General features: G+C 43.4%; 2 protein-coding genes across 5 annotated transcripts in view; both read right to left on the bottom strand.

Moving 5' to 3' along the window:
* Positions 1–8,907, bottom strand: part of TMEM87B (transmembrane protein 87B) — a 52,092-nt gene extending 43,185 nt beyond the window's left edge. For 2 of the 4 annotated variants that reach the window (XM_082743424.1, XM_082743425.1), the window contains exons 1-2: positions 8,502–8,907; positions 4,715–4,775 (exon numbers count right to left, since the gene is read on the bottom strand). In XM_082743424.1, coding sequence (XP_082599550.1) covers positions 4,715–4,775; positions 8,502–8,660 — 220 coding nt within the window. In that variant the 5' untranslated portion in view covers positions 8,661–8,907. Of the gene's footprint in view, positions 1–4,714; positions 4,776–8,390 lie in introns of all 4 variants that reach the window. The other 2 variants (XM_082743422.1, XM_082743423.1) reach the window with 1 other exon arrangement.
* A 14,841-nt stretch (positions 8,908–23,748) lies between these two features.
* Positions 23,749–138,052, bottom strand: MERTK (MER proto-oncogene, tyrosine kinase). Its single transcript, XM_082743416.1, has 19 exons — positions 137,300–138,052; positions 108,023–108,431; positions 96,680–96,780; positions 94,391–94,564; positions 76,589–76,675; positions 72,951–73,066; positions 67,345–67,528; positions 62,682–62,833; positions 54,194–54,347; positions 51,919–52,072; positions 49,378–49,463; positions 47,679–47,774; positions 46,857–46,937; positions 43,005–43,097; positions 41,396–41,514; positions 33,884–33,993; positions 31,814–31,973; positions 31,022–31,158; positions 23,749–24,800 (listed from the first exon to the last, which is right to left on the bottom strand). The coding sequence occupies exons 1-19, from the start codon at positions 137,358–137,360 to the stop codon at positions 24,302–24,304; spliced, it is 2,973 nt and encodes a 990-aa protein (XP_082599542.1). The 5' UTR covers positions 137,361–138,052; the 3' UTR covers positions 23,749–24,301.
* Positions 138,053–144,179: the final 6,127 nt, after the last annotated feature.

The raw sequence follows: 144,179 nt of genomic DNA, 5'->3' as shown, positions 1-144,179 counted from the left end.
AAAACTGACATTATGTTAGTTATAGATTTTTCATAGATGCCTTTACCAGCTTGAGGAAGTCTTTTATTTCTAAGAAGAATTCTAAGAGGTTTTGTTTGTTTGTTTGTTTTTTGTTTTTGTAGAATTCTAAGAGTTTTTATCATGAATGGGTGTTACCTTTTTTCAAATGCTTTTCTGTACATATTGAGATGATTATATAGCGTATTTCTTTTATTCTGTTTATATGGTGAATTACACTGAGAAATTTTCGGCAGTGACTCCACAAGACTGCATCCTGAATGGAGTAGCAAAAGAGGGGTCACCTAAGAGAAAGCCAGATACATATACAAGGGACTAATTCTTAGCTTTGCAAGCACTAAAATCTGGTTCTGTGAGAACACAGAGACTTGGCCTCACCCCTTCACCACACCATCAATGTAGATGTATAATCTAGAAAGCCCAAATACTCACTTAAAATGAATAGTAACTGTAAAGTGGTTGTATAATGATTGATTAACTCTCCCTTCAGCATACTTTCCTGCATATCGGAAGTTGCTGAAAGTTGATCGATGAGCAGAGCACCAGAACGAGGTGGCTCAGGATGCTGCACCTACACCTGCCAGTGACCTCTCATACCTACAGTCACAGTTCAAGAAGACTTCTCTCCCGTTGGTGCTGCTAGACCTCTGTTTTAACCTGACTTAACACTTGTATTTTCTTATGCTTTTGCTTCTAACTCCCTTCTGCTGCCTCACTCTTTCTTTAGATATGTTAATACCACCAACTTGAGTGTGGTCTACTCTTAGCTGATCACAAACATTACCTATTAATTTTTTTTGGGGGGGGGGAGATTCCTTTTTTAAATTTAAATTCAATTAATTAACATATAGTGTAATATTAGTTTCAAAGGTAGAGTTCAGTGATTCATCAGTTGCATAGAACACCCAGTGCTCATTACATTACATGTCCTCTTTAATGCCCATCAGTAGCTACCCCATCCTCCCACCCACACCCCTTCAGCAATCCTCACTCTGTTTCCTATGCTTATGCAGGGTGCCTGGGCGGCTCAGTTGGTTAAGCGTCTGCCTTCTGCTCAGGTCATGATCCCACGGTCCTAGGATCAAGCCCTGCATCAGCTCCCTGCTCAGCAGGAAGCATGCTTCTCCCTCTACCACTCCCCCACTTGTGTTCCCTCTTTTGCTGTTGGTCAAATAAATAAATACAAATCTTAAAAAAAAAAGTCTCTTATGGTTTGTCTCCCTCTGATTTCATCTTGTTTTATTTTTTCCCAGGTTTCTTTCTTTTACTAACCAGAATCATGCTGTATGTATTGTTCTTTGATGTGTTTACTGCAGATGTTCTCAGCCTAGCACACTCCTTTTTTTAAGATTTTATTTATTTATTTGAGAGAGAGAGCATGAGAGCGGAGAAGGTCAGAAGGAGAAGCAGACTCCCCATGGAGCTGGGAGACCAATGCAGGCCTTGATCCTGGGATTCCAGGGATATGACGTAAGCCAAAGGTGTTGCTTAACCAACTGAGCTACCCACCCAGGTGCATTAGCACACTCCTTTTATCCATTACATATTCCACATAAATAGTGTCACTGTTTGGGTTGCTTCCTTACGCTGTTATAATTATGCCCACTTTTGTGAGATTTGAGGGGAAATTTGAGGGGAAAAGTGCCAGTTTGAGCCCTTGGCAATCTGAGGTGAAGCCATATTGACTTGGCATTGAGCTGGTGGCAGGCTGTGCATACTCACTTGGGCAGGGGAATGGCTGGACTGTGAATTTGGGGCCCACAAGCCGATGGGATGTGTGACAGGGGCATGGCTGGTTTCGCTTTTAACTTTTGTTTTTCCAGGAAACTCTATCTCTCCTTCTATCCTAAATGAATGTCTTGCTGGATAGAGTATTCTTGGCTTTAGATTTTTTTTTCCTTTTAGCACTTGGAATTTATCAGGCCATTCCCTTCCGGCCTGCAAAGTTTCTGCTGAAAAACTCATTGATAGCTATATGGGGTTTCCCTTGCATGTCACCACTTTCCTTTCTCTTGCTGCTTTTAAAATTCTCTCTTTATCACTACTTTTGGCCATCTTATTTACTTTGTATCTTGGTGGAGACCTCTTCAGGCTGGTTTTGTTGGGGGCTCTCTGTACCTCCTGGATCTGGATTTCTCTTTCCTTCCCTAGATTCTATAAGCTTTCAGCTATTATTTCTTCAGACAAATCTTTTGCCCCCTTTCCTCACTCTTCTCCTTCTGGAATCCCAATCATATGACTGTTATGCTTCACAGCGTCGCTGAGTTCCCTGGGTCTATTCTCATTTTTCATATGTTTCTCCCCTCTCATCAGCTCAGCCTGATTACTTTCCATTACTCTGACCTCCAGGTGGCTGATCCATTCTTCTAATTCCTCTTGTTTGCTATTTATTCCACATGGTCTATTTTTTTATTTCCATTTAGTGAGTCCAATAACTCTAATTAGTTCTTTTTATATCTCCTATCTCTTTGTAGAGGGTTTCATGGAGGTTCTGAACTTCTTTCTCAATTCTAGCAAGTATCTTTATGACCATTACTTTAAATTCACTGTCAGACATATTACTTATCTCCATTTTGTTCAGGTCTCTTGCTCTGATTTTGTTCTGCTCTTTCATTTGGGACACAGTCCTCTGTCTCATTTTGTCTACTGTTTTGTCTGTTTCTCTGTGTTGGAAAGTCATCTACAATCTCCCACATTTGAAAGTAGTGGCTTTATGAAAAAATGTCCTGCAGTGCAATGTCTCCTTTTTACCAGAAAACGGTGCTTCAGGGGTGGTGTCTCCTATGTGTGTTGCTACAGGGGTGTCCTACTGTTGTGGGGGAGCTGTTTTTGCCTTCAGTCCAGCCTGCAATGGCTCTCTGCCTGTTGTGGGCAGAGTCTGGTGCCTATGTTGTTAGTTGGCTGCCTTGGGCTTGAGTTGAGTCAGATCAGATGTTTATAGGAGATGAAGTAGGACTAACTTCGGGCACTTTCCCTGTGTTTCCCTGTATACCTGAGAAGCTTTTGTTGGTGGGTGGGGCCTGCAGTCAGACCCGCTTGCCTGCCCCCAGCCCACTGCTGGGGTTACAGTCAGACTGGTGTTTGGTTATCTTCCCCTCTCCCTGGAACAGAACTCACTTTGGAGTGATGCTGGCCCTTGTCTGGGCTGTGCGCATACTGCCAGGCTTGTGGCACTGCTTTGATGGGATCTTGCCAAAGGCGATCAGAGTGGGTGGATTTGCTTCGCTGTGGCCTCTTATCTATGTTAGAGTCTGTTCTGCTAGTTTTCCAATTGCTTTCTGGATTATTTATGCCGATGTGGGGGTTTTCTAGGTGGCCATGCAATAAGAGGTGAACCCAGCATCCTCCTACCCTGCCATCTCCCCAGCAGCCTCTATGTATTGATTTTTTAAATCAAATTATGTTTCATTGGTACATATCCTTCCCCCCACCATTTAACTTTTTTGTCTGCACCTTCTAGCAATAATTGCGCCTAAGATAAACCTTATTGACTATGATACTGCCACTGCACAAAGCTTGTCTGTACCTTCTAAACCTTGTCTAGGCACTGAGATTTGAATTCATTAAAGCAAATGGATGCCCCATTTTTTTCATCACCTACCTCTGACTTCAGTTTCCTCTTACTAAGTTAATATCACCACCGATGATCTATGATACCAATGAGCTGCTCTGAACTACTTCTGCTTTCTAGTTCATGGCTGGCCAACTTCCCTCAGCAAATACCCACATATGACAGAATCACCCAACAAATGATCTGTGAATGCATGAATACGGTGTGATAGAAAAAAGGGGCATGGCTTTGGATTCCCAGGAAGCCAATTAACTCTACCCAACAAAAAACTACTCCTTATTCCAAAACTTTGACCCTAGCAACCGAATTACCTAGTCAAGTTACTGGAAACACTAAGAGAAGTTAGACTACAGTGAACAAGATTTGCTGTAAAACCCTTAAAAATATTAAAAACCTCAAAATCTATGACTTGATAGTTCTTTTTTTTTCTTTGTTTTTTAAAGATTTTATTTATTTATTTATTTATTTATTTGGCAGAGATCACCAGCAGGCAGAGAGACAGGCAGAGAAAAAAGCAGGCTCCCCGCCGAGCAGAGAGCCCAATGCGGGGCTCGATCCCAGGACTCCGGGATCACGAACCAAGCCGAAAGCAGAGGTTTCAACCCACTGAGCCACCCAGGCTCCCCTATGACTTGATAGTTCTTACACATCAGTACTTAAAATCCTAATTAAAATGTTAGTATCTAGTAATTTTTATTGTATTCTATGACCATGCATATATTTACAAAAGTTTCAGGGACAAAGGCTTTACCACAATCATAACATTTCATAAATTCATAAAAGGAATTTATCTAGTTTTAAAAGTTGGGATTCACAGTAAAATCTCACAGAAGTGAAATACTTTTTTTTGCTGAAGCCTACCTTATTATACTTTAATTATAAATTTTAATTAATGATTCATATTATATTTTTTGAGACAGGCTCAGAAAAATCCATTCTTGAAAATAACCAAGACTTGATCGAAACAAAAGAAACCCTGAACATGTTAGAACCACCTAAAAACAAAACATCTGCATAGCTTAAAATATATGTTATATTAGTTTTATTAATATAGCAGCTTATATATTACATGATGTTATTCATTTATATACTATTGTTAGTATTATATTAGCTTATTGTACTTACCAGAAAACCTGATTTCAGTAGAGTTAAACATAGTTTTTCTAAATATCAAAGGTCCTGATTTCTAAAATGAAACACAAGAAAATACAGAAAGATTTAGTTAAAAAATTTTTTTCTCTATTTAGTAGTACTGTTTTACCTTTGAAAATATACACTTCTGATTCTAGCACTCCCGTGACCAGAGTGATTATTTCTTAAAAATGTAAATCTGGTCCCATCATCCACTTGCTTAAAGTCTTGTCCCATGGGTCTACTCTCTAAGAGGCTCTGGAATGCCCTTGCTTCAAGTGCCTCAGCTGGAGAAAGCCAACACACAGAAGGTAAGGGCTGCTGCCCTGCTGCTCAGGAATGAGACCTATCTGTGCATCTTCAGTTGCTTTCTCTGTATCTATTCAAATGTACTTTCAGTAAAACAACCATTCCTGTTCCTAAATTGTTATGGTTTCCCAATGTGTGCTTATAACAAACCAATTCTTACTGCTGCTTACAGATCCCTGCATGATCAAGGCCTGCCCACCTCTCAGCACCTTTCTCTCAGTGCTTTGAGAGCAGGATACTCCTTCTGGCTCTCAGGACCTTAGTAGTCAAGCTGAAAACTTACTTAAGAGCCCTTCCCTGCCACTCTTTATCCACCTTGTTAAAGACTTCTGAAGTTTCTCAGGCCAGTTCAAGACCCCCTTCCTAAGGAAGTCTTCCACCAGGCACCACATTAGGCCAGAACTCCCTTACACAGTCTCTAGGACCCATCCTTCAAGACCCTTGCCACAATTAAAATGAAATAATCCATAACTTAGTTATTTAATATCTACCCTAAGCAAGAATGAAAACACTGTGAGAAGGGATTGTGTTCAATGAACAAGTAGTTAGGAATGAAAACCCCAGATGACAGGCAGCTCTTTCTTGATAAACTTCCACCCCAACATTTTCAACAATAACAATCCCCTAGCCCAGACCTCCTCCTCTGAGCCCCAGATCCACATACCCAACTGCCTCAAGGTCATGTCCACCCTAGTGGAGACATTCCACACTAACCTGTCCTAAAGCAGACACATTCCTCTCTGTTCCTCTCTAACTCTTTCTACACTACCCATGTTGGTTGCAGGTGATGCCATCTTCAGTCACCCCAGCCTTGACTCCTTCTAGCTGCTTAGCTCCATCACCCAATCCCCAAGGCATGTCTACTTTATCTTGCAAAAACTTCCCAAATTAAGTTCTTTTTCTCTATCCCTGCCACCACTGCACCAATTCAGGCTCTCACCATTGTCTGCCTCCTGCTCTGCAATAACCTAACTGGTAATTCTGCCACCAGATCTGAGTCTATAATTTATGCTTAGATAGCAGCCATAGTGATTGGTACTTATGCCTAAAATCCACCAGGGGCTCTTCTTCGTTCACACCCAAAATCTGTTATTGGTGGCCTAAGGAAACCTATAAATGGGGTCTGTTTGGCCCACATTGGAACTTTTAAAAATGTTTTGGATTAACTGACATGATAAAAATATGGATTCTGGTTTTCCCTTAAAAAAAAAAGAAAAAAGAAAAAAAAGAGGAGCCTTGGCAATTCTGTGTCTACATTGCCATATAAGATCCACTAGCTGAATGGCAGCTGACCTCTTCAGAAGGAACACATAATCGACAGGCCACAGCTCTCCCAGCATCCCCTGACTCTAGTTCACTTTACTCAGTGACATCACTGGCCTCAGACCCTAGGAAATAGGTTTAGGGCTAAGCTGTGGGAGGCTTAGAGTAGCCTAAATCCCCTTTAACACTCCAACCAGAACCTCATTCAGCAGAAACACTAAGAATTTCCTGCATTGCTACTTTTCTACTCCCTCCTTCTCCTTCATCCAGGTAACACTCACTCATCTTTAAAGACACAACCAGACATCAAGTCTAGGAAGTGGAGTTAGGCAACACTCCCCCTCATCCCGCCCCCAGTGCTCCACTAATATTCCAAGAATGCTGCCATGTATATAACTACTCATGAATCTGTTGTCTTTACTACTATAGGAGCTTCTTGAGAGAAGAGACTATTGTTTAAATTCATCTTTGCAACAGCAAAGGCCAGTCTAGTACACTGTGCACAGCAGATGATCAAACTATTTGTTGGCTTTACAATCGAAAGAAGCACTTCTTAATACATTTGCAATACAAATAAATGAGAGCCTCCCTCTCCTTTCTTATTCCTTTTTTTTTTTTAAAGATTTTATTTATTTATTTGACAGACAGAGATCACAAGTAGGCAGAGAGGCAGGCAGAAAGAAAGGAATGGAAGCAGGCTCCCTGCTGGGCAGAGAGCCCCATGTGGGGCTTGATCCCAGGACCCTGGGATCATGACCTGAGCCAAAGGCAGAGGCTATAATCCACTGAGCCTTTCTTTTCTTAAGGACAAATTCTAACAGCTTGAAATGGGGTGGGGGAGAAATCAGTGTATTCTCCACAAAGAAGAGATTGATGGACTGCTACTGATCTGATAAAGGACCCAAAGAAAAATTTACCTTCCTAAAGCAGAAGGTCAAGTCATTTTTTCTTCAGGGCCATTGGAGTTTCACCACCCAAAGTATAGCTGGCAAAGAGTTTTGCAGATAATGATCAAGTAGTTTAAGAATCTGTGCAGGGCTCGTTCACTCCCAGTATTGTTTACTCTAAGTTTATGATACTGTCATTAGTTAAAGCGCCATGAAACCACAAGTGTGGTTCTCTGAATTTTGCTTTTTACTGTTCAGAGAAAATCAATAATAGAGATGTGCACGCTCTGTCACTGACACGTATAATGGGACGCCAACCCAGAATAATCCTCAAAGAAATGGTAGCACCTGGTACTAATGTTTTCTGTTTGAGTAAATAAAAATGTAAGTTTTGCCTTTAAGGCTCAAACAGCATTTCCAATGCATGTGGAAAATAGTCATCTTAAAACAGAGCTGGCTGAATCATCTGACTAGAAAAGCAAGGGATAAGGCCTCTTCCCGATTTCCTGTCCCTCTTCAGCAAGGCTTTCCAAAATTCTACTCCTGCGTCGTTCCTACATCATCTCATGTGACTCCTGGATACCAAGTTCTCAAATGGCCTGTCCTGGAAAGGAAGTTTCCATACACTCATGCCTCCAGACTAGCCTTTCAAGCCCTCCTTAATCATCCATCCCTCCGCATCTCCACACACACACATTCCCAGAACTATGATAGGAGCCCTAGAGAAATTCAGGAACCCTAGAAGAGCGAAAAAGGGGTGGGGTGGCTGCTCCATGTTTCCTCCTTATTTAAAGAAACAAACAAACAAACAAAAAACAAAAGCGGCACACAGGCTTTTAAGTTTATGCTGAGTGAAGCCTGGGAAAGTCCTGTCTAGAGTGGCCTCACGGGTGTGTCTCTGCGGCTGGACCCGGGCCCGAGGTGGGGTCAAACGGCAAAGATGCGGGCCTGAGCGAGTGCCAAGGGATCTGGTGGCTCGGGTCTGAATAAACAAGAACCTGGGCGAACCAGAACGCGTCAGAGCCCAACAGGCGCCAGGACTTCGGGAAGGCGATCCTTAGGTACAGTTCCAGCGCTCAGAAGGGAGAGCCGTCCTCATGCACAGGATTCCCCACAGCCTAGGTCGGGCCGGAGAAGGGGGCTCTCCCGGTCCATAACGGACGAAAAACTCAGGGGCCGTATCACCAAGCCGGAGCAGGCCGGGTACAAACCAGATGAACAAGTCCCCGGTCCGGGGGCCCGGGCCCGGGGGTCGCAGCGAGCTCCGAGAGGACCGGTAGGGCCCGAGACGCGCCACGCCTCGGTCTCCACGCTCCACTTACGTCGTTGACCGTCGCTGCCCAGAGCCCGGGCTCCGGGACGGCGCCCACAGCCGCCGGCGCCCAGCACAGGAGGTAGAGGGCGACGCGAAGCAGCGGGGCCCCGACAAGAAGGCGGCATCCGGCCTGGAGCCGGGCTCCGATGCGGCAGGCGGCGGCCATCTTGACACGGAAGCCGCACCTGGCGCTCCGAGACGCCCGCCACGCCCCGGGTCCGCACCTGGTGAGCTCCGCCCCCAGGAGGCGGGCTCGGGTCGGGTGGTGTGTCTCTAACTGGGAGGTGGACGAGGGGGTTTGGGCTTGGGCGAGGAGGCGCGGTTCGGGCCCGCGAAGCTGGGCTGAGGCCCGGGCGCAGGCGTGGAGCTAAAGAAACTAGAGCAAGGCTAGGAGGGGTGGGCGGGTCAGGAGTGGAGGCGGGCCTCGGGGCCGGACCGGAGTGGGGAGGCGGGGCTAGACTTGGGGGCGGGGGCGGGATGGGAGGCGGGACTAAGGGGAGGGCCTGAGTGTGGAGGCGGGCCGCGGGAATAGGCGGGGTGTGGGCGGGACCATACTGGGGTAGGAGCGGGCTGGGAGGCAGGGCCAGCCTGAAGTCGAAAATTCAGGTCCTAGATTTAACTGTGGTTGTGGTCCGAGCTTAGTGGAGAGTATGGGATGGTTTCATGTCAAATTTCTGCTCTTTGTGTCTCAGTTTCTTGCATCCTCTGCACGTGCTCCTACCCCAGTCCTCTCAGCTCAAGGGAAACACACTGTTCTCTAAGTGGTCCAGAAAGTACTTAGAGGTCAGGGTCCCTGAACCCAAGGCTCTGTGTTGTAAGCGTAACATCGGTAGCACAGTTAGTAATTTTCAGACAAATAAAGCCTCCTGGTTACTTAAAGCTGAAAGTGGCAGGGCTTACGTCTATCTTATTGTGTACTTCGCCCAGCGTTTTCGTCTTTGAAAGCTTGCTGTCAAAGAGAACTCCTTTATTGTCAAACGTAAGTAATGTCCAGAGGAAGAATACAATCCCGGATTAATATTGTTATAACTTAAAATAGAACTGATTTATAGTCAAGAGGCTCTCTCTGCCTTATCAGTCACTCTAGTCACTCAGCCAGTAATTACTGAGGGTCTAGTCCAGAGTTCTGAGTTGAGGTTCACGTACGTATATAAATGTGAAGATTGAATTTGTGATAGCTCCTTTTCACAAGAAACTTGTAATTATATATAATTTTTTTTTATTGTGCCAGATTTTTATTGTTTACTAATGCTTCGTATAGGCCCCTTGTTATACAACCATCAAAATTTGAGAGCACGGAGATAGATTTCTGGAACACTGGCCAATCCTCCCCAGTAGGTGGCACTAGCAGTTTGAAAGATATTTGCTATAAATTCGTGTACTGTAAATGTCTTTGTAATCCAGAAGTCTTTAACTTCCAACTTCAGTTGATGATGCTATGTATATATATGTATATGATTAAAATCATTAAAACCTTAATTCAGTCAACAAATATTGTGTGCCTTAGTGCTAAGTATTGCACATTTGTACAGATTGCTGGTAATAGACTCAGCAAGGATTTTACATTATTAAAGTGTAAGTACTGTTGTCATTTAGATTTTGTGGCTATTTTATTAAAACCTAGCTTCCAAGGCAGACTAGAACTACTGTCACTGGGGCGCCTGGGTGGCTAAGTGGGTTAAGCCTCTGGCTTTGGCTCAGGTCATGATCTCAGGTTCCTGGGATTGAGCCCCACATCAGGCTCTCTGCTTGGCAGGGAGCCTGCTCCCCCCCCCCCCACCTACCTCGCTGCCTACTTGTGATCTCTGTCAGTCAAATAAATTAATTAAATAAAATCTTAATTTAAAAAAAAACTACTGTCATTGACTTGAGCAAATCAAGCAACATTGGTATCTCCTGCATCCAAGGCACTGCCTGGATAGGGATAAGATCAATGCAGCATAGTCTGCCATCACTGGTGAGGATGTAAAAATGTAAAAAGATGTGCACATGTAAAAAACCAATTATATGAGGCAGAACAGGTAAAGCCTTGAAGCATGGATATTAAGAGTGTATGGGGGTAATCTAATTTTTTTCAAGAGTCCTTTATCTTTTAGAGATTTCCTTCCTTTGAGTTTTCCCAGAACCAGACCCTGAGGTAAAGATTTGAGAAGTAGTTCATTTGAGAGATGCAAGAAACACCAGTAGGGGAGTGTTATGGACTGAATTTCCCCCCAAAATTCATATGCTAAAGTCTTAACCCTCAGAATGTGACTGTATTTGGAAATAGAGCCTTAAAAGAGGTAATTAAGGTGAAAACGAGGTTGTATATGTGGGCCCTACTCCAGTATGACTGGTATTCTTATAGAAGAGGAAATTAAGATATGCGTGTGCGCGTGCCTCTGTGCACTCAGGGGTGCGCACCCACACACAAAGACCACGTGAAGACACAGGGAGAAGACAGTCATCTATCTATAAGCCAAGGAGAGAGGTTCAGAAGAGACCAACCCTGCTGACACCTTGAATTCTGACACCTTGATGTCAGAATTCTAGTTTCTACAATGATGAGACAATAAATTATGTTAAGATGCCCAGTCTGTGGTACTTTGTTATGGCAGCCGGGAAAAACTGATACAGGGAGTGAGCAAATGGGACACAGAGATGAGACAGATAATAAAGGGGACATTATCACATCAGCTACTACTGTGGGCAAAGGGAATGTAATCTCATTGAGAAACTTAGGAAAAAGCATGAAACGCATGCCTCGTAATCCTCTCACAAGGGATGAAGGAGCTGAGCTATCCATATCTTCATACCTGTTAGTCCTTGGTTATGATCTGTCCCTGTGGGGTCGGGGGTGCATCAATGACACTGGCAGTTCCAATCTACTATAAGCAGGACACAGTAGTTCTCCCCGCTTTTGAGGAAAGCCTTTAAGCAAAGAGATGCAGGCAATGAGAGCTAGAGTCAGTTCAGCCACACTGAAGTGAAAGGACAGGAGGAAGATGGGCACGGCACTGACAGGGACCCTGAAGAATCTCACCCTGAAATATTAACATAAGTTTATATGATGTCTGGGATTTTCTTTAAAATAATATGAGAAGGAGAGAAATGAGTGGGGACACAGATAAAACAAGACTGGCCATGAGTTGAACATTTTCTAAGACCTGGAGATGGATACAGGGGCATTTACATGACTATCCTATCTATTTTTGTGTAAGTTTGAAATTTTCCATAATAAAAAGTTTTTAGGGTGCTTGGGTGGTTCAGTCAGTTAAGTGGCTGCCTTCAGCTTAGGTCATGATCTCAGGGTCCTGGGATCCAGCCCCAGCCTGCTTCTCCCTTTCCTCCCTGCTCATGCTCTCTCTTTCAAATAAATAAATAAAATCTTTTTAAAAATTTATAAAAATTTGTTAGAGACTTCTGCTAGATGGAGCAGTAGGGACCAAGTTACCCTCCTGCCTAAAACAACAACAATAAACAGACCAAATATGAAACAACAGTTTTCAAGACACTGGACAGCAGGTAATGGACAATTATCACATTCCATAAGAAATAGATAGATAGATAGATAGATAGATAGATTAATTCAGGCCCTCTATTGGTCCAGCTTACTAGCTTAAGAAAGTTTCCAGATCAAAATATGGGGAAGAGAAACCAAAGCAGACCTAGCAGATTCCCAGAGGTTAGAAGATGGATCCAATGCTAGTTTGTAGGACTGAATATGGAGAGGAAAGAGCTGTACAATGAGGGAATCTTGGGATCTCTAGATGGTTTTCCTCAAATCTTCAGCAAGAACTGATAGTTTCTACATGTGAAGAAACTGCCTGATGCCAAGAAAAGATTTACCAAGAAGGAACAGTACCAGAAAGGCTGGGAATAGTGCCTGTTCTGATCAGCTAACCTAGGAAATTTCACAGATTTATAGGGCATTTTCTAGAGTTCTCAAAATTTTTTGGCCCCGACAATGGAGACTAACAGTCCCAAATTAAATAAGGCTCTTAAACCCAATTAACAAATCTTAAAAGCAAGACTTAAAAGGTCAAATTGTTTCCAAGAAAGTGTGTCCAAGAACAGAGCTTAAGGATATTTATAGGCATTAAAAAAATCTCTAGCACCTTAGAAGATTAAAACACAATGTTTGTCATCCAATTAAAAGTTACCAGGTAGGGGTACCTGAGTGACTCAGTGGGTTAAGCCTCTGCCTTCAGCTCAGGTCATGGTCTCAGGGTCTTGGGATCGAGCCCCACAACCGGCTCTCCATTCAGCAGAGAACCTGCTTCCTCCTCTCTCTCTGCCTGCCTCTCTGCCTACTTGTGATCTCTGTCTGTCAAATAAATAAATAAAATCTAAAAAAAAAAAAAAAAAGTTACCAGGTATGCAAAGAATCAGGAAAATATAAGACATAAGAAGAGGAAAAAAAATTGAAACTGATCTAGAACTGACATGTCAAAATGAGCAGAAAAGAATATTAAAAATTACTGTAACTTTTTTGAAAAGATCTTATCCATTTATTTGAGAAAGAGTGTGAGAGAGAGAGCACACAGCATGGGCAGAGGAGAGGGAGAAGCGGACCTTCCTGCCAAGCAGGGAGCCCAATGCAGAACTCAATCCCAGGACGCTGGGACCATGACCTAAACTGGAGGCAGACAACCAACTGACTGAGCCACCCAGGCTCCCCAAAAGTTATTGTAACTTAATTCCATATGTTCAAAAGTTAAGTAGAGACATGGAAAGTAGAAAAAAGACCAAATTAAGTTTCTGGCAATGCAAAATACAATGCATGAGATAAAAAGTATACTAGATGGGATTAATGACAGATTGGCTACTGTAGAAGGAAACATTAGTGAACTTCAAGACATAGGAATAAAAACTAATCAAAATCTTAGAAAAGAAAAAATATTAAACATCAGTGAGCAGCGAGGATCAAGTGGCCCAATATATGTGTAACTGGAATCCCAAAAGAGGGGAGGCTCAGAAAAAAATTTTGAATAAATAATGGTTGAAATTTTCTCAAACTTGATTAAAAACTATAAACTCACAGATCCAAGAAGATAATTAAAGGCAATCAGAAGAAATCCAAAGATTACACCAAAGCATATCATAAGCAAATGCATAAAATCAGTGATAAAGAAAAAGATTTTAAAAGCAAAGAAAAAGGGGGCACTTGGGTGGTTCCGTCAATTAAGTGGTGACTGTTGATTCTGGCTCAGGTCATGATCTCAGGGTCCTGGGATCAAGCCCCACATCAGGCTCTGTACTCACTGGGTAGTCTGTTTGGGGATTCTATCTCTCTCTCTCCCTCTGCCTCTCCTTCTGATTGCACTCTCTCTGTCACTCTCTAAAATTAGTAAGTGAATCTTTTTTTTAAAAAAAAGAGGGAAAAAAAAGATGTGTTATATGCCAAAAAAAAAAAAAAAAAAAAAACCAAAGAGATCAGAATGACATAAATTTCTTGTCAGAAACAATACAAATAAGAAGACAATGGAGAAACATTTTCAGAAGTATTGAGAGAAATTTTTTTTTTCAATCTAGAAATCAATACTCAGCAGAAATATCTTTCAAAACAAATGAGAAACAGTCATTTTCAGGGGCATCTGAGTGTCTCATTCGGTTAAATGTCTGCCTTCAGCTTGGGTCATGATCTCAGGGTCCTGGGATCAAGTCCCCCATTGGGCTCCTTGCTCAGTGATGAGCCTGCTTCTCCCTCTGCCTGCCGCTCTCTTTGCTTGTGTTCTCTCTCTTTCTGACAAATAAATAAATAAAACCTTTTAAAAAAAGAATTGTTTAAAAAAATAGTCATTTTCAGATTTATAAAAGCTGAAGGAATTAATCATGAGAAGACCAGTCTTCAGTAGAAATGTCCAGAAGATGATTCCAGGTGGGAGACTGGATTCACACAAAGGAATAAAGAGCAGTGGAAATGGTAACAACATAACTATATAAGATCTTATTATTGAAAAATCTTTAACAGATATTTTACTACTTAAACATAATAACACTATTTTTGGGTTTACCACATGTGTGAAATAAAATCCATGCCTCAATAGCATAATGCCCAGGAGTGAAGCAGTGGAAATATATTATTATATGGTTTTTATACTATACATGATATATCACTTGAACTGAGACTGAAAAAGTTAAGTATATAACTATAAATCTTAAGATAATCACTAGAAGAACAAAAACTGATGGGAGGTGAAATGGAATTATAGAAAATATTTTATTATTCCAAAAGAAGGCAGAAAAAAAAATAGATAAAGGGAATAAAACACAGATAGGACAAATAAAACAAAAAGCAAGATGGTTGCTTGAAAACCAACCGTATCAATAATCATTTTACATGCCAGTGGTCTAATTAAGTAAAAGACAGTGATGTCAGATCGGTTGGAAAAAAAAGAAAAACCAACTATATGTTGCCTACATGGAAGGCACTTTAAATATAAAAATGCAAATAGGTTAAAATTGAAAAGCATGAGAAGTTGTATGATGTGCTAACCATATAAAGAGGAAAGCTAAAATGACTATAGTAACATCAGACAAAGTAGATTTTACAGCAGAGAATATTATGAGGGATATAGGGAAGGTAATGTTATAATGTTAAAGGGATCACTTCATCTGAAGGAAACAATAATCTTATATACTTATGCACCTAATAACAGAGTTTAAAATGAGTGAAGGAAAAACTAGATGGAAATCTATAAACACCCATAATTATAGTCAACCCCAAAAGAAACCTTGAATCCATTAGCAGTCACTTTTTGTTCTCTCCTCTGCCAGCCCCAGGCAAACATTAATCTACTTACTGTCTCTATGGATTTGCCTGTTGTGGATATTTCACATAAATGGAATCACACAGTATGTGGTCCTTTGTGATTAGCTTCTTTCACTCAACTTATTTTCAGAGTTAATCCACATTGCATCATGTATCAGTACATTATGGCTGAATAATCTTCCATGGTATAGATATCCCACATTTTGTTTATCCATTCGTCATCCACTGATGAGCACTGAAAAATCTTTAACAGATATTTTACTACTTAAACAAACCTTTGGTTTGTTGCACCTTTTGGTTATTATGAATAGCACTGCTATGAATATTTGTGTATAAAGTTACTGTGTGAACCTCTTTTCAATTCTCTTGGATATACACCTAGAAATGCAACTGGTGGGTTGTAATGTAAATCTATATTTTAACTATTTGAGGAACTGCCAAACTGTTTTTTTTAAAGCTGCTGTAGTATTCTATAATCTCATCAGCAATGTATGAGGGTCCAATTTCTCCACATCCTTACCAACACTTTTCATTAACTGTCTTTCGGATTACAGCCATTCTAGTACCTGTGTGATGGTATTTTACCATTATTTCCTTTTTAAATATTTTATTTGTAAGTAATCTCTACACTCAGTGTGGGGCTTGAACTCACAACCCTGAGATCAAGAGTTGCATGTTCCACCAACGGAGCCAGCCAGGTGCCCCTCACTGTGGTTTTGATTTACATTTTCCTAATGACTAATGAGTTGAATATGTTTTCATGTGTTGGCTGTTATATGTTTTCTAGGAAAAGTATATATTCAAATCCTTTGCCCTTTTAAAAAGTGGGGTTTCTTCCCTTTTAAAAATTAGGTTGTCTTTGTATTGTTGAGTTGTAAAAATTATTTATATTTCTAGATATAAGTCCCTTTTTATCCAGCCTAATGATCTCTGTCTTTTTTTTTTTTTTTAAGATTTTATTTATTTGACACAGACAGAGAGAGAGATCACAAGTAGGAAGAGAGGCAGGCAGAGAGAGAGGGGAGGAAACAGGCTCCCTGCGGAGGAGCAGAGAGCCCTACATAGGGCTTGATCCCAGGACCCTGGGATCACGACCCGAGCTGAAGGCAGAGGCTTTAACCCACTGAGCCACCCAGGGGTCCTGATCTCTGTCTTTTCAATTAGAATGTTTAATCCACTCACATTTAGTGAAGTACTTATCACTGGCTTAATAGAGAACACTGTGAAAGCAGGGCAGACTTATAAATTTCCTGAATTTGGAATATATTCTCCAAGCTGTAGACAGATCTATAAACAAATATTGTTTTATATATTTATATACATATTTTATATATATAAACAAATACCTTTCTACAAAAGGTAGAGGCTTTATTGCCTCAAGATGTTTAAGTACAGCAATGTTTATTAATCTAAACCATGCTGACCCAGGGATGACATCCCTAAAAGCCAGACTTAAAAAATGAAAACAAGAATAATTTTTAAAAATTAACTAAGCAGCTTTCTGCCCATGGATGCCGCCGAGTAAGCATCGTTAAAGTCTCCCCTCCCACCGCCATCATGTCTAAGTCAGAGTTTCTCAAAGAGCCTGAACAGCTGCGGAAGCTCTTCCTCGGAGGTCTGAGCTTTGAAACAACCGATGAGAGTCTGAGGAGCCATTTTGAGCAATGGGGAACACTTACGGACTGTGGTAATGAGAGACCCAAACACCAAGTGCTCCAGAGGCTTTGGGTTTGTCATATATGCCACTGTGGAGGAGGTGGATGCAGCCATGAATGCAAGGCCACACAAGGTGGGTGGAAGAGTTGTGGAACCAAAGAGGGCTATCTCAAGAGAAGATTCTCAAAGACCTGGTGCCCACTTAACTATGAAAAAGATTTTTGTTGGTGGCATTAAAGAAGACACTGAAGAACATCATCTAAGAGATTATTTCGAACAGCATGGGAAAATCAAAGTGATTGAGATAATGACTGACCGAGGCAGTGGCAAAAAGAGGGGTTCTGCTTTTGTAACATTTGATGACCATGATTCTGTAGACAAGATTGTCATTCAAAAATACCATACTGTGAATGGCCACAACTGTGAAGTTAGGAAAACACTCTCTAAGCAAGAGATGGCTAGTGCTTCATCCAGCCAAAGAGCCAAAGAGGTCGAAGTGGTTCTGGAAACTTTGGTGGTGGTTGTGGAGGTGGTTTTGGTGGGAATGACAACTTTGGTCACGGAGGAAACTTCAGTGGTCAAGGTGGCTTTGGTGGCAGTCGAGGTGGTGGTGGATATGGTGGCAGTGGGGATGGCTATAATGGATTTGGTAATGATGGAAGCAACTTTGGAGGTGGCGGAAGCTATAATGATTTTGGCAATTACAACAATCAATCCTCAAATTTTGGACCCATGAAAGGAGGCAATTTTGGAGGCAGAAGCTCTGGCCCTTATGGTGGTGGAAGCCAATACTTCTCCAAACCACAAAACCAAGGTGGCTATGGTGGTTCCAGCAGCAGCAACAGCTATGGCAGTGGCAGAAGGTTTTAATTACTGCCAGGAAACAAAGCTTAGCAGGAGAGGAGAGCCAGAGAAGTGACAGGGAAGCTATAGGTTACAACAGATTTGTGAACTCAACCAAGCACAGTGGTGGCAGGGCCTAGATGCTACAAAGACGACATGTTTTAGACAATACTCATGTGTATGGGCAAAAAAAACCTCGAGGACTGTATTTGTGACTAATTGTATAACAGGTTATTTTAGTTTCTGTTCTGTGGAAAGTGTAAAGCATTCCAACAAAGGGTTTTAATGTAGATTTTTTTTTGCACACATGCTCTTGATTGCTAAATGTAATAGTCTGATCATGACTCTGAATAAATGTGTCTTTAAAAAAAAAATTAACTAAGCAGAGGCATCAGTAGTCAAGCATTGGAGGAAAAACAGTCTATAGGATTAATTCAGGCAAGCCATTAAACAAATAAGAAAACACACAGTAATAACAACCACCTCTGGAAGGAGGAACAAATTAGAATCTAGTTGTTGTTATATATAATCTGAAATATCCAGTTTCAACAAAAAATATGTGAAACATGCAAATGAACAAGTTAACTCATACACAGAAAAAAAAGTAGTCAGTAGAAATTGTCCCTGAAGAGGCCCAGATGACAGATTTGGTAGGCATTTTATTATTTTAAAAAGCATCTAGGGGCACCTGGGTGGCTCAGTGGGTTAAAGCCTCTGCCTTCGGCTCAGGTCATGATCCCAGGGTCCTGGGATCGAGCCCCACATTGGGCTCTCTGCTTGGCAAGGAGCCTGCTTCCCTTCCTCTCTCTCTCTCTCTCTGCCTACTTGTGAATTCTGTCTGTCAAATGAATAAATAAAATCTTAAAAAAAATTTTTTTTAACTAGAAATCAAATAGAGAATACAAAGAAATACAAGTTATTAAAAGAAAAAGTGGCACATTCAGAGTTAAAAATACAATTACCTGGCTGACCCAGCCGGTAGAGCATGCAGCTCTTGATCTCGGAGTCGTGAGTTCAAGCCCCACACTGGGGGCAGAGTTAACATAAAAACAATTTTTTTTTAAAGGCACAATTACTGAGATGAAAAACTCTCCAGAAGGACTCAAGAGCAGATGTGAGCCAGCAGAAGAAAGAACAGGCAAATCTGAAGATAGATCAGTAGAGATACTATAACTTGAAGTATAGAAAGAAAAAGATTGGGTAAACTATGGATTTATGTAACAAGAAATTATTTTCTATCCTTGGAGACACTAGGTTAAAAGAAGCCATCAGGACTTGTGGAGTTTAAGTGGCAGTCTACATTCCCTTGAACTGCCCAGACCATTGTGGTATAATGAAACTTTGGTTTTCAAACTCCTGCAAATGGCCCTTTAATTTTAAGTTTGACAGGGCAGGGCCTGAGGGCCTGCTTCCAGCGAAAGCACGTGTTCTCTAATTCTGAGGTTTGTTGGGATTCTAAACATCATCTGCAGGCTTGGCTTCAATAAAATGTGCAAGTCAGAGCATTCTGAGGAATATTTTTTAAAAGAAAGTATTCATCTAAAGCCCTGTTTTCCCTCCTCTAGACTGTTATTCAAGACAGCAAGGCTGTTCTTTGCAAATCCCAATGGCCAGAAAAAAGTCTTCTTCTCAGGGAATAGTAGTAAATGGATGAATGGATTATATGTGGCCTCACAGAACTGTTGTTTGAAAACACTGCTTGGTTAGAATTTATAACTGTGCAGTCTCAGTAAGTCCACGAATTAATTTCATATTCTCATGTCCTTGAGAAGTAGGAAGGGTTAATGTATAGAACAATCATGTTGCTCTTTCAAGTATCTACACATGGAATCCCATTTCAGTAGAAGATGATGTACATGAAAATATTCTGAGGTAGTGGTCTTTGGGTTACGGCATCTAGAAATAATCATTACCTTTTTTTAAAAAGATTTTATTTATTTATATGACAGAGAGGGACACAGCAAGACAGAGAACACATGCGGGGGCGGGGGGCGGGGGGGGGGCAAGCAGGCTTCCCGCTTCCCGCTGAGCAAGGAGCCGGATGTGGGGGTCAATCTCAGGACTCTGGGATCATGACCTGATGACCTGAGCCAAAGGAAGACGCTTAACGACTGAGCCACCCAGGTGCTCCTAAACATTATTTTTTTAAAAAAAGTTTTTGTTTTAAATATTTTATTTATTTACTGGGGTAGGTGGAAAGGAGCAGAGTGGATAGGGAGAGGGACAAATATGGTCTACACTGAGCGTGGAGCCCAACAGTCCGAGGACACTGAGATCCCCACCTGAGCCGAAACCAAGTCCCATGCTTAATCAACTAAGCCACTCAGGCACCCCTCATTACATTTAAATATAATTAATTTAGGTAATTTAGACAGGTTTACATTAAACAGAAGGGCAGTTTTACTTCTGTTCTGGGAGTTTTAAAAGAGAGGATAAAATCTACATGTAGAAACATCATGATTTACAGAAATGTTCATTAAAGAAAACAAAACTTCCCATTTTTTCATGTCACCTAAGGTAACTCAGTGTCTTCAGAGAAGTTAAGTTGCTGTCATAGCTGGTTTATTTTTGGGTCCATTATTTTCCCATTGACTCAGCAGAAGTTCTCACTTGTTTTTGCCATTGACCAGGAGAAGTCACAAAGGTCCTGACTTTCATGAGTCAGGATTAGTCTGGCTACAGTCCATCTGACTTGCAAGATAAGAGACTGTGGTTTGGCTTGTTTCCTGAGCTGAAATTTCTGCTGGGTCTGGGGTCATGGAGGCAGAGGGAGAGTCCTTCCATCCTGGGAGGGCACTCAGACCCAACTCTGGTCCCGCAATCTTGTCCAAAGGCCACTACTGCTTGCCATCACCCACATACGGGGATGGATGGGCACTGAGGCTCACAAGTAGTCTAATTCCAGGATGAGACGGATAAGAGAGGAATCTCTGGGCATCAGGGTATAAGAGTTGCCTGCCTCTGAGCCCCGGAGTAATCTGGGGTGAGGGATGACAGCAAGTCTCCTTCACTCTGCCAACTTCATCTATCTCTGTGCATCCCTGGCAATGGTGAAATTCTTTTATTTTTGAGTTAGTGTCATCTTGGAGGGAGTTGATAACACAATCAGGGAAAATATTTCTAATATGACAACTGGTGAGTTTGTACTGCATAAAAAACAAAATTGGGAGAAGCTTCCACTTGGGAAAAGTCTCTAATAAACATAAAGTTCTTTCAAAGACCTTGCTTCCTTCCCTTCCTACAGAACCACCCATGGGGTTGCAGAAGGGATTGCGATTTGTGCTGTACACTTATGGAAAAAAAATCAGGTTCCAGCAGGGCCAAGTGACCTGCCTATAGTCCAAGGAGCGTTCACATGACTGGTTCCTGTCCAGCGTATGCCCCTGCCTGTGTGGCCCAGCTCAGGAGGCTCTGATCTTCACTTCTGCTTTCTACTTAGGAAAGAAAAAGAAAGGAGGTAGGGTGGGAGGAAACAAGAAAAACCCTCCCAAAGCAGAGCTAGTCCCAACCTGTAGGTCACGAGTATTTCTGGTATTTATTTCTCTTGCCCTCTTGCCCTCACAGAAGACAATGACCCAATTTGTTTCTGTTTTCTCTCCCCGCTTTTCACCCATAAGAGCCACTTTACAAAAGTAATTTTTTACAAAAGGGAATTTAAAAGGCTATTTTCAATTCATGTGATGGAGTTTCCCAATGATGGTGTCCTCTGAAACTTACTTCTTCCAGAACTTTCAATCATTTCTCAGTGAGATTTGAAATGTCGCAATAATGGCTGTGCATCTTCTTTTCCCTCTGGGGAAAAGGGAGTAGGGATGGGAAGGTGCTGCCCATTGCATCCCATTTAATCAAGGGCCTGGTACATTGCTGTGGGCTGCAGACGAAGTGAGTTTCTCTGCTGTGTTTGTTGATGTCTCAAGAAAAGCCAGAAGCCATAGCTTGCTCACCTCTCCACGCTCTTCTGGAGCAGAACTGGTCCAGGCTTCTTGGCCCTTCTCAGGCCACATGGTACAGACTGAGCAAACTGGACAGGATTTGGGGGGCCATGGGCATTTGATGAGCTATTTATTATCTGTGTTTACAGTGTACAATTAGAGTCAGAAATATAAATCACAAAGTATATTAACTTAGGTATTTCATGTTAAATTTACATGAAACTTCCAAATAACAGCTTTTCAATTTGTTTATTTATCTTATGCATGTGAGCATACCTTACTACAATGGGTTTTTTTTGTGTGTGTGTGGTTTTGTCCTAATAGCAAACTTTTTTTTTTTTTTACAGGTTGAATCTTTTTTTTTTTTAATTTTTTATTTTTTATAAGCATATATTTTTATCCCCAGGGGTGCAGGTCTGTGAATCACCAGGTTTACACACTTCACAGCACTCACCAAAGCACATACCCTCCCCAATGTCCATAATCCCACCCCCTTCTCCCAACCCCCCTCCCCCCAGCAACCCTCAGTTTGTTTTGTGAGATTAAGAGTCACTTATGGTTTGTACAATGGGTTTTTTTTTGTTTTTTTTTGTTTTTTGTTTTTTTGCTTGAACTAGCCACTCAGTTCCCAATCCAGGATTTAATGATGAACTATTCACATTCTTTTTTTTTTTTTTTCAGATTTTTATTTATTTATGTAAAGAGAGAGAGAGAGTCGATGAGAGAGGGAACATATGCAGGGGGAGTAGGAGAGGGGGAAGCAGGCTTCCCACGGAGCAGGGAGCCCGATACAGGGCTCGATCCCAGGACCCTGGGATCATGACCTGAGCTGAAGGCAGAGGCTTATTGACAACCACCCAGGTGCCCTGAACTATTCATATTCTTGATAGTCACCATCAATAAGAAATTTTGCACAAGTAGGTGATATAAAATATTTTGTTGATTTTTCCAACAACCATTCCAAAATTTCTAACAGCAGAAATTATCTATTATCTTTATAGGTTTTAAAAACCTTTTTTTTGTTTTTTGCTTGTTCACTGATAAAATGTAATGCTAGCTTTTTCTACAATGCAGATCCTTTTCAAGCCCTCAGAACTTTCTTGTATGGAGCATTTCACAGCAACAGTGAAATGGGCTCCTGCTGGAGTCTGGGGCTTCTGGGTTGGCAGCCAAGACCAGGACCCAGGCTGTGGGAGCCACCCCTCTGGGCCCAGCACCCACACAGATCCTCACAGGCTGCTCCCAAGTGGGCAGCAACAGGCCCGAGGGATCAATGCTCACACTGCCATCAGTCTATTGCCTTCACCAGAAGAGTAAGTTAGGGTCTCCCTGCCTCAGCCTGCCCATCTGTGAAGTGGAGAGAACAGTAGGTACCTGCTGGGGGTGTTATTAGGATGAAATGAGTGCTATGTGTAGCCACACAGTAAGTGCTACCTATGTGTTTATTAGATACAATTGAAAGGTCAAGGGGCTCTGGAGCAAAGCCCCGAATTACATGCTGCAGAACCATATTACTTGGCTCTAGAATTCTGGCTGCACCGCTCCCTAGATGTGGCCCACAGCACATTCAGCGTCTCCAGCCTCGGATTCCTGGCCCATTCGTGAAGATGGCATCGGTGGCCATGGTAGTGTAGTACAGATTAAATAGGGCAGTTCACGTAAAGTGCTTGAAACACAGCAAGTGCTCCAGGAACACTGGCTGCCAAGACACAGCGGAGCCTGGATGTGAACTCAAGAGGTGCCGAGTTCCAAGCCGGGGTGGACCCTGTCCATGGCCCACATCTACCTCCTGCAAATTGCGACTCTCCAACAGAAAAGCGCTCCACCTGTACGACTCTCTTCGAACAAGTTATTTTAAATCTTTCCATCCAGAGTGTACTTTTCCATTCCATATTTATTGCTCTTCATCTTTGGACTCTGGAGTGGTTTTTCCATATCCTGAGAGAACAATGCCAAGATTGGTCAAAGGGACTGCATAGAGGGCCAGGCATTAAAGGGAATTCCTTTTGCAAAGACACAGAGGCTGCTGGTCAGTAACCGCTCTTTTTCCAAGTAAGTACGACACATCCTTCCTCGTTCATATTTTATTAAGAAGTCCTATCAGAGAATTAACCAGTTATAAAACTTTAAATATTAAATAAATCATTCTTAGCAAATAGGTGATTCATGTAAGAATATCAGATTTTTCATAAGACCAGAAGCAAAGTCAAATATATCATTTCATTTTACCAATTATTTTTAACACTTAATGGTCATAAAAAAGAAAAGGACTTTAAAAAAATAACACTGACTCTGTGCTAATGTTAACACCAGGGAACAGCTGTAGAGATGAGGCTGTTAAAGTGTAAATTTTAGATCTGCAAGGGAAGCAACATGAAATAAGTCATCTTTTATTAAAATAGATCTTTTCTCTTTCCAGCATATACATATATATGTACCTTCTCTTTAAATAAATATATATTATGTATTTTTCACGATGACTTACTTGACAACATTCACCCGGTGCTTTAGGACCAAGGCATTCAGTTGGGAAAGGAAGACAGATTCCAAAAACATGGAGTGTACAGGGATTCTCCCAAAGCAGAAGAATTGCCTTGAGTTGGGAATGTCTCTCGGCTCTCCTCATATGAGGACTTCTGAGTCTTCTGAGGAGTTGTCGGCAAATAAAAGTCCATCTGGTGATGGGCTCCCCAAGGGCAGTGTGCTGGACTGGGACCAGGAGACTCCATTTTTTACAAGTCTGTCCCCTGGCAGAACACAGTTCTTTTCCGGGGCGGCAGAAGCCAGATCTCCCCATTCCTCATTGCCCCCGTTCAGGATGTACCTTTCCTCCTGAGGTCTGTTCTCATGAACTTCTGCCGTCACGATGCTGACAGCCGCACTGGGAGTACAAGAACCAATAATAGAGTCAAGATCAATATTCATGTCTAGCTGAGCAAGGGCGGGGCCCTCTCCAGGGTCCTCACAGCTCTCGGGAAACTGTGTGTTGATGTAAATGACATCAGCTTTGTCCTGAACTTCAGGCAAACTTTCCAAGAGCTTTTCTAGCTGCAGCCTCAACATGGAAAAGGTGGGTCGGTCCAAGGGCTCAGCTCTCCAGCAAGAATGCATTATTTCATACCTACAAGCATACAGAAGCGTGAGTTATTTCCCGGTCCAGCACCCGGAGCCCCGAGTGCAGTCCACAACTTGTTTTCACCTATTCTTTGATTCCGTCACATTTTAATCCACACTTATTCTACTTCTGGTAAATTACTGTGGTTTGCTCATGGCATAATATTTGTTCAGTTTTATAAATGTCCCATGGGTATGTAATAAGTGATTCTCTGGCCCCAGGAATACAGAACTTACGTGGCAATTATATCTAATGTTGTAAAACAGGATTATTTCAGGTCCTCCCTTCATGCTAGAGGTTGGCAAACCAGATGGCCTACAGGCCAAGTCCAGCCCATTGTCTGTTTTGTAAATAAAGTTTTATTGGAACATAGCTACATATTGTCTACAGCTGCTTCTGCTATCATGGCAGAGTCAAGTAGTTGTTACAGAACCACATGGGCTGCAAAACCAAAAATATGTATTATTTGGCAATTTATAGAGAAAGTATGCTGACCCCAGTTCTATACCATCAAAATGGGACTACAGCCAGGAGAGCTGTGTTAGCTGGGCCCTGGGGCAGGGGATAAAGTGGTGAAGGATGTCTACCTAACAGGGCTGGGCGTTTTGTGTGTGTCACCAAACTGCGACTTCTCAACAGCCCTGTCATTGTTATACTGCAGTGAAAATGAAAGCAGACTCTGGGATGTTATAGGTGCCACCACTGCTGTGTGGACGGTAGGGGAACCAGCCTCTGACTGGACAACTCCTACTCCCAGGAGCTCATGGCCTCTCTGCTGTGTTCTGTACAGACAGTTGGCTCTTCCGGGTAGCTTCTTCATTCCCAGCGTCTGATAGAATTAAGAATTATGAGCGCAACTGGGTGCCTGGGTGGCTCAGTGGGTTAAAGCCTCTGCCTTCAGCTCAGGTTATGATCTCAGGGTCCTGAGATCGAGCCCCACATCGGGCTCTCTGTCTGCCTTTCTGCCTACTTGTGATCTCTGTCTATCAAATAAATAAATAAAATCTTTTAAAAAAAAAGGAATTATGAGCACAATAAAATAGAGATGGCCAAATTAGGAACTACTGGCCAGAGATGAAGATCATTTCATTTTGATTCTATCCTGTTTTCAGAAATTGATATTCATGTCACTGGATATGAAAACAACCCAAATTAAAATAATTTGACACATGGAGTAGATGCGATCTTATGAACATAAATATGCAATTCCTGTATTTACACTGAACATGTGATGTAGATCCTTTGGCTTATTTTTATTTATTTATTTATTTTAAGATTTTATTTATTTATTTGACAGAGATCACAAGTAGGCAGAGAGGCAGGCAGAGGGAGAGGGGGAAGCAGGCTGCCCGCTGAGCAGAGAGCCTGATATGGGGCTCAATCCCAGGACCCTGAGATCATGACCTGAGCTGAAGGCAGAGGCTTAACCCATGAGCCACCCAGTGGCTCCTTCGTTGGCTAAAGAATAAAGCCCCCACTTTGGCTAATTCTACTAGCATGTGGTCCTTCACACATTGGCAGATCCCATCTACGGAGGTGTCTAACAATATCTTTTCACTTGTTTACTTTTGCAGCCTCTAACAATACTTGCGGATGCTTCTGGGAGGTGGAGATCTGCAAAGCACTATGTCTACAAAGGGGCCGGCCATGAAAACAGGACACTGAGGCATATTCCCCCCGCTAAGAACCCTGATTTTCACCTGGATATCAGGCTTCACCGTGCTTTGGCCTCTCTCTGTCTTTATAAAACTTCAGTAGATGGCTACTTAGACTTGACAAAGAGTTTTTGTTTCCATTTTCATGGCTTTTGTGATATAAATCAATTTGCATGACTCCCCCCTCCCCCAACAAAGCCTTGACTGTTGGCATTCCGAGATGAACTTTGAGGCATTCTGTCCTTAGAGACACATTCTCCTTTCCATTACTTCATCAAGGGGCTGTGTTATCTAACTTACTTTCTTGTTTCCTGATCTTAGGAGAAAGCATTTGAATAATCTATCACTTTTTTCATGTAGCAAAGTAGCAATATCATTTTGAAACATTAATTTTGAGGATTTTAAGTATTTGAGAGATGGCTAGCAAGAGAGACAGTACAAGTGGGGTGAGGGACAGAGGGAAAAGCAGACTCCCCACTGAGCAGGAAGCCCAATGTGGGGCTTGATCATGGGACCCTGGGATCATGACCTGAGCCGAAGGCAGACACTTAACCGACTGAGCCATCCAGACACCCTGAAACTTACTTGAAGTGCTTTGTGAAGTACTTAAAAATATGAACATGGGGGCACCTCAGTGTCTCGGTCATTAAGCATCTGCCTTCAGCTCAGGTCAAGATCCCAGGGTCCTGTGATCAAGCCCGGCATCAGGCTCCCTGCTCAGTGAGGAGCCTGCCTCTCCCTCTCCTACTCTTCCTGCCTGTGTTCCCTCTCTCGCTGTGTCTCTCTCTGTCAAATAAATATAAAATTAAAAAAAAAAAAAAAAAAAAAAAAAGGGACGCCTGGGTGGCTCAGTTGGTTAAGCAGCTGCCTTCGGCTCAGGTCATGATCCCAGCGTCCTGGGATTGAGTCCCACATCGGGCTCCTTGCTCGGCAGGGAGCCTGCTTCTCCCTCTGCCTCTGCCTGCCATTCCATCTGCCTGTGCTCACTCTCTCTCCCTCTCTCTCTCTGATGAATAAATAAAATCTTTAAAAAAAAAAAAAAAAGAACACGGCTTTTACAGATGGGGGAGCATGTATATCATCTAAGCTGCTCCCCACAAAGGGTAATGCCACAGTAGTGGACCAAGGAGAGGAGCAAGAGGGCCTGGAAAGTAATGGGGGGCTGTGAGCTTTAGTAATTTCAGTTTATGGGTGGGAAAAAAACCAATAGGTTTGGTAGCTGCCTTTGTAAATGGTCATTTTTGTTTTTCTGTTAAGATTTTATAAAAGAGGGGCACCTGGGTGGCTCAGTGGTTAGGCCTCTGCCTTTGGCTCGGGTCATGATCTTGGGGTCCTGGGATCGAGCCCCGCATCGGGTTCTCTGCTCAGTGGGGAGCCTGCTTCCCCCTCTCTCTCTCTGCCTGCCTCTCTGACTACTTGTGATCTCTGTAAAATAAATAAATAAAATCTTAAAAAAAAAAAAAGATTTTATAAAAGAGATAATCCAATCTTATCAGCTGCCAGGGGCTGAAGGCAAGAGATGGGGAGCGTCTCATGGGTATAGATTTTCAGTTTCTTAAGATGAATAGAGTCCTGGAGATGGAGGGTAGCGACAGTTGGGTAACAAAGTGAAAGCACTTAATGCTCCTGAACCTCACATTTACAAGCGGTTGCGTTACATCTCTTTTACCACTATTTTTTTTTTTTAAAGATTTTATTTATTTATTTGACAGACAGAGATCACAGGCAGGCAGAGAAGCAGGCAGAGAGAGAGAAGGAAGCAGGCTGCCTGCTGAGCAGAGAGCCTGATGCGGGGCTTGATCCCAGGACCCTGGGATCATGACCTGAGCCTAAGGCAGAGGCTTTAACCCACTGAGCCACCCAGGAGCCCCCTCTTTTACCACTATTTAAAAAAAGAATTTTAAAATATGCTATCATACGGAAGTACAAAATTTATAAATGGATGAATTCACCCATATCTGTCAGGCACCTGTTTTGTCCCTGGCAAAGGAGTGTCTAACATCATGTTCTTAGCCCTTCAGCCCCTCTGCCTGCCATGGGTCAGAGGCCAGTGGTTTGGGGTTTTGCCTTATGGGCAATCCGGAGTACGTTTGGGGCATCCATGATCAGACTAATTTCAGAAAGATCACTTTTGGTTGCCACCCAAAGGATGTGTTAGGAGCCTGGGGGTAAGGTGAAAAATGAGATGGGAGACAGAAGGGCCTGCATTATTCCATGGGAAACAACAGTGGCCCTGACCCGCTCATCACTCACATACACTGTGAGGTCACTGTGCCACTGTTTCCATATATGTGATGAGGAAGCCGAAGTCAATGGAAGTCAATGGCCCCAGGCCCGTCCAGGCCTGGGATTCCATGGTTTGAGGGTCCCAGGGGTGGGAATGGAGGGGAGGGGGACTCTGAAGGACATCTGCTGGCTGATAGGACTCAGCAGGATCAAGGAACAAGGTGGTTCCCTGGGGTCACACTGGACAATGAGGGCAATCAACACAAGTGCCGGGAACCATAGTGGCTGGGGTGGGTGGGGAGTCCTGAGGGCTGCAGCCAGGATGCCCTGAACTCAGCTAAGGAAACGTCCCACATAGATGACAGAGGCATCACACAGTGTGGCCTCTTGGGCAATGGGGAGCAGGGCACAGAGCGTTCTCTGCTCTTTACATTGTCATAGTGCTTAGAGTTGAGTTTAAAGAGAGCAAGGGGCAACTCAATACAGGAATGAACTCATCTCGACTATGTTTAGACAGTAGACACGGAGAGGAAGCTCAGAAGTATCTATCTCATTTTTTAAAAGAAAATGCACAGATATGTAAACAGAGGCCTCTTTGGGATACACTGTTCTCCAGCATCCAGATTTGAGAGGAGATGTGGGAAGAGGGTCTGGTTCCCCAGAGCCCCTGTAAGCCCGTAATGTGGGGACCACAGACCCGTCTGCTTTGCCTGACTTCCCCAACAACACACAGCATCTATGTCGCTCTCGCCTAAAACTTCTCACTGACTCAGCATTCCCTGCTTGGCTCTATGTGAAATGTCTCAAAACCAGCGTGTGACACAGCTCAGACCTCACTAAAACCCCAGATAATCGCCAAATGCCAACTTCTGGAGCACAAGAAAAGCCAAGAAAGAGACGGCAACAAAACTCTTCATTCAATATTGTTTGGCTGTAACTGCTTCCTCATTATCACACGCAAACATGTCATTGATGCGGTCCCTTTAAAAACGACCATAAAACCTCAAATTTAATCTAATTAGGATTTCACGATATTTTTAAGGACTTATGTTTTCTGTGTCTGTTCTTCATGTTATGTATTTACAACCACAATAACCACCACCAAACAGGGTGAGGCTCTGGTCAATAAAGTTTTCCTTCTGCTTGGCTTGGACAGGATCTGGGAGGCCTGAATGCACACTGACCTAGGTCTTCTCACCCGTGTGCAGAAGCAGGGCCAGAGAGAGAGAGAGAGAGAGAGAGAGAGTGTGTGTGTGTGTGTATGTGTGTGTGTGTGTAGAGGGGTGTCTCCACGTGTTTCCTCACACCACAGGCCCATCTTGGGGTTCCATGACAGCCACGCAGTCCACGATCCTAAAACGTTCTTGTTAACTATGCTGAAAGCCCAAGACTCCCGTGATTTCCATCAGGAAGATTCAAATCACCAAGCTAGAGGCCAGTGCCACAAGAAAATTATTTTTTTTTAACATCAGCAAGGTATTTGGATGACATCTATCTGGAAGGATGCTACTAAAACCTGGTACCATTGTGTGACATTCCCGCGAGCTGAGCATTCTACCTGTTCTCTTCTTTAACTTTTCTTCCCAATCCCTTTCTGAATATATGACTCTACTTTTTTGTGTGTGCCTAATAATGAGGCACAGAGAGGTCCAGTCGTGATGGCCACACATGCGGCTGGCTGGGAGGCAGCGGCCTGTCTGATTGCAAGTCCTGGACCTCTTCCCGTAATGCCTGCCCCCAAGAGAGAGGGCCTGTGGCGACAGGTGTCCCTGTGGTCCGCACACTTGGAGCTGGGGGCTCTCATGCCTGGCTGAACACCTGGTCGGTCTCCCAGGGTGGATTTTAACACATAAGTTTCTAGGCCCGCTTTGGACCAACAGAGTGACAGTCTCCACACAGGGCTGAGCAATCATGCTGTTAGAGTATCTCCCTAGCAATTCCGAGGACTGGGCTGGCCTCAGTCACTGGCATAGACTTCCAGACTTCCTAACTGAGGGTATCATAGTGATTGGTTTGTCTGAAGTGTTGTATAGAAAAGGAACTGTAGGAGTAAGAGGACAGATAATTGTTCAAGACCCTCATGTGCAAGAGAGTCAAACCGTTTGTCTTATAGGGTTGGTCCCTAGAGGGGCTTACAGAACATCAGGGCACGTGCCGGCTTACTGGAGATGTGCACACACCAGCTCCCACACCAAGAAAGGCTCATGGCCTGGGACGTCTACGTGCCACCCTCTGCACATACCCATCTGGCTAAGCGTGAGCCCTCCTGCTGAGCGGCCGCACCTCCCCAGGTCTGCGCAGCCGGCCCCATGCAGAGCGCCCGGCAACACGGAGAAGCTCACTCACAGTTCATCCAGGCAGTCCTCGGGCTGCTTCAGCCTGTGGCCGTGGAGAAGATAGTCGTACATTTCGTGGTTCTGGACTCCCGGGTAGGGAGTCATTCCCCGCGTCGCTATCTCCCACATGGTCACGCCAAATGCCCACTGAGAACAAAGCAACAACAAGTTAGGATGCAAGTCCTTTCTGAAAGGCTGAATGGCCTTTTTCATGTAGAAAAGGCATTTCCTTAAAGCCCGAGGATGGTGCACAAAGCTGACAATTATGCCTGAGACATGCTGCTTCCCAGCACTGCAGTAACGCGAGGGTCAGAGAGCCACACTTCCCTGGTTGTACCAAGGCTGCTCTGGGAAATCTGGCAAAGACGGAGAGCCCTCTCTCCGCATGTCAGTGCTCTGTGTAATGCTCTGTTCCCCTGCTGTGGGGACGTGTCTTTGGCTCCCAATCTCTGGGTAAGGGTTTAATTACACAGAATCTTTGATACAGAGCCACTGGACGAACTCATTTTTCATGTTAATATCTTAGGTATGGGCAATAAGTCACTATATTGCAGGAAAAAAAAAAAGATGGGAATAAATTAAAGGCCTATGCAAAACAGATCTTCTGAATGTCAAGCAACGTCATCAGAATATAGTTTTCTACCTGATTTAAGGAATCTAGCACTAAACAAAAGGTGTGCACATGCTCCCAATCCTCAGTTTATCAGAGAGTAACACATCTTACGACACCAGCTCAAGTCAATTCCTCCTGCGTGCCGTCATCTCTGCAATGTGGGGGTCCGAATCAAAGCCCCGCACGTACCACGTCACTTTTACTCGTGTACACTCGGTCCGCAAGACTCTCTATGGCGATCCACTTCACAGGCATCTTAGCGATGCGGCCTTGACGGTAGTAATCACCACTGTAAATCTTTTTAGAGAGGCCAAAGTCTGCGACACAGACGGTCATATCGTCTCGTAACCTGTAGAGGGCAAGTTCACGTCCTCAGTGACATTGAGAGGCAAAGCCTAAACCACGGGTCTGCATCAGATGCAGCTGAAAACATTCTTGGTAAGTGACCGAAAGAGATCCCAACGGCCTGTGAGGGTCCTGCTTTGGGACCGATGGCAGAGCAAGTGACAGGGAGTTATAACCTAGCACCTTGTGGTCCGTGTGGGGACATGGAGCAACAAGGGCACCTGTGCACAGAGAGGAGAGCCACCTGGAGTGAAGGGGTGCTTCACGGGAGGAGAAAGAGCAGTGGCCCAAATCCAGGGCCCTCCAGGGGACTCACCAAACACCCAGCAGCCTTCCTGCCTGGTGTCTGCAAGCAGCACTGGCTCCTGACAGTTTGGGGGAGGTGAGGAAGTACAAGCTATGAGAGGGGGACCCTGGACTTCCCGTTACAATAGCCAGGGGGTACTTGAGGAATTAAGCGGAAAATTAAGCATTTATAGCGCAGGCTGTTAAAGCAGATCCTAGACAAGAAGGAGAGAGGAGGAGAAATGAGTGGTCTGGAGGTAGGATGACTGCTTTGTGCCTGTCTGACACTGGCTTTTAAAACCGCAAAGTCCCCCATCCTGGGAAATCCCTCAGTCCCAGGCGAAGTGGACAACTGGTCACCCTACCTGATGGGAAAAATACGAAGGAAAATATTCAGGGCAAAGAGAGGTGCCCTTTTCATGATTCTCCCTCCATGGTATAAAAATCACGTGAATAAACACATAAGAGGTGCCTGGGTGGCTCAGTCGGCTAAGTGTCTGCCTTTGGCTCAGGTCATGATCCTGGGGTCCTGGGATCAGATCCACATCGGGCTCCCAGCTCAGGGGGAAGCCTGCTTCTCTTTCCCTCTCTGTCCCTCCCCTCCCCCTGCTTATGCGCTCTCTCTGTGTCAAATAAAATAGTAAAATCTTTAAAACAAAACAAAACAAACCACCACCACAACAAAAAACCCACGAACAAGCAAACAAGACCCTTCTGGGTCTTAAAAATGTGGGACAAGTGGTAGGGGGCTGGTGGGAGGCTAGGTAAGGAGTTGGGGGCCAGACCCTATGGTCACATCTCCAACCAAGAAAAACAGTAACAATAATACATTTAAAGAATACTCTGTCTTCCTGGAATAATTAAACTTAAAAATCGAGAAACAGTTATTGTTTTTGAAGACTTAGAGCAGATAATGATGGTCCTACCAGAGCGGAATGGAGAGAGGGGGAAGCCTGAGGTCAGAATTCTTGTGTAAGTCCTTGTCTCTCTGATGCAAGAGGAAAGCCTCCATGTAGTTTCACAGCACATGTTCACAAGGCAGGATCTCGAAGCCTGACAGACAAAACCCTTACGATTTTCCTTACTGCCTCCATGAGTAGCTGGCTTACATATAATTCTGGGTCCAAAGCGAGCAGATGGCAAAAGGGAAGGATCACAAAGGTCACAGTCCAAGCTGAGAGGGTGAAAAAGTCACAGAAGAACATTCTGGAAACCAACCAGACTTGCAGAGGCAGACGTTGTGAAAAGACCCAGTCATACATTAGAGCCAGAAAAATCCCATCTCCAGAGCTAGGCAAACCTGCCTCTCTCCCATGTTTTAATAGCAACAGGCCAGCCCCTCTTCCTACCCAGCCCCCCAATTATCTCACACGATGAGGTCTAGCCCTCCTGGGTTGGACCAGGACTCTTACATGCAATTTCTTTTTTTTTTTTTTTAAAGATTTTATTTATTTATTTGACAGACAGAGATCACAAGTAGGCAGAGAAGCAGGCAGAGAGAGAGAGGAGGAAGCAGGCTCCCCGCTGAGCAGAGAGCCCGATGTGGGGCTTGATCCCAGGACCCTGAGATCATGACCTGAGCCGAAGGCAGCGGCTTAACCTACTGAGCCACCCAGGTGCCCCACTTACATGCAATTTCGAGCAGCTAAATCCCGATGCAGAAAATTTCTGTTGCTCAGATACTCCATTCCCTGGGCGATGTCCACCATGAACTTCAGTAGTGTCTGCAGCGGAATATGCTGGGGAGAGGAGAAGCAAGAAGACAAAATATGTTTTAAAAGTTAAACTTGTGCAGAGTTATTGCCACCTGAGGGGAGAAAGAGAGTTTTTGTGTTTGTTTGTTTAGTGTTTGTATTTCTCAAAGGAAACAAGCCTTTCACTTCCATATCACTCACCTCACAAATAAGTTTTTTTAAAAAGGAATAAAAACAAAAACAAACCACAAAATTTTTGGCAAATTTCACATTCTCCCTGTCTTTAAAAATACTGATGGTGAGTATTTCTTTTTCGAAGTTACAAGGTCAAATGGGATCCTTTGTGTCCTTCAGAGTGGCAGGGGGACACAACACCTGTGCCAGGAAAAGAGAGGCAGGCTGCCTTCAGTGGGCGACAGACAAAAAGCCTGCTCAGCCCACTCCAGTCATACAAGCGTATGCAATCATCTTACTTTGAGACACTTGCAAAGGTAAGTTTCTTTCAGACAGAAATTAGGACCATCTTTGCCTCTTATCACAGGGCCAAAGGACCACAAGGAGAGGTATTCAGGGATTTTGTTTTTGTTTCTCTAGAGTCCTCTGGGGAGTGTCAAGTCTACACTGTACAGATCAATCCAGAAGGCTCGGTGAGAGAACCTGTCCTGTCAGGACTGAAGATGAAGGTGATGACTGAGGAAGACCTCTGTGTAGTAACTAAACATTTTAGCACAAGGGCCGCGAGGAAGAGGGTTTACCACAAGTTCCTGGCAGTCATGAATGGGTCCATCCATGACAAACTCTCTTCAGGGCATTGGATTTGTCATGGCTTATTCTGTATGGAACATGAGTTTTCAAAGTGGTGTTCACGAAGACGCTGAATTTTTTAAGATTTATATTTCCCAGCTAAAATATGTGTTAATTACATCCTGCCTATATAGCAAAATGCTTTAATTATCCTTTACCTTTATATACTGGAGTTGTTAAAAACAAGTAAACAAAAAAAATGTAAACAAATCAGGCAGGAAATTCTTCTGCGTCTCTTCTGTATAACTGAGGCATTTGAGTTTCCAGATGATAGTTTCCAGGAAAGGATTTGGGTGCTAAAGAATATGAAGTCCTGCTGGCATCATGAGTGTAGCATATATTAGGTACTAGTCATTTGTGTTATTTTTCCCTAGAACACTTATGTTATTCTTGCAGACTGGGACCAAAAGTAATTTAAAAAGTAACTGTGTGATAGAACTAAGAAATGAATTCAACAAGGTTCCAGGATATAAGATTGAGATAAAAAAATTAATTGTATTTGTATACAATAGCAATGATTGATCTGAAAATAAAATTAAGAAAATAATTTCATCCAAAAAGAATTCAAAATAAAATACTTAAGAATAAATTTAACAGGAGAAATGCAAAACATACTCTGACAATGATGAAACATTGACATTAAAGTAGATCAGAATTAATGGAAAGATATCCTATGTTCATGGATCAGAAGAGTTAATATTGTTATGATAGCAACACTCCCCAAATTGATCTACAGATTTAATATAAGCCCTATCAGAATCCCAGCCGGCTTCATTGTAGAAATTGACAAACTGATCCTAAAATTCTTATGAAAATTCAAGCACTCAGAATATCCAGAACAAGCTTGAGTAAGAAGACTAAAGTTGGAAGCCTCACATTTACTGATTTCAAAATAAGAAAGCAATGATAATCAAGATAACATGGTACTAGCATAAGGACAGACTCAGACATTAATGAAACAGAATTGAGAGTCTAGAAATAAACCCACAAATCAATGTCAAACGACTTCGAACAGAGTGCCAAGATCATTCACTGGATGAAAGAACTGGACAAGAGTGGGATATGCAAGAGAATGAAACTGGAGCCCAACCAGAACTCATACAAAATTAACTCAAAATGGATCAAAGACCTAATATAAGAGCTCAAGTATAAAATTCTTAGAATTATTCATAAAAGCCAAAAAATGGAAACAACCCAAAGTCCATTAACAGATACACAGACAAACGAAACATAATATAGCTAGACAACGGAGTATTATTTGGTCTCAAAAAGTACTGATAGTAGCTACAGCGTGGATGAATCCTGAAAACATGCTCTGGGAAGGAAGCCAGATATGAAAGACCACAGACTATGATTCCATTGACCTGAAATATCTGAAATAGGTAACTAGAGAGAGACGGAAAGCAGGTTGCTGCTTCACCTGAGGGTTTCTGGAGGGGAGGTGGGTGGGGGGATGGGGTAAGTGGGGGAGGGGCATTAAGGAGGGCGCATGATGTGATGAGTACTGGGTGTCACCTAAGACTGATGAATCAATGACCTCTGAAACTAATAAAACACCATATGCTAACTAGCTAAATTTAAATAAAATAAAATAAAAATTTTTTAAAAAGGTTGCTTAGAGGTGGGAACAAAGTGGGGAGGGGAGATCGGGAAGTGATTGCAAAAGAGTATGGGACTTTGTTAGGTGATGAAAATGTCCTACAATTATGCCACACAACTTGAGCATACCAAACACTCCTGAGTTGTACACTTTAAATGGCAGAAATGTAGGGTGTTTGAATTATATCTCAGTAAAGGTGTTATTAAAAAAAAAAAAAAAAAAAAAAAAAAAAAAAAAAAAAGAACTGTTCCAGGAGAAGAGAGGGAGAGGGAAGGGGAAAGAGAGCAGACTTCTCTCTTTTTTTTTTTTTTTTAAGATTTATTTATTTGACAGAGAGAAATCACAAGTAGACAGAGAGGCAGCCAGAGAGAGAGAGAGAGGGAAGCAAGCTCCCTGCCGAGCAGAGAGCTCGATGCGGGACTCGATCCCAGGACCCTGAGATCATGACCTGAGCCGAAGGCAGCGGCTTAATCCACTGAGCCACCCAGGCGCCCCCAGACTTCTCTTTTTGTCTCTGGAGGCTGATGGATGAGGACGCCAGGCCTGGACGAGCTGCCCCCATCAGACACGGGGAGGGGCAGCTACAGCTGAAAAAGCAGAAAGGTCGAACAGTTTTGGACACGAGGTGATGTTGTTGAGGCAGAACTAACACTGCAGCTGTCCTACCTCTGGGCTTCACTGTGTGAGATCCCTCTGCTCCTGCTAGCGTGGACCAAGTTATGTAAATGTGCTCCCCCTGCAGTGCTGGGGTGCTGGGCCCTATCTGCCGCTCCATCTTCCATGGGAATAGTACATCTGGAGGTGTGCAGGGCAGACAGGAGATGGCAGGACAGGACAGGACCCCAGTTCTCATAGGGGTGGACACACCAAAGGGAGCAAGGGCATCAAGCAGAGATACAAGCAACCTGCTCTAGAACCTCAGCAAAGGGATGAATGCTCATGGAAAAATTTAAAAAATATTCTACACTGTCACTGTGACTATCCCCCAAAGAGGCGTAGGAGTAAAATGGCAAATTAAGAGGAAGTACACAGCCATGATCAGAATGAGCAAAGACCTAGTGATCTGAGAGCACACATGTGTTTTAGGAAAAGGAGGCTGTCTCATGTGTCAAAAGCAAAGAGGCAGAGAGAATGGGGGTGATAAAGCAGGAAAGATAAACTGGGATCTATAACAGATCATATGGCTTCCTTTGTGTGTAATATAAAGCCCAACTCAAATGCTCCAATGAAGCTACAGTATTCAAGACCATGTGGGAGGGGCGAAGAATGGGCACACAGTTTAACAGTACAGAATAGAGAACTCAGAAATAGACCCACACTAACACAGCCAATTCATTTCTGACAAAGATGCGAAAGCAATCAATTCCATAGATTAACGATAGTCTTTTTACAAATGATACTGGTCATCTACATGAAAAATAAAAGCAGACCTTAAGCTAAATGTCATACCTTAGATAAAAATTAATTTAAAAAGGATCATAGACTTAAATGTACTACGTAAAATCACAAAGTTTTTAGAAGATAACATAGGAGAAAAATTTTTTATCTGGGCTTAGGCAAAGAGTTCTTAAACATGACAGCAAAAACATGATTCATCAGCAAAAGTTAAATATTTTTATTCACATTAAGAGAATACGAAGACACACACAAAAAAGAGATAATACAAAGACAAGATACCAACTAGGAGAATAATCTTTGCAAATTGCATATCCAAGAAAGGTACTATATCTAGAATATATAAAGAGCTCTGAAAACTCAACAATAAGAAAAACAACAACCCAATTAAAAAATAAACAAAAGACATTAACAGACACCAAAGAGGATATAAAAATGGCATATAAACACAAGACAGGATGCTCAACGTCCTTAATCATTACAAAAATGTAAATAAAAGCCACCATGAGATATCACTACCCATCTATCAGAGCAGCTCATAACCAAATTAAACCAAACCCCGAAACTACTGATAATACCAAGTGCTAACAAGAATGCAAAGCAAATTATCTCTCCTACACTGCTGGTGGGAATGTAAAAGTATAGCCACTCTGGAAAATCTAGAAGTTTCTTTTAAAATTAAACATACCCTTTCCTAGTATGACCTAGTATCTCACCTTTTTGGACTTTTTACCCTAGAGAAAAAAGAAGTTATGTTCACTCAAAAACCTGTACATGATTTTTTTTTATAGCAACTTCGTTCATCCTTGCCCCCAAATGGGAACAACCCACATGTGCCTCAATAGGTGAATGGATAAGCAAACTGGTCTATGCACTAGGAGATACACAGCAATCAAACAAGGAATGAACTACTGATCTCACTAACTTAAATGGATCTCGAAGGCATAATGCTGAGTAAAAGAAGCAAAAAATTACAAACTGTATGATTCCATTCTCAAAAACATTCTCAAAAAGACAAAACTATAGTCATGGAGAACAGATCAGTGGTTACCAGGAGTCCACCATGGGGGCAGAGCATGACTACCAAGATGTCACAGGAGGAGGTGTTTTTGGGTGATGAAACTGTTCTGGATCTCAACTGTGATGACAGACACGTGAATCCATTTATGTGTTAACACTCAACAGAACTATATACCAGAAAGGGAGAAAGAGTAACACTGTATGATAATTTTAAAAGGATTTTTATAAAGATTATAAATGGTCCCTATCTCTTCCACAATGACTCAGGAAAAAAGTTCAGTAAGAGGCTACTCTATTTCCAAAGAGGCCATATGAGAGAGGAGGGTTGAATGTCACAAGTAAAAACAGACGACTGACTGTTGACCATCAAATGGCCCTGAATGTGAGCCTGGTTATTTTTACTGTAGAATTTACTCTTATGCAACATGAAATTCCCATGCCTCCAACAATTATTAGAAAAATCCCACCACATACCAGAAAACTGAATGGGAGTAAAATTGCTCATCAATGTGAAACGAAATCCATTCAAGGGGATGGCGTGTAGCCATTCACAGCCAACTGTCTGGAGGCTGCTCTGCCAGGGAGGGGTGCACACTGTGATGGGACCATCAGAGAAGAGCCGAAAGCAGGGGCTCTGCAACCCAGGGGCCAGTCCTGCCTCCATCATTGCCCGATCTGTGCGTCAGTTTCCTCACCTGAGACTCTATTACTAGTAAGGACCTCCTGTGGTTGCTAGGCCATTACTGCAACACTATACGCAAAACAAAGCCTCTGCAAAGCGCTGGAGAAGAGTCAGCCCTGTGGATGGCCTGCGGGGAGGCATGTACCTCCTGAGCACCAGCCTGTGAATCAGGAGGCATGGAATGAACAGCTGGGATAGGAATGGCCGAAGATGCCAATGATTGGATAAGATGTTGCCGATTGTAGTTTTGTTTTGTTTTGTTTTGTTTTTCCTTTTCCAGGCTTCTTATTATGTTACATCTTTCTTACCCGTGGAAAAAAGGAAGAAAGGGTGCCTGGGTGGCTCAGTTGGTTAAGTGACTGCCTTCGGTGCAGGTCACCATTCTAGAGTCCCAGAATCGAGTCCCGAATCGGGCTCCCTGCTTGGCAGGGAGTCTGTTTTTCCCTCTGACCCTCTCTCCTCTCATGCTCTCTTTCTCTCATTCACTCTTTCAAATAAATAAATGAATAAAATCTTTAAAAACATAAAAACAGGGGCACCTGGGTGGCTCAGTGGATTAAGCCGCTGCCTTCGGCTCAGGTCATGATCTCAGGGTCCTGGGATCAAGCCCCGCGTCAGGCTCTCTGCTCGGGGGGAGCCTGCTTCCTCCTCTCTCTCTGCCTGCTTCTCTGCCTACTTGTGATCTCTCTCTCTGTCAAATAAATAAATAAAATCTTTAATAAAATAAAATTAAATAAAAATAAAAATAATAAAAAATAATAAAAACAAAAGAAAAAGAAAGAAAGGGAAGAGAAATACTGTCATGCTGAGTCCCCTATTTTGGATTAGGCCCTTCACCACTTCGGAGATTTTATAATAGTTCTTCAGTGATTTTATAATAGTTCTGAGATGTGGCTATAATTTCCTAACTCTGGCTAGTGAGTGTGTGGGTGGAAGACTTAAAGAAGTCATGAGGAAGAGAACAAAAATCTGAGCATGAGACCAAGGGGAAGTGAAAGAAGAAAGATGACTTATACCTCCCTGGGAGTAATAAAACAAGTAAAAGAAAAAGAAAAGAAAAGCAAGGAATGACTTTTCACATCCATAACACACAGTGTCAGCAGGACATAGGAAAGAAAGTTCCAGAATGTTTAGCCTAAATTGGGTCTCAAGGTTTTGTGTTTGTTTTTCAAGTGCCTTGCCAAATTCAATAAATGGCTGTTCCTGCAGATTTGTCTATCTCCTGGGATAATGACTTTCCTCATTATGCCCTGCAGTTGGGATGAGGACTTTCTCTCCTTTCTCGGGGGCCCTTGTCGGTCATCTGTGTGGGACCTGTGGCCACATGCCAGTGGATATGGTGCCTCAGTCTAAGCTCCATATTCTGTCACGTTCCCCTGTGCTGGGGGGATTCAGACAGTGTTTGCCTTGCGGAGTGACAGCCCCTCTTAGGGGCAGGGTTGAAGGAAAGTGTGCCAGCCTGCTGATTCACGACAGGCTTTCCGATCCGGAGGATGAAGGGGCTCTTGATAATCCAAAAGGTGGACGGGGTATATTCATGCCCAGTGTCCAGAAAAACAGCTCAGTGCAACTTCCTCTGGGAATGAAACGGATCCTGCTTCTAGTGATTTCAGAGTGAACGAGCTGGAAAGAGGAGACTTCAAAAGAAAGAGGCAGCTCTGTCAGCATGTGGGGCCCACCGGGCTCCACAGCGATAAGGCTGGAGCCATGAGAATGAGCGCCCAGCTGGCTTCATCCCCCCATAAAGTGGGAATTGTAAGACCTATGCGCAGGCCTGCTGTGAGGACAAAAACCACATTTCAGCCCCAGGGTGCATAGTGAGCGCTAAACAGAGGCCACACGTCCTCTCCCTCGCTCCTTTATTTTCAGGGTTAGCTGCTGAGGTTTCCCAGGCCTTGTCACAGAAGCCTGGGGGCCGTTCAGAGGCAAGACGACTGGGTAATTACCTTGGGTCCTGTCTCCAGTCGGGAATAGAGTAAATATGTGTGCAGATCCCCGTACTTCATAAAGGGTAAAATCACCATGGGCTTTGGGATGCCCTGAGAACTCATTTCTATACATACACCTGAAATTAAAACCAGAGAAAGTTACAAAGAGCCCTTTGTTACCAGTAACCAGAAAAGCACTGCAGGAGCACAGGCCAAATTGAAACCATGTGCTCTCGAGGTAACAGTTAAAAACAAAATAAACATGGGGCGCCTCCGTGGCTCAGCAGGGTAAGCCTCTGACTCTTGATCTCGGTTCAGGTCTTGATCTCAGGGTCATGAGTTCAAGCCTGTGTTGGGGTCCATGCTGGGCATAGGGCCTCCTTAAAAATTAACAAATGAACAAAATTAAAATAAAATAAAAACCCATAAATCACAAACAAGTTGTATATTAGAATGTGGAAAACATGCTGGGTCCACTTCTTGGTAATTTTTTTTTTCTTTCAGATTAGTAACAATCTTTGCATGAGAGGTCTCAAAAATTAATCAGTTAAGAAGCATAGTCATCTAGACACCTGTGGAGTTTTTGTTACACTGAGCCCAAGTGAGGGGTGACTGCGAAAGAATTCAAGGGCAAACTAGTTTCCTGGGGTAGTTAATACCCGATCAGGTGAAAAAGCCTGGGGCCACCAAATGCTCAAAACTATAAAAAGAATTTTGAGGGCCAGGAGGTAAAATTCACATGTCTAAGTTTTAACAGTTATACGCAGCAAACACCATTTATCCCTAAAAGTTGAAACTAGGGCCTGTCGCCTGATGGCAGGCTGGTAAAGCTCTCCCACATCATGGCCCATCATCGCAAAGCACAATGGTTCTCAGTCTGCAAAAATCAATAGCTACAAAGGAATAACAGTGGTTTCCTTGAAATGATTTGGTATCCAAGCATTATTTTTCATATCTCTCTGCAGCTTCGATCGTAATAAAACTTTGAAAGTTCCCCCAAAGAACTGTGCACGTATCCAGACACAGGAGAGAAAAAAAAGAAGTCAGCGGAATATTCAATTACTTTTAGGTCGCTGTTCTGTCTCGGGATTGTAGCACTGATACTGCAAAGTCTTGATAGCTACAGGGCCACAAAACCAAATTCTATTAAATTGTGTCCCGTGACGCTGGCAGTATTAGATCCCAGCAAACCATACTTGAAAATACGTTAATAAACTGTTTCTCAAAGATTGATCGATGGAATTTGTCTACTTTAACAGCTTTATCCTACTGGTATTTGATTCATGGATAACTTTAAATCAATATAAATTATAACATAGTTTAACATAAACTTTTGTCTTGCCTTGGAGTAAAGTGGGGGCCCCTGTTTTCACCCACAGTCACCTAGACCTCTGTGGACACTAAACGTTCCTGAGCCCTTGGGGTGTCCAAGACACACAAGCCCATTTTTGTCATCAGCCTCAGAAAATATAATTGTAAGAAGCCTTTGGGGTGAAAAACTCAATGGTATCAATTACTGTGGTGGTCATACAAAGTATAAACTTATCTGCCCCAGAGACTTTTCCTTTGGCATGGAGTGGATTAGCCAAGCCCCACTGCCCCCTAGTCCCACATTTCTCTGAGGTACCTAGGAGTCGGATGACGTTGGGGTGGCTGAAGTCTTTCATGCACGCGGCCTCACTGAGGAACTCCTCAATCTCTCGCTGAGAAAAGTTGTCCACTAGGAGAGAGGACGGAAAAATGGTAGACACCGATCATTTACTCAGTGAAGGGGAAGGAGGTAAGGGCAATTTTGTTCTATAAAAGCAAAATCAGGAAAAGGCAAAACTACAATAACGACAAACAGATGAGCGGTTGTCAGGCATGGATGGCTGGGCAGGCACAGACAGAGGGACACAGGAGAATGTAGGGCAGGGAAACTTCTGCATGATACTGTAATGGTGCACACAGGACACTGTGTTTGTCAAAACCCAGAATGTTCGATACAAGGTGAAAGCTAATATAACCTATGGACCTCAGTTAATAATGTATCACATGGGTTACGTATATTTAATTGTAAAAAATGCACCACAGGGATGCAAGATGTTACTGTAGGGAAGATTGTGAAGGGAGAAGGGCAGATGGCAACTCTGTATTTTCTGCCCAATTTTTCTAGAAACCTAAAACTGCTCTAAAAATTAAAGTATATTTGTTAAGACAAAAACAAAACAAAACAACCCAACAGGGGACGCCTGCATGGCTTGCTGGGTTAAGCGTCTGCCTTTAACTCAGGTCATGATCTCAGGGTCCTGGGATTGAGTCCCGCATTGGGCTCCCAGCTTGGTAGGAAGCCTGCTTCCTGCTCTCTCTCTGCCTGCCTCTCTGCCTGCTTGTGATCTCTCTGTCAAATAAATAAATAAAATCTTTAAAAAAAAAAAAAAGCCAACAACCCCGAAAGTCAAATGCAACTGATCTGTTGCAATTATTTTTGCCGTAAAGAAAGCCAGAATACACGCTTCTCTCTATCTTGCAAGGCTAATTGCTCAATCATGCCTTGGGAACTGGATATGCTGTCCTAACTTCCACGCCACACCATTTTGGGATTAAACCAACTCTAGAGAGACATCTTGAATTCTATATTATGTTAGGTGAAACAAGTCAGTCACAAGAGTGTAAGTACCGTGTGATTCCACTTTTACGAGGTAATTAGAGAGGTCAAATTCATAGAGACAGAAAGGGGGATGGTGGTAGCCCGGGGCAAGTAGGGGCAGAGGAGATGGGAAGTTGTCTGATGCCTATGGAGTTTCAGTTTTGCAAGATGAAAAAATTTTGGAGGTGGATGGCGGAGGGGATGGTTGCACAACAGTGTGAATGAACTCAATGCCACTGAATTACGCTCTTAAAAATGGTTAGGATTGGGGTGACTGGGTGGCTCAGTCACTGGGCGGCTCCCTTTGGTTCAGGTCATGATCCCAGGGTCCTGGGATCAAGCCCCGCACTGGGCTCCCTGCTCACAGGGAGTCTGCTTCTCTCTTTCCCAATCCCCCTGCTGGTGTTCTCTCTCTCTCTCTCTTAAATAAATAAAATCTTTAAAAAAGAAAATGGTTAGGATGGTACATTTTATGTGATGTGTATTTTAAAAACAAAGAAATGAGAAAAACAAAGAAAAAACAAACATAAAGCTGGGCATGCCTTAGGGAATTTGCTATAACACTAAGTCTAGACTAAAATCATACATGCGTGTCTCTAGCATAGGGTCTGGACATTCTATGGGCTTTGTATACATTAATCTTTTTCTTCTAAAATTAAGGCAAATTTAAGAAAAGTAAAAAAAAATTATAGAGATCTGCAAAATGTCTGCTACCTTTGCCCTCACCTATTACCTTTGCTAAAACCATGAGGTGGGTGGAACAGAAAGCATAGGGTACACCTGCAAACGCCACCCATCCCACTCCTCCCCAGGGGACCAACATTCCCGGCAAACGTGGGAGCCTGGGATGCAGAGGCCAAAGACGGTTCTTTCCATCTTTGGTAATTAGCACAGATGCAATTCTTATGCAAGTAATTCAAATCAGTCAAAGAAGAGCATAGCCAAGGCCAGAGGAAACAGGTTCCAGGCCTAGCCCCTTTTACAAGGTCCCCTACACCTTCCACTGGTAAATGGGGACAACGGAGAGAGCCTTCACATGGATCAGGTTCCAATAAAAATGCAAGGGGCAGGAACGGAGCTGAATGTGGCTCAGCCCCCTGACTTGGCCCTGTGCTGGGTTCAGCTCCAAGGACCACTCTAACTTCACGCGTCTGGGTTTTCAGAGGGTAACACTTGAATCTACTTCTGAGTCGTACTGATTTCTTCTTCCTGTCTTCCTGATGAAAGGTAAGAATGACTGCAACATCCTTTGGCACTTATTCCATAAGTACTGGCCACTATTCTAGACATAAAAGGTTTTGGAAAGCAGAAAGCACTAGTCCAGTGACTTACTGGTTATTAGCGTTCCTTTTTGTCCCTGAAATTAAAACTTCAGCCTCCAGTTCTGGTTAAAAAGTCAAGCTACATGCTTATAATCTAATTTGTGTTTTAAGGCCCAGGAGACAGTGAATTTAAATTTTAGGAAGGAACCGATTTTACTCCTTGATCCAAAATAATATTGAATGGATACAGGAGGTGAACGAGGAAGTAGTGTTAAAGACATTAACAAACGGAGCACCAAATAGTGTCTCTCCATCTGAGTCGTGAGGACAACTGTGGGCAAAATGCCCAAAAATCACAGTCTATTTTGTGGGTGCTCAGCTGGACACCTGAAGAATAAAACACAATCCTGCCTCCCCAGGCCCTAGAAATGCCCTTCTCGGGAAAGGGCACGAGGGCAAATGTGGTCATATTCAGCCATTGCAGCCTGGTCAACGTGTGGTGATGAAAACGTCCAGCACAACCTTCTCCCCTTCAAGCCATCTGACTTCGACAAGTCACAACGTCTTTGAGCCTCGTTTCCTTATCGAGATCGGCATCTGCACAAATTCTGGAGCGCCCTAACTAGCATCTGTCTTTCCTTTTGTCAATGCCGTAATTCATTCTCCTCCACACTGCCACCAAAGTGAACTTTCTAGAATGTGATCTGCTTTTGTTCATTTGCTTAGGATTCTTACTGGTGTTCTGGTACTTGTAGGATAAAAGCAGATTCTTTGTGACGAGTTACAGGGCCCTTTCTGCAGGCTGCAGGCTCTCGTCCCGGCTTGTTTGGACGTTCCAGCTTGGGATCACTGCTCTTCATATACCCTTGACCCATAAATATCTATCCTCTCTCTGGGAAATGTCCCTTCAAGGCAGCCCACAACTTCCTGAGGACTGTGCAACCATCCTCAAGTGAGGAAGTGGTCCCACTGAGCTGGCCGGATCAAACAGACCAACCCGTGGGGTCAGAGGCTGCCACCAGATCAGCTTTGTCTTGGAAATCCATGCTGTATTTTATTTGTTTATTTATTTATTTATTTAAAGATTTTATTTATTTATTTATTTGACAGACAGAGATCACAATTAGGCAGAGAGAGAGAGAGAGGAGGAAGCCGACTTCCTGCTGAGTAGAGAGCCCAATGCCGGGCTTGATCCCAGGACCCTGGGATCATGACCTGAGCCGAAGGCAGAGGCTTTAACCCACTGAGCCACCCAGGTGCCCTGAAATCTATGCTTTATTTTGGAGTCCTTCGCTCTACTAGGTGAGAGAGGGAGGAAGGGGGAGATAGAGAGAGAACAGGACAGAGAGGAAGGCGTGGTGTAAGTAACAAACATAATTTCTTTGAGTATAAAGTATATACCAGGAAGATATGAAGAGCTCCTGACGGTCACTTTCCCTCTGTGACCACACAGTGTTCTGGATGGCCTCCGGACCCATCAGTGACTGAGAGCATGACACATGAAGCCCCTCACTGGCCTTACAGAACACCAGGTTACTGCCCCAACTGCCCACACCGGCAGGAAGGTGTTTCATCAGCGGTAACTCACACTTCATGGTCTTCACAGCCACTTTCAGAGAGGTCCCATCTTGCTGCTTAAGATTTCCTTCCATCACAGACCCGAACTCTCCTGTGAAGTAAGATGACATCTATACAGATTGTAGAGAATCTTCCTGGACCACAGAAATGCTACAGTTCTCCCGGGGCTGTTTTTACGTGACCGGAGAGTGACCCATATGCGGCAGCCGGGCAGAGCCCGATGGGGTCACCCACACTCGCAAACCAGGGACACCGGCCATGCACAAGCTTGTCACAAGCTGCTTGTGACTCCTGCTTGTCACAAGCCTGCTTGGCTCAGGCTTGGCTCAGCCCGTCATTTTATTAAGCATTATAACTGATCCAATACACTTAGAGAACAACGTAGAAAACGTTACTGACATTTATAAAGTAGAAATTCTTAATACCATGATCATTCATCCTAGTATCAGTTTGACAAACTACGTATTTTCACTTTTGTTCCTATTTAACTAATTAGGAAAGTGTCCAAGACAGTAAACTTAAGAACCAGAGGTATTTAGAGTAAAGAGGAAACTGACCAATGAATTGCACGCTTTTTCAATGAAGGAAGGGAATTAATATTTTTCAAGGCCCTACTGTCTGTGCAAGGCACCATAGAGGTCCTTTTCATATGCCTAATCTGAGTTTCAAAAACCACTATTCACTTTTTCATTTTAATAAATTATAAAATAGAACTATCTGCATTATAAGTTAAAGTCACAAAATGGTGCTTTACATAATAAATATATATATAAAAATACTGTAAATGGCTTATCCTCTTACCTCACATTTTAAAAAGAAATTAACTGCTTACCTTCGCCCAGGATTTTTCCCAGAATTAACAGATTCCTGTCAATCACAACATCTTCTAGTTTATTTTGCAGTTCCTCGCTGACTCCCAAGCTATGCACTATAGAGGAGGGACAGAGTCTGTATGAAGAATTGTCAGTGTATTCCCTTTCATTTGAACATTATTAAAATGATACATACAGCCCTATGAAGGAGTTAAACATGTTCTTCATTTGGTACGCATGGCTCTCCCCACAAAAAGCCTATAATAAAGCATCACCCTTAATTCTGTTATGATTAAAGTGAGGAAAATGAATTCTTCAGGGCAAGATTAATTCTGAAGGATTATAAAAATCAGAACCATGTTTCTCTTCCCACCATGCAGTATCAGCAGCCAGAAATCAGATTCGTGAGGGTATTGGGGGGGGGTGCCCTTGATTTAAAGGAGAAAGGAAGATAGTAGGTACTTTTCTAGTGGAGTATTTGCTATTTTATCCCTAACTACAGCATTCAAAAGAGCCATCAGAGAAGAATAAATGAAACAAGATGGGATTGGGAGGGAGACAAACCATAAGTGACAAAATCTCACAAAACAAACTGAGGGTTGCTGGGGGGAGGGGGTTTGGGAGTAGGGGGTGGGATTATGGACATTGGGGAGGGTATGTGCTTTGGTGAGTGCTGTGAAGTGTGTAAACCTGGTGATACACAGATCTGTACCCCTGGGGATAAAAATATATGTTTATAAAAAAAAAATAAATAAAAATAAAAAAAGAGCCATCGGCTTACCTCCCCCGTCCAATGCCAGGGAAAGAGGCCCAGCAGCCATAAGTAACACTGAGAGAACAAGCTACCGTTCTACCTATGGGATATGGAATCTCATTATAATGACTTAACAAGTACTAAACTGAGTACTTGCGGGAAAGTGGAGAATAAGATCTTCTACAATAAGGTATCAATATGCAGCACTGACAATAGGTGTTACTAATAAGATGAATTAAACAATTCAATAACATTGGCAAATGACTCAGTTTGTGCCATAGTTAAGAAAAGTAAAAAAAATAAAATAAATAAAATAAAAATTAAAAATATTCTTCCTTGAACAAGTTCCTGTTTCAGAGCCCCCTTTTCTATCCTACTTATATATTTGTTTTATTGTTTTTGCTTTTGGCAAGCATCCAGAAGCTCGAATTTGATAATATTTGCACCTACTTTCTACACTGTTTCTTAATTATTCAAGAACGCAGCTGTCCATTTATTCTCACTCTTCAAACTAGAAGGCTCCACTGCGATGCAGCAAAACTCAAACCATAATTGTTATGAAGTATGTTGGCAAATTCTTCTCTGAGTGGGTTGCCACAGAAAAGCGAGAAATAAGCTTAGATATCATGTCAATTGCTTTGCTGTTTTCTTTAAAGCCCTGACCTCTGACCACATCTTCTCCAATCACTATAGTGAGTTCCTGTTTGTGGTGTTAGGAGTCTTTAAACCCGGTCACTTTACCACAGGGCCCACTCGAAAGTTCCAGTAAACTGGCCAACAGTGGCGCACATGGCGACGACGTCTGACTAGCTACTGCCGGTTTCTGGTTTCTGAAGACTTTTTGCATGTTAAAAATATCCATTCTTCGACTCCTTTGTTAGAGATCTACTGATGAATTCGTTGTTCTTTCTTTGCTCTCAACTGCTTTAACTTTTGCCAGAAAAGGGAAATGGATGTTAACTTACAGGTGAGTTCGATGGCTCGCCGACAGAAGGATTTCTTTGCTATATAACTGACGACTAATTCTGAATCTTCCTCTGCAAAGGCGTTCCTGGGTGAACAGAAATGAAGACATCCCATATTGTAAGAAAAGGGCTCCCAGGACAGGGGCTGGTTTGACAAGGATGTCATCAAGCCACTGCCTGTTCAAAATGCCTCTATGACAAAGACATTTCCCACTGGAAGAAAGAGGTTTCTTCCCATAGCTCTATTTCAGGTCTGTTTAGCAAAATCAAAACAACTCTGTCCAAGTACCATCAACAGCACAGAACAATTGAGGAGCTCCCAATGGCCCAAGCTGTAACTGTCTGAGCAACAACATAAAGTAGTATTGGATTATAATTCAAAGTATAAAATGAACACCCCAAGTCCATGCTGGTATGTTTGTGACTGAATACATAAATGAGTTGTAGAGACAAACCTCTGCAGAAGAATTCCAAATATTTTACGGAGATACTCTGCCCTTTAGAGGTGGAGGAAGTGTAACTCCTCATCCTGGTAAGTGTGAGCTATGCACGTTGACTTATTTCCAAAGAATATAGTAAGGAAAGGAAGAAAAATAACCATGTCTCATTTAAGTGACAGAATTAATGTTAGAACACAAGCATCTTGTCTTCTAGGGCAGTGCCTTCCTCTCTCTATGCCAGGCTCCTTGTCACCATAGGGCTTTTGCATGTGCTGCTGTTTCTGGTTGTAACAATCCTTCCCTTTGTCTTTCACCTAATAACTCCTGTTCTTTCTTCATATTTTAGTTCAGGGATCACCTCTGCAGGGAGGTCTTTTCTGACTTTCTTAATGCAGTCAAATTCTCCCATTATACACTCTTACATATCCCTTTATATGATTTAACACAGTTGTCATTTTATATTTACTTGTGTGATTACTGCTTGATTCTCCATCAGCTGTGAGCACCCATGAGGGGAGGAGCAGTGCCTGTTTTTGTTCATTCTTGAAAAGCCCAGGTTCTCACCTACAAGGCCTTCACATATTACTGAGCTACTCTTAAAACTTTTGCAGAGGTTCTCTGCATCTGTTTCACAATGAGCTCACAAATAACACCTAGACTCTGGGATGCACATCAGTCAACTACATGTTCAGGATTTAGATCAGAGTTTTTCATTTCTTTAAAATAGTCATTCTTGGGCTACCTGGGTGGCTCAGTGGGTTAAGCCTCTGCCTTTGGCTCAGGTCATGCTCTCAGGGTCCTGGGATCGAGTCCCGCATCGGGCTCTCTGCTCAGCAGGAAGCCTGCTTCCCTCTCTCTCTGCCTGCCTCTCTGCCTACTTGTGATCTCTCTCTGTTAAATAAATAATAAAATCTTTTAAAAAAATACAATAGTCATTATTAGTGGGGCCTGGGTGGCTTAGTCAGTTAACTGTCTACCTTTGGACTCAACTCATGACCTCAGGGTCCCGGGATCAAGCCCTGCTCAGTGGCGAGTCTGCTTCTCTCTCTTCCTGTGCCCCTCCCACCTGGCTTGTGCTCTCTTTCTCTCGCAAATAAAATTTAAAAAAATTTTTTTAAATAGTAATTCTTAGAATTTACATACTAAGATATAATAATTATAGGGACAGAATTAATAAGTACTGAAGGATAGTATCCTGACTAGGATGGATACAAATAAAGGGCAGTTGAGTCTCTAGTCTCAAGCCCCCTCTCTATGCCAATGGAAAGTTTTGGAGTGGAATGTTCTAGAAGGACTGTTATGATGCAGCAATGAACAAAGGTTGCTCAGCTCCCTTCAAAACAGTCACTCACCCTCCCTCTCTCTGTCCCATTCCAGGCTGTCAACAACCTGCCTCTTACAGAATACTTCCTCTGCTCTATGAGTGATAAACGGGATTTCATGGAAATCCAAACTCATTACAGAGGGACTGGAGTAGAAAACAGAGTCAGAAACAAATCTGCACAACTAGCCTTCTTCTCATAGGTTGCCTTAACATGCCTGCCCATCTCTGTTGATACTTAACTACTGTTCTAAAAGTCAGATATATAGAAAATTAGAATAAGAGCCTCTTTTACACTTGAATGTGAAAATGTCAAGTTCTCTCTTAGAAAAAATCACTGATCATTACAGAAAATGCATAAAATACAGCAAAAAAGGAAAACACAGAATCATCTACACTTACACCATCCAGAATAGCTAATGCTCTGGTGAATTTCCATCTGATGTTTTTGTCTATACACACATTTCATTTGTTTTTAAAAAAATAACTAGGATTATTTTTAAGACTTCTAACAAAAATCCTCATTTTACAGCAATCAAGTTTGAGTACTGAAGGCCTAGTGATGCTCTTCTCCGTAAATGAGCCTCTTTCAAGTCTGGCTTCCATTGCTGGCTGCCTCCAGCCTAAGCATGGAAGCTGCCTGCCCCCAGGATGTACATAAGACAGGACCCCCAGCTGAGTACAGGGGTGAGGAGCTGAGCCAGCAGGAGAAGCATTATCCGTTGGCAGAACAAGCATACAATACCATGGAGCAAAACATTTTAAACTGGGGAGACTTACCCAAACTTTGTCTCCTGGATTCTTTTTCTGATGATCAGAGAAATATATAAAACTGACCCGATTAAAACAAATCCGCAAAAGCAACCGAGGATGATGAGCACAGGATCTGTGTTGCCAGGTGCTGGGGTTGATGACGGAGCAGAATCTATCCAACCTAGTAAAAAATCAATAAGATCCATTGAAAACATCCCGTTGGGATCCAAAATATGTAAGAAACGCCGGCTCGTAAAAGGGAAAGAAGATAGTCAAAACCTCTAGAACGTAGTCCTTGCATATTCTGTGGTCTGCATACGTGGGCAGTCCTCACTCTGATGGTGAGAGAGGAGACCACGCACCGTGATCTTAATAATTAAAGGGGGACTCTCTCCATGTCAGTTTTGAATGTATAAGGAATTGGAAGCAATGGTAAAACCCTTATTTATCTGGTCTACTTTAATTTAAAACACCAGAAATGTTGAGAATTCAAAGACTACATTTCTTTGTAGAAAAGCTTATCATGAGTAGTTTGAATAGTATCTCTCTTTTTCTGGTCCCATAACTAAGATATGGCAAGAGTATAGTTTCTGCGCCCTGAAGAATTTTCATACTCCCTTCTGGGTTTGGATTCGTTCCCCCCATTTTACCCTCAATGCTTTCAAAGCTGTGAACTATCTCTGAGCGTTCCTTTATGTGAAGACTGTGGCTTGCATAACTTCCTTGGGGCCATCTTCCTCTTTTGGGGGCGGCCACTCGGCTCATGTGATAAAGTCACCTTCGCTGTATTCCCTGTACACAGAGCTAGTCAGTCACATGGCAGCCGTGTCTGCATTCCCACAGCCAGCTGTGTCTTCCACGCTCCGCATTCAATTCCAAGTTCACGTCACACCGATACCCTTCCTTTCTTTGCCGCGCTTTGTCTTTGTTCACCAACACCCTCTTTCAAGGACTTATTTTTATCAAGTGTCAAGTGTCTTCTTAGATGCGTGTGATTTGAATCATGGGAGTACAGTCTGCAACCACTGAGAAACTTTGAGACAAGTGACAAGACTGGTCACAATCATGATGTGCATCTGTTACTTACGTAGGGGTTTGTGGATGGGACAGCTGGTGGCGAAGTGCAGGCTTCATGCAATTACAGAGACTACATGATGGTAACTCAAGTTCAGACCATGTCATTGGGGAACCGGTGTGATTTAACCCAACTGTGGTAGCTGAAATGCATGCATGTTGGAATTGTGCAAAGCAAGGACTGTCGGAAGGGCACAGCTTTATAAGACATTGGAGTGTTTCCCATGTATGAAGATGAGACCTCTGTCCTCTTAAACTCTGATTTTTTTTTAACCTATGCCCTTAGAATCAGAATCTCATGTCTCTTAATTTCTACCAGGGAAACACACTTTGCTTGTCATCACCAGTTACTAATGTTCCCTGGATGTAGAGCCCATGGGCTGCAGAAACTGTAATATTGCTCCCTTTCAGCATGTTTGAGGGTCACCACAACACACATTCAGGAATTCAGTCGTCCACACCCAAGTTCTGTCTGCTGCGGGTACAAAGACCCAATTTGTAAATGCAAAAATCATATTGAAAGAGATGCCCGTGCATGAGTGAGCACGATAGCAGTTTAATATATGAGCTTACGATAGCAGTTTAATATCAAGTGACCCAGGGTAGTGAGAGTCAGAACAAAGGGGCTCCCCTGGTCTAATGGAAACGTATGGGGCCACACGGGGCCTCACAGGGGCAGCTTGCCCAAGGTTACTCCAACAACATGCAAAAGATGGCACACAGGTTGAGCATTCAGCTTGGTGAGCCCCATGCTATGTAAGCACAGCTTCCGTAGGCAACGCTTCGTGTTCTGTACCGATCACGTCAGCAAGGCTTGGATGAGTAATAACCCGACTGCTTAAATAACGCAGAAAATGGACACTAGCCCATAAACAAACAGTACCCATTATAGAGAGCTAAGGACTGGCCACACTGCCTGTCCAACGACATCACTGAAACTAAACTCAACAGGGCAAGTCAAATTTGGTATTCCAAAAGGACTCGTCTCCTTCGTGACTTCGTACTACCATCAGCAGTAATGGTAGAGGGAGGACTCACAGGTAGCAGCACTCTGTGAAGTGTGTTAGCCTATCTTTATACGATAAAACGATTTTTATCATTGACAACATTTCCTTCCATCTTTGTGTTTCATCCTTAAACCAGAGACCCATCCCACAGGTCACTCTCGCCATCTGTGCATCGCCGGGGCTGACAGAGGCTATCAGCCGGCAAGGAACCTGGCTCTCACCGTGTGCAGGGATGAATATTTTCACTGGGTCACTGAAAGGCCCGACGCCCCCGCTGGTGACAGCGGCAATCCTCACTGTGCACATGGCATTGTGGACTTGAACAGAAATCTCAGCACGGCTGCCATTCCAGCCAACGTCTTCAGATAGCTCTTTCTGGGGACAGAAAAGGAAGGAAGGGGTATAAAATACTGAGGCGCCAAGGGCACGTCGCCAGCTTGCCTGCAGTTCCTCTCGGGGAAGTCGTCCCACCCGCATCCCGGAGGGCAGTGGCCGTGTTTCCACCATTTCCCTTCCTCATTCAGGCCACAGTGACGGAACCAAAAGGTGGGCAAGGACCCAGAAGGGGCTGGCAGCAACCTCAGGGCTTGGGGCCTGTCTGGGTCAGCTAAGGCTGTGAGGGCATGGCACTTAGGATGGTCAGCAAAGAAGCCTCTGGACGGGAGGAGCATGTAGCAGAGGCAGCCGGATGCCTCCTCGAGACCCCTGCCCTCAGAACCACCACAGCCTAACGCCCAAGAGCCACACTGTACCTTGACACTGACCTCCTGCCAGCGTCCCTTGAGCCAGCATGAATGGGCTCCTGTTCCTTGCAATTATAAGTGTTCTGGCTAAAATCTACATTGAGGAGGCCACAGGCACTGTTTGCTCCCCCCCCCTCCAGTGTAATATATGTACAATATTCTCAATTTTCCAAAAATCTAGTTTCACTTTTACTTATTTTATTTTATAACCACTGCCATGCAACACGCGCCATGAAAACATAGGTAAAATGATTTTGGGGGGGAAAAAAAAATAACCGGACCTCAGTGCCTCTGTGACACTACCCCCTTTGTTTCCAAACCTCGACGATGCTGTCCTCTGGCGTAAGGAACTAATTTTATGTTGGGGACTGGGCTGGTAAAGGCTGAAATGAGGCCCCAGGAACTGGTCTTTAATCTCTGCATTTTGGGAGACTTCTCTGATTTCACAGAGAGACCGAGAGAAAGGTCATACCACGTGGGTGGGGTACAGCTACCATGGATCACAGAGAGCAGAGGCCTGGTTGGGGTGGCAGCTTTATTCCCTAGTCACCCTGTCTCACGCTAATCACTTTTTTTTTCCTTTTAAAGATTTTTATTTATTTATTTATTTATTTATTTGACAGAGAGAGAAAGAGAGAGAGATATCACAAGTAGGCAGAGAGGCAGGCAGAGAGAGACGGGGAAGCAGACTCCCTGCTGAGCAGAGAGCCCGATGCTTTGGGGCTTGATTCCCGGACCCTGAGATCTTTTTTTTTTAAAGATTTATTTATTTACTTGACAGACAGAGATCACAAGTAGACAGAGAGGCAGGCACCGCTGCTCACCGCTGGGATCATGACCCGAGCCGAAGGCAGAGGCTCTGACCCACTGAGCCATCCAGGTGTCCCTCATGCTAATCACTCTGACTGATGCCAGATGGGGACGGCTTAGCTCTTAGAGAGAGGGCAGTCCCAACACTGGCGACCAAGGGGGTAACTGGGTCAGCCACCCAGAGACTTTCTACATCTAAACAAGCAGTGTCCCTCAGGACTCAGAAATACCCCCAGACAAGGGATGAAAGGGGAAAATAGAGCTTTAAGATATTTTTGTTTTTTCTACCACCCCTACCCCCAAGACTGGGTGCCAAGGAGATTTGTCATTGATTTCTTTTTATTAATTAAGTAAACAAAATAATAAATTAACAATTTTTTTGGTATAATCAAGGAGTATCTTTTTTTTTTTTTTAAAGAAACAGTATTTTATTTATGGCAAACTCAGTTTTGCTTAGGAGTTTGTTGGCATTCTCTATTTAATTGGGGGATGGAGATCATCAAATAGAGCAACTCTAAAGTCCAGACCCATAGTGACAGAGCCCTGTAGTGAGTCCATCTGGTAGCTGAGAAATAACATGTCTACTTCACAATTTACTCCCTAACACTCCTGAAAGTGCAAAAAATGTCATGTGCAATGAGGGCCATCAGGCCTGCTTCCAGCTTCATGCTTTTCCATGTCTAAGGAGTCAAATATATGTATTTGTGAGAATTTTGAGAATCTTAATTCTCAAAATTAGGGGGCATGCATAACCGTGAAAGAATTAAATCCCCAGAATTTTATCAAGATCAAGCTTTTGCACAGCAAAGGAAATAGTTAACAAAACCAAAAGACAACTGACAGAATGGGAGAAGATATTTGCAAACAACATATCAGATAAAATGCTAGTATCCAAAATCTATAAAGAGCTTATCAAACTCAACACCCAAAGAATAAATAGTCCAATCAAGAAATGGGCAGAAGACATGAACAGACATTTCTGCAAAGAAGACATACAGATGGCCAACAGACACATGAAAAAGTGCTCCACATCACTCGGCATCAGGGAAATACAAATCAAAACCACAATGAGATATCACCTCACACCAGTCAGAATGGCTAAAATTAACAAGTCAGGAAATGACAGATGCTGGTGAGGATGCAAAGAAAGGGGAACCCTCCTACACTGTTGGTGGGAATGCAAGCTGGTGCACCCACTCTGGAAAACAGCATGGAGGTTCCTCAAAATGTTGAAAATAGAACTACCCTATGACCCAGCAATTGCACTACTGGGTATTTACCCTAAACATACAAATGTAGATCCAAAGGGGCACGTGCACCCGAATGTTTATAGCAGCAACGTCTACAATAGCCAAACTATGGAAAGAACCTAGATGTCCATCAACAGATGAATGGATCAAGAAGATGTGGTGTTTATATACAATGGAATACTATGCAGCCATCAAAAGAAATGAAATCTTGCCATTTGCAATGACGTGGATGGAACTAGAGGGTATCATGTTTAGCGAAATAAGTCAAGCAGAGAAAGACAACTATCATATGATCTCCCTGATATGAGGAAGTGGCAATGCAATATGGGGTGTTAAGGGGGTAGGAGAATAAATGAAACAAGATGGGATTGGGAGGGAGACAAACCATAAGTGACTCTTAATCTCACAAAACAAACTGAAGGTTGCTGGGGGGAGGGGGTTGGGAGAGGGGGGTGGGGTTATGGACATTGGGGAGGGTATGTGCTATGGTGAATGCTGTGAAGTGTGTAAACCTGGCGATTCACAAGTGTGTGTGTGTGTGTGCTTGGGTGGGACTGGGGAAGGAGGGAGCAGATGGAGAGAGAGAATCTCAAGCAGGTTCCACACTCAGCATAAAGCCCACACTGGGTCTCAATCTCGTGACCCTGAGATCATGATCGGAGCTGGAATCAAGAGTCGGATGCTTAACAGAGAGAGCCACCCAGGTGCCCCCAAAATGATCCCTGTTCTTAAAAATGCATGTAATTTATCCATATTCTATTGATGCCAAATATGTAAAGAGAGGTATGACTGTATCCATATCCCCAAGTATTTATTTTCATTTTGATTTTGAAATCTGACAAAGAAATCCATTTAAAATCACACATGCAGGAGGCACCCCTGTGGGGATTATCTCTCACAGTCAGGGTGCGGAGTGCAGAAGGGGTGGCCATTTCCGTGGCATGAGGTGTTCTTGTCCTAGGGCACACACCATGGGCTAACTGCACATTTCTCATTCCGTGAGCCTTCATCCTCACCCACTGAGGCATGTATCCTTGACGACTTAAAAATCTGTCTTTTCAGGTAATAAATATGACGCCTGATCACTACACAGAACTACACAGAAAACATGTGGACCGTGCCCACTGGGGAAAGTGATCGTGTATCTTAGGGGACAGTTTCTTTTTTTCCTGTGAGGCACTAGAGTCAGTGAGAGCTACTACCATAAGTATTCATTTCCAGTAATCCAAAGACTTTAATATCTCCCAAGTCTGTAAGAATCCACAGCCCTGGAGTTCATAACTGTAATTTAGAATAAGGCCCATCATGAGTGTCTGGGTGGCTCAGTTGGCTAAGCAGCTGCCTTCAGCTCAGGTCATGATCCCAGGGTCCTGGGATCGAGTCCCATGTTGGGCTCCCTGCTCAGCGGGGAGACTGCTTCTCCCTCTCCCTCCCCTGCTTCCCCTGCTTATGCTGTCTGTCATAAATAAATAAAATCTTTATTTAAAAAAAAAAAAAAGAAGAAGGCCCATCTTATTGCCTCAAAGAACAGTAACACTCAATGGGGGAGGAACCACTAGGTCAAAGCTTCTGTGCTGCTATGACAACAAAAGTGATCACAAAAGTGAACAGGCTTCCTGTTCACAGGTGTCCATGCAAAACTCAAATCTTACTCTTCCAACATGCTCTGTTCCTACTTCTTTTTGCTAAGAGGCAATGGAGTGGAATTTGAGCAAGACACACTATTATGCAGAAAGCCAACGGCATGTGGAAGGAGTAGCGGGCTCAGAAAAACACTGGCTCTGGAGTCAGTCCAGCCCGGGTTCTTACCCCACTGCTGCCAATTTTAAGCTCTGTGACTCTGTGTAAGTTACTCCACATCTCTGAGCTTCAGTTTCCTCAAATGAACATTGAAAGTAAGAATATCTTTTTCACAGTGTTTTTGTAAGGAGTCAATGGATTCCTCTATGTGCCACAGTTAGCACACAGTCTGGCACACTGTAAGCAGCCCATGGTGGTCATTATTACTCCTATATCACCTATGAGGTCCTATATGTGGATCATCTTTCTCTATAAATAGATGGTCCTCTTATAGAAGTGACTTTTGCAATATATTTCAAGTCTTGGTACATCAGAGAAAATAATCAAGGCTAGCTAGTCCCCCAAAAGAAGAAGTTTATTTGAACAATTCATGGAATTTACCACCATTGTCGGTTTCTTGTCCAGGCCATATGTACCATCCTGGATCAACCCTTGGGTTTCATAAGTATTCCAGACACCTGGCTGACCAATCCTACAAGAACCTCACCTATTCCTCACACTTTCACAGGACATCGACTCAAATGCTCTGCCCTCCTTTGACAGTGAGTGACAGGAAGCGATGAGGAAAGGAAGAGGCAGGGGCACACGCCAGAATCCAGCCTTGCAGATTGTCAGGAAGTAGTGCTCTAGGCCTGAGGAAGGAATCCTCGAATGCACTGTGGCTCTTCTAAGTCTTTAAAAAGAAGTTGCTTCTATATGTCCTGTTCTCTCTAGGCCCCTAATAATCTACTTTGAAACTTCCCTCTGATCTAGTATCTCTACCCTTTCCAAACACAATTAAGCCAGCATTAGAGCCACAATCCCATAATAATGAGCTTTGTAAGAATAACACATATAAAAATGAGCCTCTGTTTACCATATGGGCAATTCGGGGTCAAAGTTAAACATACTTATTTACCATAAAATATCAAAGAGCCTTAAACTTGCCAGTACACACTGTGGATCTTCCAGAAAGGAGTATACTATGCAATATTTTATAAGCTTATTTCTCGCTAAGTTCTTTTCTCATGGAAAAGAATGTTTTCTCGTGTTCTACTGACAATTTATAGGAGTGGCAATGGATGGGAAACACTCATCAAAAGGCTGTCCCATCAGAAAGAGAAACTCTCCAGCTGGTATAGGCGTCAGCCAGGTCTATGCATCGAGCCCAGTATCATAAATGCCTAGAAAACAAGTTCAAAGTCCTCTGCTTAGATGGTACTAAGATGAGTGAGACGTGGACCCACGTTCAAGGAGAATAGATTGTAATTGCTCCTGACTTTTAGATTTTGAGCTTAGATTTGGAGTGCAAGGGATGTAAAGAAAAACAGAACAAAAAAAGGTCGGTATCTTCATCCAGATCAAGTAACTGAGGTACACAGTAAATATCAGGAGTTTCTTAGTCTGAAAGTGACATAAGAGGTGGGATAACAAAGGTATAAACAATAACCCACCCAAGGATCACATCTTTTTTTTTTTTTTTTTTTTTTTTTTAACATTTTAAAAATAAGATTGTATTTATTTATTTGTCAGAGAGAGAGAGAGAACAAGCAGGGAGAGTGGCAAACAGAAGCAGGCTCCCCGCTGAGCAAGGAGTCCAATGCAGGACTCAGTCCCAGGACCCTGGGATCGTGACCCGAGCCGAAGACAGCTGCGTAGCCGACTGAGCCACCCAGGTACCCCCAAGGATCACTTCTAAGAAAGTTCTGAAACTGCATACAAAAAACCCACCCTTGTTAGAGTAAAACCTGGAAATACCTTCCCAAAATATCCAATTCCATTGTTTTGCATAGAGAAGATAAATTTAGATAGAGTTTGCTAAAACTGGAAATGCAAGAACTGTTTTGAGAGAAGTTGTGTCTGAGTCTTGCCCTCCTGAAATGAAGGGAGTTCAGGAGACAGAGGTGATGGGGACAGAGATCATTTCAAACTTCACTTCGGGCAGGGGTTTTTAAGATCCTCCCAGGGTTGGCTTTTCCCTCAGTGTTTTTCTTTGCTTCCAGTGGTGGCCCACAAGCTTGAAGCTGAGCTGCCATGGCTCAGTGGGGTAAGCCTCTGCCTTCGCCTCAGGTCATGACCTCAGGGTCCTGGGATTGGGCCCCCGCATAGGGCTCTCTGCTCAGCAGGGAGCCTGTTTCTCCCTCACCCTCTGCCTGCCTCTCTGCCTACTTGTGATCTCTGTCTGTCAAATGAATAAATAAATAAAATCTTAAAAAAAGGAGAGAGAGAATGTGATCCTGAGGAAAGTGAGCCACTGAGTCTTTTGTATAGCTTGGGTACAATGCAAATGATGTTTTCACTGGGATGATCCAGCATCTCCAAGGAGGTAATGACTGGAAAGGTCACAGCCCTGACTGTGGCAGTATTGTTCTCACCACAGGGGGGACCGTTCTGAACAAAGGGCAACAAGCATGAGCAGTGCAGCGGGCTGTGGGTGGCAGTTAGGGCACGAGGCTCTCCGCTGCGTCATCCGCGAGGCTTTCCTCACTCCCGTCCTTCAGCAGGCCTCAGCTCCAGACGTCCCCTCCAAACAAGCAGATTTCGCTCACACCAGAAGTCAAAAGGATGACCTGCAGCTCTTTAAACAAAACTGTGGGTTTTTTTTAGACCTCTCAAGTGTCTGCTGATAATGACTATCTTCTGCCAACCAGGGAAAAATAAAATCCTACTGAACCGAAATACAATGATTGGCCCTTCAGGGACTGTTCACAATTTAGCATTGTGAAAGGGGCTTGTCTCTGAGAAAGGCACTTGATTCCCCTGATTCAGCCACTGTGGAAATACTGTTAATCAAAGAAGCACCCTACACAGAGGCCTTAGGCCCAAAGACCAAGAGACTAGAGACTTCTTTTGTGGCTGCAACACTCCTAAGCATGGGTTTGACTTGTATAGACAACATTCTGTCGTCACTCTGAGGCACAAAAAGTCATGGACTTCAAGCCTTCTTCTTTTTCCTATCTCCAATCACCTACTGCTTCCAAGAGTCTGCTTCCTGATAGGTAAACTGAGTCAGGAAAAGAAGGAGAAGAAGAAATTCCCACTGTGCTTTGGGGAAAGAGCAGTTTTGGGAAAAATTGGATGACGCACGGGGTGCCTGGGTGGCTCAGTGGGGGTGCCTTCGGCTCAGGTCATGGTCTCAGGGTCCTGAGATGGAGCCCCACATCAGGCTCTCTGCTCAGCAGGGAGCCTACTTCCTCTTCTCTCTCTGCCTAGTTGTGATCTCTCTCTCTCTCTCAAATAAATAAATAAAATCTTTTAAAAAAAATACTCTATAAAGCTGGATGACATGAGGTGGAAAATGACTGAAACAAAGCTTGGATGTCATCTGTGGGGGCAGCTGTTGACTCTGTCCCTCTCTCCTGCTAAGCAGCCACACTACTTTCATGAGATGCCCCCCACAAATGCCACAAGGATGCTAACATCTGCTCTATCTCCAGGACCAGGTTGATCAGGCAAAAGCTGGCTTTGCACGATGGTGGTAAAGAGATGGTCCTGATGATGAAGTCAGTGCTTCTGCCTTTCCAAGGACACTGTGTCACAAAGAAGTCAGTGTCACCTCAATTCTCTTCATTTTCCCAAGTGGGAAGGGGGCCTGTCTGGGAGCTGCCTACCCACCCATATGGAGGCATCGTCCCTACTTCTGTGGAGCTGCATTAAGGCAGCCTGTTGCTGACTTAACCCTATCCTCTGGAGTCCGGTTGCCCCTTGCCATTCTCTAGGAGGCTGGGGCTCTTCCTTGACAATCTTCTTCAAAAAAGCATCTTCTGGAATTTCTAAGGGGCTATGAATGGCTGGACTGCTAAACCACAAAGCTTTTCGACCCTGGGGTGGGTCGAAATCTATCTGGGTGGTTCTCAACTATCTTCCTACAAGAGCCCAAGTTCCCAGAAGGCATGAATCAACTGATACAGAGATAGGTTCTACACGTATTTACTGAATACATAAATTAATGGATGAGTGAGTGAGTGAGAAAAGCCCCAAAGATTCCCTGGAATTTTATCTCTTCAGTGAAAGGTGGCCTCCTTTGATAATTCCTGGTCTTCTCACAACAGAAGGAAAGCTTCTACAAGAGGATTAAATGAGGAAATCTAAGGAGACAAGTGAACTCCTTCAGAGATCAGACTTACAGAAGTGTCTGCACTCTGCCACACGTGAGAGATCCGGTAGCCCAGCAGTTCCCCTTCCTGCCGCTTAATTGGAGGCTTGACCCATCTGATGTCCACCTTATGACTAGACTCATTCAGAAACATGGTGACGTTCGAAGGTGCTGCTGAAGGGGCTACAAAAGAAAGAGAGAATAATGAGGGACCACAGAGAAAAGTACACAGAGGTACATTTTCTTCTTAGTTTCCGAATGTTTGGTTTTCAAATATTCTATGGCAAGCATTCAAAATCTGAAATTAATAGCAGATTTTCACCCTCTTTTCACTTAAGGGGCATTGAATTACCACATAAGTTTTATTATTTTTTAAAGATCTATTTATTTATTATATATAGAGAGAGCACGGGAGAGTAAGTTGGGGGGAGGGCAGAGGGAGAGAGAGGATCCTACGGCAGATTCGGTACTGAGTGTGGGGCCCAACACATGGCTGAATCCCAGGACCCCAAGATCATGACCTCAGCTGAAACCAACACTCAACCACTTAACGAACTGCACCAGCCAGGTGCCCCTGAAATACCACAGAAGTTTTTAATAAGTAAGCACTTTTCCAAACTAAAATCACAAAGACAAGGAAAGGCAAGGAAGGAGGTTGTGGTGCTCCTGGTCTCCTCCTGGGGAAGCAACTTGAACAGGGCTCTCCAGTTCTCCACCTGTGATGTAGAGGGTCAACCAGATGGACTGGAGATCAGTTCTGTGTCATGTGAGATGTACAAAGGCAGGGAGCCACCATTTTAAAGTCCAAAGGCAGGTTACTGATGGTCTGAGAACTGAGCTAATCGGTCAAAAAATTAAAAAAAAAAGAAGTGTGTGTGTGTAAGACATCTCATTATTAAAAACCAGAAGATCAAATGGTAATGCCTGGATGTCAAAATATAAAATTTAACTCTGGTTTTCACTTTCTGGTTTATAGTAAGTTCTGCTTAAGTCACATACCCACTTATCTGTTATTTCTCACGAGGATACAAGGATAAAAGTCATAGTGCTTAGGGAAAAAAGTATGTATGTATTATATATATGTACAAAATAATTTGGAAAACAGGTCAAGGTCATTACCAGATTACTTTTTGGGAACAAGGAACCTGACTATTCTCTATTAAAATTGAAAATAACATGGGGGCACCTGGGTGGCTCAGTGGGTGAAGTATCTGACTCTCTTGCTTTCCCTTCAGGTCATGATCTCAGGGGTGTGAGATCAAGCCCTGCATAGGGCTCTGTGCTCAGTGCAGAGTCTGCTTCTGATTCTCTCCCTCCCTCTTACTCTCCCCATCCTTGTACTCGGCCTCTCTCTCTCTCAAATAAATAAATAATCTTTAAAAATAAATAATCTGCGCCTCTTAATCTCACAAAACAAACTGCGGGTTGCTGGGGGGAGGGGGGCTGGGAGGGGGGGTGGGGTTATGGACACTGGGGAGGGTATGTGCTTTGGTGAGTGCTGTGAAGTGTGTAAACCTGGCGATTCACAGACCTGTACCCCTGGGGATAAAAATATATGTTTATAAAAAATTAAAAAATAAAAATTAAAAATAAATAAATAAATAAAAATAAATAATCTAAAAAAAAAAATCCACCTGAAAATAATATGCTCTTTGACCATGTATTTTATTTAAAGAAATTTAATCTAAAAAATTCTCCTGTATTACATTTACTGAAGCAAAATAATGAGAAAAAGGAATAAATGTAATGCTCAGTCAATAACTATGATGTAATAAATTTTGATACATTTTCCAATGGAATACTTGCTACCCAGCCACTGAAAAGAATTAGGTAGATCAGGTGTGTGGATATGAAAAAATATCTAATGGAGGGAAAAATCAAACTGAAAAAAGGTATGTAACAATCCACTTTAGAATTTAAAAAAGTTTTATATAAATACAGAAAGAATAAAAATAACTGTAATACATGCCAAACCACTGCCTATAGTTGTATTTAGGGGAGATTAAGTTATATATTTCTGATATGTCTAAAAAGAAAACAAAAGGGTACTCTAACCTTCATTTCTACTTAGGAAATGTCATGCAGCTAAAGCTGTGTTGTGAACTGAGTCATATAGTTTCAAATCAGCTGTAGAATTTCCGGATAAATGTGGCCAATTCAACATGTCATTTTTTCTTTTCTTAAGATTTTTTATTTGTTTATTTGACAGAGAGAAAGAGAGCACATGCAGGAGGAATAGCAGGGAGAAGGAAAAGGAGAGGGAGAGGCAGGCTTCCCTCAGAGCAGGGGAAGCCTGATGCAGGACTTGATCCCAGGACTCCGGGATCACGACCGGAACCAAAAGCCGTTGCCTAACCAGCTGAGCCATCCAGGGGCCCCTCAACATGTCTTTATGTCTGCTCCTCATGAAACCCCTCTATGATAACACTAAGGAATTTAAAACAGTATAAACTCATAAGGTACAGTAGAGTCAACAGTGGAAAAGAAACATCAACATATACTTGAAAGCTGAAAAAGAGACACAGAAGGTGTAACTAATTCAGCAAGCCTGTACTCCCCAAAGGACATGGAGAGGCTCAGACGCTGTGGGCCCCGGTACCAGAAGATTGAAAGCTTGACTGGGAAGTAGCTAGTCCTCAAGATGCCTCTAACCCACTCCCACACACCTGCCAGGGACACCTTCCAAATCCCCCTGGAGACAGGAAGCCACCTTGGTCTCCGAACTGAAAAACCTTTGGCCTCCCGGCACTGGCAGAATAAAGGCACAATGAGAGGCCAGACAGACAACTGGGGAAATAAGTGGAAGTTTGTACACTGAACAAGGAGGACTCTGCCTCACTCTTCTTCCTCACCTGGTTCCTAGAGTATCAGCAGCCATATTTACATTCCTAAGGCGGGAAACAGGGGACTTCTTTGCTAGAGAAAGTGAGTGGTCCCAGAGGAAAGAAAACCAATGTTGACACTTTGGGGTGTCCCAACAAAACACTTGGATCACTCTGTGTTACACAGAAAGATACAAATAAATTAAAAATAAGGAGGAATCAAAGATATATCACATATTCAAAATAAAGTTAAAATGGCTTACATTAATATCGAAGTAGATCTTACAGAAAATAATACTACCAAAGATAAAGGAAGCAATCTCATAATGAGAAGGTGGCCAATTATTAGGAGAGCATAGTAGTATTAAGCATCTATGCATAAAATAACAGAGCTTCAGAATGTTTGAAGCAAAACCGGGCAGAGCATCAAAAAGTAATGGATAAACCCAAAATTATAACTGTGGATTTCAATGTCTCTTTCTAAATAATTGATAGAAATAGGCAGAAAAGCAGTAAGAATGTAATTTGAAAAACACTATCAACCAACTCAACGAAGCTGACATTTATAGACTACTCCATATAATAAGAACAGAACACACGTTCTCTCCAAGAGCACACCATACACTTATCAGGAAAGATGTGTTCTGGGCCATAGAGAAAGAGTCTCAACATATTTCAAAGTAAGTGATACAGATTATGTTTTTAGGCACCAGCAGAGTGAAATCAGAAATCAGGAATACAAAGATTTCGGGCAAAACCCCGAAATATTTGGAAACTAAGTTACATAAGCTAAATAACTAATGGGTCAAAGAAGAAGTGAGGAAAGTATTTTTGAACTGAATGAAAATGAAACACAGCCTATAAAAACTGTTCTCAAAGGCTTTTCTTTATCATTTTAGAGAAGAAGACATCTTATAATTTTGGCACCAGAGAGTCATTTTGTGCAAGGGTTACACCCTGAAGATTTCTGATCTTGACCTGTCTGCCCTCCTCCCCCATCTCTATTATGACTAGAGCACTGAGTAGGTGAGGCCCGAGTTAAGGGCAGGAAAGACGTTCTACAACCTAGAGCTCTAAATTGGGAAAGAACAGAAATTGTGGATCTGAATTTAACAGGAATACAATATTCATAGATGGTAACAAAAATCTCAGAAATCAAAAAGAGCACAATGGAAAATTCTTTAAAGTTTAAAGATATAAATAAAATTTGCTATGAGCAAGTCAGCATAGAGAGAACCTACTTCACTGGGCTTCTCTGAGGAGCAAATAAAATAATTCATGCATAGCACCTAATGTGGGGACGGGCACGTGGTGTTTGGTAAACATGAACCATCTTCACGTTATTTCTTTTTTTTTTCTTTTTTAAAGATTTTATTTATTTATTTGACAGAGAGAGATCACAAGTAGGCAGAGAAGCAAGCGGGGGGGGGGGGGGCGGAAAGCAGGCTCCCAGCCGAGCAGAGAACCCAATGAGGGACTCGATCCCAGAACCCAGAGATCATGACCTGAGCTGAAGGCAGAGGCTTAACCCACTGAGCCATCCAGGTGCCCCACGTTCATTTTTTCTTGACCTTGATGCTATGATGAATAATTTTTATATTATTATATTTTAACTTAAAATAATATATGCCATAAAGTGTGTTGTGATTATCTTCCTATGTAAAAGAACATATTATCTGTTCATAGTAAGTGTAAGTTTTGTCACTAAAAAGAAGGAAGTATCTTCTTCAGTGGCTACCACAGTAAAATAAAATGGTCCAGAAACAAAGACCAAACAAAGCAAAGTTGAAACTCTAATTCAAGGCCACCGGGAAGGACTTGTTTAATCACATGCTATTAGGGGCAATATTTATTCTGAACTCCAGGAATTACCTCCTTCGGTCGTGCTGGCCAGAATCCAAGGGCTCACTGCAGACCAGCCAATTTCATTCATGCAGGATACACCAATGCTGTAATTGGCCAGAGCTCGCAGCTGCTCGATTTGATACAGATGTGGTGAAGCCGAGGTGTTAAAAATCATGACCGAGCCATTAGTCAGCGGATCAACTTCCTTGACCTAAGTGAGGAGTAAAAATGTGGACAGGCATTAGTAAGGTGGTGGGAATGCAAGACCTGGAGCACTGCTGCATTCAGTGCACGTGGCCCTTCCTCTCCACTGAGGGGAAGTACCTGCTTCCTTTCGGGCTACACACTAATTTCCCCACCAGCGTTACTGTGTGTTAGTCATGCTACTGGAGCACCCACCGAGGACACGTGTAAAATGCCAAAAACAAGCATTCTCACTGTGACAGGTAACAGAGCAAATGGCGACCTTTACAATATTATAATGATGGTAATATATAAGAGGAAATAAGATTAAATAGTCCTTCTTCTTCCAGCTGTTTTAGAGAACACACTCCAAAGACAACTGACATCCTGTGTGGGACCAAAACCTAAAATATTTACTATCTGGTCCTTTACAGAGAACATTTCCCAAATCCTACTTTAGGGGCTGGGATACAAGATTTCTGTTTTTATTTTGTATTTTTTTTTAAGATTTTATTTATTTATTTGACAGAGATATCACAAGTAGCCAGAGAGGCAGGCAGAGAGAGAGAGGGAAGCAGGCTCCCTGCTCAGCAGAGACTCAATCCCAGGACCCCGGGATCATGACCTGAGCCAAAGGCAGAGGCTTTAACCCACCGAGCCACCCAGGCACCCCATGTATTTCTTTTCATTATGCAACCTGATGAACTCTGCTCTTGCCTTGAGGTAAATTCTAGCATGTCCTCTTTTTTTTTTTTTTTTAACCCCTACTCCAACCCCAATATAAATTCAAGTCCAAAAGCATATGCAGAGAATGTGCATTTTCTGACATTATTTGGTGCATAGATCCAGGGAAAGGTCATTTGCACCTCACCCAACAAACCTTTCTCCAAATCTCATTAAAGATTTAGCCCTTTCCTCTGAGTTCTTTCCCTTCATCTTTCTCTCCGTAACCTCTACCAGTCTCCCCGCATCCGTCTCCAGATGTCCTCTGTGCAAAAAATCTAGGCCAAACTTCTACATTTTTCCTTAAGCATATTTCCTTTCTAGAAATGGGAATAAGAGAGAATGCTTTTTTCCCCTCTACATGTGTTTCAAAATCTCTTCAATATATAAGTACTTATAAAATCAGAAAAGAGAAAGTGATACTGAATAAAACACAAGTAACCAAAACTAACCGGGGGGGAAAAATCCTAAACCCTGTACATATTCCTAATAATAATGGGCTTGCAGTCATGGGGCATGGATACACAAAGCTGTTATTTCAGGATAGATGGGTTGAAATTTAGGCCAAGGGGCCATAAATAACATTTCGGAATTCTAAATCCCCTAGCGGATATCGCAAGGGTGGCGTGGGGGCCAAGTCTCACCTCTGACTCAGACCCGCAGACTCCACTGGGTGACAAAAGTACCATTTGGCCTGAGGAACCACCAGAGGAGAAACAAAGAGTTACGTGCTTATCTTGGTGGTGGCCGCTGGCAGAACTTAATTTTTGTTTCTTCACTTTATAGAGTATGCACCCACTTCCTGGTGACCAACCCCTGAAACTAAGGTGGAGGAAACCTTTGGCTCTCCACCCCTGCCCTATTTCCGGAGCAATGCGTGGAGCATTTCCAGGCACAGCGACGCTCTTCCAGAACGCACTGCTGGAAGAAGACAGGCTTTTTATAACAGTCCTTCTCAGTGGGTCCTAGGGGAAAAGAGGGCACGAAATAGCAAGAAGTACGTGGGAGAGTTAAAAATAGCAATGGTGTATGCGGCCCAAAAATGGGTGAAGAAAGGAACTAACATCAGGACCAAAGGAAGTGAGAGGGTGTGTCTGCTAGTGCGTGGATCTGAATCTTGTCCAAAACATTCATTTGTTACCAAGTCAGAGTTTAAAATTGTAAGGGACTGGGGACATGCTACGAAACTATGCTTGGTTCCTTCAGAAGTGGGAATACATTGTTAACCTGCAGAATAAAGAAGTCTCACTTCTACAGCCACTCCTGACTAACCCTGCTAGGACCGGTCAGAGAAAACAGGATAGCCAATTATATTTGAATTTCAGATAAACAACAAATAATTATATATACAGGTATGTCGCAATATTGCTCCTAGAATTTAACTTGTAAAATAACTGTATTCTTATGGGTGAAGGGAGATTGGTGGGAAAAAGACAGAATAACCATGTCTGGCACCACAGGATCGAAGGTGGGCAAGGAGGGCCTGTAATGACCAGACTGGATGATCATCCAGGGACTGGATGACTGTCACTCATGCCGTGGCTGCCCAAAGCTGAGGCAAAAAGAGAGAGAGAAAACAGATGTGTGTGATCATCTTCTACCTTCAGGGATGACCTGATGTTTTCAGACCTTCCTACCACCCTACTCTACCTCCTGTCCACTCTGAGACCTACTCACTCAAGGTGGTGGCAGAAGTCGCCTACAAAGTCTCCCCAAACGCAACCATACTCATGTAAGCAGGAGCCTCGTGTCCTCTTGGACTCTTCATACAGCTCAGCAGCAGTTTTAAAAAGGGCTGGTCCATGCCTTGGTTACACATGTACAACTACAGATCCCTAGATCTCTAGATATGTAGATATAGTTATATCTATAGAGGGAAACTGGCCCTGGATGTTCCTAATAACAGAGCCCTGGAATACAAGCAAAAACTGATGAGATTGAAGGGAAAAAGGCAACTCAAAAACAACAGTTGAGACCCTAATTCCGTTTCAATAACAGATAAAACCACTCGGCAGAGGATCAACAAGGAAATAGACTAAGGAAACAAGACTATAAACTAACTATATCTACAAGATGTATAAAACATTCTACCCAAACACAGCCAAATATACCTTCTCCTACACACGAACATTCTCCAGGGCAGAACAAATGCTAGGTCATAAAACAAACTGTAGTTAATGTAAAAGACTGAAAATCAGATTAAGTATAGCCTCCAAATGTGATGGAATAACATTAAAAATAAGCAAAAGAAGATGACTTGAGAAATTCACAAGTATGTGAAAATTTAACACAGTTCTGAATAACCGATAGAAAAAGAAAGAAAGAAAGAAAGAAAGAAAGAAAGAAAGAAAGAAATCATAAGGAAAATAACCAAAAAACTTGAGATGAATAGGAAAAAAAGGCCCAAATACCCAAACCTACGTGATGCAGCTAACACAATGCTTAGAAGGAAATGTATGGTATAAATGCTTATATATATGTATATATATATATTTTTAAGTTTTTTTTATTATTTGGCAGAGAAAGACGCAGAGAGAGAGACACAGAGAGAGAGGAAACACAAGCAGAGGGAAAGGGAGAAGCAGGCTTCCCCCTGGGATCATGACCTGAGCCGAAGGCAGATGCTTAACAACTGAGCCACCCAGGTGCCCCTATAAATGCTTGTATTAAAGAAGAAGAAGTTTCAAATAAATTACCTAGCCTTCTACCTTAAGAAACTTAAAAAAAAAGAGAGAGAGCAAATTAACCCAATGCACATAGAAGAAAAGAAGGGAAAACTTGTATTAAAATCAGGAATGAAAGGGGACATTACTACTAACCTCAAAGAAATAAAAAAGCTTATAATGGAATATTATAAGCAATTGTATACCAACAAATTAGATAACCCAGAGGAAATGGACACACTCCTAGAAACACATAAACTATCAAAACTGACTCAGGAAGAAATAGAAAATCTAAGTAGATGCATACCAAGTAAAAAGACTGAGTTAGTATTCAAAAAACCTCCACAAAGAAAACCTCAGGACCAGACAGCTTCACTGGTGATTTCGACCAAATATTTAAGGAATTCACATCAATCTTCCACAAACTCTTGCAAGAAACAGAAGTCGAGGGAACACCTCCCAATGATTCTGTAAGACGAGTATCACCCTGACACCAAAACCAGAAAAAGCTAACACAAGAAAACTATAGAACAATAGCTTTTATGAATATAGCCACAATTAGACAATGGTGATGGCTGCACACCTCTGGGAACATAGCGAAGAACATTATACACTTTATTTTTTAAAGCGTATTTAAGTAATCTCTACACCCAACATGGGGCTCAAACTCACGACCCCAAAATCAAGATTGCATGCTCTCCCAACTAAGCCGAACGGGGACCTCAACATTATACCCTTTAAATGGGTGAATATTACGGTCTGTGAAAGAGATCTCAGAAAAAGCTGCCCAGAAAAAACAGATATCCCTGGTGAGGACTTTGTAGACATAATAATCCCTAACACTTACCCGCCCTTAGGAGATTTACACATAAAGTGGGGCAAGAATTAAGCAAAGCTAGAGCTGGTGAGGTGAGGGTGGAGGCTATTTCGGGGATAATAGAATGTTTTCACTTTCCAGAGAAGGAACAGCTGTTAGACAAGAGTGGGAGGCAGTAAAAACAGAGTAACTAATTCTGTTTGGTATTAAAAACATCTGGTTGTCAACGTATAAAATTCTTTAGAAGTCACTGCTTCAAGTTGAGCTAGCATGAATGGCAGGTAGTTAACATGTTTTCAGCTAGTAAGGCCAGACATTTATGAAACTAAGAACAATTTCTGACCCTACTGTGTGACAACATGCAGGGCAGAAGACATTGATGTTTTCAGTGGACAATCCACACCTTTTGACTACCTGCTCCCAGAAATAATTTCTCTTCTAAGACATGGAAGAAGGGATGGTTTTGAGCACTGTTTTTGACATCAGAACTTTCTGGCTTTGAATTCTGGCTTTGCCACTCATAGGTTCTGTGAGCATTCTGAGCCTGCAGTGCTGGTGTGGGTTTTAAGTAAGATAATGTCTGCAAAGTCCCTGGTCATCGTGAGCACTCAGTAAATGGTAGTGTTACTTCTACCCTTTCCATTTTGATGAAATTAACACTCAAAGCAGGGCCTACATCATGGCAAGGTACCATTTTAGGATGGCTGGCCTGTATTTCTTACAGCATTCTTTCTCACCAATTTTGGGTAGTGGTTAAAAAAAGGGAAAAGACTTTGCAAGGTCTGTAATGCCCAGGTTGTCCTGGGAGCCAGGGGCCAAGGTATTACATCTGACAGCAAAAATGACCCATCTCATGCTTGCCTGTCCTTCACAGTCACTGGCCCAGGAGGAGACAGGATGAGGAGTTCTTGGCTTCCCAGAACTCCTGATCACAAGCCGGTATTAATTTAGGGATGTGTTTTTATACCTTAAAAATTAATTCTCCTTGGTCTCATGTCGTTCTGTCCTGGAAACCTGTTTCCCTTCTGGTTGGGTCCTGAACCATGAGGAGAAAGGAAACAGCATCCTGGGGGCAGAACACCACAGAATGGGGCGTGTGTGGCAGACACTGAGCAGGGAAGGGGTCAAGAGACTTCTGAACAGAGGTGTTGGAGGCCTTGGCACTAAGAAAGGCCAAGGAGAAAGAAAGATCAAGTAGACCCTTAGAACACCAAACAGCCCATTCTTTCTTCATCCTGCTGGTTTACCTGAACGCTGCAATTCCTGAATGGGGAGTATCCATCAAAACCTGGGACCCAGGAGATGAGCATGCTGTGTGCGGTGCTGTTGTAGACAATGACTTCAGTTGGTGGGGAGGGAATTGCTACACAGAAATAAAGACACACATACAAACACAGTTATAAACCACAGGTGGCCACAGCTACCAAATAAACAAAATATCATGCTTGTTTCCATTTCTTAAAATTAAGAAAATTTGACCCAAGTTTGAAAAAGAAGCTGCATTAGGCCTGAGACTAAGCATATTAGCTTATAGACAGGTCTTCTGGTGATGAAACACTGCTGCCTAGGCCAGAGGAGTGGAGCATAGACCTGCTTTCCGGCTGCCTGATGAAGTGAGACCTTAGCTGGAAAAGGATGAAGAGATGTCTATTTCCTTCACTGAGCTCGTGGTCACTGCCCTCCTGCATGCGGGCACGTTGCTGGGTGCTGGAGCTCTACATCCATCCCCCCTACTCCCCCAATCAGAGCCATAGCCCTATTCTTGTGCAGCTTTTGCTTGAGGAGTGGAGACTCACACTACCTGACGATGAGAGCCCCATGCCGGGACTAGAAGGGAGCATGAGTGTGGGTGTGTGGCAGAGCGGGGAGCAGCTATCCAGGCCAAGGAAATAGGTGAGAAATCAGTTCAAGCAAAAGATCCAACTGTAACTGCTGGGACTGGAGGCATAAAGTGTGCAACGACTTGGCCATGTGTGGGATGTGGCCACGTGGTGGGACATGGTTACATATCTTAATTCGAATCTAAGAAGGATCTGGAGTTTGGGGATCTTATTTTGGGCTAATTTTACTTCTGAATTAAGAGTCATAATCACATTTATAAGCAAAAATGTTGTTTTCACACGCTTACAATGGGTCAGCCCGTTACGGACTTCGCTTTGTTTCATCACTAAAACCCTGTCAGAGAGGTAGGCGGTCTCACGATCCTCATTTATGGATGAGGATACTGAGAATCAGAGAAGGTAAAAACATGCTGAAGATCACAGAGCTTGTAAGCAGCAGAACGGGGACTTGAACTCAAGTCTGTCTGAGCCTGGATCACGTGTCCCTCAGTAGGACACTGGAGGCTGGTGGCAGGCGGCAGCAAGCACATTAGTGTGAGCACCAGCAGGGACAGGGGAGTCCGGTTACTGCCTGGCTGGCTGTGTGGCCCGGGTCATGGTTAAATGACCTTTCTAAACTCCGTTCCTTCTTCTTTTAGTGGGGATGGTAACAGCCCTGCTCCATGGGGCTGCGGGGAAGATTAAGAAGGTTAACACATGGAGGAGGGTTGGGGGAGGTGTGCCGGAGGGGAAGCAATGACAGCGTGAACAGAAGATCAGGGGAAGGAGAGCTGAGACCATGAGAAGTACGCCAGGTACCATATTCAGGAGTTCCTGTGTACTTGCAGACACATAGCTTGGTGAGTGGCAAAGAATCAGCATTTTGTTTGACTCACTTCCCTAAATAGATTACTTGTAGAATTGTCCTAAAATGTATGCCTTTCCAGATCATAATTTGGCTACATATATTATAGTTAGGAACAGATTAGAAGAAGGGAGTCTTGGTGGCTTTGACATCAATGTTTAAATAATGAAAAGCAGACAGAAGTTTTCAAAAGAGAACTGATAAAAAGAAAAAAAGAAAAAAAAGCTAAGTTCTGTGTGAAGCATAAAATTTTAAAAAGTGTCTCTCATTGTATAAATGTTTCAATTTTAAGGTGTTTACACTTCATGAAAATAGTCTTTATAAATTTACGCCTACCCATGAATTCCTGAAATTCCCAACATTGCTTTTGAAAAGTGTAATAATGAGACTCATAATGAGGAAGGAAGTTATACAGTTCCTCCAGGAGTAAGTTGCAGTTTGCTCTTTTTTTTTCTTCCAATGAACTTTTAGAGAATGTCCCCTCATCGCCTTCATCTAGTTGATGTGCCAAAAAGACACATCAGCATCTTTTGATTTTTTTAAATTTTATTTATTTACTTTTAAAAAGTTGGCTCCATGCCCAGTGTGCAGCCCAATGTGGGGCCTGAATTCACAATCCTGGGATCAAGACCTGAGCTGAGATCCAGTTAGGTGTTAACCAACTTGAGCTACCCAGGTGCCACCATAGCATCTTTTTAAAGTATAACTTCTTTTGTAATATTGAGTCCCCAGCTGTATATTACCTAACTTTTTAAAAAAAGATTTTATTTATTTATTTGACAGAGAGAGATCTCAAGTAGACAGAGAGGCAGGCAGAGAGAGAGGAGGAAGCAGGCTCCCCACCAAGCAGAGAGCCCAATAGGGGGCTCGATCCCAGGACCCTGAGATCATGACCTGAGCCGAAGGCAGAGGCTTAACCCACTGAGCCACCCAGGCACCCCAATATATTACCTAATTTTTAACTCATTATTAAACACATTCTGCTTTTCCCTTGTGTTATTCCCTCAAGATTAAAACCAAAAGAAATATGGTACCAGTATTTGCTTTTCAATATTTAAAATAAGAACAAATAGACATGCTTGGGTGGTTCTGCTGCCCAAGCATCTGCCTTTGGCTCAGGTCATGATCTTGGGGTCCTGGGATCAAGGTGGGCTCTCTGTTCAGTGGGGAGTTTGCTTCTCCCACTCCTTCTGCTTTCCTCTTCCCCCACTCATGCTCTCTCACTCTCTCAAATAAATAAATAAATAAATATTTTAAAAACCACAAATACTAAAACATAAAATTCGCTGGAGTTTCGATGACAGAAAGTAAGAAAGATGATTTGAAAAGGGTTAAAATGACAGTACTTCGTTTCAATTAAATAACTTTGATCCCGGGGCACCTGGGTGGCTCAGTGGGTTAAAGCCTCTGCCTTCGGCTCAGGTCATGATCCCAGAGTCCTGGGATCGAGCCCCACATCGGACTCTCTGCTAGGCAGGGAGCCTGCTTCCACCTCTCTCTCTGCCTGCCTCTCTGCCTACTTGTGATCTCTCTCTCTCTGTCAAATAAATAAATAAAATAAAATAAAATAAAAATAACTTTGATCCCCGAGAGGCAGGAGGAAGAGGCAGACAGTTGGATTGGAATGTCTCCACTAGCATGGGGACCTTCCAAGACAGGTCTCCCATTATGTTATGGCCCAGCTCAGAGGCAACAAGGACATTTGGAGGAAGAGACATAGGAGCTCTGGGCTCTCCCCTCCTTTCTCTCCTCTTAGGGCAGCAGCTAAGGGAGACTTGTGTCAGCCCCAGCTACCCAGAGCCCATTCCTTCGATCAATGCCCTAAGCTGCCCCTACCCCTGGGGGCTCTTCAAGGGGTAACAGGGACTAATTCAAGGTAGGAGAGGGCAAGGTGAAAACAGGAGCAAAGAAGATGGAGGGTAGACATCTCAGCCTATTTTCTTAGACTAAGCAGAACTAAATGAGCTAATATTTATCAAAGACTTAGGCACCAGGCACTGTTTTGGTTGCTTTTAACTTGCATTATCTCATTTAAGCCTCAAAAATATGTAGAAATATGTAATCATCCCTCTTTTATACTGAAGCCAGAGAGGTTAAGTGACTTGTCCAAGGTCACAAAGAAAGTCCCTGGGGAAGACAGGGTTCAAACTCAGATATCTGGCTGCAGAGCTCCTGCTGCTGACTTCGCCACAGTGCTTACCTTTGATGTTGATCTGCACACCCTTGGACACGGTCAGCCCTTTGTCGTTGTGAGCCTCACAACTGAAGACGGCTGTCTCCGTCAGACCTGGAATGGAAGGGGAGTCATGAGACCAGGCTCACAGAGAACAGGCTGCAGCTCACCAGAATCCGAGGGTTGTTTTAGCATTCTTTTACTTTTTGGTTCATGACTTCAGGCCATAAATGCAAAGTTAATTTTAAAACTATGCTGGTGGCTGAAACACAAACCTGGGATTGAACCCTAGCTACCAGGAGCAAGTCAACCATGGGCCTAAAGGCAGCTGTTCTTCATTTAAGTGTTTTATTTTTCCCGGGGGGTGAGACGTTAGACAACAAAAGCAGTAATTTTAGACTTAAATTTCGGCTAATCAGTGGCCCCAATGTCAAGAAGAGCGCTGCCTGAGGGTCATCTGGACGATCGTGTGCTGCTTAGCCACAAGTACATACGACATCACACACTAATGACATTTCAGAAGACCAGACATAGCAGGATGAAGGTCACAGTGCTTAATTTCACGTGGTCCGTCGTAATGAATCCATTTTTAAAAGTGAAAATTAGGGGTGCCTGGATGGCTCAGTCGGTGAAGTGTCTGCCTTCAGCGTGGGTCATGATCTCTGGTCCTGGAATCAAGCCCTGCTTCGGGCTCCCAGCTCAGCAGGAAGCCTGCTTCTTCCTCTCCCTCTACCCCTTCCCCCTGCTCCTGTTCTCTCTCTCTCAAATAAATAAATAAAATACATTTTAAAAATTCTGAAAAAAAGTAACAATTCATAAAGAATTATTACATAAACACAAGACATTATTATTACCTGAAGAGAAGACACTAGTGCTGAATGAAGAAAAATTCTATCATTTCAGAGGTTTGAAAACATCTTAGAAATTTAAAAAAAAAAACTAGTTGATTTATTAATTTTAAATAGAAAGGAGAGATAATTCAGATATTGGTTTCTAATACTATTTGCCAATAAAAGGAACCAGAACTCATTGGAGAAATGGCTGATTTCTCAGATTGGAGCAGGAAACAGATGAGATGAGCCTAGAACAAATTTAACACAAACGTCATGTGGTGTGCACACACACACGCGCGCGCGCATACAAGCACACACACACAGAGTGATGGGGGAATGACAGAGACATGAAACCAACGGAAAGAACTCCTAGTATCCAAAGCTTGAACAGTTTGAGCAAGAAAATAAATGAAGTAGCCTCGGATCGTAAACCAAAGTATAAAATAAATATTCACAAGTGGCTTCTCAGTATTTATACTGAGATAAATAAATGATTAAACAATGGGAAGGAACAAACAAGTTTCCTATGAAGAAGAATTCCAAATAATTTATGTGGATTCTCTGCCCTCAAGGGGGAGGATCATAATTCCCAACCCCTTAGGCATAGGCTGCACAAAGTGACTTCCTTCCGAAGAGGACAGTATGAAAAGGAAATAAAAGCAAAACTTTATTTATTTTTTTTTAAACTTTAGCGTGGAGAAAATGATAAACGCTACCTTGGACCAAGGTCAACACCACTAAGTCACGTTGACAGAATGTGTCCTTGATATGATGTAATGAAAATGGCACTTCCCCTCTGCAATCTTCCTTCCAAAAACACACAACCCAAGTCTCATCAGGAGGGAAGTATCAGACAGTTCAAACGGTGACGTGTTCTATAAGAAATCTGACCAGTATTCCTCAAAACTGTCAAGACGATTAAAAACAAGGAAAGTTTGAGAAACTGTCACAACCAAGAGGAGCTGAAGGAGACAAGACCACTAAATCCTGGATGAAATCATTGAACCATACAAGGGTATTAGGTAAAAACTAAGGAAATCTGAATATAGACTTGAGTTAATAATAATGTTCATTGGTTCACTGATTATAGCAAATACATCACACTAATGTAAGATGTTACTAATGGGAGAACGTGTAAGTGGGGTTTATGGGAAAATCTGTATTATCTCCATGATTCCTAAAATCTAAGACTATTCTAAAATTAAAAATTTTGTTTTGTTTTTGTTTTTTTTTAAAGCACAGCCATATGTACCATCTAGTAGATTCTGGAAACTTCTCTGTCTCTGGCGCACAAAGGTGTCTTTGGCACAGAATTCACATCATGAACTAGAGAAAGAAAAACTTCTTGAAATTAGACCTCCATTCACTTCCTGCCTGAAAACCTTACTCTGTTTTCTTCTATCCACTATACAGGAAATTCTCCAACTGATAATTTTAAAATTCAAAGCTTGTCACTAACAGTAATTAAAAATTTGAAAAATCAGGGAGGAACAAGCTGCCAAGGGAAGGCCAGCCCAAGGCTGGTCCAAGTGGCCAGAGAACCGCATGGGAGAAGTTCTAAGAAATGCAAACATGATCCCTATTTTATGTTGGCTCTTCTCTTGAGGGTTAGAAGTGCACAGAAAAACCAGCGCTGTTGGGGCTCTGTTCTTTTCCATCCAGATGGAAGTTAGTCCAGGCACCTGAATTCTGCTGACTAGACAGGGTCTCTCAAAAAAAAGCAAAGCTGTGCGTCTCTGTCCTACAATTCTATGGTGACTTTTCACTTCTCTGAAATAATGTTCTGTCAGAATAGGATAGATACTTCAGGTATTTTCATTTTCTGAGGTGAGGAGTATTTCCCTCAGAATGGAGGAAAATCCTAACTAAATGGCTTCAATTTTGACAATTCCAAGAGCTAGGAAACTAAAATTTCAGATAGGAGCCATCACTTCACATTTTTGGTCCCTCCCTTTTGAGTGATGGATGAAACTGCTAACAGTTTGTGCGATGGCTTTAAAAAAATAGATTTGTTTCACTGAAGAGGAATACTTCTCTCAAATCCAGTATCCACATCTATAAAAGGACACCCTTGAATACCCTGCCTCAGGGGTCTTGTATGTTCTGCTTGTATTCCTCCCAAATAACTTTGAAAAATATATGTGGTCTCTCATAAAATTTTGAGGTTTGTACCTTAAATTTTTTATGATTTAAAGGGCTGCAAAGAATGTAATTTCAGGTTCTCTGACATTTTAAGTAAAATTCCTTTAAAGGCACTTCTATAGTGTACCCATGACTGGGATGGGAGACCCAGCATTATCCAATGAAACAATTTTCTCTCAGCTACCAGAAGTGTTCCATCATGATTTTCTACTTTCCCTGCAGAATTTTATCCAGATGGCATAATTATGTGGGTTTGGAAGTCATGATTCATCACCCTACAACACTTCTTGGCAACGAAAATACACATACATGCTGAAATTGGAAAAAAGATTTCTTCTAGATCAATTATCTTCACAACTATTATTAGGGCACAATCCAACAAGACAATATATATAATTCTTTTCTTTCTTTTTTTAAGTAGGCTCCATGCCCAGCATGGAGCTCAGTGTGGGGCTTGAACACATGGCCCTGAGATTAAGACCTAAGCCAAGATCAAGAGGTAGATGCTTAATTGACTGAGCCACTCAGATGCTCTGACAATGCATATAATTCTTAAACATACACAGTAAAATTTTACTAGGAGGGCAAGTCCTTGGCTGAACAAAAATTGGAATCTTTTAGGTAATGATCTGGAAATTTCTTAACCTTGAACCAATACACTATAGAAGCCACTCTCAAACTGTGGTCTAGAGACTCCTACTAAAGAAAGGATCTCAGAGGCCCTCTTAGGAGCCCTAATTGACACTTAGGAGCCCTAATGACACTATTTTTGTCATAATAATAAAAGTAATAACACTAACAATAATGATAAGAAAGTCCTTTTCACTTTCATGCTCTCAGGAACATGTGATGCAATGTTTCAGAATGTTCCAGAGGCTGTATGTTGTGTGATGATGCTAATAGTAGTTCTATCAGGTAACTGAGTACGTGCTTATGTATTTTTATGCTCTAAAAGTTTTGTTTTAGTTTCTAATTCAGTACTTATCAACAGATAGAACTCACATAAACAAATCTCTTTGGTCCACAATAATTTCTAAGTCTGTAAAGGGAGCTTGAGACCAAAGCATTTGAGAACTGGTGCCCTGTAGTGACTCCAGATAAGTCAGGGCGAGGTCCTTCTTCTTTTGCAAGGTGGAGAGATTTGGATTCCTGGCACTTGGTCAGGCATTAACTTTACAAGGAAGACGGATACATTCCAGATGAGGATCAAGACCTCATCCCTCAAAGCCACTGCCTGGCATCCATGCTGGGGACCCATTATTTCACAGTCCAACCTGTGACACTTTGGTTTTCATGCTGAAGAATCACCTTTAGCCTTCCAAGTCATAAGCTTTCAAATAAGACGTCCATTACACCAGTCTCCACGAATGCGCAAAATCTGGCTTATATTTAGAAAAACTGGCTTTGGCTCAATCAGAAAATACAGAGAGTTGTTATGCAACCTATATTTTTTATATAGTCAAGCCAGACACAGTTATTTGACTTTAATGACTCTTGTCAAAACTCTTGGGAAACACTTGAGTACAAGATACAGATCACATTCCAGGCCTTCCAGGAGCCCAAAAAAAAAACAAAAAACAAAAAACAAACAAACAAAAAAAAACCAAGAGGACGGATTCATTTCATGAGATCTACTGACCAGCTATAGATCCCTAAGTAAGACAACTTGGGGCCCACTGTTCTTCAGAGCTGCAAGTTTGTCAATGCTGAAAGTGAAACTGCTTGTCAGGAACATGATGTTAAGTGGGAAGTCGCTTTTCCTTTTTGTGTTTCTTTTCAAAGTGGGCACAAAGTCAGGAAGACAATCTCTAGCAAATTCTCCGGCAGGAGACATCAGCATTAGTAAGAATTCCCCAGAAGTAGTTAAACCACCTATTCCAGCAGTTAAGCCCATGCGCTGAAGTGATTCATGTCCCCAGGCCAAATAGACGGCAGCAGCCAGAAGGGGAAACTGGTTCAAACCAAAGTTAACTTTCTCCCCAAGTGGATGGGCCAACACTGAAGGCAAAATGTAATCGTCTTTGCTTAATGTATTCAGTTATATATACTGCCTTGGTTTAATGGCACCTCTGGGCTGCAGACTCATGGAAGAGCCTGGGTTGGATATGGCAACTAGCGTGTGTTGGGAAAGACTGTTGCCTCTCACTTTCCTTTCCACTTCTCTGTCTGGGTGAACAATACCCAGACTGGAATAGACCTTGAAGTTTTATAGCCCCAGCCCTTGTGGCTTTCCAGGGGAAAAAAGCCATCCACCCCCTTAAGTCCCCACCCTACTACCCACTCTCTCCGGAGTGACCCTGGTAACTGGAGCCTCCTGTCTTTCTGAGCCATGTCCTCCTCCAGTGGGCCACCCCCTCTGTGTACTCGGTCACATCCCACCCAACTCCTGACGTTCATGGCCCTCTTGCTTGGTCTGCTTGTTTAAAAAAAAAAAAAGACAGCCTCTGAAACAGGGTCTGAAAGCTACTTTTAAAGAACATTCAGGAACAGGATGTTCCCTCAAGGGAAGGACAATCAGAATTGCTAAGAAAGCAACTTCTAAGAGCACCAGTTGGGCCAATTCTTAAGTTCTGGATAAGCAGCCCTTTCTCTTTCCTTTTTTTTTTTTTTTTTTTTTTTACCCCCTAGAGCAAAAGAGGCAAAGCAAGGGAAGGACATTTTGCATAAAGGAAGTTGCCTATTAACTTGGAACACACTCTCTGCCCTGAATTCATTCATTCAACACATATTTACTGAATACTTACTAGGTGTCAGACATTTTCTCAGGCACTTGGGGTATATCCATGAATAAAAGAGATCCCTGCCTTTACAGAGCTCATATTCTCACAGGGGGTAGTGGGTAAGAAGGAATAACCTTGATAAATAAGTAAGCTTCATGCTCTATCAGAAGGTGATTAATGCCATGGAAAAACAGAAAAGGATCAGAGGGCCAGGGATGGGTTGGGAAGTGGGCTGTGATTTTAAATATTCAGGACAGAGGTGGCTCAGGATAATGTCCTCAGAGGAGTGACTCTGAGTGAACGGGCTAATGATGGGGGGAGGTGAACTTGGGGCAAAGGAAATGGCCTTTGCTTTGTTCTTTAAGCAGGATGGGAATCCCAGAGCGTTGAGCGGAAGACCAATCTAATCCAACTTGTGTTTTATCAGGATCCAGGATCGTTGCAGGAGCCACATGGAGACTAAACCCTAAGCAAGCAGGTCCCATACCAGCTCCAAATTTTTTCCTGATCTGAAAATGGGTATAAAAAATACTTTAACTGGGGCACCTGGGTGGCTTAGTCTGTTAAGCGTCCACCTTTGGTGTGGGTCATGATCCCAGAGTCCTGAAATGGAGCCCCTCATCGGGCTCCCTGCTCAGTGGGGAGCCTGCTCCCTCTGCCTGCTGCTACCCCTGCTTGTGCTCTCTCTGACAAAAATAAATAAATAAAATCTTTAAAAAAATAAGACAAGGGGTGCCTGGGTGGCTCAGTGGGATAAGCCTCTGCCTTCGGCTCAGGTCATGATCTCAGGGTCCTGGGATCGAGCCCTGCATCGGGCTCTCTGCTCAGTGCTTCCCCCCCACCCCCCACCTCTCGGTCTACTTGTGATCTCGGTCTGTCAAATAAACAAATAAAATCTTAAAAAATAAATAAATAAAACAAAATTTGGTTTTTGGAATAATTTTCAATTTACAAGAAACTGCAGAACTAGTAGAGTTCTTGTACATCCTTCATCAGCTTCCCTTAATGATAAGATCTTACATAATCATACAGCTCTTACATAATCATACATAATCATACAGTGAACAAAACCAAAAGTCAGTACAATACTATTAAGTCAAATACAGACCATATTCAGATTTTACCAATTTTTGTTCCCTCTCTTTTCTTTCTTTGGAGTATGTGGGGGGGGGGGTGTATAGCTCTGTGAAACTTTATTTCAGGTAAGATTTGTACTACTTCAGCACCAAAAAAAAAAAAAAAAAAAAAAAAAAACTCCCTCATATTTTAGGAACATCCTACCTGATTAATCATCTTCACTTTGTCATTTCTGAGAATGTGATATAAATTGAATCACACAGCATGCAATCTTTGAGATTGGCTTTGTTGACTCAGAACAGTGCCCTTTAGACAAAATATTGCTTTGCTTGTGTCTCTTAAAGACAGCTCTTATGTCACAGAGGGACAAAAAACCCAATTGGTATCAAGAGAAAAAAAGCATACAGCCTTCCTGTTCATAAATGTGCTTGCTCAAAGCATGTTTCAACAATCAGGACTCTTCAAACCATGGTCCTACTTAGCACTCTCTTGGTAAAAGTGATCTCAGAAAAGTTGACTTCTTGGTTAATTTCAACATAGTTAATTTCAAGATGGGATGGCCTCTCCCTGCAAACACTCCCAGGTTTGCAGCAGCAGGTGAAGCATAAACCCCACCCCGGGCATATCCGGTCAGAATGGCACCTAGTTCCTCAACTGTGAACTTCTGAGGTGGGCTCAGGTCTCACTACCACTCCTCAAAATTAAACAGAGATGAAAGTAAGAATAATGTAAATTCTTTAACAGTGTTACAAAATTCAGGTGCCTGGGAATAGTCCACAGATCCCTGACTTGCTCTAACTTAGTGTGTCAGAAGTTTGCATGGTTGGCCCTTTCTCCACGGACCTCCTTAAGCCCTCTGTCTACAAAATGGGTGTGAAAAAACTGCTCTATTAATTTCATAGAACTGGTTAGAAATATAAATGAGAAGGAGTTTAAATGCAAAAGCAATTAAGCAAATATAAGTTACTTCACTCTCACTATGTTCCTTTGTCCCAGTCAAGGGACCTCAGGTTCTGTTTATAATTCATTTGTTCATTAGTTCATTCACTCATTCCCACAGTTCTGATGTGCCAGGCACTGTGCTGGGTGACAGGGCTGAGGTAATGAATAACTAATATGTAATAATCACATGGATCAATAATTTAGGGTGGGGAGACAGTAGATGGTTGTGCTTCTACATGGGGAGGAGGTACAAACTTGATGGAAGAGGCACTGTAGAAACACAGACAAGGATGGGGTGTCCAGAAAGGTTTTCAGAAAAGAAATAAATATGGATACAAAGATGTCCACATAAGTAACAACAACCACCAAAATAAAACCACCTATATGCTCATCAATAAGGGGGTGGTTAAATAAATTATGGTCCATTCATGCAATGAGGCGATTATCATACACAGTGAGAGGTCCATGGAGTACCTACATAGAAAGAGCTACATGTCTTGGTCATCCATGTGTATATGTACATATGTGAGTACATTTAAAGGAGAAGGGCCTAGAAGGAAGTGAACCAGTGGCTCACACTGTGTGTTGTCACACACACTGTCTGTGACAACTATGTGGGGGGTAAACACATAGAGATTGCCCATTTTGCTTTGGTATGTTGCTATGGTTTGAATGTTTTACAATGAAAATGTGTTCACATATTACTTGGGTAATAAAAAGGCTGAAATAAGGGCGCCTGGGTGGCTCAGCTGGTTAAGGGACTGACTTTTGGTTTGGGCTCAGGTTGTGATCCCAGGGTTGTAAGATGGAGCCCCACGTCAGGCTCTGCACTCGGCGTGGAGTCTGCCTGAGAGTCTCTTTCTCCCTCTCCCTCTGCCCCTCCCCTCAGTCACGCTTGTGCACACGCTTGCTCTCTCTCTCAAATAATCTTTTTTTTAAAAAAAGATTTTATTTATTTATTGGACAGACAGAGATCACAAGTAGGCAGAGAGGCAAGCAGAGAGAGAGGAGGAAGCAGGCTCCCTGCTGAGCAGACAGCCTGATGCGGGGCTCAATCCCAGGACCCTGGGATCATGACCTTAGCTGAAGGCAGAGGCTTCAACCCACTGAGCCACCCAGGCACCCCAGTAAATAAATTAAATCTTTAAAAAATAAAATTAAAAAGGCTGAAATTAGTCTGCATGTGTATTATTCTAATTTGAAGGAAAATCATATATATATATATATATATATATATATATATGCACACACCCAAATAAATACAGTTACAGGAAAAGTTTAAACAGAAACAAATCTGTGCTTTGTTGTAACTGTACATGTATAATAAGATATAAAACTACATTTTCTGAATTTTCTACATTTTAGATATAAAACCATTTAATAATTATGGGAAATAAAATTTTTTTAAAAACTGTTGTTTTGAGGGTATGTGCTTTGGTGAGTGCTGTGAAGTGTGTAAACCTGGTGATTCACAGACCTGTACCCCTGGGGATAAAAATATATGTTTATAAAAAATAAAAAATTAAAACAAAACAAAACAAGACAAAACAAAACAAAAACAAAAACAAAAACCCTGTTGTTTTGTTTTTTAAGAGAGTGGGGCAGAGGGAAAGGGAGACAGAATCTTAAGCAGGTTCCACACCCGGCCTCATGACCTGGATCCTCCCAAATCGTTTTATTTTGAAATAATTATGGATTCACAGAAAGACGTAAAGAAACACACAAGGCAGTTCAGTGTATCCTTCACCCTACCTTCCCAATGTTAACGTCTTACATAACCACAGCACACTGTCAAAACCAGGAAATTGACATTGGTCCCCTCCACAGAGCTTACTCAGATTTCATCAATTATACACAGACTCGTGTGTGTGTGTGGGTAAGCTCACGCGTGCACACACACGTGCATGCCCATGCATGTACCTCTATGTAAGTTAACCACATGTGTAGCTTTGTGTAAATATCATCACAATAAAGGTTGTTTTAAAAAACACACTGTTGGGGGGCGCCTGGGTGCCTCAGTCAGTTAAGTGTCCAACTCTTGATTTCAGCTCAAGTCATAATCTCAGGGTTCTCAGATCAAGCCCCCCATCCAGCTACACTCCGTGTGGAATCTCCTTGAGATTTTCTCTTTCCCTCTTCCTCTGCACCCCCATCTTACACGTGCTTGCACATGCTCTCTAATACATAAACACGTAATTTAACAACAACAAAAAACACACTATTAGGATATACACTGCTCTATTCCTATTTTATTTCTATCTTCTCTATCAAAGAAAAAAACTTCAAATTTAAAAAAGTAAAATAAAAATTGTAATGAACTTGCAACCCAAAATAGGTTGTAGTTGTGAGAGTATATCACCATTTAGAAATACATCAGTTCTCCAAGCTGAGACAAATTATACATAGTCTTGGGTATTAAAAGAATTTGCAAATCTTATCAAAGAAACACACCTTTACCTTCCTTTTTTTTTTTTTTTTACTTTTTAACACTTTTACCTTCTAAGAAAACATGCAATAGAGGAAAAGCTCCAGACGAACAGAGATTGACAAATTGTCCCTATTTTATTTTCTTTGCTTTAAAAAAGATTTTATTGGGGTGCCTTGGTGGCTCAGTGGATTAAGCCTTGCCTTCTGCTCAGGTCATGGTCTCGGGTCCTTAGTTCAAGACTCTCGTGAGGCTCTCTGCTCAGCTGGGAGCCTGCTTCCCCCCCCCCCCCCCGCCTGCCTCTCCCTACTTGTGATCTCTCTCTCTGTGTCAAATAAATAAATAAAATCTTTTTTAAAAAACAGAAAAGATTTGGGGCGCCTGGGTGGCTCAGTGGGTAAAGCCTCTGCCTTCGGCTCGGGTCGTCCTGGGATCGAGCCCCGCATCGAGCCCCGCATCGAGCCCCGCATCGAGCCCCACATCGAACTCTCTGCTCAGTGGGAAGCCTGCCTCCCCGTTCTCTCTCTGCCTGCCTCTCTGCCTACTTGTGATCTCTCTCTCTCTGTCAAATACATAAATAAAATCTTTAAAAAATAAATAAATAAAAATAAAAATAAAAAAGATTTTATTTTTTTATTGAGAGATAGAGTGAATGAGAGAAAGAATGAGCAAGAGGAGGGAGAGGGAGAAGCAGACTCCTTGCTGATGAGGGAGCTCAATGTGGGGCTTGATCCCAGGATGACCTGAGCTGAAGGCAGATGCTTAACTAAGGCACACAGGCACCTTGTCCCTATTTTCATAAAGAAAAAAGACACTGATCCTGGTAGTACAGAATCACTGAGAGACAAATCCACCACAAAATTTAAGTGCCCCTATCAAGGGGCACCTGGGTAGCTCAGCTGGTTAAGCATCTACCCTCGGCTCAAGTCACGATCCCTGGGTCCTGGGATGGAGCCCCGGGTTGGGCTCCCTGTTCAGTGGGGAGCTTGCTTCTCCATCTCCTCCCTACTCATGCTCTCTGTTGTTATCTCTGTCTCTCTCAAATAAATAAATAGATAGATAAAATCTTTTTTTTTTTTACAGATTTTATTTATTTGATGGAGAGAGAGAGAGATCACAAGTAGGCAGACAGGCAGGTAGAGAGAGGGGGGAAGCAGACTTCCTGCTGAGCAGAGAGCCCGATGTGGGGCTCGATCCCAGGACCCTGAGATCATGACCTGAGCTGAAGACAGAGGCTTAACCCACTGAGCCACCTAGGCGCCCCCTAAATAGATAAAATCTTTAAAAAAAAAAAAAAAAGAGTGCTATCAAACTAGTGCATGTAAAAATGTGGGAAATTGTCACCTCTGAGCCACCCAGGCACCCCCTAAATAGATGAAATCTTAAAAAAAAAAAAAAAAGAGTGCTATCAAACTAGTGCATGTAAAAATGTGGGAAATTGTCACCTCTAGTTATTTAGCTCACCCAGAAGTCAGGTCTGATTTTTTAATTGAATTCAAGCTATTTCCAGACTTTCTGTGATAGTTACCAGCCTGATGTAGTGATAACATCTCAGAAGATAAGAAAGAGAAATAAATGGAAGGAAAATGAAAGCAGGCAGATTTACAAGTGGTTGAACAGTAGCCAAGAAAGTTGATTTAATGAGCTGATGTCAACTCAGTCTGCCTTTATCAGCAGGTCACGGGACTCTGCCCTCGGTTAGGATGGAATCTAGATTTTCATCAACAACTTGGATGAGACACAAAAGGCAGCTGGCACAGAGCAGGAGGCTGATTTGTTAATTGAAGGAGAGGATGGAGGTTCCAACTGCCCTCCGTTGGCTGGGACAATGGTTTACATTTTTATAAGGAAAAATGGTAGGCTGGACTTTCAAAAATAATTAAAGATACAAGAAACAGGAGAGCTTTGACTTTGCAGTAATTAAAGAGAAAAAAAGACCTGAGGATTTCAGTTAGCCTCAAAGTCAACATTAAACAAACATGTTAATCTTCATCAAAAAAAGTACTGCAAACTATACTACCAGGAATGGTGTGTCCCAAACATGATACTGGAGTGTCCACTGAAATTTATGCATCTTTTCAAAATAACACCAATGTTACTAAACTCTTTTAGAAAATAGAGGGGGTAGGGATACGTACTAACTAGTTTTATGAGGACAAAATACCCTGATACCAAAAACTGACATTCCAAAAACAAAATTACAGACCACTCCCCTCAAGAGCACTGTTGTACAATAAAGAATTTAGCTTGTGTCCCTTATAACTGCCTGGTGACAGGAGTAGCTTTGTTACACTAATGAAGTGTAGAATAACCCCTGGAAAACCTCAGGAGGAAGACAGATCACCAGAACCACCAGCCATGTGATAAGAGGGTTGAGGGGTCTGGAGACTGTTCAATCACATGGCCAATGATTTCTTTTTTTTCTTTTCTTTTCCTTCTCTCTCTCTCTCTCTCTCTCTTTTTTTTTTTTTTTTTTTTAAGATTTTCCATTTATTTATTTGAGAGACAGAGAGAATGAGAGAGAGAGCGAGCACGAGAGGGGACAGGTCAGAGGGAGAAATAGGTTCCCCGCTGAGCAGGGAGCCCAATGTAGGACTCAATCCCAGGACTCCAGGATCATGACTGGAGCCGAAGGCAGCTGCCCAACCAGCTGAGCCACCCAGGCGCTCACGGCCAATGATCTCATCAGTTATGCCCATGCACGGAGATTTCAGTAAAAGAATCTGCACTCCAAAGCTCAGTAGAGTGTCCTTTTCCTGGATGTGCCAGGAGGGTGACACCCTCTGATTCAAAGAGGAGAGGGCATGGAAGCACTCTGCATGCAAGACCCTTCCAGACATCACTCTAGGCATACCCCTTGTAGTAAAACTGTTATAGGTAAGCACAGCATTTTCCTGAGTTCTGTGAGTTGGTCTAGCAAATTATCAAACCAAAGGGGGTCATGGGAATCTCCAAATTTATAGCCAGTCAGTAGGAAGTGCAGGTGGTCTGGGGATCCTTCCCCCGACCCTGACACTTGTAGTTGGCACCTGAAGTGAGCCTTGTGGCAGACTTTGGGAAGTCAGTATCAGAACTGAATTGCAGTACACCCAGTTGGTGTTACCCTAGTATGGCAGTGAAACAGAGTAAACGTAAATGGGAAAGTCTTTAACTAAATATTAGTAAACTGAATCCACCACAATACATCATGACCAAGTAGAGTTTGTCCCAGGAATGCACACTGGTTTAACATTTGAAAATCAAATCAGTGTAATTTGCTGCAGTAGAATAATGAAGAAAAACCATGTAATCATATGATAAAAAAATAAAATTTTTTGCAAGCTGAGAATAGAAGAAAACTTCTTCAACCTGATGAAGGGCACTGACCAAAATCCAATTTCTGTCATAGTTGGTGATTGGGACAGAGATATTAACTCTTCCCACTTTTATTCAGCATTGTGCTAGAGTCTTGGTTAGTAAAATAAGGAAGGGGACAGGGATAAAAGGGCAAGATTAGACAACTATTTGCAGGTAACACTGTTTACAAAAAAATCTAAGGAATCTACAAAACAACAACAACAATAAAATACTCTTAGAAACTAACACATTTATTTAACAAGCAAGGTTGTAGGATGTAAGATCAACATACAAAAATTAACTTATTTCCTACATACTTATAGTAAGCAATTGGGAAACGAATTCAAATGTGCTACTTACCAGCATCAACAACATAAAATATTTATAAATAACTTTAACAAGTGACATATAAGACCTGTGCATTAAGGACTATAAAAATTGCTGAGAGAAATTAAAGAAGACCTAAATAAATGGACAGAGTGTGTTCTTGGATTGGAAGTCTCAATAATATTAAGATGCGATCCCCCCTAAACTGATCTATAAATTCAATACAACTGCAAACAAAATCACAACAGACTCTTGCAAAAGCTGTCAAGCTGATTTTAAGATTTTTATAAGACCCGAAGTGATACTTCCATGAAAACAATATATGACTGGCTCATGAGCACAATTAAAAATGCTAAAATCTTGTTTTTTATTTTTTTAAGACTTCATTCATTTATTTGAGAGACAGAGCACAAGCAGTGGGGAGGGGCAAAGGGAGAGGGAGAAACACCACTTTCCACTGAGCAGGGAGCCCAACACCGGGCTCGATGCCAGGACTCTGGGATCATGACCTGAACCGAAGTCAGACGCTGAACCAACTGAGCCACCCAGGCGCCCCACTCAAATCTTTCAAATCTTTTCTAAATCTAATTTAAAATTTGAGAGTAGGGAAATGAAATGCAAATTTAAAATTTACTGTTGCATATTCACTAGAATGTCTAAAATGGAAAGAAAACTCTCACCATATCAAATGTTGGCAAGGACACAGATAGAACAACTGGAACACTCATCCACTGGGGCTAGGAATATAACTTGGCACAACTTAGAACATAGTTTGGTGGTTTTCTTAAAAGTTGAGCATATGCCCAGTATATGATCCAGAAGTTCTTCTCCCAGGTATTATCCAAGACAAAATAAAAACCTGTGTCTCCCCAAAGCCTTGCACACAAATATCTGTAGCTCCTTTATTTATCCATAAACATCTCAAATGTTTACCACATAAACAAAATGGCGCACATCCATACCATAGAGCACTATTGGCAATAACAACATACTACTCACACGTCAACATGAGGAGTCCCAAAAACATCACACTGAGGGAAAGAAGCCAGACCCAAAAGAATATATATACTTTACGATTCCACTTATTCAATGTTCAAGACCTAGCAAACTGATCTATGGTGACAGATATCAGAACACCAATGCCTATGAGAGGTGGAGGCTGATGGGAAGGGAGCATGAGGGCACATTCTGAGGTGATGGCAATGTTCTGGGTCTTGACTGAAGTGGTGGTTCCATGCGTGTCTACATTTTCAAAACTCACTGAGCTCTGCATTTAAGTTCCACACACCTAACTGTATATCAATTTTACCTCAATGAAAACAAGTCTTTATGGGACTTCAGAGCCACCATCCTAGAAAGGGTGGGGGTATAGTTTTCAAATGGACTTTGTTTGGGTTTTACAAATTACTTACTTATTTTTATTTTTTATTTAAAATTTTTTTTAAATTTAAATTTTAGGTAGTTAACATAGAGTGCAATATTGGCTTCTGTAGTAGAATTCGATAATTTTATCCCTTACACAGAACGCCTGGTGCTCATCATCACAAGTGCCCTCCTTAATGCCCACCACCCATCTAGCCCATCCTCCCCCCATCTCCCTCCAACTCTTCAATTTGATCTCTATCGTTAAGAGTTTCTTATGGCTTGTTTCCCTCTCCTTTTTTTCCTCCTCCTCCTCCTCCTTCCCTTTCACCTGTTTTCTTTCTTAAATTCCACATGAGTGAGGTCATATGGTATTTATCATCCTCTGAATTATTTCACTTAGCATAATACATTCTAGCTCCATCTATGTCGTTGCAAATGGCAAGATTTCATTCTCTTTTTAAAAGATTTTATTTATTTATATGTGAGAGAGAAAGAGAGAGAGCTCAAGCAGGGGGAGGGGCAGAGGGAGAAGCAGACTCCTCACGGAGCTGAGAGCCCAACAAGGGGCTTGATCCTAGGACCCTGAGATCATGACCTGAGTAAGAGGCAGATGCTTAACTGACTGAGCCACCCAGGTCTCCCAGGATTTGTTCTTTTTGATGGCTGAGTAATATTCCTGTGTGTGAGTGTGTGTACACACATTTTATTTATCCATTCATCAGCTGATGGACATATGGGCTCTCTCCATAGTTGATAATGTTGGAAAAGATATTCGCAAATGACATATCTGATAAAGGGTTAGTATCCAAAATCTACAAAGAACTTATCAACCTTAACACCCAAAAGACAAATATCCCAGTTAAGAAAGGGACAGAAACATGAATAGACACTTTTCCAAAAAAGACATCCAAATGGCCAAAGGACACATGAAACATGCTCAACATCACTTGGTATCAAGGAAATACAAATCAAAACCATGATGAGACACCATCTCACATTTCAGGATGGCTAAAATCAACAACACAAGAAACAATAGATGTTAGTAAGGATGAAGAGAAAGGGGAACCCTCTTCTACTGTTGGTAGGAATGCAAGCACTGGTACAGCCACTCTGAAGAACACTACGGAGGTTCCTCAAATTGACTGAACTAAGAAGGAGCTTGATTATCAACTCCTTGGGAGAAATTCGAAGACAATTCAGATGGAAGCAGAGAAAACCATAATATTCCTTATGCAGTGACAAGTGAGGAAAGTGATCCAGAGTTAAAACAGAGGGGCTGGCATTCACTTGCTGGTCTGCTGTCACCATGAATATTCAGTGAGTGCTATTGTGAGTCAGGCACTGCCTTGGGACAGACAAAGTCCTTGTTCGGGCTGAGCATATAATTTCTGAGAAGACAGACAAGAAGCTAAACAAATAAGTGGGTGATGATAGACTGTGATGAGTGCAATGATGGAGTCCACAGGAACACATGACTGGGAGTCAACAAAGAGGTGGGGAGGACGTAAAATAGCTGAATGATCAGGGAAGGCTTCCTGGAAGAATTGCTACTGGAGTTGTGTCATGGGACAAAGGGCAAGTGGAAGAACACTGCAGGTAGACAGAAGAGAGAATGCAAAGGTCCTGAGGCAGGAAGGAGGGCCATGTGTGTGAGGAAATGACAGATAATCAGGATGACTGGTGCTTAATAAGCAGGGATGAGAAGGTGGGGTGGGTGGGGTTGGGCTGGAGAGTTGGGTGGTGGCCAGAGCACACAGGGCTGATGGCAGGGGCAGGAATAACTCAGAGTGACAGTCTAAGACAACAGGGAGCCATGGAGGATGGATTAGAGTGAGGCCAAGGCTGGAAGCAGAGACCCCTCAGGGAGCACCTGCACTGGTGTTGGCGAGAGCCGGCAGTGATGTGGATGGGGTGCTGCAGCATGGAGGGAGAAAAAACAGACTCGGGACATACAGTAGAAGCAGAATGGATAGAACTTGCTGATGCATACAACATGAAAAATGAGAAAGAGGAAGGACGGGCTGTTGGCGGTGTCATTTACTAAGATGGGGAATTCTGGGGCAAAACATCTGTGGAGGAGGTGGATCAAGAGTTTCATTTTAAGATGCATATGTACCAGCAAGTGAAACTGCCAGGGAGGGAGTTGAGTACATGAGACTGAAGGTCAGGAGACACAAAGCTCAAGGCCATTATCACACACACAGTATAGAAGCCGGGGTCAGAGAGGAACTCCCCTAGGGGGAAGCATGTCTCAGAGTGAAAAACTGTGGGTTCAGGAATGAGGCTGTGGAGGTTAGGGGAGGAGCCCTGGAGAGGGAAGGAAGCCAGGAAGACTGTTTCCAGAAGTTCGACCCTGTGTTCCTAGTACCGAGAACGGCCTGCAGGGCTCCTGCTGCCAGGGCTCAGGGGTCTTGGCCACTCTGCTCACTTAAGCACGGACACCCATGGCATTCACCCAGTTCCCACCCCAGCTCGTGAACTCTCTCTCCTGAGATTCCCTCCTCCCTCTCCCCATCCCCAGCCTCTAACCTCAGCGGCCACGCCTGTGCTATCTTTGTCTTCTACTGCGCCAGCCTTATACTGCGCCAGCCACGGGCACCAAACTTGATCCGTTCCACTGTTCAAGAGCAAACATTAAAGAAATCACATGACTTGGACTTACCAGGAACAGTCAGAACAGAGGGGGACTTTTCCGGCTGTTCGTGAACACGGCTGCTGTTCTGAACCCAGAAAATGTGGATGGGCTCAGGAGGACCCACGGCCTGACAGGTAAGGTTGAAGGCCGTGTTCCTTGTGACATTCATGCTCTCAGGCTGTCTAGTAAAGTGAGGAAGTCCTGTGGAAAAAGAGTTCAGTGAAAGAACGTTTTAGATCCACAAGCAAACGCCGAGTCCCAAGGGGGAGGGACTGTTCTGGAACTTGGCAATAGATTTCTTCATATACCTGGAATGGCCAGTTTTCTTTTTTTAAGATTTTATTTATTTATTTGACAGAGAGAGAGAGAGAGATCACAAGTAGGCAGAGAAAGAGTGAGGAGCAGGCTCCCCGCTGAGCAGAGAGCCCAATGCAGGGCTTGATCTTAGGACCCTGGGATCATGACCTGAGCCAAAGGCAGAGGCTTAACCCACTGAGCCACCCAGATGCCCCTGGCCAGTTTTCATCTTCTGAAAGTTGGCTCAGGAAGAACAGAAGCTAAGGCCTCCCCAACTAGCTGCAGCCAGCTTTCTAGGATACTTTCCCATACAGGTTGTGAAGGTGATTCAGAACTGGTTTTACCAGAGGGAGGCCTGCCCATGTTGAAACCAGGTGTTGCTCAGACTCCTGGCACAGGCTGGCACGTGTTCAGTATTCCTTCCCAAAATACACACACAGTAAAAACAAAGCCACGTAACAGGTCCGCCTGTTTTTGAGGACGATCTACTCTGTGTGACACTTTAAGAGGAGAGATAATGAATTTGAAAATCTGTCCACTGGTGCAGGGCTGGACGCTTCTCAAAGTACATTCTCACCAGAACAGTATAGACACAATCACATATTATATATAATCCCAAAGTCTTCGACTATAACTTAGAGAGACGGCAAGGAATGGAACTTTAGAAATACCTCAGAGAAAGCCAGTTCGTACTCATTTGGGGCATATGCCAAAAATTTAACAGGGCAAGCTAACTATTACTGGGGATTTAAACTGTGTTATTTTGGGACTGGGAACTGACATTCCCGGTCCCAGAAGGAATGATATGGGAATGGCAAAATGGAGTCCTTTTTGCCTGTTTCGAAGTTTTGCATTTGGAACTAACGTGTTCCTGCCCTGGGCATTTTGCTGGGATTCTGACAAGTTAAATGTCCTCTCAACATTTTTCCAAGATTAACAGCAAACACAGGAACACTACCAAGCCGTCTCCACCCGTGGGCTGATGTTGACATAATCCTGAGGAGGCTTAGCTGTCCAGCCTGGGATGGGCCTAGAACAAAGCTCTAAAGGAGACTCCTCTGAGGGGTCCCTCCCCCAGGCCTCCTGCAGCATTAGTGGATATGAGGTTTAGGTTTGCAAAAGAATGGGGAGCAGAGCAGCCTTTCAGTGGGAGACAGTTCTAGCTGAACTTCCCTGAATAGCCAATCACCTGCTCTAAAGCCTGTGGGAGATGAGGGTCAGGAGAAAGCAGAAAAGAAAGCTGTTTGGGTGCTTCTGCTGACAGAGTTTCTCAGAAAGCTGGGATGCAGGGCCCTGGAGGCAGCCTGTGGGCTGGTAAGGAATGAGCAGCTGTGGTGATAATAGAGGTGCCTCCTCCTTGAAGCCTTCCTTGATAGGCCCTGCCACTGCAGAAACCAAGCATGCGTACCCAGAGACCCAGGGCCTTGGGACCTGGGCTCCCCTAGGCATCAGCTCACACTACCTACTGCAGTTCAAGTTCCTTGAGGGCAGAGACCACCCTCTCCTAGTCCATATCTCGCTTCGTGCTTCCACTGAGCCCATCTCATGTCACATCATGGAACTGCACTGAACCATGTACCCAATAAATCCTAGGGCCCCAAATGAGTCCTGGATCCAGCTGCTGACCCAGTTCAGGAAAACCACTCACCCTCCAAGGCAAATCACCCTTAGACTAGGTGAGCGGTCTCAGACACCAGCCTTGAGAACTGGTGATTGGAATGCATTTCACTTTGAAAAACAGTCTCCAGGTTTCTAAATCGTAAATAATCTGAGGACAGGAAGGTCCATAATCTGTTTTTATCTCAGCCCTATTGCCGAGGATAGAGCTAAAACTCTGGGAATCGAATTTATGTCATACATCCATTATTACCTAAAGTCTCAAAAGAGGATCCCCTTGTAAAATTTCAGCACTTAGGCATTTGTAGAGTTTGCATTCAGAGTTATAAATGGGTGTGCCTAATTCTAGAGTTTTACATGCAAAGCAATTAATATAGGCCACCCTGTGGCTTCTGGACTTACCTTGCACCTCGATGTAGATAGGGTCAGACACAATCTCTTCATTGTTTATTTTCATCTTACAAATATATGACCCATTGTCTGAACGCTGCACACTGGTTATGCTACAAAGAAAACAAAGATATTTACAGTGACTACCCCTTGGGTTCCTGTTATAGGAATAGAACATTCTCCAACTTCCTTGTCATATGCTATATTAACCTTATACGTCAACATGACTAAGTCATGGTACTTAGATATTTGGTCAAACATTACTCTAGATGTACTTTTCGGGTGTGATTAACATTTCTATCAGCAGGCTCTGAGTGAAGATTACCCTTCATAACATGGGTAGGTCTCACTGGTCAACTGAGGGCCTAATGAGCAAACATCTAGGTCCTCCAAGGAAAAGTGAATTCTGCCTCCAAACTGCCTTTGGATCCAAGACTGTAACACCAACTCTTCCCTGGATCTCTAGCTGATGCCCTGCACATTTCGGATTTGCTAGCACCCACAATCACATTAGTCAGTTCCTTAAAATAACTTTCTCTCGTTCCCTCTTTGATTTTGTTTCTCTGAAGAACCACAACTAATGCGTGTTCTGTCACTTGTCCTGCCTTCAATGGTAGGCTATATACCAGGGTTCTCTATACTGGGCAGTATTGCCCCCATCAAGGCATTCTGCAAAATTGTAGGGCGGGCACAGAAACTAGGGGGCACCATGGCTTTTAGGGGCCAAGGCAACTTTCAGGGGTCAGGGGCAAACTGTTCCATATCCTAGATGACTTTCTGAGTTTAGAACCCAGTTCCATTTACATACACACAAAGAATTTTGTCTGATTTTAACAGCCACCTGATTTCCCAGGGCTGCAATTACCTGAACATGAGGGCCACCATCCCTTTGTGGTGTCTGGAACTTGGCCGTGACTCAGATCAGTGACAGCGCCTCTCCATCTGCAGCTGCCCTGTGTGTGCAGGAGTGCCAGGATGCTAGTCCCTGTGTACTCTATCCTCTCTCCTGGAGTGGTCATGCCTAGTATTGTATGTTTGCATTCCTATTTATTTTTTAATTTTTAAAAAATATTTTTTAAAAGATTTTATTTATTTATTAGAGAGATGGAGAGAGAGCACAAGTAGGCAGAGCAGCAGGCAGAGGGAGAGGAGAAGCAGGCTCTCCACTGAGCAGAGAGCCCAATGTGGGGCTCAATCCCACGACCCTGAGATCATGACCTGAGCCGAAGGCAGCTGCTTAACTGACTGAGCCACCCAGGTGCCCCGTTTGCGTTCATATTATTTGATTACAGATCACCTTTATTTTGTTTCCTTATACTACAGTTTGAACATGACATGTTGTAAAGTATCTGCTATAAACAGGTGGCCTTGGCTCTACGCGCTTGAGAATCCTGCTTTCACCCTTCTAGCATGTTACAAGCAGGAAGTTACACCACAGCAGTCCTTAGCTAGAGGTGGGAAGGGGTGAGGGAATGAGGAACTCTTTGAAATGCTCGTAGACACCCTCCAAGGAACGACACCTTCCCTGGCTCAAAGACACTGATTTCTTCTACTGGGCTCACCAGACAGAGGAGAGGTCATGGCGAGAGAAGAAAAGTGAAAGAAGAAAACCATGGAGGGGTCCATCTTCCTTTCCAGCAGCTTGCTCCCTGATACAACTTATTTATCCCAAAGCAAAATAAAGTCCTTGTTGAGGACGAAGACGTAACGCTTAAAAGAGAGCAGGAAGCTGGCAAGGTGTGAGGAGACACCATCCTGGCCCACGGGTCCCATAGGCAACAGGCGGCAGTTGCCAGGATAAACACAGCACAGGGAGTCAGGAGCCAAGCTGCCACAGTGAGGCGCCTAGGCCTGGAGGTTGAACACACGTTTTTAGAATAAACAAGGAACATTTAAAAAAAAAAAATTATTTATTTATTTGACAGAGAGTGAAAGAGAGCACAGCTGGGGGAGCAGCAGGCAGAGGAAGGAACAGGTCCCCCACTGAGTGGAGAGCCTGATGTGGGGCTCAGCCTGAGCAGAAGGCAGATGCTTCACTGTCTGAGCCACCCAGGTGCCCCAGGAATTTTAAATTACAACTTCTCCCCAATAATGCCATTTTGCAGATCCCTTTTCGCTTCTGATCAGCAGAGTAACTAAAATATATGTCAAGAGTAGTGTCAATCAGGGGCACCTGGGTGGCTCGGTTGGTGAAGCATCTGCCTTCAGCTCAGGTCATGATCCCAGGGTCCTGGGATCGAGGCCCACATTGGGCTCTCTGCTCAGTGAAGAGTCTGCTTTTCCCCCTTCCTCTGCAGCTTCCCCTGCTTGTGCCCTCTTGCTCATGCTCTCTCTCCCTCTCTTTCTCTCAAATAAGTAAATAAAATCTTAAAACAACAACAACAATGGTGTCACTCAGAACCAGGGGAACCAGAGCTGCCTGGTTAACATTACCACCGTATTAGTTCCAAGACCGAATAACGTGACTCTCACATGTTACCTGCATTTCCTGATGTGCCAACCTGAGCAGCGCCCCCACTGACTTAGAATACTATCTTCACCTTTCCCCTCATTCCCGTGTAGGAGTGGTATAATTTTGGAAATGCCCCTGATGAATGAATGTTGCACTTAGGAAAGACTCAAGGGCAAAGAAAGGCCAGGTCTCTCTCCATGCTTGACGGCAGGAACCAAGGTCACGATGTCTATAGGTCACCAGGAGAACATGGGAGGAGACCTCACAGCTCCAGATAAGGGCCTAGCCGACACTCTTCTGATAAACCTCCAGGAATGTCATGGTGGCAGGAAGAGAAAAGAAGAGAAGCATGTGTCTAGGATGGGGCACTGTCCATCACGAGTATCAGTTGGTAGCTTAATGGTGCCCCCCTGCTCTTGGAAGCTCCTGAAGATCCTATGTGGCTGACCAGTCAAGTCACCTCTGCGGTTCCAAAAAAATACCAAGATCATGGCTACTGAAGAGGGGGGTCCTTTCCGCATATTTCACAAGTTCATTTATAAGAGGAATCCTTTTCTTTTTTTTATTTTTTTTTATTTTATTTTAAAATATTTTATTTTTATTTATTTGACAGAGAGAGAGATCACAAGTAGGCAGAGAGGCAGGCATAGAGAGAGGAGGAAGCAGGCTCCCTGACGTGCAGAGAGCCCGATGTGGGGCTCGATCCCAGGACCCTGAGATCATGACCTGTGCCGGAGGCAGAGACTTAACCCACTGAGCCACCCAGGCGCCCCAGGAATCCTTTTCTTGAGGCAAGACCCGGGGGCTGGACTGATGATGAGATCTGACAGGATGAGGACAGCCGTGCCTTTGAGGACCTGGCTCTGGGTTGGGGTCTGGGACCCTGGTGTTGTAGCAGGTTTGCCACGTAACTGAGGAAGCCAGGGACCAGAGGGAGAGCGAAGGCCACAGAGGCATGCAGGGCAGAGCCCCAGGAAAGCAGCCCAAGGATGCAAAGTACATCTGTGCAGAGGCCCCAGAGAATTGAGAAAAAACATTAGGGGTAAGTTAATATTTTAACAGCCCAACCTGGGCTGCAGAAGTCAGACACAAAAGGCACAAAAAGTCTAGGAGTACCTTAAGCCAATCAGCAAAGAAGAAAAATCCAGGCCAGGAGTAGAAAAGGAGGGCAAAGAGAACATGATCAAAACTTGCGTCATTCATTATCAGGAAAAGGTGACTAGTCCTCTGGGGAGAAGGGCTATGTGCTTGCGTTAATTAGCAAGTCAGGAGCCATCTTACTTACAGTGCAGGAAAGATTTTCTAAGATAGCTCTACTTTTTACCTCCTAGACAAGTAAGTAAAAGGCTGCTGAGCTGAAGGCAGGGAGGGGGGAGGCGGACACAGGAGCGGTTGTCCCAGAGCTCCTCCTTCTCCATAAAGGAAATAGCAGGCAGGCTCTAGAGGCTCCCTAGTGAAGGCTCTGAGCTCAGAATAGCAATCTAGGCGTTCCAACAACTGAGTAAGAGGAGTTCCAGAAAGAACACAGGAAGGGGAGCATAACTGAAGAAAATGACCCAGGAACTGGATATCTGGGTCTTTCCTAATCAGGCCCCTAGGTGGGCAGCACAATGGGAGAGAAAAGACCCACTAAGGGGCTTCACCAGGGAATGTCACCGCTCCAAGATAAAGTGGAGATCCCAGAAGCTTCCAGAGAGAAGTAAAGCAGCACAACCCATTAATCAGAACAGCACCATACTTCTCAAGAACAAATCTGTGAGCGACAAGGAGATAGATCAATGACTTCCAAACGACAACAGGAAATTATTTTCCTTTTGAATTCTGTATCCAGCCAAACTACCTCAAGGTGAAGGCATAAAAACAATGACATTTTCAGACATGCAAAATCCACGCTAGTAGAGGGTGGGCTCTGTGCCAAAGTTTGGGAGTCAAAGCCAAGAAGTGGGGTTGGGGGTCAGGGTATGTGGAACCTGGAGCTCCTGGTGGAAACAGGAGCCACAAGGGCCTCCACGATGGTAGCATGACTGAGCTGTACCCCAGGGCTGAGGGGCAAGCTGGTCTGACTGGAGCAGGAGGAGGGACATTTCCAGGACAGGCAACTCCTAGGAAAAAAATCAAGCCTAGTAATTTCATCACTTTGAGAGAAGATGCCTAGTAATTTCATCACTTTGAGAGAAGATGCTTTTAGAGTTTAGGGACAAAAGAGAGATTGATACTTAGAAAATTAAGCAAACTAACCAACAAAGAAGCTCTTAAATTGAGGGAAATCGAAAAGCTATAAAGAAGTAAGATGTAATCAGAACCTACTAAGTGACTCAGCTGAAAACAGTATTTACAGAGCCACAAAAAACACTGACTCCTGGGTATTGATTTAACCAGAGCTGGAACATTTTAACAGATCAACTCTGGGGCCAGGCGCGTGCACACACACACACACACACACACACACGACTCATATGGACTGAATATCTCTGAAAGATACCAAAGACGTGGATAACCACAGCTCCTCTCTGGGGAGCGGCTGGAGGCTGGAGTGGAAGAGAGGATTTTGAACTGTTGGAATATTTTATTTACCATGTGTATGCATTGCTTCCAAGAAGGTATAAAAATCGTGTCAGATTTTGGTCAAATACAAACATCTGAATCAGGGAAAACCAAAGCCACCACACGGATTCAGCCACCACGTCTAGACAGGAACCACCTGGACAGAGCCCCAGGGCCAGCTGCAAGGACACACAGAGCCTCCCTGTCTCGCACCGCAGACCTCTCACAGCTAGACGGCCTTGCTCTGAAATGGCTCTTCAGGAGCAGCTAAGTGCTACAGCGTTCTTAAAAGAAACACAGAAAAAGCAAATATTGCACGATTCCCCTTATATGAGGTACCTGGAGTAAGTTACAGAGAAAGAAAATAGAAAAGAAAGGGCTGGGGGAAAAGAGGATGTGGATTAGGCTTTAACGGGCCTGGAGTTTCCTTCTGAGAGGATGAGAAAGTTCTGGGCAGGGTTGGTGGTGAGGGCTGAGTAACAGAGTGAATGCACTTAGTGCTGCTGAACCGTAGGCTCGGAACGGGTTAAAACAGTACATTGTAGCTTATGTATATTTTACCACAAGAAAAAAATTAAAAATGGAAAAAAAATTTTAAAGAACCCCAACTTTTAGAAACCAATAAAGTCCTTCCAGCTTTAGCTCCTGACAACTAAGCTAGAATTTCATTCCCAGTGGGGAATCCTGAGGCTACATAGAAAACATATCAAATCCTTTCCCTTGGCCACAAATTACCCCAATAAACTAAATCTCCAGGCACTGGCTGCCTACAGGAACTGCGGCTTTTGTTTTTACTTGAGAGCTGGTCTCCCCAGTCTTCTGGTCTGATGGCTGGTGATGGCCTGGAACGCTTTACCTGACCATCGAGTGTTTCCACCAAAGCCAGAGTGTACCCCCAACTTATACCCTCTTTGAGAGACTCCAGGGAAAGACCCGGGCTATGCAGCATCTTGGGATCTGCACAAATGGTTGAGCTACAGTTTCAAGTTGGTATCAAGTTGATATGCAAATGAGGTACTATATGGTCGGTCAGAGAGCCAAGGGGGTGGCCCAGCCCTGTGACTTAAAGTCCTGCAAAGGACCAAAGGAAGGAGCTCTGGAGAAAAGCAGCCTGAGCTGCACACCATTTAGGATGAGGTCAGGAACGTGGCATATGCAGGGTGGGGGTGCAATTTTTAGGATTAATCCCCAAGCCATCAATGAGGAATACTGCAACCCGCTAGCGGACACCAAGCATTTCCTACACCTATAATAGACATTCAAATGAAAGAGGAAAAAATGTAAATTGTTAGCACAGAATGGACCCAGCTCAAGAGGGCATCTAGACTTGAAGTACCATAGCAGTTATTTCTTCCCCTGTATGTGCCCAGGGTGTTGGCATTTTGAAAATAATCTTTAAGGTTTTCCCTTTACAATTTCATTTACATTCTTCTACATGTGTTTCCATTTTACTGCAGCAGGGCACAGTGCTGTATAGAACCACTGAAATATTCTGAAGACGTTTAATTATACAGGAAGACATTCGTAACATTAGATGAGCGAAACGAGATACATAATCATCTGTGTCATGAAATGTCAATTTCATTTCAGGAATACTAAATTTATATGTGGTTGGAAAAGATTCCTCGGGGTTGTGGGCCACAGTTTCTCTGTATGTGTACAGTATTTTCTAAGTATTTAACAAAGTACATTTATCATTATTAAAATAACTTGAGGGGCACCCAGGTGGCTCAGTGGGCTAAAGCCTCTGCCTTCAGCTCAGGTCATAATCCCAGGGTCCTGGGATCAAGCCCTACATGGGGCTCCCTGCTCGGCAGGGAGCCTGCTTCCACCTCTCTCTCTGCCTGCCTCTCTGCCTACTTGTGATCTCTATCTGTTGAATAAATAAATTAAAAAAATAAAATAAAATAACTTGAAAATATATACCTACAGGAACTAAGACCAAGCAGTTTCTAAAATCTTTCAGGAACATTCTCCCTCATGATGTTACATCTCCTTTAGTCTTGCCCAAGTAGGGGGGACTTGTACTTAATGCATGTGAACATCTGTCATTTCTACCCTCTCACCCTCAACTGAGGTATGACTGAAAGATGAATTGACGCCTGGGAGATGCCACGTCCTTTCCCCTGATTCCCCCCTTCAAGGCCAAGTCTATAATCTGAAGGAAGCACCACCTTAACATATTAACACTATCTTAGTACTTCTGCTCCTGACATCAGGTTCTCTCTTTCCCTCTATCCTGTTCACAGGTCCAGGCAGGACACAGACCAGCTCTACCCTCCTTACCCCAATGTCCAGATGTTCATTCAGGCAGTTGTTCTTCCAGTAAGGTGCCTGTAAACACCTTCATGAGCAAGGTTGGCTATTTTTATAACTGGTGAGCAGCTGCCTGTGTGGTGATTTGGGAGAAAAACAGATCTCTACTCCTCGTGTCTAAAATGACGTCACCAGTGATGTGAATATTTTCCTATGTAAATTACTTTATCACGGTCTTTTCTTCCTTTGGAAGGGAGAAGGCGCCATGATGGCATTGGGCCACCACGGAAAAGTGGGGGGTGGGTGTGGAAGCAATGGAAGAAATAAGAGGGGAAAACTCCACTGCCTTAAGTGCGCACACACCTTAGCATACACCTTCAACCAGAACGAGTATTGTTTTAGGGTCAAAGACCAGACACTTGACTAACACTTGTTTTCAGAATGGAGCGTTTGGGAGTGTAAGTGTAGGGTCTGCCTGATGTAGAAGAGGAAATGTGGAACCGAGAAAGTCTAAGAAAGTTAAATCACATCCACAATCTTGTCAGTCTCCAACAACCCCCAATGGCTTCCTAGTTAAAGGATACATGTTGGTACATAGTGATGTGGGGGCCTCAATTTGGGGACCCCGTCATTTTCAAAATTCATGTGAATTCCAGCCTTTCTTATAACACCTTATACAATAATGGCTCCATGTCCTGACTCGAAATACTTTGTGTTTCTCTCCATAATTCCTCTGACCTCTGCCAATATACACACATCTGTATTTTGTCCATTCCCTTAAATACCTGTGGTCCATACAGGTATTATTAATGGCAACTCCAACAAAATTACAGGCTCATGAATTCTTGATTAAATTCCACACATGGAAAGCCTCACACTAATCTTTAACTCTTTACTGGGAACCAGAGTAGATTTGTTTTAGGGCCCATGAGATGTGAGAACAGAAGACACCGCAGGTGTGCAAATCAAGCCCCCTGCTTAAGGGTGACAGCTTACTCCCTAGTGACCCTGGACAAGTCACCCTGCTCATAGGGACTTCAGGGTCCTCATCTATAAGATATCAAATTCAGGGTCTCCAACATCCTTCTCTCCTGCCAAGAAATTACACAAATATTTATAATCTTGATTAATTCACGATAATGAATCACTATACAGTTCCTGGGTCACCTGAACATGACTTTAATATAGCTGAAAGATATTAGACTCGGTATTGTCCCCCAAGCTACTCAATTCAGCACAGCATCCACCATTTATAAGAATTCTGAGCACTATATCTGTTTTACGGCTTAGTTTGGAAGTGTGGTAAGATTTTTTCCCCGCTTCAGAATGAGTTTATGAAAATGAAGCTGAATCCGTGCAAAAGTATAACCTTTTTTCTAAAGTTCTAAAGATATGACCCAGGTCCCCTTCTGAACTCTGAAGACACAAATCCCAAGATACGCCACTATCTACTTTAAGTTTTAAAACTCTCCAGTTTAGGGTATTTACCCTAAAGATACAAATGTAGTGATCCGAAGGGGCACGTGCACCCGAAAGTTTATAGCAGCAATGTCAACAATAGCCAAATTATGGAAAGAGCCTAGATGTCCATCAACAGATGAATGAATAAAGAAGATGTGGTGTATACACACACACACAAACACACACACACACACACACAATGGAATACTATGCAGCCATCAAAAGAAATGAAATCTTGCCATTTGTGACGACATGGATGGAACTAGAGGGTATTATGCTTAGTGAAATAAGTCGATCGGAGAAAGACAACTGTGATATGATCTCCCTGATATGAGGAAGTAGAGAGGCAACGTGGGGGGTTTGGGGGGTAGGAAAAGAATAAATGAAACAAGATGGGATCGGGAGGGAGACAAACCATAAGAGACTCTTAATCTCACAAAATGAACTGAGGGTTGCTGGGGGTAGGGGGTAGGGAAAGGGTGGTGGGATTATGGACTTTGGGGAGGGTATGTGCTATGGTGAGTGCTATGAAATGTGTAAACCTGGCAATTCACAGACCTGTACCCCTGGGGCTAATAATACATCATATATTTATAAAAAATTAAAAAATTAAAAAAAACAAACATCTCTCCAGTTTATGTCCTTTGGTATCATTTCATGGCCCTTTGAACACACCTGAAGCGCTGGTCATGGAGTCCAAACTCATCTCTTTGGCAAGAAGGCAGCTCACCCATCGTCTCCTGGCTGGCTAGTGGCAGGACCCTTGTTCAGGACTCCCAGCCCAGAGAGTCAGCAGGGTAGTGCTTTCCTCCTAATGATACCTGATGAGCCCAATGTGTCAGCTTTCTGTTTCTTTAAGCCTTTAAACTGTTCCTTAGGGGCACCTGGGTGGCTCAGTGGGCTAAGCGTCTGCCTTCAGCTCAGGACACGATCCCGGAGTCTCAGGATAGAGCCCTGCACGGCTTCCTGCTCAGTGGGGAGTCTGCTTCTCCCTCTGCCCCTCCCCCTGCTCATGCTCACTCACTCTCTCTCTCTCTCTCACTCACTCTCTCTCAAATAAATAAAATCTTTAAGAAAAAATAAACTGCTTCTTATTCACTATTAAATAGTGATCTCTCATCAGAAGCTGTGTCCATAGCATGGTAAAACATCTGTGTTTTGTAGTTGATGGATTAAAGTATGTAGTCAAGTCTCCTGAGTGGTCTCAGCCACTGGCTCAGAATGGCAGCCCGAGAGACCCAGCCCGAGTTTAAACCAACCGGTGGAAAATATGAAAGCTGTGTTCTTTACTTTGATGCTAACCAAGCCTATAACTTAGAGAAAAAAAACAAAAAACAAAAAAAGGATGTATCTTGTGGAAGTATGGACACACTCAACTCAAACTGGAGTTGTTAGCCTTGTGGCATCTCTGAGGCAGTTTTCTGAAAAGGAAACAAAAATGATTCACCAGAAGACATGACATTGTCTCAGACAGCCACGAGTATCAGGCCAGAGAAAGTGAAAATGTCCCAGATCAAAGAGGGCTCTGCTCGGAGTGGAGGAATCCCACGGAAAAAGGCACTTACTCCAACTGTGTGCCTCTGACCTCGTTTGGAGCTTTCTAGGTCCACAGGTCCACTGAACTCCAAAGCTGAACACGCAAGGAGACTCTGACTCAAAACCAAACCAAACACCCAAACCTCTCCTAGCGAAAGAGGAGAGAGTAGAAAATAAAAGAGGGAGTGTGGTGAGGAGAAGCAGCTGGCTGTCTGCAGGATGTTGAAAATACGATGACGCAATCCTCGGGACAACAGATTCTTCCAGATGTACATGCTGACTTGGCTTAGCCCTGCCAACCCTCCCCCGACCAACGCGTTCGGCTGGCCCTTGCCAAAACAGAGTGGAACACGGAGACAGTGACCCAGGTGGCTTAAGGTTTTCTCATTTCCCCAGCCTTTATAGACTTTCCAGCTTTTTCCCACCCCAACAGGCATGAGGGCTACATCAGCGCCATGATCTACAGAAGCAGGGGATGCTGGTGATAGGTGGAAGAGAGAGGGGGGATAAGGCCAATGAAAGGGATGGGAATGTGTTCAAAGCTCCACGCCATGGGATAATTTAGATGTCTCTCTACACCCGGAAAGAAACAGTGTTCCCGGGGTGCCTGGGTGGCTCAGTTATTAAGCAGCTGCCTTCAGCTCAGGTCATGATCCCGGGGTCCTGGATCAACCCCCACATTGGGCTGCCTGCTGTGTGGGAAGTCTGCTTCTTCTTCTCCCATTCCCCCTGCTTGCGTTCCCTCTCTCACTGTGTCTCTCTCTGTGCCAAATAAATAAATAAAATCTTAAAAACAAAAAACAAAAACAGTGTTTCCACTCACTGGGAAAGCTCTTGAGTTAAGTGGGAGCTTGACATGACTTGCAGGTCGGGGGTGGGGGATCCCCAGAAGGCAGAGCCTCTGATAATCCAGTTTGAATGGGGCCAAGATCCACATAAAAGAGATCAACCACACAGACTGTCTGCTGTGAATCTGTACTCTAACGGCACCCGGAGGGCTGCGCACACAGAAACCAAAAAGCCGTCTTTCAACTTAGGAGGTTTTTACTTTTGAATCACAAATAACATAACAACATTCAAAAAGGAAAGGAAGAAAGAACACATACCTGAAGGAAGCGATTATTGCTGTAACTTCGTCATCCGGATAAAACTGAGTAATGGCATGATGGGCCCCGACCAACTCCTTCCCATCCTTCCACCAAGAAATAACTGCAATGTCCTGGTACGTAGTAGGTATATTGATGGAGCAATTAAATTTTACATCCTTATGCTCAGAGAGTATTATGTGGCCAATTGTACGATTAAATGCCAGAGGCGGTAGGAGCTTTGACCCAGCAGAGGTCACCCCGGCATGGGCTGCACTCCCTGTAGGCGGTCGTCCAGGCTGAGTTGGTGAAGACATCGTGGCAGGCTGGTACCCACTGGTGTGAGGAAGGGATAACGGCACATGGTCAGCCTGCAGGCCTCCTGGCAATGGGAGGTCAGGCTTGGTTTCTTCCCTCACCTCTGCCACAGCTGCAAAACAGAAATCTGACTTTTAGCCTTTTTTTTTTTTTTAAGATTTTATTTATTTATTTAGCAGAAGGAGAGAGATCACAAGTAGGCAGAGAGGCAGGCAGAGAGGAGGAAGCAGGCTCCCGGCTGAGCAGAGAGCCAGATGCGGGGCACAATCCCAGGACCCTGAGACCATGACCTGAGCCAAAGGCAGAGGCTTAACCCACGGAGCCACCCAGGCGGCCCTGACTTTAAGCCTTTTAAATAATGGGGTTTTCCAAATCGGTTCCCAATGTCTAAGGCCACGATGGGAAAGAACTGGGGTATCCTCAGTGTCCTTAGAAAACACGAGCAGAACGTATTTAACACACGTCTGGATGTATATTCTCATTCACAAGCTCATTCATCAGTTTACTTATCTCCTAAAGAATGTTTAAGAACTAGAACTCCCATCAAAAATTGTTTCCTTTTTTAATTTAATTTAAATTTAATTTCGTTTAATTAATTTAATTTTTATTTTAGCGAGAGAGCACGTGTAAGCATAAGAGAGGCAGGCATGGGGAGGAGCAGAGGGAGAGGGAGAGAATCTTAAGTAGGTTACTTGCTCAGCATGGAGCCTGATGTGGGGTTTGATCTCATGAGCCTGAGATCATAATCTGAGCTGAAATCAAGAGTCAGACACTTAACCAACTGAGCCACCCAGGTACCCATTCAAAAATTTACTTTTCTTTTTTTTTTTTAAATTGAGATTACAACTGACATATTATATTAGTTTCAGGTACACAACATAGTGATTTGATATTTGTATATATTGCAAAATATTTATCTAGTTAGTTTAGCAGACTACCATCACAATACAGAGTTATAAAATTTTTTTTCTTGTGATGAGAACTTTAAAGACCTACTCTCTTAGGCAGAGAGTATACAATACAGTATTTTGGCTTTTTTACAATACAATACTGTTAACAATAGTCACCTACTGTATATTACATCACCAGGACTTAACTTATTTTATAACTGGACCTTTGCACCTTTTGACCATTTTTACCCATTTTTTATAACGGCGACTCATTCAAAGTCCTTCATACCCAACTCAACAGCATGGCAGGAAGGTGATGGCCCCTGAGATCACTTTTCTCACTGTGCTCCCAGTCACAGACTATGCCACAAATCCAACCAGTGATCTTGCAAAGGCTACTACCGGTTACAAAGACAGGAGTTTACGATTCTTGTGCCTCAACGTGACCCATCTACAGGTATGGGGGAAAACATCCGTCATTCTTGACAGTCATTCGTGACTATGGAATGACTTAGAGCTTCCAGTAAAATGCTAGAATGGACAGGGAAATGTTGATTTCATTTGGCCCACAAGTATTTCTAAAAATACTGGCCGACAATAGTAGTTGTTCTGTTTTTCTTTTTCATAGCACTTCTGGAGCACACATTCTCTGCTGGTGATTATGGATTCGAACACGTTGGCCTCAAGTGCTTGAGACAGGCAAAGAATGGGAGATTCACAGGCATTTTGTGAGTAAGTGACTGGGGGTACCCACTCAGTGGCTGTCCCTCTGCCACACTCAGAATGTCACACCCTCCTGGGCTCCTGCGCACGCGCGTGCGTGCGTGTGTGTGTGTGTGTGTGTGTGTGAGTAGGGTGGTCTCTGCTTAGAGCTGTGCCAGATTTAGCAAATAGGAACACAGGACACTTAGTTAAGCTTGAATTTCAAATAAACAACAAGTAATGTTTAGGATAAGAAGTCAACTAAGCACTTATCTGGCCAATGGAGATACAAACAGGAGATTTGGGGGGCAGATGACGGGATCTGAGAATTTGCTCCTCTGGATTCCTCCCTGCCAAGTCACTCTAGCCTGTACATCTTCCTCAGCTGAAGGTCACAGCTCCTGTTAGGAAGTCTTCTCTACGTACTCTTTCGACCCAGTTCGGCTCTCGTAGTTGATGCATTTGAGAACTACCTCCAGGGTGAATGCCAGGTTGGAGAAGAAGAGATTTCACTATAAGAAACTGGGGAAAGCTCACTGCTTCCCTTTAGCCTGAGGTCTCAGTGGCTGTGGGAGAGCAGGGGCCCTCTGCAAGCTTTGCAGAAGACTATGTGGGTCAGCCGTAGGCTGGCCTTGAGCCCAGCCATCCAGATGGATGAGTGTGCTGTGATGGGAGCGTTCATTTATTCCAGGGAGTGGAGGTCAGGGCGACTCTGCAGAGAGGGGCCCCTGCCTCTCCTCTCGCCCCCATGCCAGGTAAATCGTATGCGTGAGTGTAGGCCTGGGCTCTTAGCAGGGCACAGCAAAGCTCTGCCTGGGTCCTATCCAGTTCCACCATCTCCTCTGAATTTGGGGATACTTTCTGCAGTTATGAATGCTCTGGCCGTTTCTTTTATGCCTTCAGACCGTTCACAAGAATGCTCTTTTTCTTGAGGCTTTGAAGCACTTACAATTCACCTTTGCCTCTTAAATCAGCAAACTTGTCTATGGTCCTTATTCACTGATATCCATGGGAATGGGAAGTCAGCGGTACGTCTGGATAACTTTGTTTTTCTTGAAACAGAAAGCAAACAAGTGGAGTGGGAGAAGCAAATAATTCTTTGGTTTGTTTAATTTACTTGAAGACATTTAAAATGCTAAGATAAAGGTAACCCAAGTTGGTAGTGGAAAATTCAAATATTTATAGAAACACAAAAAATATAAAATGGAAACCTGTTTTGTAATCCCAACCCTGCAAAATAACCTCTGATTACAGTTGGATACAGTTTTCAGTTTTCTATGAGCTAAGCAGTTCACCGAACAAACTAAAGGGCCAGCCACCCACTCCTATGATGTCAGGAGAGCAAACCCACCCTGTAATCACTACGATGGCTGAAAAGATAGCTAAGCTCCATGAGTTGAATTGCCAGGAGTGGGTACAATGATTCAATTCCCAACCAGTACTTACATAGCACTGGGTCTAAGATTTGCTGTGATAGTCTAATGGGGGACAGAAAGGCACTTGCCCCAGAGGGGGAGCAGCAGAGGGACCTAGGAGTTATAGGGAAAATGGGATATAGCTAACTGGGGTGGGGGGGTTGGTTCTCAACAGTGTCACAGAGGCCTTCCCTGGTCCCTCCCCACCCCTGATTACTTAGCCCTCCTCCATTAGGTGCTGGGGCCCCTCCCCTTTGTAACACCTCCTATGATTTCTCATTCAGTTCTTTCTTTCCTATTGGACTGAGAGCCCCAAGAGGCCTTGTACTCACCCTGTAGCCAGTTCATAGATGATGCTCAAAGTAGGTGTGTTGAATGAATAAGTAAAGGCATGAATTAGAGGAGGGAGGGGAAGTGGACAGGGTTTCAAGTGGCAGGAATGGTGGGAAACTGAAGAGAAAGAGGAGGCCCTAATAGTTTGGGAACACGTATGTAGCCGTAGGGTGGCGTTCCCATGTTCGGACCAAAGTGATCGAGCGAGTAAATACAGGCTGACCGTGGAGAGCCCCGAGTCCTGTCTGAAGCAGCAACCATTCCTGGAAGGTTTCTGAGTAGGGGAGAGGGAAGGTCATAGCCATACTTGACCCTGGCACTGACATCCGGCTGAGTGGGAGCAAGAGGAGCAGGAAGGAGGAGGCCAGGAGGTGGGGAACCTGCCAGGAAGATAGCGAAGACCTAACCAGCAGAGCGGCCAGGAAGCAGGGAGGATGGGGGGAGGCGAGGGGCCAAACTCACTATCGCCACTATCCTGCAACAGAAAGGTCAGTCTGACACCGAGTTCTTAGGAAGGATGTAATCTCAGAACACAGGGGAGTTCTCTAGAGTGGTCATGATTCTGGCTGTTGCAAGAACAGTACAGGCCAGGAGTGGCTTCTGGTTCAGCTTCCTCACAGGGGGATGGCAATAATGGTGCCTCATAGAGTTGCTGTTAGCAAGAAAGGACGAATTCCTATGTCGGGCTCATAGTCAGCACTCAGTAACTGTTAGCTATTAGTCTTTCTTTGTTCCTTTTTTTTTTTTTTAAGATTTTATTTATTTACTTGAGAGAGAGAGAGAACAAAGGGAGAGGGAGAAGCAGACCCCCCACTGAGCCAGAGCCTGATGCAAGGCTTGATCCCAGGATCCTGGGATTGATCATGACTTGAGCTAAGGCAGCTGCTTAAGTAACTGAGCCATCCATCCATCCAGCCATCCATCCCTATTTCTTTCTTTCTTTCTTTCTTTTTTTCTTTTTTTAAGATTTTACCCATCATTTATTTGAGAGAGAGAGAAGAGAGCACAAGCATGGGAGGAAAAGAGGGAGATGGACAAATAGACTTTGCACAGAGCAGGGAGCCCCACAAGGCCAAAATCAAGAGTCAGACACTCAACCAACACAGCCACCCAGGCGTCTCTGTTTCTTACTATTTTCTTATTTTATTGTGAATCACTAAAAACTTGCCACTCTCCAATACCTGAGAGGGGCTGATTTACATGGTTGAGCGCAAGGACTGAACAACTTCTCATGGATGGTAAGGATGGTGAGGTTCCCACTGCACAACTGTGGGGGGCGCTGGTGGGGTTGCCATTCATTTAACGGTCAATGGTGCTTTAGAACTCTGCAGTGCAGACAGGGGGCCCTGAGTGATTACAGATAATGTGAAAAAGAGGCAAAATAACCAATCCCAGGTTTTGGACCCAAGGGCCAGGGCAATGACCAGTCCTAGAGATCATATGTTAAGCTGTTAACTTTTCACTGTTTCAACTACTTCCATGTATAATGCCCCTCCCCCTGTTTTTCCCAGAAAACATAGAAGTGGACCACTTTAAAATTATTGGGGAGGGAGGGAGTTAGGACAGGAGGAGGAGACTAGACCAACAAGACTTGCTTATAGAACCAACCTTTTAGTCCTCACCAGCTGTGCTCCTGTTAACTCATCCTTAAGACAGCAAAAGGCAACATGACAGCCCGTTAGATGGACACATACTGAAGACAATGTTTAGTGAGCGTGAGAGATTATTAAAGCCCACAGAGACTGAATGATAATTTGGTCATACAGGGAAAAGCTGGCTGCTTCCTGCTGTTATCTGGGTGTAATTCACAAGAAACTTCACCCTCTGCTCTTCCCCTTTCCAGATTGTTTCCTTCTGTGCACTGGATAAGCCAATGAAATGGGAAGTTCAACCATACCTAAGTAACTGCTACTAAGTAGCCTTGGATAACTGGCCTCCCAGCCAGGTGGGAGAGTAGCTGTCCAGCTGTTCCAGCAGCTGCACTGCTAGCAGCAGGGGGCCACGCCCATCCAGCCCTGCAGCTGCTGATGGAGCATCCCTGCTGGTTCCTTATCATCACTCAGTCCTTGACCAGATTCTGACATCAGCTTCGTATAGACAGGGATCGTGTCACCATCATGGACGTCCAGTGCTGAGTGCAGGGACAGGCTTATGGGACATGATTAGCAAATATTTAATTCATGCAACAAATAAACTGTATAGATACAATGTCCATTGTTTCATGTGGGTTCGCCTTGTTTTTCTGAACAAATTTACAGCTTCCTCAGAAGCTGGAGGTGACATGGCCTGAACCCAGCAGGATGTATGACACGGACCCAATGCGCAGTGAACCTCCATGGACTAAATGGGTGTGATGTGGGCAGAGTTCTAAAGGCTGAGCAGGGAAGAGAGCTGGTCCAGGCAGGGACACTCCTGTGGCTGGGAGTGACGGAGATGGGATGCTGGCATGCCTCTGAAGCAACACCTTTCCACCAACCACACATAACCACAGTGAGCCAGACATTTAGGGACCTTAGTTCGGTAGACTCACAATTGGTCAGCCAGGGAATGCTAGTGAGCAGTCTACTTTCTGTGTCATCAACTAACACATCCCACCTTTAAGTCCACAAATATTGGCTGCATGCTTGCTGAGTGTGCATGATGGCAAGTGGGCTGGTTGGTGATTAGTACTGTTCAATGGTTGCCTAGGAAAGTCCCCTGCTACCTGAGATGACCTCAGAAGAGCTCTTTAGCCTCTCTAATCCCCTGCAATGAGTGCCTAGGTGGTAGGACATGACCAGATGTCCAGGGTCTGCTAGAACTTTCTACAGGTTTTGGCTGATGTTGTTGTCATTGGCTAGCATCTGCACCTGGGGCCTGCTGGTCACCTGAAGTAGGATGTCTGAGGCCAGGCCTGGGCCTTGTAAAACTGAGTGATGGGACTAATCAGAGAGGTCAGTGCATAGGGAACAGCAACACTGGAAGGACAAAATTGGCACCTGCGAATAAGAGGAAAAAATAAACTTTTGGCTTGTGATGGCCAGAAGCCTCTGGGCTCAAAGGTATCTTTGCAGGGCCGGCTGGTCTCCATAATGCTTTCATAACATGAGCTCCTTTCCTCCTCTCCAAGCCTTGGGACTACAGCCCCAGGTGGATATAGAAAGCGGAAGCCACTAAAATTGCAGGTCTGGGGTAGTGGGTGGAATGGGTACACTGGGCAGCACCCAGGCCTTGGAGGCCCTCTAAACCATGGGAGGATGACTGGGCGGGGTTAGGGGGCAGGGAGGCCTGCGGAAGGAAGAGTGCAGGTTGGTCAGCCCTATTTAATTCAACCCCGCCTTGGGTGTCCGGTGCCATCAATCTGCTTTACAATCCTGGGTGCCCGGAAAGGGAGAGCGGTAGCACCTTAGCCTGAGTGTTGAAATAAGCCCAGGACTCAAGTGCCAACCTGTGGGACCCACTGCCTGGCTCTTTCTATACTTCTTCAAACAACAAAACAGAGGCCTCAGGTGAGCTCCCTGAAGCTCAGCCTCAGAATCAGGAGGCCCAGAGGAGGAGGCAAGAGTGAGGGCTTAGCCTGGATTCTTTGCTTCCCACCTGCAAAGCATACGTGGTCAAGGAGAGCAGCAATAGACGGAGGGAAGGATGCCCTCTGCCCAGGAACTAAGGCCGCATATCTGACCTGGCTGGCTGTTGTAGCTTTGCTATCAAGTGGCCCCCCGACAGCTGGAAGAAAGGCCTCCTTCAGCAGTGAGTTTGCAGATTACAAAAGGCTCCCTTTTGTAGCAGCAGTGTCCTGTGTCCCCCTCCAAGAGAAAGGGCCATACCTGGACTGTCTCCCTTCCCCCACCCCCATCCTTCTGGCTGATATCTGAACCATGACCCTAGGCAGCTTGCCTGTCATCTAGTTTAAAAACTCTTTCCCCATCCCTGCGACTGGCTGAGGCCAAACACAGAACAAACAGAAACTTTCTACTTTGTTTTGTTTCACTTTATGTCAACGTGAAGGTTTCTCAATTGATAAAGAGCAGCAGCAGCAGCAATACTTAATGAGGGAAAAATTTAAAAACCTTTACCCTGAAATCACTTGACTCGATTGTTCCCAAACTATAAATGGTAAACGTTAGCTTTGCTGAGGTGAATGCACTCCACCATCTGGGAAATGCACTCCACCACTTGGGAAAAGTGACACACACACAAAAAGACCATTCTTGGGATGACACTGACTCCTCAACAGTCCCTTTTGTACCAAGTGCAGCAAAACCCAGCTAGCAGAAACTGCGTAGCTGACCGGGGCAGAACAGCCTCTAGCAGGGGCTTCACTGGAAAGCAAGGGGAGTACATGGGTTGGCTGCTTGTGCAGAGGGGTCACAGCTGTGGTGTGACAGCAGAAAAGATGGAATGCCAGCAAAAACCCACTGGCATGCCTGTCCAGAGGGAAGAAAGCAAAGTCGGGTATAAAACATGGTGTGGGCAGATCAGATTTTCCACATGCCCCCCAACGGGCATAGTGTTGCCAGATAAAAAACAAGACGTTCCAGTTACACTTGAATTTCAGATAAGCAATGGATATGCCAGTACACAGAGATCTAGTCAGTCAAATATATGTAACTTAGTATCCTTTAGCTCAAACCAGCTGGAGCCAGAGTGCCAGGGAGTGAGTTCCTGGTTGCCCTCCCATAGGCTGGTCTGCTGGGATGCACAGCAGGGTTAAGAGTGGGTCTGGAGAAGGCAAACAGGGACCCCAGCACATCAAGCAAACTATTCAACCTCTCAGCCCCAGCTTGGAGGGTGTAGAGGAGCTCAGACCTCTGGGCAACAATGCTGATACCCAGGATCCCCAGGATCCCTTCCCCACTCTCCCTGGTATTCCTTCTGGCTTAAGAAAAAAAGCAGAGCCCTGTCTGCACCCTTCCTTCTCGTGCACGCACTTCTTCAATGAAGTTCCAAGGGCCTCAAAGGACTTTAAGTAGCTCCTCGTGATCACCTTTAGCCTGTACCCCATTTCCTGACTTGGGCGTTTAACTTTTTCTTGGTAGAAGTGCTTTGTAAATGAAGCTTCCCAAGCGGACGGCACCCCTCAAATCCTTTCTGTAGAGGAACACCAGTTCAACCAGAAAAGAGTTCCAGAATCTGACTGTGACTCCTGATCATTGCCTTCTAACTCTCCAGCATGCCTTCCAAACTAGCAGAACATCGGAATCTCCATTGCAGGTTTTAAAGTTCTGCTGCCTGCTTTTCTTCCAGAGCTTGAGTCTAATGGTCAGGGGTACAGTTTGGGTATCCGGACTTAAAAAAAAATACATATCTTCTAGTGATTTTTATGTGTAGCCCCGGTCAGACCCCCCTGCTCTAAGGGAATGGATCCAGTAGCTCAAATCACCTTGGGGAAACGGGCTCTTAAGGGTTCCACCTGAGAACCCCACTCAGAAGGCTCAGATTTTAATGCGTGTGGTTGGGGAGCATGCTATCTAGAACTCTGGAGTCAAAGAAGCAATGTTTAGCCCCACCCAGCTCAGCCATTCAGAGACCAGATGACCTTGTGCAAGTCACTTGTCCAAGTGAGATTCAGTCCCCTCATCTGTAACACCTCCTTCTTTCAGAATAGCAGAATACTGCACATAAAATTCCATGTGGTGTCTGGCATGCACAGACATGCAATAAATGGCAATTAAGATGTTCTTTTTTTAAAGATTTTATTTATTAATCTAAGAGAGAGAGAGTACCAGCAGGGAGAAGAACACAGGGAGAGAGCAGAAGGAGAAGCAGACTCTCTGTTGGGCAGGAAGCCCGACACGGGGCTCAATCCCAGGACCCTGAGATCACGACCTGAGTTGAAGGCAGATGCTTAACCGACTGAGCCACCAACTCACCCCCAGTTAAGACTTTCATAACATGAAACAAATGATCTGTCGTTTCGAAGGTGCAACTAGTCATGTCTGAACCATCAATGCTGAACATATGGGACCAGTTATGCTGACTTGGACCATTCAACCTCTCGCAGGGAAATATGAACATATGTTTACTTAACTGAGGTTTTTCCTTCTCCTTCCCCTTGGGCAGCACACCAAGTGTCACGGAAGACTGAAGGAACACTTTCTGGCCAAAGTGGTGAAGCAGTTTGTCCCCCGGGTATCTGAGGTTGGTTCTCCCCAAGGGCCAGATGTGGTGGCTTTCAGGAGATCTGGCAGAGACTCTCAGGCTCCTAAATTCCTCCATCATGCCACTCCCAACATACACTCTCCAGCCCACCAATACCTTAATGCCTAGTAATAAAAAGCCATTTTCAGGGCGCCTGGGTGGCTCAGTCAGTTGAGTGTCAGACTCTTGATTTTGGCTAGGGTCATGATCTTGGGGCCATGGGTGTTGGACTCTGCAGAAGCATGGGAGTCTCCTTGGGATTCTCTCTTTCCCTCTGTCCCTCCTGCTCACAGGCACGTACACACACGATCTCTCTCAAATAAATAAAATCTTTAAAAGAAAATAAAAAGCCATTCTTTTAAAAAAAAATTATTTCCTTTTAAAATGTGACTTTCTGGGCGCCTGGGTGGCTCAGTGGGTTAAAGCCTCTGCCTTTGGCTGGGATCATGATCCCAGGGTTCTGGGATCAAGCCCCGCATGGGCTCTCTGCTCAGTTGGGAGCCTGCTTCCCCCTCTCTCTCTGCCTGCCTCTCTGCCTACTTGTGATATCTCTCTCTGTCAAATTAAAAAAAAAAAAAAAATCTTTAAAATGTGACTTTCTGGAACACCAAACAAGTTTGTCAAAGAGAATTCTATAAAAAGATACACTTTTCCTTACTCGTCCAACTAAGTACACATAAAACAGCAGAAACAAACATTAAACAAACAAACAACAGCAACAACAACAACAACTATTCTGAAAAGTGGAGAGAAGGTAGATGAACCCAGCCAGGACTTCAGGATGCTAGCCCACCATGATGATAAATTCTGGGGGTTTCCCTCTGGCTCCATATGTCTCAATTTGGAAATGTTATCAGGCAAAGAACATCACCACCAACCAACCAAACAAACAAAAGCAAAACCCTCAAAAAGCCTTTTTTCCTGAGTCAAAAGACCAGGAAAGGGAGAGCCCATCCATACAGAAAATTTTTTAGAAAATAAACTGTTCTCCTGGGCGCCTCAATCGGTTAAGTGTCTGCCTTCAGCTCAGGTCATGACCCCAGGGTCCTGGGATTAAGTCCCACATTGGGTTCCACATTCAGCAGGGTGCCTGCTTCTCCCTGTGCCCCTCCCCCTGCTCATGTGCACTCTCTCACTCTCAAATAAATAAATAAAATATTTTTTAAAAAATTGTTCTCCTCCGGGTAAACCACCCAGAAAAACCTATGGTCCCACCCCCACCCATGCTATCAAAGGTTAGGTGGAGAGCCTAGACTTCCACTCCCACCTGGCATTAATGAGGCATCCCTTCCCATCCCCATTAGGGTGGCAGCAGAGAAGGCCTAGTAGATAATCAGGGCTTTCACTGCTGCCAGTGAGGCCATCCCTCTTCTTCCCCTAGTGTCAGTGGAGGTAAGGTGGGGCACAGTCAGGAAGTACTAAGGCACCACATCTCTTCCCAGACAGGAGGTGTCAGTGGAAACCTAATGGGCAGCCAGAACTCCCACCCCACCTCTAACCATCAGTAACTTACACTCAGATGCCAATGCAGGCTGAAGAGAAAACCTAGAATTCTACCTCCAGCAGGCAGTGAAGAGGCAGCATACCTCTTCGCTAGCCAGAGCAGCTGAGAGGAAACCCAGTGTAACAAAAGATAAAAGTAAGAGCCAGAGTCTCATAATATAATACCCCTAAATGTCTAGGTTTCAATAAAACATTCAATCTCAAACGGAAATACCAACGGCAAGGTGACAGAGAATTATCTGAAAAAGGTTTTATTATTTTTTTAGATTTTATTTAATTATTTGACAGAGAAAGACACAGGAAGAGAGGGAACACAAGGAGGGGAAGTGGGAGTGGGAGGACTTCTACTCGATCCCAGCTCGATCCCAATCGGTGGATCCTAATTACCTGACGGGAAGGCAAACACTTAACCACTGAGCCACCCAGGCACCCTAAAAAAGGTTTTAAAAAAGGAATCATGAAAATACTTCAATGAGCAAGCATGAACAAGAAACTTATGAAAATAGAAGCCTTGACAAGAAAATAAAGTCACAATAAAGAAATAAAAGATATATGTTTTTTTAAATGCAACTTTTTGAACTAAAAAATACAATAACCAAAATTAGAAACTCAATGAGTGGTCTCAATAATGGAAGGGAGGGGCAGATGAAAGAATCCGTGAACTGGGGCACCGGGGTGGCTCAGTGGGTTACACCTTTGCCTTGGCTCAGGTCATGATCTTGGGGATCCTGGGATGGAGCCCCGCATCAGGCTCTCTGCTCAGGGGGGAGCCTGCTTCCCCCTCCCTCTCTGCCTGCTTCTCTGCCTGCTTTTGATCTCTCTCAGTCAAATAAATAAGTAAAATCTTAAAAAAAAAAAAAAAAGAATCAGTGAACTAGAAGACAGAACCATAGAAATTTATCTAATCTGAACAACAGAAATAAAAGAGACTGGGAAAAAAAAAAAAAATGAACAGAGACTCTGGAACCTACAGGACTATTACAAAAGATCTAACATTTGTATTATCAGAGTCCTGGAAGGAGTGGAGAAAGAAGAGAGCAAGAATGAAAAAGAACGTGAAGAAATAATGCTGAAAGCTTCCTAAACCTTACAAAAAATATAAACCTACAAAATCAAACATCTGAGTTTAAACATCTGAAAATAAACCCAAAAAATATCCACACTAAGATACATCATAGTCAAACTTCTGAACAGTAAAGACAAAGAAAACTTTTTCAAAGCACTGAGATAGAGAGATGGTGTCTCCCCTATAGGGGAAACGCAATTCAACTGGCAGTATAATTCATATAAGGAACCACTGAGGACAAAAGGAAGTGGCACGTTTCATAAGTGCTGAAAGGAAAGAACTGTCAACTCAGAATTTTTCAGAAGTGAAGGGGAAACCAAAATATTCCAGATGAAGGAAAACTAAGAATTTGTCATCAGCAGACCTACTCTTAAAAAATAGCTAGAGGAAATTCTCTAAACAGAAAGAAAACAATAAAAGAAGGAAACCTGAATCACAGGAAGCAAGGAAAAAACAGAAAGCAAAAATATTGGTCAATACAATAGACTTTCCTCTTCTTGAGTTTTCTAAATTATGCCTGATGGTTGAAGAATAATTGTAACACCATCTGATATAGTTCTATATATGAGGAAGAAATATAGTTAAGATAATTATGTTTTAAATGGGGAAATAAAGGAACTTAAAAGGAAGTAGGGATTTTATAATTACCTTGAACTGACGAAAGAGCAATGCCTAATATATAATTACATTAAATGTAAATGATCTAAGTATATTAAAATACCAAGATTGGCACAGCAGATTAAAAAAATCTTATCCAGCTATCTGTTGTTTATAAGAAATTCACAGCAAATATAATGATACTGGCAAGTTGAACACAAAGATAGAAAAAAATGTACCATGTAACTATTAATCAAAAGAAAGAAGGATAGCTACATTGATATCAGATAAAGTAGATTTCAAAGCAGAGAAAATTACCAGAGACAGAAAGGCAAATTATATAATGATAAAGACTCAATCTACCAAGAAGATATAGAAGTCATAAAGGAGTGTGTACCAAACAAACCAAAATAAGTGAAACAAAAACTGATATAACTGAAAGGAGAAAAAGCAAATTAACAATTATAGGTGGAGACTTCACCATCTCTCTCTCTCTCTCAAGAACTGATCAAAGAGGGGCACCTTGGTGGCTCAGTTGTTAAGCAACTGCCTTCGCTCAGTCATGATCCCAGGTCCTGGGATGGAGCCCTGCGTTGGGCTCCCTGCTCAGTGGGGAGTCTGCTTCTCCCTCTCCTATTTCTGCATATGTTCCCTCTCTTGCTGTCTCTCTCTGTCAAATAAATAAATAAAATCTTAAAAAATAAAAGATCAAAAAACTGAACAAAGAACAAGGCAGAAAATAAGCAAGACTATAGAAGAACTGGATGGCACTGCCAATGGAAAGAATCTTGTCTCTACATTTATAGAACATTCCATCCAACAACAGCAGAATCCACATTCTTTCCAAATGACGATGGGACATAAACCAAGATAAACCATATCCTGTGCCATAAAGCAAATCAAGAAATGTAAAAGAATTAAAATCCTACAGTTTGTCTCTCTGACCACAGTGGAAATAATTAGAAATAACAGAAAGGTAATAGGAAATTTTTCAAATACTTGCAAACTAAACTTCCATATAATCTATGGATCAAAGAAGATATCTCAAGGGAAATATGAAAATATACTGAACTGAATAAAAATAAAGATAAAACATACCAAAATTTGTGGTATACAACATAGTGCCGAGGGAGATTTTATTCAGTAATCTAACCTCAGAACACAGAAAAAGAAGAGCAAAACAAAAAATAATGTACTTATAGGAAATAAAATTGAAAAAAGAAAAGTATTAGAGAAAATCAATGAAATGAAGAACTGGTTGTTTGAAAATAACCACTGAAACTGACAAATCTCTAGCAAGACTACAAAGAAAAAGAGAGGACACAAATTACTACTATCAGGAAAGAAACAAGGAAAATTACTATTCATTGTACAGACATCAAAAGATTAATAATTAAATACTACGAAGAACTCTCACACAAATCTGACAACATAGAGGAAATGGACTAATTCCACAAAAGAAACAAACTTCTATAACTCACCCAATATGAAACAGATAATTTGAATATCCCTGTAACTACAAAGGACATTAAATTCATCATCTAGAAAACTCGCCAAAAAATAAATTTCCAGGCCAAAATGGTTTCACTGGATAATTATACCAAATGCTTAAAGAAGAATTAGCATACCATCTATATAATATTTTCCAGAAAATATGAGAGGACAAAAGCCAATATATTTTATGAAGCTGGTGTCTTGATACCAAAACTAGACACAGTACAGAAAAAAAGTACAGATCAACATCCTTCTTGAATATAGATGCAAAAACTTCTTAATAAAATATCAGCAAATAAAATTCAACAACATAAAGAGACTTATATACCAAGATCAAGTGGAATTTATTCCATGGATAGAAAGTTGGTTCAGTATATGAAATCAATGAAAATCAATCAATATCATCCACCACATTAACAGGTTTAAAGAAGAAAATCACATAATCATACCAATCATTTAACAAAGTCCCACAACCATTCAATACCCATTCACAGTTTTTAAAAAAATAGAGACAGAAAACTTGCTGAACTTGATAAAGAGCATCAACAAAATCCCAATGGCTGTCATTTTACTTTATGTGAAAAACTTCATTCTTTTCCTCTTAGATTAGAAACAAAGCAAAACTTCTGCTTACTCCATTTTTTGTTTGTTTGTTTTCAAGTAGACTCCATGCCCAGCATGGAGCACAACAAAGGGTTTGAACTCATGACCCTGAGATCGAGTCAGATGCTTAACTGACTGAGCCACCCAGGTGCCCCTGCATTCCCCATTCTTAGTCAACATAGTGCTGAAAGTTCTAGTCAAGGCAGTAAAGCAAGAAAAAATAAAAAGCATCAGAATGAAAAGATCAGAAAGGAAAAAATAAAATAGTCACTATTTTGCAGATATGACTGTCCACATAGCAAATTTCACAGAATCACAAAAAAAAAAATGTCCTTAGGTCTAATAACTGATTTCATCAAGGTCATAGGATACAAGATAAATATACAAAAGTTATTTTACTTCTATATACTAAGTAATGAACACACAGACCTCAAAATTAAATATATAGTACCATTTACAATTACTCCCAAATGATGAAATACTTAGGTATAAATCTAACAAAGCACATTGAGAACTCACATCCTGAAAACTACAAAGCACTGATAGGAGAAATGAAAAAAAGTTCTAAATAAATGGAGAGACATACTGGGCTCATAAACTGGAAGTCTTAACGAAGTAAAGATATTAATTCTCCTCAAGGTAATGCACAGATTGTGGTATAATAAAAATACATTTATCTGGTCCTTGTCCCCAGTTTCTGGCACAGAACTCCTAAAATCCCTAGAATTTACTGAGCAATAGAAATATCTTTTGTTACTCATAAAGAACACATCTGAGTTCATGCTAATGAGGTGACTTAGGGTGGGGCCCCTAGATTGCTTCTGGATAGGAGCTGGTCATCAGAAAAACACGGGATTAAAGGGTTAGAATATTCTGCCCCACACCCAACCTTACGGTAGGAAAAAGGGGCTGGAAATTGAGTTTAGTCACTAATGGCTGATGATTTAAACAATCACGCTCATGTAATGGAACCCCATGTAAAACTCCTGAAACAACAAGGCTTGGGGAACTTCTGAGTTAGTGAACACATCGACATGCTGGGAGGGAGGTACACCCAGAGAAGACATGGAAGCTCTGAACCTCTTCTCCTACAGGTTGCCCAATATATCTCTTCCATTTGGCTATTCCTGAATTGTATCATTTCTAATAAAGCTGTCATTATAAGAACAATGCTTTTCTGAGTTCTGTAGTTCCGTCTAGTGTATTACCAAATGTGAAAGGGAAAAGATGGCATGGGCACCCCTGAATTTGTATCAGCTGGGCAAAAGGTAGGTAGCCTAGAGAGTTCCTTTGAGCTGGTGTCTTAAGTGGAGGGCAGTCCTATGAGATTGAGCCTCTAACCTGTGAGGTCTAGGCTAACTCTAGGTAGGTAGTATCAGAACTGAACTGAACTGTAGGACACCCAGTTGAGGTCAGAGAACTAGAGAATTTGTTGTTGAATCTACATATTTGATGTAAAAAAAAAAAGCACATAAAGATTTAACACAACTCTTAAGATACCAGGAAGATTTTTTTTTTTTTTTTGTAGATAAAAACAATGTACTTCTAAAATTTGTGTGGAAAAGTAAAGGATCTAGAATAGCTAAAACGGTTTTGAAAAAGAAGAATAAAATGAGAAGAATCAGTCTCCCCAGTTGCAAAACTTATTACATAGCTTGTAATAATCAAACTGGATAGTAATGGCAGAGGTACAGACACATGGATCAATGGAACACAAGAAAACCAGAAACAGACCCACATAAATTCATCCAACTGCTTTTTTAAAATCTTTTTTTAAAAAAGATTTTATTTATTTATTTGACAGAGAGATCACAAGTAGGCAGAGAGGCAGGCAGAGAGGGCAGGTTGCCCTGCTGAGCAGAGAGCCCAATACGGGGCTTGATCCAGGATCCTGAGATCATGACCTCAGTGGAAAGCAGAGGCTTTAACCCACTGAGCCACCCAGGTGTCCCTATCCCACTGTTTTTTGGCAAAGGTCGGAAGCAATTCAATGGAGGAAAGATAGTTTTTTAAACAAATGATGCTGGGGCAGGCAGCTATCCATAGGCAAAAAAAAAATCAAACTTGACCTAAGTCTTACAGTTTATTCAAAATGAACTAATATCTAATACATGAGATAGAAATGTAAAACGTAAAACTTTTAGAAAAAAAATAGAGGAGAATATCTTCAGGATCTAGAGCTAGGCAAAGAGTCTTATACTTGCCACCAAAGTATGATACATAAGAAGAAAATGTAGGGGCGCCTGGGTGGCTCCGTGGGTTAAAGCCTCTGCCTTTGGCTCAGGTCATGATCCCAGGGTCCTGAGATAGAGGCCCACATGGGGGGGGGGGTCTCTGCTCAGCGGGGAGCCTGCTTCCCCCCCCCCCGCCCGCCTGCCTCTCTGCCTACTTGTGATCTCTGTCAAATAAATAATTTTTTTAAAAAACCTTAAAAAAAAAAAGTAATAGATTGGGGCGCCTGGGTGGCTCAGTGGGTTAAGCCGCTGCCTTCCGCTCAGGTCATGATCTCGGGGTCCTGGGATCGAGTCCCACATCGGGCTCTCTGCTCAGCAGGGAGCCTGCTTCCTCCTCTCTCTTTCTCTGCCTGCCTCTCTGCCTACTTTGTGATCTCTCTCTGTCAAATAAATAAGTAAATAATCTTTAAAAAAAATTTAAAAAAAAAAAAAGTAATAGACTGAATTTCATCAAAACTAAAAATGTGTGCTCTGCAAAAGACCCCATTAAGAAAAACCAAAAACCAAAACAAAAACCAACAACTACAGACCTGGAGAAATTATTTGCAAACCAACCTATTTGACAAAGCACTAGTATCTAGATTACTAAAGAACCCTCCAAACTCAATAAGAAACAGACAAATCCAATTAGAAAAGGGCAAAGACATGAAGAAGGCTTTGGTCAAAGCGTATATATGGATGACAAATATGCTCATGAGAATGGGTTCAGCATCATAAACCATTAGGGAAATTCAAATTAAGACCACAGTGTGGTATTACTTCATACCTCTCGGGATAACTAAAATTAAAAATGGTGACATCACCACATGCTGTCGAGAATGTGTAATTTCAAGGGTCTATAAAAGCAGAAAGGGAGGCAGAAGACTCGGGGTCAATGTTGCAATGCCAGAAGGGCACAACCCATGCTTGCTGGCTTTGAAGATGGAGGAAGGGGCCAGGAGCAAAGGACTATGGGTGGGCCCTAGAAGTTAGAAAAGGCAAGGACACAGCCTCTCCCTACAGACTCCAGAAAGGAAGGACGTCCTGCTGTCCCCCTGATGTTAGCACCAGTGAGACCCATGTCAGACTTCTGACTTACTGAACTGTAAGATATGATATTTTGTTGTTTCAAGCAGCTAAGTTTGTGGTAATTTGTCATGGCAGCAAAATAAAGCTAATACAGTCTGATTCCATTTTTGTGGCATTTCTGAAATGACAAAGTTACAGAAATGGAAAACCGATCATTGACTGCCAGGGGTTAAGGAGGTGAGAGGGCAGAGGGCCATGGGTAGGCTCTAAGAGGGCACCACGGGGGTTCCTGCGCTGGTGGAATGAATCCATGACAGTTTCCAGCCTGTGATATTGTACTAGTTTCCTAAGATGCTACCCTTTGGCAGAAACTAGGTAAAGGGTACGTGGGAGCTTCTCCATATTATTTCTTATTAGAAACAGCATGAGAATCTAAAGTTATTCCAAAAATTTAATTTTAAAAATCCAACAATGATTAGTATCTTCTATTGGGGAAGAGGGAAAAGCTGTAGCACCTGTTTTATCTCCGGTCACTCACATTCTGCCAATCTTTCCACCTACACGATCCTCTCTGATCCCCGGCAGGGACTACCACTGCCCCCAGTTTATAGTGAGTAGCCTGAAGTTCACAGGTGCTAAGCAGCTTGTGCAGATCATCACGGGAGGGAAGGAGTAAAGGGACTTCTCCCGGTCCCACCAGCCCTCACTTCACCAGCCACATTCAGGCTCCAGCTCCCAAGCCCCTGCTTGGTTGGTTCTGAGGGCTGGACAGAACGGGCCTCCAGTGTGCCTGATGCCAGGCAAGGGCGGGGATGGGGTGATGGGGGGTGAGCCTGGAAGGTTAGTGGGTGCTGCTAAGATGGTCTCAGTCTGCTTTGCAACTGGCTACAACCAGCCCTGAGCAGCATTACCAGACCTATCTAGAGTTATTCTTTCGGTATTGAAAAAATGTCTCAGTTGAGATCTTACACAGCAATCACCTACCTATAAGATGTGCAGAAGAAAGGTTTTCCTCTACTCTAATAACAATTGGCAATATATGATGAGAATATGTATTCCTCTTACCTACAGCCTACAACCCACAACTCAGCATTTCCACCGCTAAGGACTCACACTTGTTCATGGTGAGACACACACACACAAGATTACGGCTATCTTAACTTGGGTAGTGGTTTTGACACGTATTTGTCAGAACTCATCAAACTCAACAATTACAATCTGTGCGTTTTATTATAGCAAATTAAACCTCCCTAAGGAAGATATTAAAAACAAGAATGCTCATGGCACTGATGTTGGGAACAAAGGCCAAAGAAAAAATTAAATGTCCTTACTACTTACAGACCATTGGCAAGTCCTTAAAACAGGCAGAGTGACTTTCCTCCAGGAGCTCAGCCTTGACGTTGACACTTGGCTAAGAGCAAAAGGCAATCTCAGCCTGACCCCCCCACCCCACCCAGGGTCCTGTGAATCTACTTTAAACAAATGGAAATTCCTTTGGAAACTTCCTTCTTCTCTACTCCAAGATATATGTTGGCAGTCATCCCACAAGCCTACAACCCACTGATACACATCTGAAGGGTCTCATGACTGAGGTTTTTACTAAACAGCAATAAAAGACCTTTTCCTAACAATAGCGAGCCCTCTCAGGGTCCTGGAAACCTTGTTCCCAAAATACCTGGGAAGCCTGTACTGTCCCTAACCCCCTCCCAATTTGAAAGTATAGAATGGACCACTCCTCAGGACCTCAGTGCAACTCTTCTTGCCCAGGGACCCTGTCCCTGTGCTTTACACTAAGACCAGTTTTGCATAGAACACATCTCAAGAATGCTTTCTCCACTGTCTGCTCTGAACCCCATTTCCACACCAGCAACATTGCTTGTAACAGAAAAATGCAGAAAAGTCTAAATGCCCAATAGAAGGAGCCCGGATAAATAAACTACGGTGTATCCACATAGTTGCCTTATGAAGGTAAGTACACCAGGGCACTGTTCAACCCAGATGAGTCTAGGAAACTTAACACAGAATGAGAAAGCATGCTGCAAGAAAGCACACTATTCATATAAAATTTTATCACAAGTGCATAGCAACAGCTGCTGGTGTCCTATTCAATGCTCAGTCTTCCTCTTCCTACAAATGGGACCTGATCTCATTCAGGGAGCCACTTGCTAACACACTTGATTTGTCACTCTTCCTTGCAGCTTGGTACAGCCAAGGAAACTCAAGCAGAAGTCAACAGCTTGGGGCTTTGCATAAAGCTATCACCTTCTGGGGCGCCTGGGTGGCTCAGTGGGTTAAGCCACTGCCTTCGGCTCAGGTCATGATCCCAGGGTCCTGGGATCGAGCCCCGCATCGGGCTCTCTGCTCAGCAGGGAGCCTGCTTCCTCCTCTCTCTCTGCCTGCCTCTCTGCCTGCTTGTGATCTCTGTCAAATAAATAAATAAAATCTTTAAAAAATAAAAAAATTAAAAAAAAAAAAAAGCTATCACCTTCTTATGGCCTAAAAAGGGCAGACTTAGCTGGTATGAAACTGGCTGTATATTGTCCCTCCCAATTCCTTCTTCTTGGAATGCAAATGAAATGCCCAGAGATGCAGCATCCATTTGGAGGCGATAAGCTCTAAAACTAAAAACATGCAGTATGCCATCATACTACAGATGACAGACTGAAGAGCCAGGAAGAGCCAGGCCCCTGACCACATCATGGGGCCTCTGTCCCAACCCCAGCCTACCTACCCTCAGACTGCCTGTTGGAGGAGAGAAATACCTTCCTTTTGGCTGAGCCACTGAAGTGAGGTTTTCTGTTACATGCAACCAAAAGTAGGCCCTACCTGCCATGGTGTCAAACAACACTGCTAAGTGTCACTAATACAATTATGTGTTGTCAAAGGGTAAAGAGATGCGTGAGAATTAAAACACCTAGCGTTGGGTGAGTGGTTTTCTCTGGAGGAGGTGAGACAAGGAGAGCAGACTGGAGTGGGGAGCAATGGGGGGGCCTCAATGGGAGAAGGTGTGAGGCATCCCAGTCTTCCTCAAGAGTCAGACGCACTGCATTGGTGGGGTGTCACCAGAAGTGAGCTCAGAATGGCTTGGACTCCTGGTGATTAGGGCTGTATCCTAAAGACTGAGTCCATATGACCTGAGTGGGGCTTCGGTTGTATTTTGAAACAGCTTCCTAGGGGTTTGTCCTTGTCGTCCTAGCCAATATGCTTATGAGCTTTACATCCTACAATTCACATTATAAAATACTTACTTAATTTCCAAATATAAAATTATATCATGATACTAAATGAACAGACTTTAAAAAAATTTTTTTTATTAACATATAATGTATTATTAGCCCCAGGGGTATAGGTCTGTGAGTCGTCAGGCTTACACACTTCACAGCACTCACCATAGCACATACCTTCCCCAATGTCCATAATCCAACCACCCTCTCTCTACCTTCCTACCCCCCCAGCAACCCTCAGCCCTCAGTTTGTTGTGAGATTAAGAGTCTCTTGGGCTTTGTCATGAACAGACTTTTTAAAAATGATGTAATTCCCCCCCTGGACCCTGAGGATTCTGCTGTGCACCCTGTGGAGACATGCTCTACTCTGACCAGTCCTTCTAGAAAGACTGTATAACCATCCCCATGTCTTCCAGAACCCAAGAGTCCATAATCCCTACAGATTTGATCATAAGAAGCCATAATTTGTTTGGGCAGGTCCAGTATTCTCAGAAATATACATCTGCATAGCTGGAGGGGCTACATGACGGGGGCACAGACAGCTCAGGCGTCAGGGAACGGTAGCCGCCCATAGGACAGAACCCACTGGTATGAGTCATTTTTAAGAAAGACTCTTGTGTTGCCTCTGGCGCCATTTCTAGGCTGATGCCTGAGGACACTCACAACCAGAGTCAGGCACCGGGCTGGGAGGTTCATTCATCTTCCTGCTAAGGCACTGTGTCTGGCACCACACAGAGAACGTGTCCCCACCCCACCTCTCCTCTTCAGACAGAATCTGTTTTCTGCCCAGAAGGGGACCCAGAATCACCCATCTGCCCTTCCATTTGAAAGGTGGGGATGTGGAGTTTCCAAAAGGAGGTGCACCATACCCCAGGTGTCCCTGCAAGTTAGTATCAAAACTGGGATGAGAACATCTCTCTCTAGATTCCCAGACGTTATATTTTTCAATGAATGTTTTAGACGGAATACTAAATCTAATGAGTTTCCTTTTTTCTTTGCCCCCAAACTTTCAAAGAGCATTGTTTTCAACAACAAATCTTCAGATCATGAGGCAGAATTGTAGAAAGGCTCAAGGGCGGGGTTTCACTTCCTGTGTGGAGGCAGCCTGCCCTGTACTAGAGCCAGTGGAAAACCAACCCCCCAAAGAGGCAGCACTTGGGAGCCCATGAATATTCATGACTTCACTGTGCATTCACTAAGTAGTGCGGAGACCGAAAACAACTTCCAGCAACTTGGAGTCCATGTTCTAATATTCTCCACTAAGACAGCTTGTTCTGGCTTGTTAAAAAAAAAAAAAAAAAAGATACCATTTGCAAAAACCATAATGAGGCCAGTCTACTCAGGAGCTAGAACAAGCCCTAAAGCTTAAAATAGCAAAACAATCGCTTCTCCAAGATAAACAAGGCTTTCCTTTGTGTGTCTAATGAGAGGCAAGACCACAGAGAAGGCAGATTCTAAGACGTTTACTGTCCCTGAATGTTGAGGTAAATGGAGCTCCGCCACCCCTCCAAAAAAGCAGATTATACAAAAAGAGATCTGTCTGAGAGCATCTGCCTGATTGTCAAATGCCAACCCGAGACGTATGTCCTGAGGGCGAGCCCCCTTACCGAGTGAGCTAGGGGAGGACACCAACAGTGTGAAGATCAGATCTAGCTGGGGCTTTGGCTCACTCTACAGGCGCCAGACGGCACCTTTGAAGGAACCGACTGAGAAATACCCAGAAGACACAGTAATGACTAGGTACAAGGAGACACAGGTGCATAGAATTTGCTGTCATCAAAGTCTATAAATTGAGATAAAATGAAATGGGTTTTCCCCAAGTGTAAGTTTCTCCAACATTGTTAGTTTTTGGTGTAAAACTTCTGTAAGATTTTGGTCCAAACATAACATCAACATCTGTCTCCTCTCTCTCTTTCTCTCTCCTCAGCTGGTCCTCCCCAAACACCCCCAAGACGCATGGAAAATCCATTTTACCATTAAGTGAAAGAACTCTGTAGGTTTTTCTATGACATGTATAAGACATAATCACTCTTTCTCCATTTATCAAAATTTTAAAAAAAGATTTTATTAATTTATTTCACAGAGAGAGAGAAACAGCATGTGCTTGGGAGCACACAAGTAGGGGGCAGCAGAGGGAGAGGGAGAAGCGGGTTCCTCGTTCAGCAGAGAGCCCATGAGGGGCTCATCTCATAACCCTGGGATCTTGACCTGAGCTGAAGGCAGCCGCTTAACAAAAGGAGCTACCCAGCTGCCCCATTTATCACTCCGAAACACCAGAAACTTGGGGAGCCTGGGTGGCTCAGTCAGTTAAGCATCTGCCTTAGACTCAGGTGATCCCAGGGTCCTGGGATCGTGTTCTCCCCCCCTCGCCACCCCCCCCCCCGCATGGGGCTCTCTGCTCTGCAGGGAGTCTGCTTCTCCCATATTCTCTCTCTCTCTTTCTCCTCTCTTAAGAGCTCTATCACTCAAGTAAATAAATAAAACACCAGAAATAGGGCTTCCCCAGCAGGTCACAGCCACAGATCCTAATGGAATTCTCAACCCCGGCCAGGAGGCATTTTCAGCCCTCAGCTGGAGGCAGAAGGTCTAAAACACGGGTGAAGAGACAGAGTAAGTGACAGAGTAAGTTACTTCCCAGTTGGGGGTCAGCACAGGCCCGGAGTAGATGATGTGGAGAAGTCAGGGCTTCCCTCAGGGTACCTGGGTGCTGGCTCACACCTGCCACCAAACAGGAAGTGTCTGGGAGCCGGGAGTGCCTCGGGAGCTCCCGGCGGGTTCCTGGTGTTCACGGGGCCACCCGCAGGCACACACACTCAGACCGTCCACAGTTAATCCAAGAGACAAAGCCTCATTGTGTATCCGCTGCAGCCAGAGGGCTTCACTGGGGAAACCTAGTTTCAGCTGATAAAAGGGAAAGGGATTATCTGGAGGCTTTACATTAAAAATTAAGAAAACCAAAACAAATACCACAACAACAACAAACCACACCCACTCTGGAGTAGTGTTCTGTGGGAAAAGTTGAGCAGGAATTGGACTGCATTTTTATACCTTCCTGAGAGGCACATGACAGGAAGCTATTCCCGTAGTATGTTAAGTCTGAAGTCAACAAGCGAAGGTAATGGGGCGAAGGGGGGTGGGGGGAGAGGTGGCAAGGCAGGCCCTGCCTCACCAGACAAGCCACAAGTGATAGGCATTAGGTTCTGCAAGCAAGGACGAGGAACAAAGCCCTAAAACGCAGCGACGAGGGGGTGGCCCACAGCTCTGTTCTCATATTTCAGGCTGCAGCTTAGGATACATTTCAGCGAGAAAAGAACCTTTCCCCCCAACACTTTTTGTCTGGGAGAAACATTACCCCAAAGTTTGAGTTCAGAAGAATGGAGAACCAAAAGCAATGATGGCTAATATTTTGGGAGCATTTACCGCGTGCCCTTACCTCATTTGATCCTCTTGCCAAGTTCTGTGACTAGTGAAGAGACCCACGGTACCAGAGAGGAAACTGAGGTCCCGAGTTACCCATGGCCCTCAGAGCTCCCCAAAGATCAGCCAGCAGGGCAGGACAAGGAGCCGGGCTTGCTGCCTACCCAGCCCCCACACCGCCTTAACATTTCCATCCAAGTCCCAAGAAACTCCTGTGGTGAACCTGCTTTTTTCTAATTTTCATAATCATTAACCTCCTGCTGAGATGCATACCAACCCAAAGCCATGCAGTTTGGGTAATATCAAACCAGTGACAATGGGCCAAAGGCAAGGCACTCAGGGTCACAACTAACAGGATATCGGGCAACCCACCTCTGGCAGGGAGCTGCTATCCGTGTTAACATGCTATTCATGTTAACATGAAAAATCAGCTTTTGACCTGTTTTTTTCCCCTCTACTTGGAACAGTTAAGAAAATATAAAATGTCAATATTGTTTTATTGGGTTAATACAGTCCAAAAATTGATCTTCTATCAATGCCCTAAGTTTCCTAGTGACAAAATCACTTTGGCATCACAGCAAAACATAAGACTGTTTTCTATCAACCAAGCCCCAAACACAAGGGCATGGGAGGTGCAGCAATTCTGTGTCTGGGTGAGCCAGCAGGAGCGGCTCACATGGTGAGACTCACAGGGGCCTGGCCCTCTGACACCAGCCAGATACTCACTGAGCATTGACGTGGGTGAAAGCACCGTGCCATCTCACCATCGGGTAGTGAAAAGTGTTCTTGGGAAAATAAATTCAATGGAGAGAGTGAGTAGGTGTGTGTTGTGTAACTCTGGTTGGGGTGGGAGTGAGGGAAGGCCTCTTCTAAGACATCTGAGCTGAACCCCAAGAAGAAGCCAGCATGCAGAGATCTTGGGGGAAAAGATTCCATTTGGAGGGAACATCCACTGCAAATGTGCTAGACAGATGCTTGTGGCTGGAGCAGTGTGAACATTAGAACAGGTAGAAATGGGGCAAAGGGAGTGGGAAGGCTCTTCACATCCCTGCAAACCCTGGGAGGAGTGGAAAGCTGCTGGAGAATTTTAAAGAAAGGGACAACACAAACACAATCCAATTCATCTCTCTAATTTCATTCTGGGTATAATGTAGGAAGCCGGGGTTATACACGTGTTCATTTATAGGTAAGGGGAATCAATATCCTGGGCTCAGCTTTTCTACCTGGTAACATGTTCCCAATTCAAGGGGAACTAAAGATTCAACCTGTTCATAACTTACTGGTCCTGCTGGTAACTTACTGGCCCTGCTCCTTTGATTATCTGGAAATTATTTCTAAAAATAAAACTGAGAAGTTATTATTAATTTTAAACATATCTGTGTTCCAGTCATCACTTCCAAAAAGAGGATCCAAATGACTTCTTTAAAACTATTTATTTTTAAAATGTGTCCTGCTTACTTCTAAAAAGCATTTGAGCCCATTGTCATAAAGCTTGTAAACAGCAGGAAGACTTAAAATTCTCTAGGGGGAAAATACTTACAATATGTTGTAACATGGGTTCCTGCATCCTATAAGCTTGGGAAGGAAATGCTAATGTTAAAGGGTTTTAACCTTTAACTTTTAAACAATTTGTTCTAAGGACTGAGTTCAGCTGTAGGTACTGCTTCATGACGGGCTGAGTCCTTCACTTTTTCCACTTTTATATTTTTCCTCTATCCTCTCCCTGGCCCTCTAGACAGCCAGCCTTTGCCTAGTTTCCCTGCTCACTGGCTCCCCCATCCAGAGACTGAGCAGAAAGGACATATTGGGAAGTCTGATGACCATGGTTCAGCAGTTTCAGTTCTCTGTGTATGTGTGTTTCTTCATGGGATAGTGTTTGTGTGTATGCATCTGTGTGTGTATTGTGGCGGGGGGAGTCCGGGGTTAAAGTGATACGTAAATTTTAATTATTTATCCATTATTTATCCGTAAATTTTAATTATTTATCCATTCCCCTCCATTGCATATACACACATCCTTCACCTTGTCCCTCTTTCTCCCACTTCCGCTAAAATCTTAATTAAAACTGGGGACGCCTGGGTGGCTCATTTGGTTAAGCAGCTGCCTTCGGCTCAGGTCATGATCCCAGCGTCCTGGGATCGAGTCTCACATCGGGCTCCTTGCTCCGCAGGGAGCCTGCTTCTCCCTCTGACTCTGCCTTCCACTCTGTCTGCCTGTGCTTGCTCTCGCTCGCTCGCTCGCTCTCTGACAAATAAATAAAATTTTTAAAAAAAAATAAATAAAAATAAAATCTTAATTAAAACTGGACAAAGGTTCTAATTTCGATGTTTAGTCTCTACCCATAGCATTCTTACTTCTGTTCTAATTCTGCCACTGAGAACCCCAACCTTTGAGCTTTCACAAGGTAAGATATAACACTGTCAGACATCTCACTGATTAATTCAAGATAAAACCAGATGGTAGGGTGCCTAGGTGGCTTATTTGATTAAGGGGTGGACTCTATTTTGGCTCAGGTCATGATCTGATATGGACCCCTGCATCACGGTGGACATGGAGTCTGCTTAAGATTCTCTCTCTTGGGCACTTGGGTGACCCAGTCAATTAAGCATCTCCCTTCAGCTCTGGTCAGAATCCCAAAGTCATAGGATTGAGCCCTGCATCAGGCTCCTTGCTCAGTGAGGAGTCTGCTTCTCCCTCTGCCTGTCTCCTTGCTCATGCTCACTCACTCTTTCTCTCTCAAATAAACTTAAAAAAAAACTCTCCTCCCTCTTCTCCCTCTGCCCCACCCCCCAGCTCGCTCTCTTTCTCTTATTAAAAAAAAATAAGGTTAAAGATAGAAGAAGAACTGGAGAAAATTTTCATTTTTCCTGCTTGGTGGGTTTAGCAGACCTTTTAGGATTATCTGACTAAAGCTAATTGTCTGCTACAAAAGGTTTTTGATAATTGGTTTTTTAAAAATTTGGAGAAACACACCATTTTAAAATATCTTTTAAGCACCCAAACTGTCGCTTTTGTTGCTTTTCCCATAATTTTCACATTCACGATACCTCCAAGACTATTTATGGTCAGTCCTGAGTAGTAACAAAATTGAACAGATTTGCAGCAGATTATGAAAAATGGGATCTGGCAGAAATGCTAAAGAATTTTTTTAGGGTTTGGTGGGGGTGGAGAATGGTTCTTTGATTGGTTTGGCTTTTGATGTTTGCTTCAAATTGCTCTGTGGCCCCAAATTATAAATTGCATATGTAATTTAATGTGTAACAAGAGGGTTCACTGCTTAAGAATTTTTTATTTGAGCACCTGAGTTTTCAAACGAAAATCTCAAAGGAAAACATTTAAGTAAATTGCTTAACTATAAATCGAACTTTCCAAGTATTCTTAAAAAATATCTTGGACCGTTATTAGGTAAAACCTATTCATCCATGTTCATGGTCAAAAGAGACAAAAACCACATGCTGAATGGAAATAGAAAACTTTTAACTAAGAATGTATTTATTTAAAATACCCCCCACACACCATTTCTTTTTCTTTTTGGCAAAACCTGGTTAGGTTTCTCGCAGCTTCCTCAAGAAATGCATCAGCGATTAAACTTTTAACTTGCTACTTAGCCTCCAAACAGGTTGTTGATGCAGAATGGAACCCTCCTTACCTGGCCTCCACTTACCAATCTAGAACCTTATATTGGAATGTGACCGTATCAGGACAAACCTAGACGCTGTCCAAGCACATTAGATTCTGTTCAGCAATAACAGGGGTTAAAAGAATGCTTCCCCTAAGTCCAGGGTCCCCACACTCACAGGGTGTCCTTGCAAAGAGGTATTAACATTACCTATAAGGACCCAGTGGGAGCAGACTGGACCGCTGTTCCTCCCTGTTGGTCTCCCGTCCTTGGTCGATCGCAGCACCAGGAATGTGATCCCAACTTTCCAAGGCTGCTAGTCTCCCTCGGGAGATGGGGCCCGCGGCTCCCAGAACTACTGCCAGAGCCGGGGTCCAACCACGCAACGGTGTCTAGGGGAAAGTTTCCAGCGCATTCCCGACCAGATCTGCGACCAACATTCCTCTGGAGCAAAAACTTCGGGACCAGCAGCGCGTCGGGCCGAGCTCGATTTCCTCCACTGCGGTAAAGGGGAACCCTCGGTGCCCACCCCTACCTGACTCCACCGGAACGCGCACCCACGACCCATACTGAGTGCCCCGTTAGTGGGTTGCTGGGGTCCCTGCGCTCCACTCTCTGGCTCTCCTGGGGCGTGCGGAGGTGTCTGCAAACTTGTCCAGCAGCCCGGCGCGCCCCCGTTGGCGCGCACCCTTCCCCGAGCTCCGAGGCGCCAGCCCCCGGCCCTCAGCGCCTGGCCCTGGGCCCCGCGCACTCACCTCCATTCCAGAACGCCGGGAGGAAGAACCACAGCAGTAGCGGCAGCAGGGCCCGCCCCATCCCGGGGCTGCGCGTCTGGGAATTCTCTCCCGATCGAGGGACAGACCGACGTCCTAAACCTGGCCCGTCCCGGATCCAGCGCGCCACCAAAAAAGCCCAACGCTGCCGTCAGGACAACTAACCCCGAAGTGCCCCGCCGAGCCGCGGGCAGGAGGTGCCTAGGGCCGAAAGGGGCGGGCCGGGGGCCGAGTCCGAGCGGACCCGAGCCAGTTGGGGTGGGGAGGGGGCGGGAAGGAGGGCGGGCGGAGAAGCGGGCAGCCAAGGGGAAGGAAGGGGACCCGGCCGGACAGTAGGGGCGGGTAGGGGCGGGCCATGGGCTGAGCCTGGGCGGCCCGGGATGGGGGGCGGGAGTGGAGAGAAAGGGAGGGGACTGAAAAAGAAGGGAGGGGCGGCCGGAGGTGAGGAGGAGAAAGAGCCCGGCCGGAGTCCAACACTTGTGGATGGGAGAGAGAGAGCAAGAGGGGAAAATGTTGGAGGGGAGTGGAAGGCTCCCGAGGCCTTAGCCAGACCCAAAAGGAGGGTGTAGCACCTTGGGGCCGCGGCGATCCCACAGTCCAGACGTGCAAGACATAGAAGACCCTGGCGGTGACGTTCCCAGAGGCGAAGGCGACCGTGGCACCGCTTTCCACTGAGCGCCACCCCCTGGGTACCTGGCCGGAGGTGTGAGCCTCGGCCCTGGCGTCGAGGAGCGCACTGCCTCCGGGACGAATCCTTTACTGCGCCCCCCTGAGGAGTCAAAGAGAGATGAGGCTCAGGAAAGGAGATGAACATCAAGGGAAAAGCGCACAGCAGGAGTGGAAAAGCAGCTGGAAGCTATAAAGTGTGGAGGGACCAAGAGGGAAGCCTCAGAGAAAGATCATTATAAAAGAGCTCTAAGCCACTTTTACTAATAATTGCAACAGGAGCTTACACTTACATATTTTCTTAAAGGAATCATTTTTAGGATTATCTTATTTTTAAAGATTTATTTATTTTTTTTGAGAGAGGACGAGGGGCAGCAGGAGCCAGAAGAGAGAATCTTAAGCAGATTCAGAGCCTCATGGCTCCATCCCATGGCCCTGCTGAGATCACCACCTGAGCTGAAACCAAGAGTGGGAGGCTTAATTGTGCCACCCAGGTGCCCCAAGATTATTTTTGACAACGTTAGCCAGATTATTGTCATTTCTCTGCTCAAAACTCTCAAAACTCTACAGTGTTTCCTGCTTTTTTGCTGCATAACGGCTGAAGGCCTACAAAGTCCTAGGGGATCTGGTCCCCTCTCCCCTCTGACCTCATCTCCTTGCTCCAGTTCTATTTATGCTGGTTTGCTGTCAAACAGTCCCTGAACCTTAGGCTGGCTGGCCTCCTTGGATAGATTTGGTTGTAAAGAGACAACAAATCCAAATGGATTTAGGCAGGTGGTTTTACTGACAGCAAAAGCAAAATCAGCATGGTGTCAGCTCCTTGTGTCCCCAGCCCCATAGGAGGACACCAAAATAGAGGGGCCAGATGTACATACTCGAGCAGTGGGGGGCTCTAGAGCACCCAACTCTAAACTATTGCCAAGGGGTTGTATGGACTTCCACTGGGGCCTGCAGCTGTATCCTTCAGGGGAGGGGGAGGCATGGAGGGAAGAAGATGAAAAGTTCTGTGCTCAGCTAGAACTATGGAGAAGAAAGAAAAAAGGCTTGCCACAATGTCCCTGCCTTCCAAGAGCTGCTCACCAGGCTTCGCTGCTCTTGTTCCAGGAGGAATCATACAGCCATCTGTCAAGACTTGGGTAACACTACAGTCAAGCCCTGCCTACATGCCTATGTGGAAATGTGCAGGGTCACCAGAGCATCTCAGCAGGATCGTTCTAGAATTTTCCTACTGTAGTTCATATACAGTAGACACTCTGCCAGAGCAGGGTATTACACCGACTGTTTGCTCAGAATGCTCTTCGTCCAGACTCACACTCTCTTGGTTAACTCTACTCCTTCAAGTTTGCTCAAACCTCTCTTGGTGAGGCCTACCTTGCATATAACATTCCCATATCTATTTTTATGTGACATATCACCCCAAAGATAGTGGGGATAAAACATTAGCCATTATATTAGAGTCATGGATTCTGTGGGTCAGAGATTTGGACAGAGTACAGGGAAGATAGTTTATCCCTGTTCTCCCGTCTCTGCTGGGATCTTAGCCTCAAATGGCTGGGGACTAGAATCATCTAGAACAGGGGTCAGCAAACCAACAGCCTGCCAACCTATCGCCTGTTTTTGCAAATAAGCGTTCTTGGAATACAGCCATTTGTGCTGCTTTTGTACTATGACAGCAGAGTTGAGTAGTTGTGACAGAGGTCATATGACCTTGTGATCTGGACCATTTAGAAAAACTTGGCCAACCTCTGGTCTAAGGGCTTGTGCTGGGACTTGCACTGGGATGACCTGAAGACTAAGGTCAGAGACCAGAGTACTTAACAAGGCTTCTCTATGATGGCCTCAGTGTAGTTAGGAGTCTTGCATGGTGGTTTGGGCCACCAAGAGCAGGCATTCGCTCTGGTGAACAAGGTAGAAGCTGTAAGGCCTTCTAAGACCTATAGCCTCAGAAGTCATCTCATTCTACTTCACCAGACTCTCTTGATGGGAGCAGGTACGACCCTACTCTCACAGGGAAGAGCCGTAAACCCCCTTTCACCTCTTGATGGTGGAAGTGTCAAAGAATTTGCAGCTATGTTTTGTAACTTCCACAAATAGGAAAACATAGCTAAAATGTGGGATATCAGCTCTATTGTATTAATTTCACACAAACCATGCATCTAAAAGACGTTGGAATTTATTTATTTATTTAAATATTTGAGTTTTTAAAATTTAAATCAATTAATTAACATATGGTTATTAGTTTCAGAGGTAGAGATCAGTGATTCATCACTCTTACATAAAACCCAGTGATCCCTGCATCATGTGCCCTCCATAAGGTCCATCACCCAGTTACCCCATCCCTCATTCCAGTTCCCTCCAGTAACCCTCAGTTTCTTTCCTATGTTTAAGAGTCTTTTATGGGGGTGCCTGGGTGGCTCAGTCAGTTAAGCATTGTCCTTTGGTGCAGGTCATGATCCCAGGGTCCTGGGATTGAGCTCTGTGTCGAGCTCCCTGCTCAGAGGGGAGCCTGCTTCTCCCTCTCTCTCTGCCTGCCGCTCCCCCTGTTTGTGCTCTCTCTCTGTCAAATAAATAAATAAAATCTTAAAAAAAAAAAGAGAGAGAGTCTCTTTTGGTTTGCCCCCCCCCGCGATTTCATCTTGTTTTATTTTTCCCTCTCCTCCCCTATGATCCTCTGTTTTGTTTCTTAAATTTCACATATGAGTTGAGATCATATAATTGTCTTTCCCTGATTGACTTATTTCACTTAGCCTAATATCTTCTAGTTCCACCTATGCTATTGCCAATGGCAAGATTTCATTTCTTTTGCTGGCTGAGTAGCATTCCATTTATATATACCACTTCTTATTTATCCATTCATCTGTTGATGAACATCTGGACTTTTTCCATAGTTTAGCTATTATGGACATTGCTGCTATAAACATTGGGGTGCAGGTGCCCCTTTAAATCAATATGTTTGTAGAAAAGTATTCTAGAATATGTATGTTTTGTAAACTTAGGTCTTAGTAATTTAAAAATAAAAAATAAATAAAACCTCCAAAAAATAATCGATGTATTTGTATCCTCTGGATAAATACCTAGTAGTGCAATTGCTGGGTCATAGGGTAGCTCTATTTTCAACTTTTTGAGGAACTTCCATATGGTTTTCCAGAGCGTCTGCACCAGCTTGCATTCCTGCCAGCAGTGTAAGAGGGTTCCCTTTCTGCACATCCTCGCCAACATATGTCACTTCCTGACTTGTTCATTTTAGCCATTCTGACTGGTGTAAGGTTGTAACTCCTTGTGGTTTTAATTTGCATTTCCCTGAGGCCAACCAATGTTGAGTATTTTTTCATGTGTCTGTTGACCATTTGGATGTCTTCTTTGGAGAAACGTCTGTTCATGTCTTCTGCCCATTTTTTTTTTAAGATTTTATTTATTTATTTGACAGAGACAGTGAAAGAGGGAATACAAACGGGGGCGGGGGGGAGAGGGAGAAGCAGGCCTCCCACCGAGCAAGGAGCCTGATGCGGGGCTTGACCCTGGGATCATGACCTGAATCGAAGGCAGATGCTTCATGACTGAGCCCCCAGGCGCCCCTCTTCTGCCCATTTCTTGATTGGATTATTTGTTCTTTGGGTGTTGAGTTTGGTAAGCTTTTTATAGATTTTGGGTACTAGCCCTTTATCTGATAGGATATTTGCAAATATCTTCTCCTATTCTGTCGGTTGTCTGTTGGTTTTTTCGACTGTTTCCTTCCCTGTGCAAAAGCTTTTTATCTTGATGTAGCCCTGATAGTTCATTTTTGCCTTTGTTTCCCTTCCCTTTGGAGACATGTCTAGCAAGAAGTTGCTGCAGCCAAAGTCACAGAGGCTGCTGCTTATGTTCTCCTCTAGGATTTTGATGGATTCCTGACTCACATTTAAGTCTTTCATCCATTTTGAGTCTATTTTTGTGTGTGGTGTAAGGAAATGGTCCAGTTTCATTTTTCTGCATGTGGCTGTCCAATTTTCCCAACACCACTTGTTGAAGAGATTGTCTTTCTTCCATTGTATAGTCTTTCCTGCTTTGTTGAAGATTAGTTGACCATAGCGTTGAAGATCCTGACTTCTCTATTCTGTTCTATTGGTCTACGTGTCTGTTTTTGTGCCAGTACCACACTGTCTTGTTGATTACAGCATTGCAATAGAGCTTGAAGTCAGGGATTGTGATGCCACCAGCTTTGGTTTTCTTTTTCAACATTCTTTTTGCTATTCGGGGTCTTTTTTAGTTTCATACAAATTTTAGGATTGTTTGCTCCAGCTCTGTGAAAAAAGTTGTTGGTATTTTGATAGGATTGCTTTGAATGTGTAGGTTGCTCTAGGGAGCATAGACATTTTAACAATATTTGTTCTTCCAATCTATGAGCATGGAACGTTTTTCCATTTCTTTATGTCTGCTTCAATTTCTTTCATGCATATTCTACAGTTTTCTGAGTAAAGATCCTTTGCCTCTTTGGTTGAGTTTATTCCTACATATCTTATGGGTTTTGGTGCAATTGTAGAACGGGATGGACTCCTTAATTTCTCTTGTGTCTGTCTCCTTGTTAGTATATAGAAATGCAACTGATTTCTGTGCATTGATTTTATATCCTGGGACACTACTGTATTCCTATATGAATTCTAACAATTTGGGGTTGGAATGTTTTGGGTTTTCCACATAAAGTATCATATCATCTGTGAAGAGTGAAGGTTTGACTTCTTGTTTGCTGATTTGGATACCTTTTATTTCTTTTTGTTGTCTGACTGCTGAGGCTAAGACTTCTAATACTATATTGAACAACAGGGGTGATAGTGGACAACCCTGCAGTGTTCCTTAGCTTAGGGGGAAAGCTCACAGTTTTTCCCCATTGAGAAGCTGTGGGCTTTTTGTACTTGGCCTTTATGATATTGAGATATGCTCCTTATATCCCTACATAGTGAAGAGGTTTAATCAAGAAAGGATGCTGTACTTTGTCAAATGCTATTTCTGCATCTCTCTCTCTCTTTTTTTTTTAAGATTTTATTTATTTATTTGACAGATGGAGATCACAAGTAGGCAGAGAGGCAGTCAGAGAGAGACAGAGAAGCAGGCTCCCTGCCAAGCAGAGAGCCAGATGCGGGACTCAATCCCAGGACCCCGGGAGCATGACCTGAGCCCAAGGCAGAGGCCTCAATCCACTAAGCCACCCAGGCGCCCATATTTCTGCATCTCTTGACAGGATGATATAGTTCTTGTCCTTTCTTTTATTAATGTAGTGTATCATTGATTGATTGATTTGTGGTTATTGAACCACCCTTGCATCCCAGAAATAAATTCCACTTGGTGGTGGTAAATAATCCCTTTAATGTACTGTCGGGTTCCATTGGCTAGTATCTTGGTGAGAATTTTTACATCCATTTTCATCAGGGATATTGGTCTGTAATTCGCCTTTTTGGTCGGGTCTTTGTGTGGTTTGGGAATCAAGGTAATGGTGGTCTCAGAGAAGGAGTTTGGAAATTTTCTGTCCATTTCTATTTTTTTGAAACAGCTTCAGAAGAATAGGTATTAATTCTCCTTTAAATGTTTGGTAGAATTTCCTTGGAAAGCCATCTGGCCCTGGACTCGTTTGTTGGGAGATTTTTGATGACTGCTTCAGTTTCCTTGTTGGTTATGGGTCTGTTCAAGTTTTCTATTTCAGAAAGGCTTGTATTGCTATATTATTCCCTCTTAGGACTGCCTTTGCTGCATCCCAAAGTTTTGAACAGTTGTATTTTCATGTTCATTTGTTTCCATGAATTTTTCTAATTCTTTTAATTTCCTGGCTAACCCATTCATTCTTTAGTAGGATGCACTTTAACTTCCATGTATTTGAGTTCTTTCCAAATTTTCTGTTATGATTGAGTTCAAGTTTCAAGCATTGTGGTCTGAAAATATGCACGAATGATCCCAATCTTTTGGTACTAGTTGAGAACTGATTTGTGATCCACTGTGTGATCTATTCTGGAGAATGTTTCATGTATACTTGAAAAGGAGGAGGATTCTGTTGCTTTAGGATGGAATGCTCTGAATACACCTGTGAAGTCCATCTGGTCCAGTGTGTCATTCAAAGCCCTTCTTTCCTTGTTGATCTTTTTCTTCGGTGATCTATCCATTACAGTGAGTGGAGTGTTAAAGTCCCCTACTATTATTGTATTAATATAAATGTGTTTCTTTAATGTTA

The sequence above is a fragment of the Mustela nivalis genome (genome assembly GCF_964662115.1).
Source record: "Mustela nivalis genome assembly, chromosome: 8".
In the NCBI taxonomy this organism is placed as follows: Eukaryota; Metazoa; Chordata; class Mammalia; order Carnivora; family Mustelidae; genus Mustela; species Mustela nivalis.
This window is presented reverse-complemented; position numbering and strand designations above follow the sequence as displayed.

What these genes read in the sequence shown, in the direction of transcription:
- MERTK (XM_082743416.1), bottom strand. Translation starts at nt 137,360, where the DNA reads ATGGGGCGGGCCCTGCTGCCGCTACTGCTGTGGTTCTTCCTCCCGGCG. An exon ending in GGCCAGCACGACCGAAGGAG is followed by an intron (nt 62,834 to 67,344) that starts GTAATTCCTGGA and finishes TTTCTTTTGTAG; the next exon opens with CCCCTTCAGCAGCACCTTCG. An exon ending in GAGGACTGCCTGGATGAACT is followed by an intron (nt 24,801 to 31,021) that starts GTGAGTGAGCTT and finishes GTATGCTTGTAG; the next exon opens with GTATGAAATAATGCATTCTT.